The sequence below is a fragment of the Sinohyriopsis cumingii genome, chromosome 1 (genome assembly GCF_028554795.1).
Source record: "Sinohyriopsis cumingii isolate HCF-2022 chromosome 1, ASM2855479v2, whole genome shotgun sequence".
Lineage (NCBI taxonomy): Eukaryota > Metazoa > Mollusca > Bivalvia > Unionida > Unionidae > Sinohyriopsis > Sinohyriopsis cumingii.
This window is the reverse complement of record NC_142961.1, coordinates 191,017,561-191,160,154: the sequence shown is the minus strand read 5'-3', so window position 1 is coordinate 191,160,154 and position 142,594 is coordinate 191,017,561. Positions and strand designations below refer to the sequence as shown.

Sequence of the window (142,594 nt, the reverse complement as noted above, 5' to 3'; positions counted from 1 at the left end):
GTGCACAAATGTACTTGTTATCTTGCATTGCTACCAAAAACAAGGCATCGAACTGTTTCAATACCTCACACAATATGGTACTTAACTTAAAATATCTTCTTGTGTGGTGATAGAGCGATTTTATGTGAAGTAAACTTCTTGTGTGGTGATAGAGCGATTTTATGTGAAGTCAACTTCTTGTGTGGTGATACAGCGATTTTATGTGAAGTCAACTTCTTGTGTGGTGATACAGCGATTTTATGTGAAGTAAACTTCGTATGTGGTGATACAACGATTCCGTGTGAAGTAAGCTTTATTTGTGGTGATACAAAGACACCCTGTGAAGTCAACTTCTTGTGTGGTGATACAGCGATTTTATGTGAAGTAAACTTCGTATGTGGTGATACAACGATTCCGTGTGAAGTAAGCTTTATATGTGGAGATACAAAGACTCCCTGTGAAGTCAACTTCTTGTGTGGTGATATAAAGACTCCCAGTGAAGTAAACATTAGTACTTTCGATGACGTTCATAACTTTATCATAAAGTCAATTTTTTTTACTTAAGCGGGCAATTTACTATCACACATGCGCTTCCACGAGTCAAGAACACCTGTAAACAACACTTTCCTCTATAACTCTAAATGATTAACCATCTACACTACAACGATTCTCTCCAGAAGAAAGCACTTCACTTTTAATCTTGCTTTGTTTTGTTCCTTTCCATTTATTTAGTTATTCGTGTATTTTTCTCCCTTACTTTTCTTTTGTCCCTTATTTTCTGAACATTCTACAAATGTTTTTGACACATTACAATTTCTCATTTGTAACTTCTTTCTTTCTTTCTTTATCCTCGTTTCTCACATACTCCCTCCTTGTCCATTTTCCTGCTTTATTTACTTTGGCTAAATGCTGATGTTTAACCAAGGGACTCTTCACTTTGACTATGAAAAAATGTACCTTTTAATCATTAAAACTTAATATCATCTACCGTATATTCATATTCATATATATTGAAAATTTTGTATCGCAAAAAGAGAAGAACATTGTAAGAATGCAAGAAGGTTCCTGCCTTAAATATATTTCCTAACCTAATTCGACTATAGTATAAGGCACACGGGTTATGTGGGCATTCAACACTGACTGTTTCAGTAATGGGTGTCATTTTTTTTAAAATTTTGATTATACATACCTTTAAGTGGCAAGTATTCACTTTATCTGGATTCGTATATATCGTTATTCCTTCGAAAGGACATTATTTCGACGCCCCGAGAGGTGCAAACAGTAAAATCAATGTTAAAGTACGTAGGCATTTTGGTACGAAATGAACCTAAAGGTGTGATCCAATAAAATCCGGATTGAATGTTGAGCGCTATGATGTCACAATGAAAGCTGCGCATAATGATAAACAAATTCGTACTACCTTCGACTGTGACGATTCCACTCGACGCGCTCTTATTTTGACCCAAGTTATGTACATGGCCGCCATTGTAAAAGTCCATTGCGGTAAATAATTTTCATCTGGGAGTTTCTTGGTGACAGTTAAGGTGAAGAGCATACAATAATCAGGATTGAATAGACTTGGTTAAAGAAAATTAGTGTTAAATTTTTTAAAAGACGAAATTATATTTAATTTTAAATGAATAAACGTGCTTACATGACCCAAAAGACTTGTACTATATTTCATGCCATTTAATTCTTAAATATTTCTTTCCTAGCCAAACAATGAATTTAATACAGTGGAAAACTAATGATTATGAGGAGGGGGAGTCGGAGGGGCAGGGAGGGTATGTATAAATATGAGGATTTACTTTTGACTCTTTAATTTAGATATGAGGCAAAACAAAAAGAACATTGAAAATGATATAACGGTACATATAGACAGGCAAACAGACACATTGAAAGGCTGACAGAAATTAGTGTATGTGACGAATGATAAATATATATTGTTCTGTAATCACTGTCATGCAGATTAAACAGTAAAGTTTTTCAGACGTGTAATTCGTCATTTACATTGTATCTTTGGATGAATACCGCGCATACTCGCTAAAGTCTAACTGCAAGCTGCACATGCCCAGATTTAATGCGCTGGCAGATCTGTGTCTGTGCAGTTCGTTATGATTAATCAATAGGACAAGCAACACAGACCATGAGCTGCATGCGCATCATGCTAGTGCAGATCAGGATCTTTGTTCTTGGCAGTTTTACTCGATTTATAAGCGAGTAAGTATATACTGTAATTCCAGAGAATTTTGGCGCCGAGTTGTTATCTAATAGTATCATTTAATATTTTAAAGCAAAATTTTACTGTCTTTTCATGTACCTTTTTTCTGCCCAGTTTATGGCGATAGTAACTCGTTTTCCTTTATTACTGACGGAGCATTTATAATCGTCTTAACACAGACAGTTTAATCGGATTTTCCTGAAAGTGCAATTTTTTGTCAGCAGAGTTTCGTATCCATAAGAGAACACACGGTGAGCTGTTATTTCCCATGCTATCCTTAGCATGTTTTACTTAAATACAGAAATGAGTCGAGTTTTTACAGTTTATTTTAGCTGCTCAGCTTTCCCTTTTTGATCCTGGCTCAACATCGCCGATCGCAACAATCTACTCAACTACCTGATCGTGACCCGAAATGCGAAATCTGTTACACGGCTTACGTGCTTTCATGCTTTGACTTTACATGTATATATGTTTTTTTTTTTAAATATTGAATGTGTTACTGCAAAAGAAATTGTCTCATAATTTTCTTTGTCTATCGCACTTACAAATGGTTACAATATATGCAACAAATTTAAAAATTTTGATTAAATGTTTGGCTTTTCCCATACTCAGCTTGTATGAATAACAGACAACAAATAGTGTCTACTTCTACACTGGAGTCGCCAATATAAATTATATCAAAGTTCTCAGAGACTCGTTTAGTGCGTTCATTTTATATAAAAAAAATGCGTTTCTCTATATTGTCATTTTTTCTTTTTAGAATGCATAGAAGGAAAGCTTTACAAAAGGCCAAGAGGCTCCAACAAAAGCAGGCGCTTTTATTGAGCAGCTTCCTCCTCCTCTTCCTCACCCTCCTCGCCAGCATCTTCGTCCTCAGCCGTGGCGTCTTGGTACTGCTGGTACTCCGATATCAAATCATTCATGTTGGACTCCGCTTCTGTAAACTCCATCTCATCCATACCCTCGCCGGTGTACCAATGAAGGAAAGCTTTTCGGCGGAACATGGCGGTAAACTGTTCTGAAATGCGCTTGAATATCTCCTGAATGGCGGTGCTGTTTCCGACAAACGTTGCTGACATTTTCAATCCTCGAGGCGGTATGTCGCAAACAGCAGTTTTAACGTTATTAGGTATCCACTCCACGAAGTAGGCGCTGTTTTTGTTCTGGATGTTCAGCATTTGTTCGTCGACTTCTTTCATGGACATTCTTCCACGGAACATAGCAGCCACAGTCAAGTATCTGCCGTGACGCGGATCGCAAGCCGCCATCATGTTCTTGGAATCGAACATCTGTTGGGTGAGTTCTGGAACGGTGAGAGCTCTGTACTGCTGGCTTCCTCTGGACGTCAAGGGAGCGAATCCTGGCATGAAGAAGTGAAGTCGCGGAAATGGAACCATGTTGACGGCCAGTTTTCTCAAATCAGCATTAAGTTGTCCTGGAAACCTTAAGCATGTTGTGACACCAGACATTGTTGCCGACACCAAGTGATTCAAGTCCCCATATGTTGGAGTGGCCAGCTTCAGCGTCCGGAAGCAAATGTCGTAGAGGGCTTCATTGTCAATACAGAAAGTCTCGTCAGTGTTCTCTACCAGCTGGTGTACGGACAGGGTGGCATTATAGGGCTCTACAACAGTATCGGATACCTGCAACAGACAAGATCCAAATGTTTCCATGTGTGTGTTTCATTAAAATAGAATTTGAACGTAAGTCTATACATGTGTGTTGGTAAACGATTTACTATTCACAATTATCAACATATATTATTATTATTATTATTATTATTATTATTATTATTATTATTATTATTATTAAATATTATTATTATTATTATTATTATTATTATTATTATTATTATTATAAGTAGCGTGCTTTTATTACTGGTGCAAAGGATTTTTAAAATCCGGTTTGTCCAGTATCGAATTGAATCCAGTCTTGCATCTCAGTCCTGCGTTAAACATTGCTATATCAAACCCATACTATACTTTTCGAGTTCCATGTCCGTCTGATTTATTTCATAGAAGATGACGACATAATTCTTAATAGATTATTCCTAAAGCTCAATGCATTATTTCAACCTTACTTCATATATTGTAACTCGCAAAAGATATAAAATAGGTTACAGATAATCATCTTCTGAGGAAATGGTTTTCTGACCACAAAGTCTCTTAATAACTTTAAATTAAATTCTTGAACTGACGCACTTCAAACTCCTAACTGGCTATGTCACAAATTAAAATTCATGTAACGAAATATTCTTTTCAGTTTCTATGAAATACTGGATACTGTAAATTTGGAACTATTTTTGGAAAAGGCACATTAGCATCGTACAGAATCCTACCTTTGGGGAAGGCATGACTGAGAATGTGTTCATGATTCTGTCTGGGTATTCCTCTCTGATCTTGCTGATAAGCAGTGTGCCCATACCGGAACCAGTTCCCCCGCCAAGAGAGTGTGTCATTTGGAATCCTTGCAAGCAATCGCAGTTTTCTGCTTCTTTGCGAACCACATCCAGCACTGTGTCGACTAATTCTGCACCCTCTGTGTAATGACCTTTGGCCCAATTGTTCCCTGCACCTGACTGTCCGAAGACGAAGTTATCTGGACGGAAGAGAAGTCCGAATGGACCGGAACGAACCGAGTCCATAGTGCCTGGCTCTAAGTCGAGAAGAATTGCACGTGGCACGTACTTGTTACCTGAAGTATAGATAGGACAACTTTTGTTAAGCTTGGGCATCAAAACGGATGATATACTCGTTCCAGATATTGGTCGATGACATCAGTCTAGGCACAGTTCTAATAAACAGATAAATATCATTAAAACGGGTACATACAGAAGCATTCAAGAAACACACTTTGCATTTCTTTTCTAAGCCGAGATATCGATTTACGTTCAAGCGTGTTACTCTCTAGAATATTCAGAGAACGCATTCACCATTATGTCGAAGGTTACCTTGACTTCAGACAAATTTCGGTCTCTTTGGATGATAATCTGGGTCATTTTCTCAGCGAGGTTTAAAAAAAAAAAAGACTTCTTAATACACAGTCAAGGTGGGAAGTAATTCTCAAGAAATAAAGGTAGCTAAACGTAGTGCGCATAACAGCAATCCAAGCTCGCTTTGCAATGCAAGCTTTTATAATAACGTGTTCATGAATAGACCGATTGGTGTGGTGGACTGCGACAGACCACCTTGCTTTGATGAGGCCATATTTCAGTGTCATGCTGCTACGCAGTAAATATACTATTTGAATACTTTTATTGCACACAATATTATTGAAATTACACATAAACAAGTAAAAACGTACTCTAAGTAACCCTCAAGACACTAAAATATACACTCAAGCTGTCGGTAGATATATCTAAAGCTTTCCAGCTGTAATTATAGTTTTTCAAATGTACCGTAATATTAGAGGAACCCCGAATGGGTGAATCTAATACTACAACACATCTGAAGAAAAAAAAAACGTTAAGTTAAAGTTTTCAGTACATTTAGAAACAAAAAGAGGATATATCTGATTAATCCACAGCACAAAAACTAATAAAATATGTTAAAAAAGCAATTTTTGGTGATGCTTGATCAACATTAACATTTTGAATTATCATTCTATTGATGCCATGAAAGATAATGGAAAGTTCCAGCTTTGATGTTAACATATATATCATTATTGCGCAAGCATGGGGTTGATGCAATCACAAAACCATGTATACATGTCTATATATGACTAAGTAAAATGAAAAAGTTTCAGAAGTCGTTTGACCGCCCTCTTCAGTGGATGCAGATACCCACGTGCAAAAGTAAACAGTATTGGATAGAAATGACCCAAATTCATCAGTCTTGTGGAATGAATGAAAATTATTGAGGAATTTTGTGAATCCGTGACTGGAGAGAAAGAAAAAAGAAGAAACAAAACAGAACAAAGGGAATTAACGTCAATGCTCTAAAGATTTCATAAACTTAAATGATTTCGGAAGTTTTACGTTCTCTAGGTCGTAATAAAAAGGGAATTACAATTGACATATGTGATGGGTATACATCAATGTTGTGGAATGTATGGAAATCGCTTGTAGGACCTACTGGTGATTCTATTTTGAATGGACAGAAACATGTACGAAATCAGAAAAAGATGACGCTCTATAAATTTCGTTAAATTTAATTGTCTTTGGAACACGTAAACTGCTTTTTCAAATATAAACTTTGTTTTCTTAAAATAATTTAAAATAAAATGTTACATTTTCCATTCTACTTTTGGAAGTAGAATTATTATATTCAGCAACAATTTGAAGAAACCTTTGTGTTAAAATAATTATTTATCCGGTAGAATAAAATTCGTGTAAGAGCACAACTACTTTTATTGTCATTTATTTATGTACCACATTTTTCTCTCTCTCTCTCTCTCTCTCTCTCTCTCTCTCTCTCTCACACACACACACACACACACGTATAATAATGAGGATTGTGCTGATATGCCGTTAAAACATACATACATACATACATACATTGTCTGTCTGTCTGTCGACTTATGTGCTGGACTGTTGTTGAAAAAAAACAACAGTTTAGTTAATTATCAATAAATATTTCACAGTAATATACGTATGTACACCCTCCAATATAGTGTAATTTCCTTTGTTAACGCTGACAACGCTCGCAAGTGGCACGGAGACACACCTCTATATTGTCACGTACAGTGTCAGTGTGTGGCGTTATGTCAGCTGCGGTCGTCTTGGGTTTTACCTATTTTATATTAGTATTTAATTCGTAAAAAGAAAAAATCATAACACTTTCTGAATTCCAGTCGATGATAGTGAGATAACAAAATCTTTAAGAAGGGATTGGCACTCAACTGGTCCAGAAGAAGTTGTAGAAATTCATGAAAAGACCATTTGTACCATACTTTTATCTTTTTGTAATTGTTGCGCATTGAAATCATCGCCGATACTCTGACGAAACTCCAGCATATCAGAACGAGTCCCTAATTCTTGCGTGACAAACATTTGCCTAATAACAAAATGCAAGATCGGTTTTGAGAAGAAGGTGTTTGAATGTTTCGCATATTTTTGTAATGGTTACCTTACTGGATGACAAGTAGGCATAATTTGAAAGGACGCCAGGACGCTCTTATAAAGTCCGGCAAACACTATTTCTAGAGGCTTTGGAGATGAATTCGTTTAAATGTTTTTATATTTTAGTAACAAAATCTATATTGGGTACTGGATTGTGAATATTTTTAAACCTTTATAAGGAACGAAACTACTTCCAGCTTGTTCTTTTAGCAACGGTGATTAAATTGGACGGCAGATACGGTCAGCTATAAGTTGAGAGTGCTTTAAACTGGAATCATTTTGTGGGTTATGAAAAGAAGTTATTTAAATATTTCTCTATGTTTGGTTATTGCTGTCATATCTACCGACGGATCAGAATCATTGGTATATAGTTAAAAGGTCTTAATGCCAGACTGATTCATGTAAAGTTTCGTTAAAATCTATTTAGCAATTTCGTACATGAAATCGTTTAAGGTTTTTATCTTCTTCTTGTTTTAGTAATGGCGGCCATATTTGATAGCAGATCAGCATCAGTTGTAACTTCAATGCCAAAATGCTTTCTGTCAAATATGATCAATTTCTACTGAACGTTTTTTTCCCCCTTTAAAGTCGTTTAAAGAGTTTCTATTTTAAGTAGCAGCGGTCATATTTAATCTGCATATCTGTAGACTGTTTGAAACGTCTTCATGTTACGATGCTTCGGATATGGCTGGCTTGATTCCATTCAATAGCTTTTTAAAAAGAGTTCGTTTCAAGGTCTTTATATGTTTACTAACGGCGGCCATATTTGGTTTCAGATCGGCGTCATGTATGGGAATTTGAAAGATCTTCATGTCAGGATGCATCGTATTAGATATGAGCTCAAATCAATTCAGCGGTTAAACCTTCTTGTTTGTATTTTCGGCAGTAGTGGTTTTCATATGTTTTAGTAACGGTGGTTACGTTTGAAGACAGATGGACATCATTTTGTTCAGAAGTAATTGTTTAAAGGGTTTTTACTCTTTCTAATAACGGCGGACATATTTTATCGCGGATTGGTATCATTTGTACAAATGTGAAAGGCCTTTATACCAGGATGCTCTTTGCCAAATTTGGTCAAAATTGCTTTAGTGATTTTTAAGAATTTTAAATAGCAATTGTTGACTTACACAAGACTCACGACGCACTGGACAGAAGACGCACGACGAATGAGGTACGACAGTGTTCGGTTATATGCCCTTGACCTTCAGTCAGGTTAGCAAAGGTATAACAAAAATATTTTCTTATATGCGTTAGTTAAGATGTTGCTAAAATTAACGCTGTACAAAACTCTTTGTCATCGTCGTTGTCATTGAATTTGATATCATGAATAAAAAGAAAACCGTCTTAAATACTCTCAAAATATACAGGCTAAGTTTGGTCTTATCTGATAACAACATATAGTTTTGCATTTTGCACAGAGTTCACATCTTATGCAAAATGTATTCCCTGATTTTAACTGCTGGAAAACTGTTACGTAAAAGGAAATGTGTATACTCTTGGATATATTTAAAGAGCCAGATATTTTCTTTATTTTGATATCTGGAGGATGGGGGTTGAATTGAGATTGAGAATACATAAAGAGGCTTTACATTTGATGTGCGCCTCATAGAAGCTACCTTGCTTAATATGCCATTTTTCACTTACGCCTGCAGTGTGAAAATTTATTTTTGTATTTGATAGACGGGAAATATTCATGTATCTTGTGCTATTTCAGTTATGTTTCTCCAGCACATACAAAACAGACATTTATACGCTACTTGTTTCAGACACCAAATAGTTTTCGTAAGTGATAAGAAATAAATGTCAATCCAAGTATATGAAAGGCATGAAAGTGTATGTTAACATTTTCTACACCGTGATGCCTGTGGAGCAAACGACTCTGACCTGTGCCATCCACACTTCAACACTGCACGACATCTCTGGAGCGGCATCTGAACAGTGGCTGTCTTTTGGATTTACTTAGTTTATCTGTGGTTATACTGTCGCCAGTAGACACATAACCCTTTGCCCCTATCAATGTATTCATCATGTACACAAACACTAGTGCGTATTAAATACTTGATTTAGGTACCTGCACCACGGCGATTCAGCAGAGTACATCACTCCTGACACAAACAGATATTCTCAAAAATAAAAGTGAATCTAAGAGCTTTATGGGTTTCATAGTTTTGATTTATATGATAAAAATTGAAAATATGAACGTGTTCCTGTCTGGAAGCTTGTCAAAAATGAAATCAAATTGCAAAGTTGAAACTCATACGAAGTTTTATGATTTTACCTACAAAGGCGTAACTACGTGAAATTTCTCATATAATTTAGTTACTATGCAAATAAATACCGTAACATTAATCCGCTGATATAGGTTTATACAGAAGAACTGCAAAATAAGAAAACAAATTAATAACACCGTTGAGTCAAATTTGACAGATGCTAAAAGTATGTCCGTTACCTTGTTTTCCAGTGGTAATTTACCAATGATTTAGGTGACTATCGGAATATATGTATTGACTTATTAAATATTAGGTGCGTACCAATCATTAGGCAAAAACAGAACTTGAATAAGATCGAATATAACCGCTATTTATCTGTGCAAACAAGCAACTGTTCTGAACGACTATCACCTGGGCACAATGTTAATATGGTCTACATATTATAGCCCCATTCTGGACCCGTAATTCCGCTACATGTAAACCTATCGATTGCTTACAGCCCCAAATGGGAATTCGACATTGAGGCTATGAAGTTACTACTACTACTAATAATAATAATGAGGACTTTATATAGCGCCTAATCTTTAGAAGTTCTAAGCGCTTTACAACATTAGACAACACCTATAAGATAATAAAAAAAAAACATATATAATATGATTACAAACACAAACACCATGAAATTAGAAAACATTAAAAAAACATTATACTAATTTATACATTGTTAGAAGTAGTTGACCTCAATAAGGGAATGACAATTTACGTTTACTTTAACCTCCCCTTATGGGAATCGTACTGTCGAAAGTGTCCATAGGTTTAGTACCACTTGACATTTTATGAGGATAGCAATTTTAAAATTGTTCATAGATTTAACATTGATGGTAAATGGTAACATAGACGTTGTCGACCTCAAATAGGGCTATAATTTTACATTGTTAGAAATAGTTGACCTCAAATGGAACTGTATGACCTCTAAACAGAATTTAATGTTGAGGTCACATTGTTATAAGTTGCTGATCTCAAATGGGCAACACGTCATGTAGAATGACAAATACTCAGTCGTCTACTATCTGACACCCAACACTAAATCTTCAACACGCCGTGTTTACTGACGTATCCAACACAGTGTGCAGTAACCGGAACCCAGTGATGTACTAGCAAACACCATCAACATGCCGCGTACAGTGACCAGTAATCGTACATATATAATCCAAAACGCCGTGTGTAATGACCAACATCCAGCTATTTTCTATCCAATGACCCATATTATACCATCAACACTCTGCGTGTAGTGACCAATACCCTATACCAAATATTGAAGACAAGTGATGACCAGCACCCAATCTACTACTATGCATTACACCATATTATATCATGTAAAAATAGAAAAGTTAAAATATGGTCCAGAGGAAATGTTGGTTTAACGCCATGAGTAGTCAGAGAACTTACTGCATGTATACTTTCAAATGACTCTCTTTGAATCTCTGACCACATGTACGATCTGTTGTTAGTATTCCATCTTTATAGTATGAAAAATGAAATCTATATTTTCTCTAAACCTAGTCAAATTAAATTTAAATAACATACTGGAATGAAACGACGTCTTACATTGACTCTATTAAATGTAATTAGTTGAAGTCCCAATTGTTGTCACATCTTTACAGGTGTTGTTGCTAAATTTAGCGGAAAGAAACTTTTGGTAGACTAAAGTACACTCACGAAAAGGCACCCACAATTCAAAGGAATCTTCCGTCTTGTGGATTCAGTTATTTTAAATGTACATGCTAACGCACTACGTTTTGATCAGCATCAGTGATTTTCTTCCATGTAAGTTGGTGTAACGCAGATGACAGACATTGTGGCATGTCAAGTCTCAAAAAGTCTTCGCACAGATCAGCGTATAACCATTTGAACAATTTCAAAATATTTGTCCTCTTATAACATTCAGATATTAATGACTAAAACGTCTATGCCGTTTCCGACGAAATAATTGCTTGTATTTCACTCTTGAATCTGTACAAGGTAGTGGTAAATGAGTTTTCGCAGTTCAGGAGATAGATTCTGAGTGAGTTCCTCAACATTGTTCATTTACAGGAATGTCGTCTGACTCCTTGAACATTTTAAAACAAATCAATATCTTATAGCATTCAGACACCATTGGTTAAAACATCCATGTCGTTGAAGGAGCGATTGTTATTCTTGTAAACAGTCAGTTTTCTAACCTTATAAACGTGAAACATTTTTGTTATTGGAATAAACATGTTGGTACATCTTACTATCAATAGGTTAGGTAATAATGACAGTAGTTTGTGAAGATAACAAGATTGCGTATCACCTGTAATAAAATGAGTATTACTAGCAAAATTATAATTATATACGTTAGATATATTAGCAACTCTGCTGTTGATAAAAATTAGAAAGGTTGGAGGTCGAGAAACAATATAAAAATAATTGATATGCGAAACTTAGGGTAACGGGTATTGAAATACGAAAATCCTAATTTCAGTAGGCATCTAATTGATGTAAATTCTAGACCACGAGTTAATTAACAATAAGGAAATTTAACATCAAAGCGATAATTTTGCTTTTCTGTCTCAACGACCTCTAATGTGAAATATATTTTAAAATGTCAACAGATTTAAAATTTATGGAGCATTATGTCTTCAAACGCCAAATGAAACATTAAAAATGTATGTGTTTAACGTTATGGGTCTCTATGCCTTCTAAGTACTAGCCAATACACCAAACACTAGCCAATACCCACACATAAAATCAACAATCCGTTTAGAGTGGCCATCAGCCAGTTATCTACTATCCAAAACTCACACTATACCATCAACACGTCGTATCTATTTTCCACAACCGAGCAATAGACTATTCAACATCCAGTTATCAACAATCTATAACTTTGTTCGGAGTGACCACTTTGCCATAAACACGTCATTTAGAGTGACCAAAAACCAGTTATCTACTAACACCATGCCCAAATTTACTAGCCGACGCTAAAGTTATAGGAATGCACAAACTATGTTTTCAAACACATAAATATACTATCATTAAAGAGTCTATGGTGCCAAAGAAGGGGAATGCAATCACACACCATCACATAACGCAATGGCATGAGTACACACACACACACACACACACACAGAGACGCGCGCACGTCTGACATCATCCTTGGTTTTTATCAATTGTCGTTTCTTAAATTTCATTTCCAATTTTTATTTCAATTTTTCATTTTAAATTTTCTTTTTAAATTTTTTTCTTCTCCATTCATTTTCTATTTTAATTTTCAACTCTAGGGTGGTGATGTTGCTTTGGATATGAAAAATTGCTGTAACCATGACTGACACGAGAATGAAAACGCTAACCTAGAGTAGCATAGTCGTTTATTGACATTAAACTGGATAGAAGGAAAGGAAGTTATATATGGAGTATTTGCACTTGTCAAGAAAATAATTTTCTGTCAACTTGTAAACATGCGAAGGGTAGTAGATTGTACTCAGAATATACCAAAAATATACTTGTGATTTAAGTTTTAGTTTGCCTGAGTTACAACGTGTACTAAGAAAGAAGACTATGTGAACGATATCGAAACAAATCTCGATCGAAACGTGGGGAAACATAAACTCCAATATGTGAAAGTTCGTTGGAAAGAACATACACGATGTTTCGATTCTTTGATTGCTGATTCACAGACACTGTTCCTTCTCAAAGTTCGTTTTTTAAAAACTATTAAAACAATAACTACTGTCTGTGTGATGTGGAGAACGTTTCCGTAAAATTAAATTCGATATTTTTCTTCCAGATCTTTGCGGTGTATTATATGTATTATCTTCATCACAGTCCTTCATTGAAATATGCCAACACTAACAACACCATAGGTAGTTTCGCCAACTTCACTCGCCACTATTCCAACAACATCATCGTCCCTTTTTGGAATCTTTTTGGGGTTTTTGGAAAATCGTTCTCCTTTGACAACGAATAACTCACCGGATACCAGAACAACCGAACTACGAATAATCAATTTTATTTAACAAATCTTATTGACAGTTATATGAATGTGTTTCCCAGCACGGTCAATTTACCTCAGCCTATATAATTAGATAATGACGCTCACGGTAAGGTAGCTCTGGTAGCAAACACTTATCGCACTCACTTAAATAATGTTGTTGGAGATACAACCACCTTCCTCATCGAAATATTCAAGGAACAATTTCAAAAACTTTGGAGGAAAATGGTCCTCTCATTTATAAATCCAAAACAAAATCGCCAGCGAATGCTCAGATGAATATCAATGCCATAATAATTCCTGGTTGATATTATGATCATGCTGTTAATCTTGTTGAAGCAATTTCAGCTATTTTCAATTATCATTTTGGCAAAGAACTAGAGAAAACTCGCGGAAGTGTACTATTTTGAATACAACGCCATTTTTCATCATCTTACATTGGACTTTTCAGACGGCAGTTGTGTATCCGATTTTCAGTTTGTTTGCTATTTTGGATGGAAACACGAACATATCACAACATTCACAACGACGTTCGATTATGCAAGCACGTTCGCAACATTATCGAAATAAACGAAGGGCTGGCTTTATTGTTTGTGTACTCGTATATCGTTGAGTATGTGGTCGTAGGAAACACATATATTATCGAGAGTCGTTCCTTTCAAAGTGATTTATATCACAGTTGTTTACGATAAACGAGGAAACAAGTAACACGCTTACCGGGTATTTATACATCATCCTTATACTCCTGTCGTATTTTGTAATCTCGAAAGGAAAAGTTAATATGAAACTGTATTGCAAAAAGGATTCTCAAGTGCATTGTAACTGATGTATCCTGTGTACCAAGGAGTCGCTCGACAATGAAGATATGGTTTAACAGATGTGTGAAAATCAGCATTTTGTACCGTAGCACCCATCTTTAAACCGGGTGACTAGAAGATTGGATGCTTTAAAAGAAGCAGCTTCAACGGAAGGAAAAGAAATTCTGTCAAACATAATCATCAACCCAAAAACACCACCAACGTTTCCCTTCCCGTATCTATTATAGATGGACTAAGAGACTATCTAAATATGGAGCCTACATACCTCTTCCCCGATAGTGTCTTTGTGTTTTGAAATTATAAAATCTAAGTATTGGTCACTGCATATGGCGTGTTGTGAAGGATATTGGGCATTACTCAAAAAGTGAGTGTTGCATAGCATATCAAAAAATTTGTGTTGGATAGTAATCAAAATGTAGATGCTGGATAGTGTATCAAAACTGGCGTGCTGGATAGTGTATCAAAATGTAGATGCTGGATAGTGTATCAAAACTGGCGTGCTGGATAGCACTCAGAAATCTTAGATAATAATCAAAAGGTGTATGTTGCATAGTATATGAAATCGTGTTTTGCTTAGTATATGAAAAAAACTAGCGTTGGATATAATTTAAAAAGTTTGGTTTTGGATAATATATCAAAAAGTGGGTGCTGGATATTCAAAACGTTCGGTGTTGGATAATATATAAACCGTACTATGTTGGATAGTCGCATGTGTGTTGGAAGGTACATAAAAACTGGTGTGTTATATAGTGCATCAACCATTGGTGCATTGAATAATATTCAGGACAGTTACACCTAATATTTCCCATAGGGGTGATATATTCCTAGAACCATACGCTTACATGTAGTACCACTAGGGCCCCAAACCTACTGCGTGATGTCCATTCCCGTACTGAGGTCAGTTCTAACAATGTATACAGTAGAAACTCTATAGCCTCAATATTGAATTCTTATTTGTGGCTATAAGCAACCGATATGTTTACATATAGCGCAACAATGGCCCACACTTGGGTCTATCATTTATATATGTTTACATATAGCACAACAATGGCCCACACTGGGGTCTATCATTTATAGAAACTTTTTTAACATGGAGGTCATCTAAGGGGCTCAGGTGGCGCGTGCTACTACCACCATCATTGTCGGCTAACTCACCCCTACCACACATTATCAATATTAGTACTCTTTGATCGTCGACGAGGTGCTAAAGTGATCCTATTTCTCTCCATGGATCAGCTGCATGTGATACACACCTGGGTGTTTTCCAGTACTTTTGCTTAGGTTCGTAAGAATGCTTGAATATTATTTCCGACTAAAGTGCTAAATTATTCCAGATTAAAGAAATGCACTCTTACAAAAATGGACCCTTTTATTTTCCTCTAAACCATCGAAGTTTAATATTCTAAATGATAGACTGCATTTTGAATGTAGCAAGTAAGAGAATCAAGAGTACTTGTTTGTCTTCTATACAGCCATTGGCCAAAGTACAAAGTTATACAATGAAGAAACTATATAATTGGGGTGGACACACATTGTTATTTTCTAAGTCTTCATTATGGTGCTAAGTCATATAATCACATATAATAGAATATAATATTTTTAACTACACGCTTTGATAAGTATTTTTCATAACTTGAAAGCAAAATGTATAACCTGTGCCGTTTTTCTGATAACTTCTTCAGATTGTTTCGAAAGTGAATTACAGAAAAAATCTTAAGATGGATATTCGTAACGGTATTTTGGATGAAACTTAAATCTTAATTCTAACTATTTGGGGCAATAAAAAACACAGTATGGAAATCATTTTCAATTTTCCCGCTCTTACAGAAATATGATAATCGTCGTGCCCTATATAAATTTTTGTCTACTGGTAAATATATTAATAGGAAGTTCTCCTAGTCTAAAGAGAATGTATAGCCATCTTATGTCGTTATATTCAACAACATATAAGTATTTTTAATATTCTATAAGACTAGTATAATTCTTAACATTCATTAAAGTGGTTGACCCATTTGCTTCATCGTGCTATTCTTGAAAATTGCAATCCATTAACTGTTGTCTAAATCAACATTGCAAATATTATCTGATATCACCACAAAAACACAACCCATATTTACAAGTAGCTGTCGAATATAGGTTGCATTATTTATTCTCTCGTTGTCACCCAATTCCCTTAATATCATGTAGCATTTATTGGGGCATTTATAGCTATGTGTATGCACAATTTTACACCAATATTTTATGCATCAAATATAAAAGTTAATGTACATATTATAACGTCCACATGCACCAAGAGCTCCATGTTTGAAGATTACAAGAGAGAAATAAAATTGATGGAATTTCTCTACTGATTTTCTATTCTTGCATCCACCAAACCTCTGATGAATAGACGAGAACAGGCTTAATATGAACATCAACAATTTTTTAACACAAAGTTCGGTGATGGAGATCAGAATTGTCAGCATTATTAGTTCGGGAAACAGGTTATTCAAATCCTTTTGACCAATTCAATCTGCAAGAATATTATTCCCAAATATTTGTAATATGTTAAATCTGTGCTATTTTCATTAGGATGAGTCCATTTTTCATACTTCTTATATCAACCTCCATTTTTAAAAACAAAGATCTTTGTCTTATCCGTATTTACAATAAGTCCCCATTTTACACACAAGTGCTTGGGTGTGCCTATTAGTTTTTGTAATTCTAAAATAATATCAGCAAAAATAAACAGAATCATATATTGAAATTCACTGTCAACAAAGATTCCAGCTCCAGCATTTTTATCCATTATTGATAATAAATCATTTAAAAACAATGAGAATAGAAGACGTTTTAATATACAACCCTGTCTCACTCCAAGCTTACATTAAAAATATTTTCAAAGTTGATCTTGAAAAATCTTCAATGCTGACTTAATACCTCAATATACAATTTTTGCAATAGCTAGCATCCTACCATGCACACAAGTTTGTAATAATACATAACACAGCCTCTCCCTATCACTTAAATCAAATGCCTTTTAAACATCAAGATATAATCAGTAGAATCTTCCTGTTTTTAACGAAAGATGTTTCTATATCAACGAGTAAAATACAAAATATTATTTACTGTCGATAAACCAGGATTTCTGCCTGTTCTTCAGCTATTGTATCATAGTTGGTGGCTCAGCTATTAAGTCTTTCATTTAGAATTCAAGTAAATAATGTAATGTAACTAGTAAATGTCATTCCTCTACAATTAGTTATATCACAGGTGTTGCCTTCCTTAAAAAGTGAGATATTTAAACCCTTTTCTAATATATCCGAAAGTGTACCATCGTAGAAACTAGCGTTAAAAATAGGTGTTAAGTCACATGCTGTGATATCTTCTTACAGTTTGAAAAATTCTCCAAGAAGTCCGTCGTCACCAGGTATTTGCAACTTTTAAGCAAATTTAGTGCCTTCAAATGCTTCATGCATAATGTGCAAAAATCATAACAGAGGGCTTGCTATGGATGTCTATTTTCATTCTCGAGCTGCATAGGTAACTTAGAAAGAAAAAAATGTCTTCAAACTTGTATTAAAAAAAAAACAATTAAGTGCACTTCTGGTAAATAGTAATTCATACAGTAAAAAAAATTCATTTAAAAGATAGGCAAACTTGTACTACTTATAGAAAATGTTAGCACAGTGATCCATTACTGCTAGTAAAAGTATTCCTTTCTCCTGCTACATAACATTCTGCACTAAAGCCATTCTAAAGAAAACATCTCAGCAAATACAACCTAAACTGATGGTGTTGTGGCACTGTTATTATCCTACCAAAGAGAGTCAAGTCTTTATGATGCGCACGAGTCATTCGGAACATCATCGTCTCTTTCCGGCGATAATTGTAGCGATACTTCAAAAGTTCGAATTTCGTAGCATCATGTACCACCCAGTCACATTATCCTGACACCAGGCCGATTAGTCCCAACACTAACCTCTTAATGTTGCGCGCCAAGCGAGGCAGCTGCTAGTACCATTTTTATAAATTTTTGGTATGACTCTGCCGGGGTTCGAACCCGCGACTTCCAGCATCAGAGGCGAACACTCTAACCACAAAGGCCACATCAGCGGTAAAACAAATTAAATCAATATCTCGGTTTAAATAGCCTGAACGATTGCTTACGTTGAATTTAGTAAAGTACCGTCAATTATTTTATGCTAGGTAGTGAATTCTTGACTTTGGTGATTTGCAGCATGTGGGATATGCTGTGACAGAAAAGGTTTTAAAAAATCGAGAGTGACTCTGTATCATTCTGGGTATAATGGTACAAACTGAACATCCCCAGGTTGGCGGAGCTTTCATATCTAGATCATATTTTGTATTTTTTATGATTTTTTTTTTTTAATGTGGTACACATGGCTGAAACTGGGTCTGTTGTGACTAGATAACTCTTACCCCTGTCTAGTTAATGCTGAGTTATCTCTCTTAAATGCACTGGAGTACCTGGTTTTGTCCTTGTCAAATTGACAATCTAGCATTGTTCTCTATGACAGTGTGTGACATGCATGCTTAGGTAGGATAGAAAGTATATTTATTTCACAAAACATTACCATTGAGGTATATGGAAAAACAATTGGTACCGTGATTCCTCTGCTGACATACTGTGCCAAGTCAACAAAACTTGTTAGGAAAATAGTTCCCAATCGCGGCGAATTACATCCGACTTTTCTTTTCCAACTTAACGTAAAAGGTCGAGTGTTCCAATTACAAAATGAGATTTATTCCTACGAATACATCCAAGGTTATTTCTCGACTTAACTGAAATGGCCTGGATTAGTAAGATGATCGGCAAGAAAGATAGTTACAGCTTGTTGATATTATATGAGTATCAAATTCCATCCAGTCTAAAGTCTTATCAAGTGCAGAACAGTGAATCTGCTAATATGAGATCCACAATTTTCTTGCCTGTAAATATATAACTTCTGTGTTCATTAATTGATCATCTGGCAGTCCCTAGAGCTTAAAATATTTTGATGTTTTGTTTGTTTATTTTGGGGGGGTGGGTAGGTGGGTCTTTAGTTCCGAAAATAAGCATAGTATTTACTCCTCCTTTCTATCCAATCAAATGCACTGGAAAGAAACAGGAATCTGAGAGACGAAAAAAGAATGATGTATCTATGAATCAGCAACCAGGTGTGTAAGCAGTAATTACTGCCAGTGCATTACATTCATCGCATACCAAACTTTATTCACTGTTTGCGTGCCACGTGGCCCAAACGATCAGTCTTGATTGAGAAGAAAGGATGTATATATTTTGAACAGATGTTCATGCGTCACGTGATCCTGCCTTGCGATTCTTATCTTACATTAAATGACTTACATTTTGAAGGTTAGAAATCTTCGGATATGACTGGGTTGAGATAGAGAATAAATGGTTTTAAAAGCGTTGCGTACATCGATCCATCAAGTTGACCCAATAAGTTAACCGTCCAAATGTGTTTCTGCTTATAATTTTCGACAATCAATCATTCTGTTTGCAAACACGTTCGCACACATTAACACAAAGTTGCATAAAGAAAGTGAGGAAGATTAGGGCTTACCGGTCGCTTCATTGAAATAGACGCTGATCCGCTCTAACTGCAAATCGGAATCGCCATGATATGTTCCTGTGGGATCGATACCGTGTTCGTCTGAAATTACTTCCCAAAACTGAAATACATAACAAGAAAATCTAAGATTATTTCTGCGAATTCTTATCTACATGTCTACACAAAATCTTATTTATGTCAACACAAAATCTTATTTACATGTCTTCTTACTTACATGTCTACACAAAATCTTACTTACATGTCTACACAGATGTCGGCGTCATCAGTTCAATATATATTCAGCGGAAGCGTTTGTTTGTCTTTTCTTTCTATTATCATAGCTGTAATTGTATTTATTCTGAGTAAAATGCTGGGTAACATACATGAGCGGTTTTTTAACTTGCATTTTTAAAATCTTTTTTTATAAACATCTAACTATATAGTTGATGTTGCTACCACACAGGGATGATTGCCTTTCAACGTCGCTTCAAAGAAAATTGGATAATGTGAAAATTCCGTCTCATACATTCCACCTAAAATGCAAGACTAAGGGTATGGTTGTACACACATCAGTCATAACAATATAGTATTATATTGTCTTGTATTTATTTAAATTATATCACATTGAGTGGGTATGCCAATTTCTACCTATTAAGACCCCTCCCCTTTTCTTTAAGTTGACATTTACCAGAAATCACAGAAAAAAATAGGTCACAGTGTCCTAAATTTGGGATGACAACATTTATGTCTGAAATGGATCACCATTCCAAAAGACATAAAGTCCGGAAGTTCGTCATTTTCTGTCATGAAAATGGCTACAAACACACGTTAATACCAAAATGTATAACCATAAAACGTGATAGAGATCCTGACATCTAGCTAACAGCCTAATGCAAAAGAAGTTAACCACGAAATCTGGGTCATTATGATGTAACATTTTCTGTTTAAATTGCCTTCCAAATGCAGTTGATTGCAAGAGTTAAGTACAAAAGTGTTTCAATGTCTCTCTTGTTTTGTTTTTTTCCGTTTTCACCCTTATTTGGCAGATTAAAATCACTTCTTCGGTATTGCCGAGAAGCTTGATGCTGATGTTGGTCAAATTATGTTAAACAGTTTTTGAGATAAAACGATGTAAATGCTTTTCTACTTTTAGTAATGAAATCTGTCAAATTTTATGCCATTCAATTGAGTTTTTTAAGAAGCCGTTTAAATGTTTCTTTTCTTTTACCTTTAGCAACTATGACCGTTTGTAATGACAGATCGCACCATTTGCATACATTTGAAAGGTCTTCATGCCAGGACGTTTTCTATCAATATTCAATGCAACGAGTTTTGAGGGAAAGGCATCTAAAGGTTATTACACTTTTACTAATGGCAGTTATATTTAGCGGTGGATAAATGTCGTGTACAGATTGTAAAAGGTCTTTGCGTCAGGAAGCATTCTGTTGCCTTTTTTTTTTTTAATTCTTTTTTTGTTGTTGTTGGTCTATTCTTAATAATAGCGTTAATTTTGTGACGGTGGATTCGCATCATGTGTACAGACCTGAATTGTCCAATTCGGTGAAATTCCGTGGAACGGTTTTTGAGAAGAATTTGTTTCAAGGATTTTAGGAAGGTCTTATGCAGGATGATATCTCTTAAGCGACGTTACATTTTATTCAGTAGATCAGGATAAAAAGATGGTTTGTTTACTTTTAGTAACGTTGGCCGTGTTTAACGACGAGTCGGCATCATTCGTAAAATACAATTTAAATGTTTTCCCAACAGGATGTTTTCTGTTAAATGAGATCTTATTCTGCTGGTATAACGGTACCAATTGCGTAAGTCCAGGTGGGCGTGGCTTAAGGTGTAGGAACATTGCATTTCGAAATAAACAACAAAACTAGCTGTGATTGGTGCATTATGTAAGAGTTGTACTTTCTGTTAGGCTTAAAAAAAAGTTGTGCCTCCTGGCAAAATGTGAGATTATGTTAATTCCTATCTAGATGATATTTTGTATTTTTTATGATTTTTTTAAAAATGTGGTACACGTGTATGAAACTGGGTCTGTTGTGACTAGATAACTCTTACCCTTGTCTAGTTCCAGCAGAGTTATCTCTCTTAAATGCAATGGAGCGCTTGGTTTTGTCCTTGTCAAATTGACAATCTAACACTGCTCTCTAGAAAAGTGTGTGACATGCATGCTAAAGTAGGATAGAAAATATATTTATTTCTCCAACCATTAGCATTAAGGTCTATGGAAAAACAATTGGTACCGTGATACCTGCCCAGCGATCAAGGAGAGGAAGTTACTTAAATGTATTTCTATTTTTAGTAACGGTGGCCATAAGTGATGATACATCAGCGACGTTAGTACAAATTGTGAATCTCTTCATTCCGGGAGACACTGTATCAGCTTTTGTCAAATTCCGTCGAGCGGTTTATTGTTGTTGTTGTTGTTGTTGTTGTTGTGTGTGTGTGTGTGTGTGTGGTGTTGTTTTTTTTTAAATAAAAAGAAATGTAGTTAAACGTTTCTCAGTTTGCAGTAGGGGCGGATATATTTGATGAGTATCTGCCTCTTTGTATCAGGTTGAAAAGGCTTCAAGCCAGAATGCTTTCTCTAAGGTTTTATGAAATTCCGCTCAATGGCTTCTGAGGAGTATTTGTTTCAAGTTTTGGGAGGGGATGATTAATTAGATTTTTGGGAGGAGAGGGTTAATTAGATTTGTGTTCATATGTTTTTTAAGCAACGGTTGTCATATTTTATGACAGACCGGCATACTTTGTAGATGTAAAACATGCCAGGCTGCTTTCAGGTAAATAAGATTAAAGTATATTTCGTGGTTTTGGAAAAGAAATCGTTTATAGTTTTTTTTCTTTCCAGTATTAGTCACAGCGGCCATATCTGATGACGGATAGGCATCGTTTATACAAATGTCAAAGGGCTTTATTTCAGAATGTTTTCCGTCAAATTTAGTAAAACTCTATTCTCTAGAGAGAATAAAAGCGGGGGTGGGGGATAAACTATTCACGGTGCAGATTCAAGACAACTGACTCGCTTTACAAGAAGTGCTAATTCACATACAACTTTAGAGTTACACACGCGAATCTTCAGACGGATATAATGTAAACATAAACTCATGTGCAGTGCGCATTAAAGCCGAATCAGATGTGCATTAGCAGTACAAAGGACTAATGAAATTAGATGTGTCTAATTACTGATACTTCAAAACGATTATACCGCTGTACATTCTTCTGCTGACAGGATCACTTATGGAAATGTTGGTTTGCAACTATCAGGAACATGTCATACACCTGACTGGTTACCGGCCATGCGGACCCCTCATTCAGCACTTTGTTAGTATATATGCATTCATGAGTAATTACAAGTCTGTTTTGTCGGACATAAATACTTATCTCTTATCCTGTATGAATGCAGAAAACATTTTTGCTGACTGGCGGTAGTACTTAGAGCGGTCGATAAGTTTGTCTTTATGGACGATAACGTGCGACGCGTCAGGGCCTGCATAACAAGGAAGCGCTTATGCATAGAATCTCTGCTTTCGGATAAATCTTTTTCCAGGGGCGTAGCTACCATATAGCAAGTAGCAAAGGATAGGAACCTACGAAAACAGGAGACTCACCAGCCCATCCAAACAAATATTTTTGTATTTTACTCTGTAGAAATAAACCAGGAATAGGCAATCTACTACCGTTCGAATACCGTTTATGGACACTCAAAACTGTTATTAACATTGAGGGAGCCAATCGGTAAGCTTTGAATAGGGTCCCATATATCCTAGATATTAACATTTAACATTGCAGGGATCCATCGGTAAGCTTTGTGTAGGGCCCAAGCATCTTAGCTATGCCACAGATGTTCCAGATGTTCTCTCTCTCTCTCTCTCTCTCTCTCTCTCTCTCTCTCTATATATATATATATATATATATATATATATGAAAATGCGAGAATCATCACTGTATATGGCTACTTCGAAGCTTCTAAGGGCCTCTTCTTGATTTATATTTTGAGTCTCAAAGTCACCGTCAAGTTGAATTTAGATATGCTTGCTTTTAAGCAAGTCTAAAGTCCATAGCTTTTCTAGTATGACTTTGGCTACGATTAACTGTAATCTAAACTAGGGTTTAGAGTTTCAGTGTCGCTTAGTATGTTTCAAAGGACCAGACACGTTTTATCTGGACAAAGATAAATGCGTCAGGGGAAATAAGATTAAGATAGTACCAAAGCAATCGTAAGCATGGTGCTGCATGAAAAATGTAACAGGAATTCATCAAATTAACATAAAGATACGAACCTAGATTCAAAGTGACAGACAAGGAACTGAACCGGAAGTCGATAACTCATTCCGCTGCATCAGTGTTGCTTCCAAATTCGGTACCATAAATACAGTATTTATCTTCATGTAACTGCTACCAATTGCTAACAGTGCAGACCAAGATTTGAAGATACACAAAGCCATCGGGACTTTATTTACTTTGTGAGTGATTATTTAAAACTGTACACTTCTATAAATACCCAGCTAATATAATTGAATCTTAAAATTCCAAGTTTCTTCCTTTCCGTTGTCAAATTAGCGGATTGCTTCAACAAAGAATCAGTTTTAGGTACCTCGAACTTTTCTTTCATTAGCCTCGTCACACTGAGCCATAACAGCTGGCCCCCATCTGGGCTGGGCAAGGGTTGCAGACTTCTATCTAGTTTTACAGACAAGGCAGAATGTCAGAGCGGGTCATAGCAGTGATCTGTGGAACTATGTCACGCACACGATATGTTTGTTTTTTGGGGGGTGGGGGATACAGAGATGAATGTTGAAGTCATACGGACAACGTTTTTTTTTTTGCGTACTAGGGCCCGGCTACGTGGAACAAATTGTTAATTGATCGTAGACACAAGGATACTGTGATATCATTCAAAATTGCTCTTGAAACTTACATATTTCAACCACAAGAACCGACTTTAAGACTTCATAATGTTTACTTCCTTAAGTACTGTCAGCATGTTTTTGTTCTGTTATTTTATGGTGTTTGTGTTTATAATATTTGCGTTGTATATGTTGTTTATGTGTTTTCTAATAGTGTCAAGCGTTTAGAGTTTCTAACGATTATGCGCTGTACTAAATCCGCATTATTGTTGTTATTATTATTATTATTATTATTATTATTATTTGCAAATGTTGATCTTAAGCCACGGGGGGTGTGTTGACGTGGTGGCTTGTTATTTGTATGGTGTAAGGAGCTGCTATAGATAAAGCGTCACCTGAAGTGCACTGGAAACCTACTGATATCCGAACGTAGTCCACAAGATTTACTGATGGTAAAAATTAGAAAATTCTAGATTAGTATCACGTGACCGTTTATATACAATCTCATTCCAGAAAAGTCAGTCAGTTCATAACAACTGGAACTATTTTTGATTGAAAGCTCGGAAGCGAAGATGGATTATTAGTCTAACCACATATGTAATATTTTGTGACCCTTCAAAACATGTGTCATACAAATTGTTGCCAAATTAAATTTTACTCCTGCATTGATTTATGTGCACCACACTCTGTCTTGGAAATGGATAGGAATATACAAATAATAAATTGATTTTGAAGACAGGAAACTTCGTCTTGGAGATTCGTTGGTTCACAAAATTAGAAGATATATATTGTTTCAGTGTATGCATGTATGTGTATATATATATATATATATATATATATATATATATATATATATATATATATATATATATATATATATATATATATATATATGTGTGTGTGTGTGTATGTATGTATGTATGTATGTATAATGTAAACATAAACTCATGTGCAGTGCGCATTAAAGCCGAATCAGATGTGTCTTCCAAAAACACTTGTATGTCATTGACATTACCACCAGTTCTAAGCATTGACCGGCACATACTCTAAGCAAAACAACCGGACATCGGTCATAAGACATCCCAAATATTGTTATATCAATTTTTGTTTAATTGTCTGTGCTTTGTGTAGCCATTAAACTGTCAAATAAACACTTGCACGAAGTCAAATTCAAAGATTATTATTTCTAGTTTACGGATTGTTTCTTTGTCGGACATTCAATAATGGTGTCGCCGACTAAGTTTTATTCAAAGGTGACTAGGTCTAGTTTATACGGTTTCTCAGTCGAACAATCAAAAAGAGCTGTCGCCAATTAATTTTCTTGCTGCTCAGTTACTTGCAGGCTCGAACGCCCATATTTAAGCCGGTCAATGGGGTTAGAATTCATATATCGGTTTCCCCAGTAAAATATGTATTTGTTATTCTGAAGGTGAGATCAGTACATATGTGCCATCCTATCTGACTGGAATGCCTGTGAAGTTATGTGTATAAAGTTCAATCCTGGCTGTCTAGTGTCGATTAATATCTAGGTAGCAAATAAGACAAAGGCAAAACCTTGCCGAAATTCCCTGAAAGACCAACCCTCAAACCTTAAGTAAATATACATCTCGATACAAACTTTAAAAAGCAAAGACCGGTAAATATGACGAATAGCTAAATTACCAAAATGCATTACCTCCCTTGACTAAAGAGCGGTTTGCCATTATTTCTGTCGTCCGTCTAGAACGAGCCAATGAGTCATTAATGTAGAAGTGTATTGATTGTTCAGTCATACAAAGCCGGATTAAATGATTTTACTCAGTATATAGTCACAAATTGTGATGAAAAATAGAATACGGGAAAATATAAATTTTAACATTTCTGAATGAAAAAGACGCAGCAAATGGAATCTACCAATGATACTAGATCAGATTTGGCGATATAATGAAGAGCTTTCCGAGTAGATCCCACTGTTCATTATATATTTTCTGAATGTATTACAGATGATCAAATCATCACAGATCTTTCTGAATGCTGAAAGAGGATTTAGAAATATCATTGAGAGAGAGAGAGAGAGAGAGAGAGAGAGAGAGAGAGAGAAGAAAAATACTTTGTAAAAAGAAATGTCATTCCCTTTCAGAGAGTTCTTTAAACAGCATACATATGTCTTAAAAATGCTTTTCACTAAGGATTTGTGATGCAGAATTAAAGGCAACAAATATCAAGTAGAACTTGTAAATTATATTATATTCAGCGATACAGGGTTGTATTTAAAGATGGCGTTCCCTCCCTCCCCCCGTATCATTCTAAAGAAGTTTATTTTCAGTGGGTTAAAGTCCATAATTCTGATTAAAACACAGTGATCTGGTGTATGTATGGATTGTCAGAAAGTCGCTTATATATTACAAAATGTAGACAAGACGCCAAGACCGCGCTTCAGTATTAACAAGTCTTTCCAATAAACGCCATCATCTACATTCTTTTTCTTTTTTTTTTTCCTTACCCTGATGATGACTTTAGGTACAACATTAGTTGATTTCATTTCCTAACTTTCCACAGCTCTGTGCTCACTTCATACTCTGTTGCATAACCCATATACTCGAATGGCTACGTTCTTGATTTTAGTGGTACGTCACTTCCGTATACATATCGGGGTCAGGTATAACTTACGCTATCTTTCGCGAGGGTCATACTTTGAAGCGCAATGATTTGTACAAGATAAATAGAAGTTTGTAATAACAACGAATATGAGATTTTCAGGTATGAAAGATTCAGAAATGTGTTTAAAAAGAAGCCCCAATAACTGATCATGAAGGGTTGCCAAATGGCCAGTAATATTATTGATAAACGGTTCACTGGCAAACAAACGCTTAGCGTTGGGCACTTGTAGTTTTAAAAACAGCGTTCAGTTTGACTTTTAAATTGTTCCAGTAGTAGATTTTCAGTTATAAATATTATTTAAAAAACAGACGTTAAAGAGATATTGACCAAAGTACTGGTTATTTCAAGCTGATCAAACGAAGTTTCTCAATAATCCGCGGTTGCAAAAGTTACATATTTAACAGGTCAAAAGATTAAAATGGCGCATCGGTAGTAAAACAGAAAAGAGTATACGAGTAAAAGTAGTAAAAGAACACAAGTTTAGTACAACTACTTTAATTGTCAAAGTGATTGTGCTCAGGAGTGACACTATGCTTGGGAGTGACACTGATACCATTCGATATAATCAGGTGACCAACTGGCATCCAAACTAAACGTATTGCCATTAAAAGAAAGGACTATACATTCGGGTACCCGTCAAGCGTACAACATTATGTTGGTGTTCTCGAGGGAAAATAAAGAAACATCAGTTTAGCGTTACTGTTAATACAGCATTCGAAGATGACATACGCTGCACAAAACGTTGTAACGCCCGAGTAGTTCACTACTACTATAATAAAACGGTCGATAACGTCCGGAAATGTGGGGAACTGAATGCAGCATTCACATCCACAACGGAACTGTAGTTTCATATTCGCTAACCATTCGTTAATGACGTTGATGCTATGTTGATACCATAATTATCTATCCAACGTCCAGAAGATACCGCATCTGCTTGTATATAAGTCGCATCCATCTGCACACTGCATAGACCATGATCTGATACTGCATCATGCGCCAGCGGTTCAGGGTCGATGCATATATATTTATCCTTGGTGCAAGACACCGAGCACATGCGCTGTTAAATGAACTTGTTAAAATGATTTTTATAAAGCACCGGTTTTTCACTTCAAAGCCAATGTGATTATCTTAATTTATATGATAGCTGAGAAAGTTATCATTCTGGTTTCATATTATCTATACTTATTCTTCAATTCCATCGAATAAACATTCTCCATTACATTTTCCTATATATATCTTTGTTTTATATGCAATGTTATGGATGTGTGTGTGTGTGTGTGTGTGTGTGTGTGTGTGTGTGAGAGAGAGAGAGAGTTGTTGTTGTTGTAGGGTTTGACGCCATTTTTCAGCACACGATAGGCTATACATGGCGGCCAGTATTAATGGTGGAGGAAGAACCCGGAAAATCCCGGGAAAGAACCACCGACCCACGAGAAGCTCCTGGCAAGCTTTCTCACATACCCACGTTAGCCGAATCCGAGACACGAACCCACGCAGACAGAGGTGAGATGGCAGTGATCCGTAACGGAGAGCGCTTTAGACCACTCGGCCACCGGGGCCGAGAGAGAGAGAGAGAGAGAGAGAGAGAGAGAGAGAGATTTGGATTTGTAACTTAGCTTGAACTATTATTCAGTCATACCGCTACGATGTCTGCAGTGTGGCAGTTTATAGTGATGTCTAGCACTGGGGCATCATGCCGCAATTCCAACCCAGTCATGTTATCCTGACACCAGGCCGACCAGTCCTAACACTAACCTCTTAACACTGAGCGCCTAGCGAGGCGTTATTAGTACCGTTTTTGTCTTTGGTACGATTTGCAAATAATTTCAACAACACCCTTCCTTCATACTATGATTGAAAACCCAATTTTTAAAAATAAAATTTAAATTCATTAACTGTTATTTTGTTTTTAATCTCATGCTTAGTGACCTTCATCAACTTGTTCATCGATCTGTTGTACCCTTGGGAAAACTGTGATGTAAAATGACATTATCGCCATATCTTCCGATAATGCCAAGTAGGGTTGACTCATTACGGTATGGAACCAAACTATTTGGTCTAGACATTATTCTGTTTTACATGTCAATGGGCCCTTTGATTGTTTCTTTTGCGAAGATATCTATGAGTGCGTTAGTGTATATCGATGAACCATGACGTGCACAGCTGTTTAAATGCACAGTTATACATGCTAGTAAAACTCAACAGCTGCGCTTCAAACCGCATTCTTTAACGAGAGTATTTTGTGAACAGATAATCTCTACTGCATGCAGCCTCATACAAAGCTCATTTCGAGAAGATATTCGGTTACGCCAGCAGAGTCTCGAAAACTACGATCCTCCACGGCTTCATTACAAACATTTGCAGCTAAACACGGTTTCTTTCTGGGGTGTAATAATTTGGATGCAGAACTCACACGCGCGCGCATGCACGCACACACACACACACACACACACACACACAGTTTGTTCGAGAAAACGAAAATGGTTGCAGCAATAGCATTGCAGTAAATGTTATAAAGCTGTTTTGTGATCAAGCGAGGAAAATTAAAGCGTATTATTTCTGTTTTGTTTTATTTTCTTTCTGCAGTAAATTAATACGGTAATATCAAGGCCACGCCGCCCGCGTGCAATGAATCTCTCTCTTATCATGGTTTGCGATGAGAGGTCGTCTAGTGCAGTTCTGAATAACTATGGTGACTTAACGAAAGCGTTAGTCGCGTTTCCAAATCAGCGATTGAAGCAGAGTTTCATATGTCTGGATATTTCTGAATTGCACGTTTCCATGGTAACGACTTTCTCTTGCTTTTACTGTTCAACCTCAATTACGTCAGCCGATATTTATTTCAAATCGATGAAAAGAGACAATATTTCAGTTGCTTATACAGCATTTATCGATATTTATTGTCTTACTGAGACAATAAAATAGAATGTAGGCAGTTGTTAAGGGGCTTGTGTTATATAAGCATTAATATTAAATAGACCTAGCAAAGCATCGTAGTTGGGAGAGTGTTGGTGAGTTAGCAATACAGATCGATTTTATGATGGCATGCGTTAATTTCCAAACTTTTGGGGGAGGGGGTTGATATTTGGCGATCTAGTTTGACCCTGTTGCAAGTCTGGGGATTTTATTTAGCCAGTTGTGAAATAGTATATCAAGCAATTTTGATGGATAAGAATAGGCTGATGACTACAAAATATTAAATGTCTCAGTACCAGACTGAAGAGACCCAATATCAAAAAAATGTCTCAGCCTCAGATTAACAGGACGAAATAAAAATGTCTCATCGTCAGATGAAACAGAAACTAAAGATTAATGATTGACTGATTGGTGTTAATTATATATCAGCATATGAAAAAATATGTAATGCTTAATGGCATATCAGCACATTAAAAACTATTTAATGCCAATACGTGCCTTGCCCAGAAACATGACAAGGCAGTCCACTCCTCAGCTGGTATGGTCTGCAGCCCAAATCTTGAGGGTGCAGCATTTTACTCACTAATACACTAAACTAGGGTTTGGGTTTGGGTTTGGTTTTTTTTTTTTTTTTTTACCGCATATACGAATCTTTGAGACGGCTTTTTAACTACAGGGCTACATAATGATATTTTAGTACAGAAAGAGGATAGTGCGTGGATTTGGTGCTTTGCTGCAGCCTTCTAGTTATGTGTGTGTCTGTTCAGTTCCTTGATCACCAGTATTAGATACGTCTATCACTTAACATATATATTTGCACACACACACACACACACACACACAAACACACACACACACATGACTGCTATATTCAACTGTACATATATACACATGTATGGATGAATCTGCAAATGTATTAGAACCCAGGCAATGAGTCATTGTTCCATTTAACATCAGAATAAGAATTTGTATAAGTTTGTGTACGTGGCTCTGGAGTCGCTTTAGGGATGCATGGAGTGTAGTCTGCAAACATCCCTATGAATCAATAACAGATGACTAAACTACAGGAACTCTTTTACATCGAAAATTGAATGTGGGAGCCCCAAACCGCAAAACCTAATATCATAAATCGTTTCGAAATATCATCTAGCGGCTTTTGTATTCTTCTTGAATGTAAATATCTGATATTCAGAAACCCAGACCTATCTATTTATTGGAGCACATTTTCATTTGACTGCCCATAATAATGTCGCCTCTGAGCTCATACATCAAGAAGGGCAACATAAATTTACATCGGAAAAAAACATATATCTTTTATTAAACGTTATTCTTTTCTTCACCCGTTGGGCTTTCTAGAGCGTTTTGAAGCCTTTCCTTCTGCTCTAATTTCCCGAAGCAGCAGCTATTTGTCCAAGCGCTTTCATTATGGTTGTTTGAATATCCCAGGTAATCAGCAACCCAGGCGCTAGCTCTTTATGGTGATTACGCTTAAAATTCACAAACGTCCTCACATAGGTCCTCAAGACATACTTTTCAGACCATAATTTGAATCACAAAAATAGGCCCACCATTTCTTTCGTCACACACCAATTTGTTTTTCACGCAATTCATTTTTATGGTAGTTGATAAGCACCCTGCTGATGGGTCTATGCTTTTGTATCTTACTCGTTATTATCAAATACAATTTTGCAAAATTCTATTGCAGCTTAAAGTCAAATAAAGTCATTGGTGTGCAAAATAAAAAATGCAGGTGTTAAATACACTGTATATAAAACACTATATATATATATAATGTTGCAGAAACTTAACAGTATGCAAGTCCTACGAATTTACATAAAACAAATTGGATACCATTTACACATTATTTTGCTGTTAATAGGAAACGGATTACGCATAACAAGCCAACGATCTCCAGAACATAAATTAGAGTAAATTACGTGTAAATCGCTCGAATTAGCTTCAATTTCACTATTGTGTAAAATAAATTAGGATATGACATCGGCTGTATATTTGAAGATGTTTAATCGTACCTTTGAGCCTATCTGATTTCCGCATTGTCCGGCTTGAATATGGACTATTTCCCTCATCTTTCCAGCTGGACCTGTGTCTTTCCTTGTTCCAAACTTCCGAACCAACCCTCTCTAAGAATCTGGTCGGATCCAGAATCCACATCAGACTGCAGTTAGTCATGTGATCTGGCAGTCTATATATAGCATGCTTCTAGTCATCAGCTGGAGATGAAACATTTTTATGTTGGCGGTTACGCTACACTCTCTACTCGCATCAGCAACCAGACATTCTCCCTCCGGACAAACGTATTTAATTTATACGTAATGTTCTAGTTGCCCCAAGAAAGCATTTTCCATCCATTTTTACTTGATGGTAATTTAATTTCCTTTATGATTACACTGAAAAACAAAAAGTTCAAAGCCCCAGAGATGTGTATGATGTTCTGGTGATATCGACATAGAGTTATATTGACAATAAAACAAAATAGGAACACTGGGAAAACTATATTATGTTCTGAATGGAACAAAAGGAGTATTGTTTAGTCACGAATACCACACAATTGAACCGATCCCCTAAAACCAAGAGGTCAAACTGAGTCTGAGATCACTCACATACCTCACAGCTGCCCAACTATCTACTTTACACCTCTCTGTCTGTCTGTCTGTGTCTCTCTCTCTGTCTCTCTCTCTGTCTCTCTCTCTCTCTCTCTCTCTCTCTCTATATATATATATATATATGTGTGTGTGTGTGTGTGTGTGTGTGTGTGTGTGTGTGTGAGAGAGAGAGAGAGAGAGAGAGAGGCCTTTATGACAGGACACCTTCTGTTAAATTCTGTAGAATAGTTGTTTTTTTATAGATTAAAATCATTTAAGAATTGGGTTTTTGTTTTTAATGATTTTCTTTCAAGTTACAATGGACAAATCTGATGCAATATAAGTATCAATTGTACAAATTTTTAAGGTCTTTATGCAAGGATGTTTTTGGATTTGTTTTTGGTCAGATTTAGTCATATTCTAATTAGTGTATTTTAAGAAGTAAATAACAGGTTTTATCTGACATTTTATATAAACAATTACCATATTTGGTGGTGGATTATTTGTACAGATTTAGAGCGTTTTCATGCCAGAATGATTTCTTTTAATTGTTTCATTATCTCTTGAAAAAAGTTTTTAATTAGAAAACTCATTTACAAGTATTTTCTAATTTTAAAACGCGATTGTTTTTTTTTTTTTTTTTTTTTTCACAAGTAGGCTTGTTTGTATCTTTCTATTTAGTCTCATTTGGTCGAATGTTTTGAGCGGGTTTACAGAAGAAATCGTTTAAAGTTTCTTATCTCCATAATTTGTAGTAATTGCAACCTTGTTTGAAAACAGGTCACGGAATTCTAATCAATATGAAATGCATTTGTTCAGTTGTGTTGAGGTGGCGTTGAAAATATCAGTAACTGCGACGATATTTGACAGCCGATTATTTGTATTAAAAACGACTTAAAGACAATAACGCTATGCTGTTTTCTATTAAATTTTGTAAAGTTCTGTTGACATGTTTTTAGAATTAGTTGTTTAGTGTCTTTTTTGTCGGGGTGTGGGTGGGTCCTAAAGGCGTGTTTGATTTGCACAAATTTGAAAGGCTTTGTTTCTAATATTATTTGCTGATCTACAGTCTGATAAAGCACGGTGGACGCAGGGCCACACCAAAAGTCACTTTACCTTACTACCACGTGAGTTTAAACCATATATTAGTTGTTATTATGCTTTTGTTTTAGTTGGTAGAAATGACTTCAAACTTTTCTAATAAGAACTTAGTCTGTTCGTAGGAAGATGTCATGCTTGTTTGTTCGTCAAAAGTGAGAAGCCCAGCGTATGTAGGTATCACTGACTTAGGAAAATTAATAAAGCAAGAGTACTTTCGTAATCTCCCGTGCTTCTTTTCATCAATGATCATTATATATAGATCCCAATAAATTGTGTTATCTCTCGTCATTCTCTCTAACTGTATTCGTTCCTAATCGTGCTGAAGCTCACAGTCTGGAGTTACACAGTTACTGTCGTTCATAAATATGTACGAAAACTGTACTTATGGGCGGAGCGATGAAATTGATAGACATCCCTTAGATACATTTAAAATGGCTTAACAGATTTTCATAATTACTTCCATGGAAATATAATTAATTAAGGCAGATCGGGAATCCATTAACTTTGGTATAATTAATTGTATACAGGAAGTTCATGTTTCGTTAATCCTCGGTCTTAGACGTATTTTAATTACCCGGAAGCCTAGGTCATTATTGTTACGTATAATAGGCGGCGTCAATACTGACGTCTATTTATAACCGGCGTCAAAGACTAAAAGTCGCATCCGATTTCTTCTGACATTATCATCTGAAGTTATGACTGAGAATTCATTTTTAACCGGCTTGAAGACCAATGTCTTAATGTTTAGTCGACTAACACCCTCTTTATTTAAATTATGGGTCTGATTAAAAGATACGTGCGTCCATGTTTAGCGTCTTTAACGATTTTTGTCGTTTTTGTCCAAAAGAGTAACACGGACAAGTGCGTCTTTGTTGACTATCAGTCTGGGTTTTTGTTTCGCTGATGAAATTCTCAATATAACTGATTAGGAATTTGATCGCGGTGTTGTTGTTGTTGTAGAAACAATCCCTGGATACTTTCACGCAACAATTGTCCGTCGAAAGAGCGCATAGTAGTGAAGGGGGTCACTTTAGCCTCAATGGGAATTAGCATTAAAAACACCCTTGGGTCAGATTAGCCTCAATGGAAATTTAACATGGAGAAAAATCGTGGGTCAGATTAGCCTCAATGGAAATTAACATGGAGAAAAAATCGTGGGTCAGATTAGCCTCAATGGAAATTTAACATGGGAATAAATTGTGGGTTAATATACGTACAAGGGGAATTGAACATGGGATTTTTTTATTTTTTTTTTAAATTTTTTTTTAAAAAAAGGGGTAGGCAATTGAAAGGCTATCTCTTTTCGAGAAATATGGCTGGCCCTGAAAAGGGCCTTTGGGTTTATGTTAATGTATTCATTAACATAAAGGGCACCGCATTGGTCTTCTTCTTGTCCTTAGGCTGCGTCTCACTGTTGGCCCGTAAATTAGCACTCTTTTCAGGCATCCTTGTCTTTCAACGTAGATCCTACGTATCCACAGGCTGGTGTTTGTCCTGTGGACAACGGTCCACTTGGATCGGACATACATGAGCAAGTCTGTCCTAAACATCATGGAAGACACAAGGGTGGATGACTCAACTGTGGTCCACATCTTGAAGCGACGAGAACAGGTGAATCAATGCACTGAACTGCGCTTATTTATAGGCAGAGGTAGGATTGAAACGGATTGAGTTCATTCACCAATCCGAACACGCGTTACAAAATTCAGTCAGCCCGCATCCAATCCGAAGAGAGCAGTCTGTGACGTCACGTAGTCTATATAGATTCGCTAGCGCTTGTGTGCAGTCAATCTATGCGACAGTGATTCAACATGACGGAAACTCAGAAAACGATCCAATGGGGTGCACCAACAGGGGAGACCGCCCAAGGGAACCCGGACTTACTTTCAGAAGAGGTGAATTGGGATTTTGTGGATTTTCTCTCCTCGCAAGAATTTGTTCCGGAACCTTCGTTACCTTCTTCATTACCGCAAGTGGAGAATTTTAGACAGAGACAGAAAGAAGAATTGGAGAAATTTATACAACGACAAAAGGAAGCGGAACAAGCTTTTCTCCTACAGCAAGAAGAAGAAGAGGTAAGAAAAAAACAACAGCAACAACAGCAAGAAGAAGTAGCAGCAAGAAACAAGAGGGTGAAAATCAAACGGTCACGGTACTGTTGGACATTTTAGCGGAGTTAAGAAGTCTGAAACAAATGTATCAGACTTCTTTATTACGACCGAAGAGAATACGACCTTCCCGAGCTAAACACGTCAACCCTGTGACTAAGCCTACCGTACCACCCTTAGTGATTTCAACCCAATCATCATCAACATTACGCAGTTCAGAAGTAGGCCTTGGCCATGGCAAAGGCATAAGGCAGTTAAAGTTGATTGCTTAAACTCACCCCTACACCATAAAGAAAAAAAGGCCCTTTTCAGGGCCACCCACATTTCTCGAAAAGAAATGCAATTTCAATTTGCCAATAACTCAATAAAAAAAAACACCAATTTTACCCTTATAGTACGTGTCTGTGTATGAGTGCGTGAGTGTACGTTCTTATTTTAAAATCAAAACTCAAAGACACTTACCTTTTATCATTCATTTATTCTTTTATCCATTGTTACAATCCAATTCACAATTCACAACATAACACTTTAATTAAAAGTTCATTGATTTCTTCTTTTCTCCTTGTTTAGTCTCTCTGTTTTTTGAATTTCTTCACCTTCTTTTCCTCATTTTCTTCCCTTCTTCTTTTCTTCTTCTCCTGTTTCTTTGCCTCTTGTAAATAGAATTGTCTTTTTTCTTCCTCTTCTTGCTCTGAAGAATCCCTCTCTTCTTCCGAAGAATCCCTCTCTTCTTCTGAAGAATCCCTCTTTTCTTCTGACTCCTCTTGTTTCTTTTTTGGGCAATCTGGAGACCAATGTCCTTTTTCTTTACAATAATAACAGGTATCTTGACTTTTGTCTTTTTTAGTCCCTGTTTTTGTTCTTTTTTGACGGTCTGGACACTCTGAAGACCAATGCCCTTTCTTCTGACAGATATAGCAAGTATCTTGACTTTTATCTCTAAAGGAAGGAGAGTAGTCCGTAGGCTGGTCTGAAGAGAATTTTCTAATGACCCCTCGCAAAGCTCTGACGAAACGTTCCATCTGGTTAGTCTCTTCCATCGTTGTGCTCGGCTTGAGAGTGAAATGAATAGTGAAAGGACAAGACACACACCCTTTTATATACGCTGGTCTGCTATGACTATAAAGTAGCTCATGGTGTTTGAACTTGAGTCATTTGACTTTTTGCTTTCAAGATGAAACGATCCCATTCATTCGAGAAGAAAGAAGAAGAAGAAAGTAAGAGGCAGAAACGTGATCTATCGCCTCGTACCAGGGCTGAAATCTTGGCACAAATTCATGCCAGTGATTTTGAAGAGGACATGAGTGAACCAGAATCAGAACCCTCTAAAGCAAGTTCACCACCCTTAGTCAACCCTGAAAAGTACTATTCCATTCGAGAGACGGAAAAGCGCTCCTCTAGAAAATTTAGAACTACGGCTTACAAATACACAGTGAAGTTTAAAGATTTCAAGGCTGAAGTGCCGTTAGAGAAAGCAGAAGTGTTCATCACTGGGGTGTGGGATTCTTTGCTCACTGCACTCAAGCGACAATGTCAACCCAAAGAAGACGATCGCTTGAGACTTTCCATACAACACGACGGTTTGAAATCCCCTGTTTGGATCGAGTTTAGCACCCCTGCAGAATTGACTGCTTCCAAAGTCATGGACAAGATTCAACACGTACAACAATCTAATGACCAGTTTGACATCACCGATGGAAAAGCCACACTAGACATGACCCACGTCTCTCCTCCTCAAGGGACAGGACGCAAAAAGATGTTATTGGTGAACGACCTTCGCAGCACCAAAAAGAGTCTCGTCCAAATTAACAACCCTCAAGACCAGATGTGCTTAGCCCGAGCCATCGTGGTGGGACGAACCTATGCCAACAAGAACGACACGGCAGAATGGAAAAGAGCCTGGAAAACTATTCGACAATCGGACCGAGCCAAACAACGAAACGAAGCAGAACTCCTGTTGCAACAAGCTGGCCTGTCCAAAGACACACCCTGTGGCATTCCTGAAATGCAAAAATTGCAAGATGTCCTAGCTCCACGATACACCTTGAAAGTGCACCCTCAAGAAATGCGTGGGTCTTTGTTGTTTCGAGGGCAAGATTTTAAGGACGGAAAATACATTCACCTTTATCATCACGATGAACATTTCGATACCATTACCAGTATCACTGGATTCCTGGGATATGTTTATTATTGTGAGAAATGTGACCATGGTTATAACAATCGAGAGCAACACAAGCATTGTGGATTGAAATGCTCAGGATGTTTGGCCTCTTCACCCTGTCTGAGCGAAGAACCAGTGCCTTGTTCAACTTGTCTGCGCACGTTTGTCAGCCCTACCTGTTACCAACAACATCTGAAAACGCAAGGTTCACAGAAGAAATGCGCTTGTCAACTGCTGAGATTGTGCCCTACGTGTGAACAAGTCATACGTACCAATAATACCAAGGCACACTTATGTTCAGGAAAGAAAAAATGTCACATTTGTCACCACATCGTGGACTTGGAACACCAATGTTACGTGCAAAAATACCAACCCCCACCAGAGAAAGAGGACGGTCACAAGAAGAAAGGCAATTTCATCTTTTTCGATTTCGAATGCATGCAAGAGACTGGCATTCACATTCCTAATTTCTGCGTGGCTCATCGAGCGTGCGAGAAGTGCATTCAAGAACCTATCTTCAGTCATTTCCCTCACTGCAGCAAGATTCCCGGAGGGCGTGAAAAAATCTTTCGGGGACCAAACACGTTAGCCGATTTTGCCCAATGGGTCTTAGACCCCGTCGACAAGACGTGGAGCCAAGAGGACATCGAACGTTACGGAGATTGTCATCGTCATGCCACGGTGATGGCTCACAATTTCTCCGGATACGATGGACAGTTTCTTTTGAGGTACTATACGGAACAAGGCACCGAGCGTCCTAAAGTGACTTTGAACGGAGCCAAAATCATTTTCATGCAAGTGGGACAAGTACAGTTTAAAGATTCGATGAGCTACTTGGCCATGCCTTTGAGTCGAATGCCTAAAACGTTTGGAATGACAGAAATGGCTAAAGGGTACTTTCCACACTTTTTCAATACGGAAGCCAATCAACACGTCGTTCTACCCCATTTACCTGAGGCTCACTATTACGACCCCGACAACATGCGTACCGAACAACGAGAAGCTTTCTACGCTTGGTACCAGATTCACGCCTCGGACCCTTTCGACTTTCAGGAAGAAATGCTAAAGTATTGTCGTTCCGACGTGGACATTTTACGGCGTTGCTGTGGAAAATTTCGAGAACTGTTCATGGAACACGGAGGGGTCGATCCTTTGAAAGAAGCTTGCACCATTGCCAAAGCGTGTTCCTTAGTGTATCGACAACGATTCATGCCTGAAAACACCGTGGCTGTCATCAGCCCTCAAACGACCCACTATGTCAAACGTCAATACTCGGTCAAAGCCCTACGTTGGTTACATTACTTGTGCGACAAGGAAGACAAGTGGATTCAGCATGCCCGCAACGGAGGGGGTGAAAAGACCATCGGAAAGTATTCGGTCGATGGCTGGGACTTAGAAAACCCCAAGATCGTGTACGAGTTTAACGGATGCTTATTTCACGGATGTCCTGTCTGTTACCCTGACCGTGGCACTAAAAATCAGTTTTTGCAACGAACCATGGAAGACTTGTACCAGGACACTTGTCAGCGACGCCTAAAGTTAGAACAGCAAGGATACCAAGTGGTGGAAATGTGGGAACACGAGTACGATCACCGTATGAAAACCGATCCCGAGTTTAAACGCCTCGTGGAAAGTTACCAGTTCATGGACCCGCTGAACCCTAGGGATAGTTTGTACGGAGGAAGGACCAATGCCACCTGTTTGCTGTACCAAGCCGACGAAGAGAAAGGAGAAGAAATCAAATACTTGGACGTGTGTTCGCTGTATCCCTACGTGTGCAAATATTGTCGCTTTCCTGTAGGGCACCCGCAATTGCTGACGGAACACATCGACCTGGTCAACATTCGACAATACGAAGGCTTGATCAAGTGCAAAGTTTTGCCTCCCACGAACCTATACCATCCCGTCTTACCTCACCATTGTCAAGGCAAACTGATGTTTCCCTTGTGCCGTACTTGTGCCGAAACGTGCAACCAAGACCAACCTTGTCAGCACAGCCAGGAAGAACGTGCCTTGACGGGAACCTGGGTCAGCGTAGAATTGTTCAAAGCTCTGGACATGGGATACCAACTGTTAGAAGTGTACGAAATTTGCCACTTTCCCAAGACACAACAATACCGCAAGGGTGACCCTACTCAGAAAGGCATTTTCGCCGACTACGTGGATGCCTTTTTGAAACTGAAGCAAGAAGCCAGCGGCTACCTTCCTGGTGTCATACTCCCCAAGACCAAATAAAATTCAAAGAGAAATACTACGAACAAGAAGGCATCACTTTAGACCACATCGAGAAAAACGAAGGCAGGCGATCGTTTGCCAAAGTGATGTTAAATTGCTTGTGGGGTAAAATGGCACAACGACCGTGTTTACCCAAGACGGAATATTTGACAGAACCTTCCCGCTACTTCAGATGATTCACGACAAAACCAAATACATGAAACCCGTGGACGTCGTTCGAGAGAATTTAATCTTGGTCAATTACGAAGAAGATCTGGACTTTGTACAAGACGACTCTTTTGGAAATGTCATCATTGCGGCTTACGTGACAGCCCATGCTCGCTTAAAATTGTACGAAGCTTTAGAACTGTTAGGGGAACGCGTCCTGTACTTTGACACGGACAGTTGCATTTACATCCATCACCCGATTCAACATCACCCTGACATCGAAGGAGACCGTTTAGGAGCCTGGACAGACGAGCATCCCGACGACAAGATTCTAAGTTTCGTCAGTGGCGGTCCCAAAAATTACGGCTACGAATACCGTGACAAACAAGGAGAAGTGCACACGACGTGCAAAGTGAAAGGACTGACTCTGAATTATCGTACCAGTCGTGTGGTTAACTTTGGGGTATTGAAAGAAGCCTTGCAATCGGGAGAGGATGGAAACTTTAAAGTGACCACCTATCAACCGAACAAGATTGTACGTTTACCCACTCACCACATCGTCAGTCGACCCTTGGAAAAAGTCTATCAAATTGTATACCAGAAGCGAGTGCGACTTCCCAATCATTTCACCTTACCGTACGGTCACGTCGGTATTGGTCTGTATATAAAAAAGGAACCCTAGGCAAGATCGATAGTTCATTGTGACTACCAAGACCGAGCGAACAAGATGAATACTTTGAAAGAGACATCGTTCCAGTTTGGGGATTGTAAAAAAGTTGTATCTTCCTCTAGTGTGACTAATACTGGATGGATAAGACCCATGCATTGCGACGGAAAATGTCCGGAAGGAAACTGCGATTGTCCATGTGGTTACCATTGTAATTGCGTAACGGAGTTTGCAGACGAGTGCGATTGTGAGCCTTGTGATGGATACGATGCTGTACCTTGTGACCTGAGCGATGCCGTAAAGCATCATGGGAACTTTAGTGTCCCTACCCCTATCATGGAAAGTGATGCTGTGCGTGTCAAACCTGTGGGATGCGAAAGTGATGCCGCTTGTCCTCTTGGACATTTTACTGGGTTTCGTTTTAAAGGGGAATGTTCACCTTCACGTCTACCCCCCTACGGATGTCATCCAGCCCTGAGCAAACTCCTACCCATGTCACTCAACCCTCATCGAAACGAACCTGTGAAAGACGAATATTCGTTTCCTGTGCGTTTGTCGGAATACTGCGACTTTGAAAATCGTCTTCAATCGTTCAAAGGAAAATGGCCAAAGTATCTGGGAGGACCGACCCCCGAAGAATTAGCCAGAGCCGGATTTTTCTACTTGGGCGAAGGAGATAAAGTCAAGTGCTTCAGTTGCGGTGTGTCACTTCACCACTGGGAACCGCAAGATTCGGCCTACGTAGAACATGCTCGATGGTCACCGAATTGTCATTACTTACCCTTAGTGGGACCGAGACATTGAAGTAACTTACCATGTCGTTGACGAAGAAGAAACCAGATTGGTTAGGAGTCAAATGTTGGACATCACCGAGACCAGTATTTAAACTTCATTTCAAAAACGATATTGAATCATTACCTAAAGAACTGCAAGAGAAGATTTACAAAGAAGTTTGGCAGGGGTTTGCCAGAGTGAAATCTCAATGGGTCACTGTAGAACTTTTGTGTCGAGAAATTCATAAGAGGAAAGTGAAAAAAGTCAACCAGTGTGTTAGATTTCTTTGGGTCAAGGGTGCATTCCTCCTATTGTATCGCTTTAGACCGTTTACATCAAAAGAGTTCAGTGACATTCTTGGACGTTACCCTGAATGGCAGTGGTCAGAAATTACTCACTATGTGGATTACTTTTGTGAATTGTGCGGACTGACCTATTCATGAATACTTTACAAGAGAACATTCGTGCTTTGCCTGTGGAGTTGAGAGAAAGGATTTACCGAGAGCTGGTCAAAATACAAGTGAAACGTAAAGAACAATTGCATCCGTTACGTCACCAGATCTTTAAGCACTGGTACCTGAATGGTATAAGAGAACTGATTCGTCAGAAATTGTTTCAGTGGTCAGACCTTGTTCAATACTTCCAGGCTCCCGATGATCCACGTGTTTATCATTTTGGTTACTTTGAGATTCATCTAGTACAACACATTGAGGAAGACAAGGTAAAGGATTACAGACATATTTTACGTGGAATCTACTTAGTGGAAGAGGAAACTCCTAAACAAAGTCTGACGTTTCGGTTACAGTATGCAACATTTAGATTCCCCACTGGAGAACGAAGATGTCTGGCTAGAAAGTACGTGTATTCTTTTCGAAACAAAGAGACTATAAAAACAGGCTGCCATGCCACGACTTATGTCGTATGTAATCCAACAGATTCCGTGGAAGGTACTCAATGACCATATTCAAACCGTGGATCATTACCATCAATTATTACAAGAACTGTATCCATTCAATTTGGGACGACAAGTAGTGTGTGTCTTAGTGACTTGTTTTCTGGGATTTCGTTTACCAGCCGATTCTTTGTGGACTCTTTACGATCAGTACTTACCACCTCCATGGCCTTAAATGGTCACGAAAAACTCCTTTTGCTCAAAGCCTTGCGTTTTCATCTGGATACTTCTCGACCTCAACAGGAAAAAAAGATTCGTCAACTTTTAGCTACCCAAGACGTGTATGACGATGTGTGTGTAGCTTGTGACTTACATCCCCATTGGACAGATGTCCGTGCCTGGAAAGAATGGGGTTTTGAGGCTTGGACCCAAGAAGTGGCCCAGTATGCACGAGGGTTGTTCAAGGAAAAAAGTTACTTTTCAACCCGTGTTAGTGACGGTGCCAGAAGAACCCGTCACCCAGGACAGGACTGTCGTGGACAGACCTGAAAGACCCTTTCGGGAGGACACTTGTGTGACCTTACCCCCTACTATAGAACTGGTTAGAACATTACCCAAAACATGTTGTACAGACACTTGTGTTTATTCCACGTTCATAGTTATCATGTGCCTTTTATCCTTGTACTTAAGCCTTTGGCTTTTATGTATTTTTGTCTTTCGTATTCATGTTTGAAAAAAAAACATTCAATAAACGTGTTCTGAAAAAGTATATAAACTCTTGTCTTGTTTGTTTTCGTGTCACAAGTGACATTTCTCACACCATGGCTACCTCTGCTGTCTCTACTCCCTCTTCCTCTACTGTCAAAGTCATCGACGAACACTTAGATCGTGCCAGTTGGGAGGCTTTGTATCTTCGCCATCCCTTTAACATGCTCATTGCTGGACCTAGCGGTTCAGGCAAAACCGAATTCGTCAAACGTTTGATCGAACATAAACATCATTTGATCGATCGACCACCTCAACGGATCGTGTGGTGTTACAAAGAGTGGCAATCGGCGTACAACCTCTTGCGAGAAAGTCAAGGCGATTCCATCGTGTTTGTGGAAGGCATTCCTAAAGAAGACGACGGCATCGTCTCTGACTCCCGTCAAACCCATTTGGTCATTTTCGACGACATGTTAGGAGAAGACGAAGAAGAAATTAAACTGTGGTTTACGCGCAAAGGGCATCACCGTAATGCCAGTGTCGTTTACATCACCCAAAATTTGTTTCAACAAAGTAAAGCCCATCGCACCATCAGTCTCAATGCGCATTACGTGGTCTTGTTTAAAAGCCCTCGAGATAAATCGCAAGTGCAAGTCTTAGCCAAACAGTTAGGCACGCCTTGGCTAACTCAGGCGTACGACGATGCCACTCAAACGCCACACGCCTATTTACTCGTCGATTTGAAACCTACGACCCCCGAGGATTTGCGATTTCGTACCCACTTGTTTCACCACTGGTGCCAAGACGGAGGGCCTGTCCTGTACACGTCTCCGTCCTCGACTTCATTTCACTCCCCATAAAAAAATCTATAAAAACCTCAGACCCTTTTTCGTCTGTCTCACTCTCAGTGCGAACATGACGTCCCTTCAGTCGCATCTTCCCGTCAAATTGATTCGTGCCTTGTATGGCATCAGTCGAGAAAAAGATCCACAAACACGAGCTCGTGTCTTAGAAGCTAGTCTCAAAGAAGTCTTACGATGGTTCACGGTGACGGCACGTCAATTACTCCAAGAAATCATTCAGATTCCTCATCAAACCAAACGCTTTTTCGATCGAAACAAAGTCGCTTTGGTCCAACTGGCCGATCCCCGCATCGACACTCAAACCAAAAAACAAATCATTTTGAAACCTGGAGGGAGCGGTACTTTAGGAGGGGTCATCATTCGCTCACTCTTAAGATGGGATCCTAATGCCCCCAAAGTTATCCCCAAGACAAAAGTCCAACGAAGCCCCAAGAAGAAGAAGAAAAAGACCAGGTCCCCAAGAAGAATAACTTCTCCAGTGGCAGGACCCTCCTCTTACCAGACACCACCACCCCGGAAAAAGAAAAGAAGCCCCCAGAAAAAGAAACAGAGAAAAAGTCCCCAGAAAAAGAAAAGTCCACAGAAGAAAACTAGTCGCAAGAGAGGCACTTCGGCCAAGACACAACCTTACACTCGCAAACCACGACCTGCCACAGCGGTGACTGCGTCTCCGGCAGCCTCACGTTTATCCACTTCTCCGTTGATGTCACCAGGAACTGAAGAGTACTTGGAGACGTTGATCACACCAAGAACTTCTCCGTTGATGACCCCCAAAAGAACTTCCCCAGTGGCAGGACCCTCCAATTTAGCGGCAGTGGCTACTGCTCACAAAGTACCTTCTCCCAAAATCAAAGTCCATGAAAGATCGGGCATGTTACAAAGTTTACTGGATTTGTCCAAGCAAGAACTGGCTCGATTTAGTCCGTTGCGTACCCCTGCACGACGTGTCATGCCTGTCCTCAAACTGATAAAACGTAAAGACAATCAGTGGCGACGCGTTCCAGTATAAAAAAGGCCTGTGACCAAGTAGGGTATCAGTGTTTTTTGGTGCTCCTAAAGACTCAAAGATGTCACCTTCCAGAAAACCCCAAGGAAAGAAAAGGAAAGGACTACCACCACGTTTAGCCAAACATGGGGACATGTTATCTGTCCTGTCCAAAGCTTCTCCACCCCTACGAAAAAAACTCATTCAAACGGCCTCCAAAGAGGTCATCGATACCGTGTGCGAATGCTGTTTGAACGTTTTGAAAGGCACGATCCTTTTGTCCAAACACCAGAAACAATGCTTAGGCAAACATCGTCACGTTCTTCGGAAAATGGTTCAAAAGAAAATTCCCATTCGTCAAAAAAAGAAGATGTTAGTGCAACGTGGAGGCATTTTACCTCTCTTGTTAGGCCCCATACTGAAAGGAGTCTTGGGAACCATGTTGGGGGGACTGGTGGGAGCAAGATAAAAAGGCCCTCGGAAGTCCCAAGATCTCAGAATCGACCGCTGACAACCCCATGGAAGGACGAAAACTAGCTTTAGTACCTTACAAACGATGGATGGAATACCATCGGTGGCAAGAACAACGCACGCATTTACCTCCCAATCCCAATTTGAGCGAGATGTCCCAGTTACAACACGAATTGCAATCCTTGATGGATCGCCAAGATTTGTCCGAAACAGAAAAATCGCAAAAGTACGGTCAACTCTTGCAACGACTGCAACTCTTTCACCAGAAAGCTTTAGACGAAACAGCTCTACCCACTCTGAAAGATTTTAAGACCTTGATGAAAAGTCCAGCACCATCATCATCATTACCACCACCACTACCATCCCCAAGGGTCACCAGAGATGCTACCCCACAAAGGCCTGAGGAAGAAGAGATGCGCGAAGTGTTTCAAACACCGTCAGCAGCTCCCATTTCGAGTAAGATTGCAGCATCCTTGTTGACCCCGTCCCCCACACCCCAACGAGAAGAAATGAAAGCTTGGGTTAAAAAGATGATGTCCACGCCTCCTTCGACAGAAGTGAAAAAGAAAGAAGGGAAACCAGAAGTGAAAAAAGAAAAGAAAACCAAAGCCATTCCATTGCCACCTCCACCACCACCACTACCTTCGACTTCTACTCCCGTAGCCCATCGGACACGTAAATCCGTTTCCAAACCACCCTTTCGTCCCACCCAAAGTAGCATCACCGAAGAGTGGGTGACTTATTAACACACAAAAAAAATGGAAAAAGTCTTAGCCAGCATTTACTACGATCCCTCGCATCCTGCAGGTTACGCAGGAGTTCAAAAATTGTATCGTGCTGCCAAAACGCGGCTGAAAAGTCTCCGTTTACCTCAGGTGCAACGATGGTTATAAGAACAAGCTACCTACACTTTGCACAAACCCATTCGACGCAAGTTTGCCAGAAGTCGCACCCGAGTGGAAGGCATCGATCATCAATGGCAAGCCGATTTAGCTGATGTCTCTCATTTAGCCAGCTACAATCGTGGCTACAAATATTTGTTTTGTGTCAATGACGTCTTTTCCAAATTTGCCTGGGTCGTACCCTTGACTTCCAAATCCAGCAGCGAGTTAGTGCGAGCCCTGCAACGAGTGCTGAAACAAAGCGGTCGTCACCCTCTTCGATGGCAAACGGACAAAGGCACCGAATTTCTGAACCAAGCTTTCCAAAAAGAATTAAAGAAACGTGACATTCATTTTTTTACCACCGAGAATCCCGAAACCAAAGCCAGCATCGTGGAACGTTTTCAACGCACTTTGATAGAACGCATGTGGAAATATTTTACGCATCACCACACTCTGAAGTACATCGACATCTTACCGCACCTGGTGCAAGCGTACAACCAATCTTACCATCGAAGCATCGGACGTGCCCCGCAAGACGTGACTCCCGAGAACGAAGTGTTGGTGTTTGAGCGCCTGTTCGGTACGTCCCCGACGAGGGCTGTCCCCAAGAAAAGTGGAGAGTTGACCGTAGGAGATTGGGTGCGCATTGGCAAAACCAAACGCACTTTCGACAAAGGTTACTTACCTAACTGGACGACCGAATTGTTTCGCGTCACTGGACGAGTGCATGGCCGTCATCCTGCCGTCTATAAATTGGAAGACATGAATGGAGAAGTGCTCAAAGGAACGTTTTATTTGCCCGAGTTACAACGTGTCACCAAAAAAGAAGACGACGTGTACGACATCGAAAGCATTCTCGAACGCAGAACCCGTAAAGTGGGCAAACGACGTGTCAAAGAAGTCAAAGTACGTTGGAAAGGATATCCACCCAGTTTTGATTCTTGGATCGACGCTTCGCAAGTCATCGACTATAAAAAGAAGTGACCATCATACCCTTTCACACAGCAGACGCAGCTACGTCGACCACTCCTTCTTCACCTAGTTCTTCTGTGCAAGATTTACAAAAACAACCCTTGTGGGTGTGGTGTGGAGAACGTGTGCCTAAAACACAAATCGTCTTTTTCTGCCAAATCTTCGTGGTGTATTGTGTCATCGGGGCAGCCATCGCCAATTTGAGTTTGCAACAAGGAGACAAACAATTGTGGACCATTTTATTGAGCAGTTGCATCGGTTACCTGCTTCCTAATCCCTCCCTGAAATTCACCTCGAACGGGAACCCCGGGAACCTTGTGTCCAGTGCCAGTGCCAGTCACCACTTCAATCACAACCAGAACCCCATTTTGGGAGGAGACACGCCTCTGACGTCCAGTAACCCCTCGGACAGCCACAGAACTTTGGAATTATGAGTCACCAAAACCAATTTTACTTAACCTTACCCAGTGACAGTTCCATGGAGGTGTTTCCCCACAACACGTTGTGCTGTTACACGGCCAAATTACCTCAAGCCATCCCCTTAGATCACGAAGCCCATTGGGAAGTGGCTTTAGTAGAAATGATTCACCCGACCCAAGTCCTCAATGTCCTTCCCAATCAAAATAAATTTGATGTGGAAGTTTATGACGAGCGAGTGCAACAGTGGTTGGATAACCATGGCAAATATGACAAGAAAACCCGTTTACAAAATCAAAAGTACACCACCTATCACTTGTTCATTCCCCCAGGCTATTATTTTAGTGGTCAACATTTGGTCAGCACCATAACCTCCAGGTTTAATGTCGTGTTTCTGAAGGCTTTGGAGGATGCCAAAAAAAGTGTCACCATGGAATACCACAAATCAGCTCGTCGCTTCTTGATGAAATTTGACGGGAGGAAAATCGTGTCCATTTTATTTTGTCCTGAATTGTTTGACATGTTGGGCGGAGACATGGACCTGAGAATGACCATGATGAAGAAAAACGAATTACCCATCGTTTACGACAACGAGTCTTTTAGCAAGTTATTTCGTGCCCCAGTAGAACTGAATCAAGGACTGAATTTGATGTTCGTGTATTCCGATGTGGTGGAGTACAACGTGGTGGGACACACCTCCGTACCGTTACTGCGTGTCATTCCTTTCAAAGTGGATTCTGCCACGAACGCTGACGAGGAAGGTGGAAACACTTACCACGTCCACCGCGAATTTGTCCATCCTCACTATTTGCCTGTCAGCAAGTCTTATTTGGACACGGTCAACATTGCTATAAAAGGAGATTTGGGACAAAATATTTCATTCACCAAAGGAAAAGTCACGGTGAAACTCCATTTTCGAAAACGGTTCTCTCACGACTCGTAAGTAAGTCATGTATCCAGTGTACCGAGGGGTTGCTCGACAGCGAGGACACGGTTTAGGAGATATGCTGAAATCAGCCTTTCGTTCGGTGGCCCCGGTGTTGAAACCGATGGTGACACGCGAATTGCACGCCTTGAAAGATGCGGCACTGACACAAGGCAAAGAATTTCTCCAAAATGTCATCATCGACAAACAAAACCCTAAAGAAGCCTTCATGAGGGCAGGCAAAAATGTCTTGCTACAAACGGGCAAAGACATTTTAGGCCGACGAGACACACCTATAAATGCCCTGCACGCTACCGAGTCAGGCATTCAGCAAGGACAAGGCAGAAAGAGACGACGAAGAAAACACCCTTTCACCAGACTTCAAGCTAGAAAGGCCAAGAAAAGAAGAACCGTTCGAGACTTAGACGTTTTCGATTATTGAGACACAGCAACAAAAAAATGATGCACCGAGAGTCTTGCGCTTGTTCCAAGACGGAACTGGATCTGTTTGCCATGCCCCCCACCATGATGACGATGCAAGAATCCCAATGGGTGGAATTTCACCCCGTCTCCTCATTGACAGCCTCAGCTCCCATCGAGTTTGAAATCAAAGGACAGCCCGAAGATTACATCGATCTGAATAGCAGTTACTTGTACTTGAAAGTCAAAGTTGTCGATGAGGACAATTCGACCCTAGATGGCGATGAGGTAATAGCTCCCGTCAACAATTTCATGCATTCCTTGTTTAGCGGAGTGGACTTGTACTTGAACAACAAACTGGTCAGCAGCAGCATGGATACTTACCCTTATCGAGCGTACCTGGAAAATCTCTTGACGTACGGAATAGACGCCAAGAACACTCATCTCAATGCCTGTGTGGTATGGGAAGCTGACGAAGCAGGCCAGTTTGAAACATTCGAAACTGATGCAACCAAAACACCAAACAATGACGGATTTGTAGAACGAAGAGACAAAATCAAAAACGGACAAAGTTTAGAACTAATGGATCGTTTGCATTTGGACATGTGGTTGCAAGAGAAATATTTGCTGAACGGGGTGAATGTCCGCCTGAGACTGAATCGTAGCAGTGCCGCTTTCCATTTGATAGGTAATACTGCTTGCAAAACTGTCATCGAGGAAGCCAGGCTCTACGTACGACGCGTAGAAGTGTTACCTAAAGTGGGTAACGACATCAGTCAGACGTTGAGCAGAACGACCGCCAAGTATCCGATCCGACGCGTGGAAGTGAAAACCTTCACCATTCCCAAGGGACAGCGATCCATGATCGAAGATCATCTGTTCCAAGGACAGCTACCCAAACGTTTGATCGTTGGTATCGTCGAAAATGAAGCCTTCAACGGAGCTTTGGCTAAAAATCCTTTCTACTTTCAACACTTTGGCGTGTCCAAAATCGAAGTCAGTCGCGATGGCAAGACCTTGTGTACCCGACCCTTTGAGCCTGACTTTCAGAAGAAGAATTACTTGAGATCGTACTTGTCCCTGTACGAAGCCACCGGCCAGTTAGGAACCAACACCAGTCACGGTATTACGTACGACGATTATGTAGGAGGCTATGCTTTGTGGGCTTTCGATTTCACTCCTGACCAAGGCAGCGACGAGGGACATTTCCACCCTATAAAATCAGGCCAGATTCGTGTGGAAATTCAGTTTGCAAACCGAGACCCTGATGTAACGGTGAACGTCATCCTGTATGCAGAATTCGATAATACCATAGAAATCAACAGTTTGAGAGAAGTCATTCTAGATTATTAGAAACCATGGAAGACTGTTCTCCCTCTTTACCTAGTGGAGAAACTTTAAAGATGGAATGTGTGGAAAAAGAAGAAGTGATCATGATGAGGTCGAGATGGCCAGAACAAGAAGCCCATTTAGTCTCCTGTTTTGCCAAACACTTGGTCGACAAAATGACGGAATTGATCAAGAAAAATTGTTATGGATGTCAAAACGATCATCCCAGTCAAATTCAACACGATAAATGCCTGATGTTGAGTCAAGAAGAAAAATTGGACGAGTATCTGGACGAAGCTTGGAGTCTCATCTCGAACAAAGACGTGTTGCACCAGTGGTATAAAGACTTGCGTGAACATTCTTGTCCACCATTAACCACTCAAGAGATCCATCGTATCGAAGCTCTCCTAAATCAGAGTGAGGAAACAGAACGAATAACCGTTTATTCGTCAGACATTTTCAAGCAAAAAGTCAGGATCGAATTGACGACTTATTATTACCTGTGAAGAAGAAGAAGATAAAACACAAAACAATGGATACCTGGGAACTTTATTACCTTTTGAACCACAGTTCGTATACGGCTTCTTGGAATCCTGTCGTCTGTGCTAAAGATGAACTCCCTCATCGCAAACCTAAAGACCATCAAGCTTACGTGATCAACACGGACGACAGTCATCTCCCAGGAACCCACTGGGTAGCCGTTTACTTTCCTCAAGAAGGATGTGTGGAATATTTCGATTCGTACGGATTGCCCCCTTTGGAAGACGATATCATCGACTTTATGAGAAGAAATGCTCAAACCACCCGATTCAATAATGTGAAATTACAAGGCACAGATTCCTTGGTGTGTGGACAGTACTGTGTGTATTTTCTGCATCATCGCAGCCTGGGCTATTCCTTAGAACATTTAGTGACTCATTTCGATCCTCGTTCTTCTTCTAGAAACGATGTGAAAGTAGATCGATGGTTTTGTGACCATTATGCTTATCTTTTGTCTCAAGCTAGGAAACGTAGTGTCCATCAATGGCTTAATGATTTCCAACAGTGGAAATCACAATTTCATTCACAACGTTGTCAGCCCTGTTTAAAGTAGATTGTCCATTGAGAAAAAAATGTTTGTGATTTGAAAAAAATTGTTTGATGTTATAGTGTTGGATTATTGTTAAACATGTTAGAGTTATTGTTTAGTGTTAAGTGATTTTTGAATAAAAAATGTTGTGTTTTGAAAAAAATGCCTTTGTGGTTTGTTTAGCTATAAGAATGTTGGATTGATGCTCTTTCATTTCTTACTATCCCTCTCATGACACTCACTGAACGTTACGAATCGAAAACCGTGTGGGGGATGTTTTCCTTCACGTCCGCGCTTTGACTTTAAGAACCGGGGTTGTTTCCAGTCTAACCATCCATTGTCGACTCATACTCCTACGAAGATGTGCTCCAAACTAGCTAAACTCAACGAAGCCTACGTGAATTTGCATAGGGTCAGACACAGTCTGATACCGAAGCCAGAAGAAATAGAGAATGTGAGAATGTTAAAAGTTACTGAAGACCTGATAGAAGAGCTCTTCAGAGAAGAAATGAACAGGGAAAAAGAAGAATGGACAGAGAAGTACAGACTTCAGAGAGAGCAGCAACAGCAGCAACAACAGCAACAGCAGCAGCAACAACCTGAAGCTGACAGAGGCTTTGTCGATTGCCGTATCGACACCAAAGAGTTCTTCTTCTCTTTCCGAAGAAGCAGACCTATCGCCAGAAAGTCTATCCTCAGAGGACATCGCATTCTTAGAAACTAAAAAAGAATGCCATAGCAAACAAAAAACAGCCCTTTTCAGGGCTACCCAATACTCTAGAAAAGAAATAACTATTAATTTGCCAATGTGTGTAGGTAGAGTAGTGTGAAAATAAACACTAACTCTTTATTGATAGTGAGAGTGTATGTGTTTGTGTGTGTTTGTAAGTGCTCAAGTAAGTTGGTGTGGATAGTAGATTAAAATCATGTTTTTTTTGTGTTTGAGGTGTATATTTGGGGTTAGATTGGATTGCTTTGCATATGTAAATAGTCTATTGAAGTGATTTATGAAAAAATTTTAAAATAATGATGGGTAGCATAAAAAGTGAGTGAGTGTTTCTTTTAGGTCCGCGCGTTGTTGTTGTTTTTGGTCATGATCTAGGTAAGATCAATTTTATGTTTTTAGGGGGATGTTTTCCATCACGTCCGCGCTTTCACTATAAATTGAAACTCGCTGGGCAGTCTAGCTACCCTTGTTGATTGATCAACACAAGAATGAATAGTAGCAGAATAAGCAAACTTCTTGAACTCCAGATACATCTGGAATATGTAAGGCGCCTGGTCAATGAACTGGCTGCGGAGGCTATAATAGAAGAAGAAAGAATAAAGAAGGAAGAAGAGGAGAGAAGACAGAGGGAAGAGGAGGAAAAGAAAAGAGAAGAGAGGATGTCGTTCAATATTCCCGAGACAGAGGATTGGGGTGATGAAGCGAATCATCCCGCCTCTGCACTCTCAAGACAAAAAGTAAAAAGAGACTGGAGTCAAAGATGCGTGTGTGGCGCCAGGCCTGGAAGGTGCAACCATTAGATAGGTGCATCTGGAGTTCCAAAAAAAACAGCCCTTTTCAGGGCTATCCAATACTCTAGAAAAGAAATAACTATCCATTTGCCAATGTGTATAGGTAGAGTAGTGTGAAAATAAACACTAACTCTTTATTAAAAAATGTGAGAGTGTATGTGTTTGTGTGTTTGTGTGTTTGTGTTTGTAAGAGCTCAGGTATGTTTGAGTGAATAGTAGATTATGGGTTTCTTAGCGTATGTGAAGAGTATAGTTAGGGTTTTATTATATGAAATTAGAAAGTAGGGGGATGTTTTCCTTCACGTCCGCGCGTTGTTGGGTCATGATCCAGGTAAGATCAATTTTATGTTTTAGGGGGATGTTTTCCATCACGTCCGCGCTTTCACTATAAGAACCCACAGTGTTGGTCGTTCGCACCATTCTACGGAATAACGGAAAGAAAATGGTAGCTGTATCTGACCTGTTCAACAACTTGAGACACTGTTATTATTGGATAGTAGATGGAGTATATGTTGTAGAAAGAGTAGAAAAGGAATGGAAATATCCAGTTACAAGGGATTTTGTGACCAGACAAGTGAGGAGTCTGAAACTAGCTATGGATCTCCTTGACGGTATGTTACAAGAAGAAGTGAAGAAAATAAGAGGATTAATTAACCCTCCCTATGTAAGAGTAGGTAGCTTGAAGGAAGCTCTAGATAATACAACATTAGTAAGATGCTTCCTACAAGATATCTTAGTTTGGAGTGAGTGGTCTTTTGTGAAATGGGGTGTTGACCAACTTATAAAAGCCGAGGAACTTATGAAACGAGTGCTGACCCAAGAAGTAGAGAACATAAAGGAAAGGTGGACTAAAGAAAGAAAGGAAGAACAGAATAAGAAGAAGAAATTAGAATTCGACCAACTGAATAACAACTGGATGAAAATACAGGCCAAGTTCCGAGCCATGGGTCACCCGGACTGGATGCCGGAAAAAGAAAAGAAAAAGAAGAAAGGAATGATGGACAAAATAAGAGGATGGTGGAAAAAGTTAAGAAGTTAAAAGAAGAAGAAAAACCCAAAGGCCCATTTCAGGGCCCCCATATTTCTCGAAAAGAGATAGCCTTTCAATTGCCTACCCCCTTTTTTTAAAAAAATTTAAAAAAAAAATAAAAAAATCCCATGTTCAATTCCCCTTGTACGTATATTAACCCACAATTTATTCCCATGTTAAATTTCCATTGAGGCTAATCTGACCCACGATTTTTTCTCCATGTTAATTTCCATTGAGGCTAATCTGACCCACGATTTTTCTCCATGTTAAATTTCCATTGAGGCTAATCTGACCCAAGGGTGTTTTTAATGCTAATTCCCATTGAGGCTAAAGTGACCCCCTTCACTACTGCGCATGCGCGCAAAGGCGATTATTCTAAGCTGACCTCGAGTTGATAATGGTTCATAAGGATGGTCCTAACGGTCTATTTCTGTCGGGCTCTGGCGTAGATTAAATCTGAGCGTTTATGATGGTTGTTGTTTTGTTGTTGTTGCTGTTGTGTTTAACGCCATTTTTCAGCACAAGATAGACCGAACCCGAGACCCGAACCCACGCAGACAGAGTTGAGATGGCAATGATCCGTAACGGTGAGCGCTTTAGACTACTCGGCCACTCGGGGCCCCCTGTTTATGATGGTCACTGTTGGTACGCTCTCCCAGCGGGCCCAATACCACGTCCATAAACTCCGCAATACCATCATCGTGTCGTTTTTCAGGAGTCATTACATACATTAAGGCTAAAGAGCGATTTGATGTTTTTCTTTGTTATGATGCAATACACCATGGTTAGGGACATTTAATTCCCGCATCAGCCCCGTACACGTACTCTTTGACAATACTATATGTCTCAAAACGTGGTGCTTTCAAAGACATTATACAATTTTCTAATAATAATCTAACTGTTTTGCTAACCTTACTTTTCCTATCTCAGTCCTTTTATCTCAGACCTGTCGACTCAGGCATGGTGTCCACGCGCTAGGAACTACTTTTTAAAAAGAAACATTTGATGTCTTATGCTGTGCCTGACGGAGGTGGAATAAGATCAAACAACAACAACAACAGTTATATAACAAAACGAAATTCACTCGTAAAGCAACTTAAGGTCTCTCCAGTTTTGATAACACCAAACAAAACAGTTTCACACACACACACACACACACACACACACACACACATATGTCGAACTATTTGATAGAGTTCCAGACACAGAGGCTATATAAATCACTGACCTTACAGAACCAAACTCTCTTAAGTTCTACTGCAAAGCCAGCAAAAACCAAGAATGTGTTATGTCAAACTGGTTTCTTCTAACTTTGACATCCAAAATTTTCCCCAGTTGAATCAGATATAATAATGGAATTGCAAATGAAAATTCATGTACTTACCATCCAGAGTGGTTCATTCATCAGTCCACACGCTATTCCCCAAATATAATTGCATGTAGCGTATCATTGCACTAGTGATAGCAACACATGCCATATTTCCAGGACACAAAACATGAATTTCCAAGAAAGTCGTGAATTAGAAATTTCCTGATGTCACCACCGGTGCCTACCAAAGAAGGCTTTCCAAATTAGAACTGATGAAAGTTAAAACTTAACCGTGAAAAGATACTAATTACCTATTGTCAATTTCATATGACATCCATCTATTAAATGTGATAATACAGTAATAATATTAAAATTATATTATGTTTCTGTTTTCTCATCCGTAGATCTTGTGTACTTAGGGTCGACAGGTCACCCATTTGCTCTCATTAATATAATCGCCTTAATACGCATAATACATTAATGCACGTGGCACGAGACGCTCATTGCGCAATACTTCCAACACGTGACAGTTATAACTTTTTTCTAGATATTTTTTGTCCTTTTCAAAGAGCGGCATATATAGCCCGATCCCACTTACATAATTATTCATATTTTCTTAAAGTGTACAAAATCTGATGACCTTTATATTGAGTGAGAATCAATAATAGTATCTGATGAATACTGTGTTTTAAATCTGCAAATTTGAATTGCAAGGGCGCAGTGTTATTTTAATTTAGTTGGACAAAATTGGGTGAGGAAAATAATGTCCGTGTTTGTACCAAGACAAGGAAATTCCCTCGTGGGGAGACAAATAATATAACCCCTTGACTGGGATATCCTTGTCTCGGTCCAAATCCAAACAATGATTCCATTTATCTTAGTGCTGCTAAGATCACAAACTCACGGGATTTTATCATAGATTCATGGATATTTCAGGGTACATGGCTGAAGGCGGAGCCTCGGGAGCACGATCAAGTTCGAGACATAACGAGAGCAAATCACGAGTGAGCCCTTACGCAAAGTCGAGCTATCCCGTGTTTTATTCGCACAGGCAATCCCCGTGTGGTCATGGGCATACACAGAGAGGTCGAAGTAATGGAGGATAGTTAGTAACACCACATTCTTAAATCCCATTCTCAACTATTCCATTGGTACAACAGTATCAAATTCAACCAAATCTTGAGCAAAGACTTCATACGATACATTAACGTCCAGAAAACGGTCAAGACACTCAGCTGAGCGAAGAGCATTACAAACAAATTAAAAACCAAATGATACAAGATGAAAAGATTTATCCTAATTCTTTCTGTTTGTTATAATGTTGGGAGCATAATTACTCTTCATATATGACTGGATTTCGAACTCCTTCTTTCATCAAGCTCAGATTTATTTAAGAATTTCTTTAACTGGGTTTCTGAAATTAACGAAAGCGGATGGAAAGTCACTATACGTGATCAACAAAGCCATTATAGAAAGAGAGCTTATGACGACAGCAATGTAAGAAGATACTGTCAAATTAGACCACAGTTTTACTTACAGTGTTGAAAATATTGGTTGTTACTGGTATCCTCCCAAACATACCAAGTTGAACCCAAATCAAAAAAGTATTTGTGCTAAGACGATTATTTAACTTTTATTAAAGGTGGCGCTATACAGTTTCGCATTTTGCATAGGGTTAGGAATTTAAAGAAAAAGAATGTCCCCGGCTTTCCTCACTGGTTATACTGGCTATTTAAAAAAGACCTTGTATATCTTAGGTATAATGCAAAGAACCTTTAATTCCCTTTATTTTGGTGTATGATTGATGGGTGTACTATGGGTTATAGAGTATACAGCTTGGCCTTACTTCAAATATGCACCTTTCAAAAAAGTGCTAGCTCTACTTGGTCATTTTCACTTCCTGAACTTCAGAGGTCATTTGTATAAAAAAGAGCCGATAACTTTTTTTACATTTTATATATTTGGTAATTCATTCATTGCACTTTCAGAAGCTGGTATTGTCTAGTCTGGCAAAATTCATTTTCCCTATTTTAATAGCTGCTATGTATAGTGTACTTTAGACTAATTCAGACTGATTTTTTAACACAAGGGAGCAGTCATTTTAGTTAGCAGTGTGCTTAAATCATGTAAAATTTCCAAAAGTACAATATCCAAAAGAAATATCATCCACATTACATTAATGTAGCATAGAGGTATGCAAACATTCTCTCCACTGTGCATGTTTTAAATGCGAACTACTTCACCTTACATACGTCACTCTCTCAAAAGTACTTATTATCTGGTGAGCGCCACCATAAAGAAGATGTAGGTATTATTTTTTATGATTTAATTATGTTTATATGGCTGAAACATTTAAGTCGCAAGCATCAAAACAATCCTTATGAATAATTCTCCTGCTTTTTTCCCCACAGAACAGTATTTATGAGTGTCAGAGTCTCTAACAAGTCCAGCCTCCCCCCCCCCCATGATAAAAGTGAGCGATTTTAAGAATGCACATTACATTTTGTAAACATAGCAACCAATGTTATGCTGAATGATAGGAACATGAAACTAGCCAGAATTATTTCTGAGATATCAACAATGAATTTTACAATTAGAAAAGGGAGGTAACTCATCAGCTTCATAAAGGTCAAAGGTCAAAGTGTAAAATATTTGCCTATTGTTTAATATGGAAGAAGCGAATTCACTTTCTCATCATTTATTTTTTTATTTCATTGCAAATAAATGAAAAGAAACATTTTCACCATATATTTCTGTCACTTATTGCAACAGTTTTAAATTTAAGTTGACTCTATTCCTATATTCTAAGTCTTCTAATTTCCCCATAATTAAGGTCACTACTCACACAAACATACCTCATGACAAATTATGTAAGCAAGAGAAAAATGATCATAATTAGCTTATTTTCATGCTTAAACGCAATATGAATGTACCATTTTATTCAGAACATCATACATAATTATATAAAAATAAAAAAAAATAATTGCAAACATTTTTTTATTTTCTTTAAGGTGGCGCTATACAGTTTCGCATTTTGCATAGGGTTAGGAATTTAAAGAAAAAGAATGTCCCCGGCTTTCCTCACTGGTTATACTGGCTATTTAAAAAAGACCTTGTATATCTTAGGTATAATGCAAAGAACCTTTAATTCCCTTTATTTTGGTGTATGATTGATGGGTGTACTATGGGTTATAGAGTATACAGCTTGGCCTTACTTCAAATGTGCACCTTTCAAAAAAGTGCTAGCTCTACTTGGTCATTTTCACTTCCTGAACTTCAGAGGTCATTTGTATAAAAAAGAGCCGATAACTTTTTTTACATTTTATATATTTGGTAATTCATTCATTGCACTTTCAGAAGCTGGTATTGTCTAGTCTGGCAAAATTCATTTTCCCTATTTTAATAGCTGCTATGTATAGTGTACTTTAGACTAATTCAGACTGATTTTTTAACACAAGGGAGCAGTCATTTTAGTTAGCAGTGTGCTTAAATCATGTAAAATTTCCAAAAGTACAATATCCAAAAGAAATATCATCCACATTACATTAATGTAGCATAGAGGTATGCAAACATTCTCTCCACTGTGCATGTTTTAAATGCGAACTACTTCACCTTACATACGTCACTCTCTCAAAAGTACTTATTATCTGGTGAGCGCCACCAAAGTGGTAAAGAATACTGTCTTAGAAGGTATCCGAATATGCAAAAATAAATGTATTCTTTTTTCATACAATATTTATAACTATTTTCTATTTTATAGACAAGAATAGAATCGAAAATATATTAAAGAAGGATTATAAAATCAATGTCTTAATTCATATCAGACTTATTAATGTCAAATGCATTTCCTTAGAAGCGAATTATTATAGAAAAAAACATAATATTAAAATCAATATATTATTTACAGAAAATACATTGTTTTACAACATTAGAAAAATATTAATGTATTATTTAAAGAAAATGTATTAATAGTACATATAAGATCATTTGTACAGAAGTAGATTATATGTATGTGAGATCATTTTCCACAAAAGTTTACAAAAATGAGGTAATCAGACAGAAAAGAAAGTAATACTAATGTATTAGTAGTAAATTTACAATCAAAACTAAGAACGGGTACTTGTGTGGCTTTAGTTTTGCGCATAGCCGTTTCAAACAAACAGGAGATCTCAGGATCTTGCTCCTGTTCGACAATGAGTGAGTTTTTGAACCTGTTTAGAATAAAGAAATGAGTAGTAAAAGGAGGATCACCGTGATCAATACCTTTTGATTCATTTAATGCGAGGAGCAAAAGTGACCTCATCAAAAGCATGACTAACAAATGTGTCAGCTAAAGGAATAATTTCCTGATCAAGATCATTCTCAAGAGTTTGCTTTGCCATAGTTCTAGTAACTGTGCTAGGTGGATTATCTGATCCAAACAAGGCTTGTCATTTACTAGTGGATTAATCACAACCTTATCTCCAGCTAGGTGATTGCCTAGTAATAAATGAATACCCTCGATAGGGTAAAAACGTTACTGTTCCTACAGTTATGGGTCATGAGACTAAGTCTGATGAGAAATTTACACAATGGAGAGGAACATTAACATAGCCACACTTTACTCCCTGGATAATAACACTTTCATTACAAGAAACCTTCTCAGAAAAAAGACAAAGTACCTGATAACAATAGAAACTCGTGTGGCCCTTAAAATTGTAATATGGATAGACATAGCAGAATCACCAATAAGTGATATAGAACCTTTCGACAGGAATGGTTCATAATTCTCCATTATAAAATCAGACTGTGGTTTGTTTGACCAACAAATAGATGGCTTTAAATGCATGACCATAACCTTGAACTCTTAGAAAAAAGAGCATTTGGAACAACTCTGTCTTGATTATGCTGCTTTTTTTATCAATCTGTAGCAATCAGAAATAACATGTCCTTTCCTCTTGCAATGGGTGCACGTAGGAAGAGATAATGATTTCTGATCAGTCTAATCAGAAACTCAGTTCCCAAAAGTTGTGCCAAATTGGAATTGGGAGTGCTCATATGGGACTGAGATGGATGTTTGCCAATGTAATCAGCATTTTGTTGTACCGGCAGTGAATTATACACTTCACTAATTTTGCCAGTAAGTACACAAAGGCTTTGTAAGAGCTGAGGCCAATGCTCTCCTGACCATTTCACATTTTCAGCAAATGTTTTGAAAATGAAGATAATATTTATCTACTTCATTGTCATTAAAAGGGGGCATCAACTTGATATTTCTGGTAACATTAAAATTTGAACATGTGTGTAAAGGGGTGTGAGCTTTCCACTTGCCAGTTTAATTTCTTTTAGTCTAAAATGCATTTCTCTTTCTTGTTTTATTCTTATTTGAATAAAGAAATTCCAACCAAATTAAAAACTGAACACATCAGTAAGACTGCTTCTGCTTTGGATGTATCGGCAAGACTGAATAATCCTAATGTAAACATAACAATATTCCACTCTCCTTGATCTAGATGACAATTATCATTGTCTGAAATACTCTGTCAACTTAATGGAAAATTTCCTTTTTGAATGTTTCTGAGGTCATAATTAAGATTGTATTTTAAACTCAAATTGAAGCAAACATGTTTATAATTAATAATAATCTGAATGTTTAATCAAAAATCATAGAGAACTATTAACTATGTAGTATATTGTTTACATCGTAAATGTCATCAGTATACTTTTGGTTAGACACCGGAAGTCGATCTGTGATACTTGAGAGCGGCTTAGTGTATAGAATGAAGATAACAAGACCTAGAACAGAGCCTTGTGGAACGCCAAAACATAGGTCAACTTGGTTGTGAATTTAATGTTGCTATTGCTGATACGTATTATTTGGGTAAAAGGAAGTGAATGAGAAAGTCATTGTTTTATTATAATTCATCTACGACTTGTTACATGTCATCATTGACTTCACATCGGAAATGCTCTTCTCTACACCCTGGATGATGGTCGCCTCAGTTTCAGCTGGAAAGATAGATTTGTATATTCAAGTGTCATCAGTGTACACTTGGCGAGTGTATAGAATGAAGAGAACAAAGGCTAGGACAGAGCCTTGTGGAAAGCCAAATCAACTGGGCTGGAATGTTTTCCATATACGGACACAATCTGTGTCCTTTTGACTAAGTAAGATTTGAACAAATGGAAGGCTGTATCGAGGATACAAAATATATACTGGAGACGGTGAAATAAATTATCATGGATTATTGAATCAAATGCCGCAGACAAGTCAAGGTGTATGATGACTGTTATTTTTCCACTATCCAAATCAGAGAGGAGGTCGTTAACTTCTCTGAGAAAGGAAGTTACAGAGATATGGAGAGGGAGATATACGGACTTTAAATTGCTAAAAAGACTCTTTGAATTCAGATGAGATACAAGTTGGGATAGAACAACATTTATCTAAGATTTTGTACATGAATGGGAATTTTAAAAACAGGACGGTGGTTCTTTAAATCGTTATGGTCATGCGTTGGTTTCTTCAAACAAGGCTTAACAAAAGTAGTTTTGAAAATGATGGGAAATTTCCTGATCAGAGAAAGCATTGATAACACCTGTCAGTAAAGGCAATATAGAATCTCAGCACTCGGGCAGCAATTATGTTGGTTTGGGGCGCTCTTCATCACAATCGTATGTGCCAAAACAATCGAGACAGGTTCAAATAATGTTAAAGGCTGCTGTTGATGTGACTGCATCACAATTGCATGGTGACGATGAGTCAATTGAACTTGTGTTGTCAAGCTTATATCTAATGGATTGTAATTTATCACGGAAGAAATTTGCAAACCAGCCTGGGGTGTGTGTGTGTGTGTGTGTGTGTGTGTGTGTGATTTGGATTTTTCACGTAGCTTTAACAATTTTTCAGTCATATTGATACGATGTCTGCAGTGTGGCAGCTTATAGTGATGTCTAGCACTGGGGCATCATGCCGCAGACATGAAGCATGATGTCCCACCCAATCACATAATTCTGACACCAGCCCGACCAGTCCTAACACTTACCTCTTAGTGCTGTTGGCCTAGCGAGGATGCTGTTAGTACCATTTGTATAAGTCTTTGGTGTGACTCGGTCGGGGTTCGAACCCACGACCTCCCGCATCCGAGGTGGACGCTCTAACCTCTAGGCCACCGGAACGGTCCAAAACAGTCTGGAAAGTCGCCCGCAGAGTAGGTCGTTAGAGGTTGTGTGCATTTATTCTTTGATATTTGCTTGTTCGTAATCTCAAACAGCTCTTTTCAACTGAACTTTCAGTGATTTAGTTATGTAGTACGCTGATTTGGCTGCATGAACTATGTTTGTAATATTCTTCTTTGCAGCTTCATGGATCTGCTTATGAACAGTGAGGTTGGTGGAAAGCCGGATCCTCTCAGCCTTAGATCGTCCTCTTTTAGCAGGTTGAAGCTGGTCCCTGCCACTATTATACCATGGTGACTGTTTGAATTGATACTCTGCACTTGGTTGTTGGGGCATGTCTGTCACGCTAAGCCCTTTTCAAGTTGTACTGCTGTAGGAGGTAACGACGTTGTTAGGTTTGCTTGGATGTCATGCAGATAGAACTTGGGTTCTACTTATCATACGACGTTTCTTTTAGTAACAGACAGAGATGGAGGGTTAGGGACTGATACGTTGAGATGGCAATATATGACGCAGAGAAGCTCTGGTGCGAGTTCGTGGAACACCAATATGGAATATTGTCATCAGGTCTATGAAGAATCCAGTCTAAAATGTGACTGTGTATTGGTGGGTTGGTTAACTTGCATTTTTAGGTTTAAAATGTGAATAGAATGTAGGAGTTTGTATGTGTATAGGTTTCCAGGACAGTCAAAGTGAAATTTTATATCCCCAAAAATAATCACTTTGCGACCTTTTTTCCATTTTGAGTGAGGTTTCAAACGATGTGTGCAAGAAATTGAAAGTTGTAATGTGGTTCAGGCGTTGGATTATGGAATTCTTAAAGATGACAGCAATTCGACCTCCTCAGGAGTGGCTTGGTAACGATTTGATTGAGTGACCAGTGGCTGTTCCGGTGTTTTTAGGCACCGATTTTCTTCGAATCTTCGTAACTATTTATATTGTGTACTGCAGATTGAATAATTCCTCCACCACATGACTGTAAGTATATGAATTTATTTCATCACCATACAAATTTAGCTAATTTTTAAGAATAGTTCCTTTGCTAATAACTTATTTGTACCCAGTGAACTGGGGTGCTCAGTAGAAATAGCGAAAGGCATTGATCAACAACAACAACGACATGGCAGCGCCCATGAGCATGGAACAGAGGACAATGGCAAAAACACAAAATCAGTTAATTTATAACAGCGATAATAAATATCAAAAGGCCAATATTAATTTAATCGAAGGCTTGAATGTATGGATATTAATATTCTGTTTTTACTTTACAATTTTGGTGTTTATTATGGTTCGAATGGACTCGTTTCCAAGGCCACAAAGTCAACTTGGTGACTCCAGAAGGGATCATTTTTATGAAGGCAACGCAGAAAAGCATTTGCATCAGCTAGTTGTTCATGGACCCCGCGTTGTTGGAAGCGAAGCAAATGAAAAATATGCCAGAGATTACATTTTAAATGAACTTCACACCGTACAGAAAAGCGCCTATTCAAAGTCAATAGAGATTAGTGAGCAAAATGTCAGCGGATCATTTGACCTGGCATTTCTTTCAGACTTTACCAGTGTTTATAAAAACGTAAAAAATATCGTCGCCAAACTTATCCCGGAGGGAGGAGCAAAAGACAGTTTATTGATTAATTGCCACTATGATAGTTCTGTGGAGAGTCCTGGTAATAACTGTTGTCAAGGGTTGAACAATTTCTCACTGCCAGCAACCTATCATTAGTTATAGTTGTAGGGATTGTACACTTAGAAAAGTAAGAAGAAAGAAGAAAAAAGTCTTTTAGACTGTAGTCCTGTAGTTCTTACTGAAACAGTTCATTTGAACTTGAAGCAAATAAAGATTTATGAAAGTTTAAGTAAATCATATTTTTTACACTCCCTTCAGAATTATTAATATAAATGCTATGATTTCTTGTGCTTGACATATAATAATTTCCTTATTTTAGTAATGGTCTAGTGGACTGAGAGAAAATGTTCAACCCATATTTGTGTGTTTTATAAAGAAAGAGCAAACCATAGTGTTGATTATGATTGGTGCTGTCATTACAAATAAGGTTAAAAGCCCAGGTGAATCGGAGATAATTTTATTAGAGACATTTCAAAGTAGAAAGATACAACTATATACATATAAACAGATGACAATGTGTTGTGCATTTTCCAATGCGAGTGCCTGTAGATATTGGTTAATATTTAGTAGATGAGTGACACTTGTAATTTATATTTCTTCTTTCAACTTTGAATTAAATCATTTTGTTTTTCCGCAGGTGCTGGGGATAATGGCATTAGCTGTGCTGTGATGTTGGAGTTGTTAAGAGCTATTTCACAGTCTGATGTAAAACTTGCACATAATATACTGTTTTTATTTAATGGTGCAGAAGAAAATATATTGCAGGTAAGAAACCAGTATTTCTATCCTAATCGATGTTAGGGTCCATGTTATTACTCACTATTCAGGGATACATTTTTATATGAAACGCCACAACTATGGTAGGTTATTAATGCCCAGAAAAGCAACATAAAAATACATGCATTAAAATTCCCAATTTTTTCTTCCAGTATGCATACCAGATATGCAAGTATTTTATCTTTTATCGAAAACATCAACATTTCTGTGCATATATTTGTGTGAACAAATGGCGTAACTAAACTTTGTGCATAATTTTATTGCCTGGTGCCACTTACATTATGGATGAAACAAAGTATTAAAAAACCCACATTTTTAGGATGTAAACAGGTATGTTAACCAGTCTAACTTGTATTGCTGCAATTGACAGGGTGCCTACTTGCTCACATATTGCATAAAATAAAGCATTGAGAAACTATCAGGCTGCAGGAGTCAAGCTAGATATGAATTTTAGGGAGAAGCAACTCCTTATTTTGGACAGAATAGAGATAAGTGAGAGCAAATTGAGAAATGCGGTATATAGTTTACATGCAGATTATTCATACTTGAAAGTGTGTTATGATTGGATGGAGAGATATGCAATATATTTTGGACACAATACTTCAAAAGAGCACAGCAGCAGAAAATATATATTGTAATTAATTATAACTGACAGGAGTAACTACATTACAGTATTATAATGACCAATAGGTACAAATACTTAATCATCTGCCACTTAACCAATGTATTTATTATTTAATTTTGTGTTTTGCTTTCTTATACTTCACCAGAAAATGCACTTGAAAACCTTTCTCAACCAGCTGGAAACAAGCCCTTTAAATGTACATGAGAGCACACGTACAAGCATCTTCGCACTATTGTGTTTATCCATTAAAACAATGATGGTTACTGACCTGTACTTTACACAAGCGTATGTTAATTCAAAATTCAGTGTGAATATTTTCGACTGTAATTTTTTGGTGAAGTTTTGAAAAGTGTAAAAATTAAGTTGCTTGTTTTAGTAGCAGTTAATTAACTATTTATGCATATTTTTTTATAACGATGTATTCTTTGTACAGAAATCATATCATTTACAGTTAATTGTAATTAATTTCTATTGTGCACACTCAAAGGTATATGGCCAAAAATACATGGTGTAGAGACAAAGGGCAAATAAATTTCAAGTAAGAGACCAACTGAGGTGTTAACGTTTATATAATAATGATACTTCTTTCAAGCTGAATCAGCATATAGTAAAGAACAAAATATGGATCCATGCAAAGTGATGCATTCCATGTTTATTTTTAGAAATGGATTTTCTTAATATTACCACTCACACATTGTAGCTTCCATGTACCAATCCAAAGATAGGTTTGCAGATTTATGCTTTGACTGTTTGTCTACTTACTCGTAATAATGTTGTGCTTTGGTTTGATATTATTCACATTGCTGCTGATTTGTATATATTCACAAAAAATGAGTCCTGTAAGAAAATAACCCTGACCTTACAGCACTTATTGAATTCCACAACATAGCATTGTCCCATATGTTTATGACTTTAAAAATTTTTATTTTCAGCTAAATCTTCTATCACATAACAATATTTTGACTTAGCTTTCTATGAATTGTATATTTTTATTAATTTGTGTGCCCACTGAATTAGGACAACTGACAGTTAAATGAAGAGATGTCCACTATTATTATCTTTTGACATGTTCACTTATGGTTTCAGAGTGATTTAATAAAAGAAAAAATAATGCAACACAGCATTTAAAATTTTGAATAAATATATTTAGAAAGTGATTTTACCAATTATGTTCTTAAACACAAATTGTTGTTTAGATATTGCTGTTTCAAGTTTTGAAACACAAGTAGGTATGTTGCCATCATCAGATGATAACTTGTGGGGGAAAGGATTAATGGTCAATTAGCCATTAAAACACATGCCTGCAAATGCGTACAAATTTACATTTTTTGGTCAAACTCACCTAGTAGCATATCCCTTGAGATAGACAAACAAAATGTTAGGATTACAAGAGAGAAAAATCTGCAAAGCCCAAATTCATGCAAAAAAGTAAAATTATTTAAGATTTTTTCCAGCCAGTTGACAGTCCATCATCAATATAAATAAGAAGTATTCTCTCAGATATAATTGATAAATCTGTTCAATTAGCCTTTATTAAGTCATCCAAGACCATGATGGAAACAAGGTTTCATCAGAGGCAATGTATGATTTGCAGAGACAATCACTTCTGTGGTAGGAAGTAACTGGAATTGAGACCCATCAAAACAAGGCAATAAATATGACATAGAAAGGTGTACATTGAATTATTTAATGTAATGTATACTTTAACACCATCTAAAACCTAAATATACTCAATTATGTTTTATGATACTCTATTTTCACTAAAATGCCAAATTTGCCCAAAAGTTATATGAGGCACAGGTTATATCATGTTACAGTTATCCACTATCAGCATGTACAGAAGAACCTCATTAATCCAGACTCTGTTTATCTAGAAACCTCATTATCTAGACACAGTTCAATGGGAATGGAGTTCCTGAACAGGAAACAGAATTTTTAAATATTAATTTGCTCCATTAATCTGGAAATCTGTTCTATGGATCTGGATCCATAAATCAAAATGGTGGTCTAAAGTGTAAAATTACTGTACAGCTTGATCTGATAATCCAGAAATAATCTGTCCAATAATAAGAAAATTCAAAGAAACATGTATTAAAAATAGGCAGTCAGATAACACATATTCACCTTCACACATTTGGAGGCGTTAATTTATAAACCTCTGATTGGTCAAATTCTAGTGGCATGTTAAAGTTTTTGATCACATGACCATGTTTGTGGAAAACCTTGAAGTAGCATGACCTTATTGTAATGAGTATAAAACATGTCTGTTTTTGCTGAACTTTTTAGATGGATAAAGATACCAACCAGCATTAAAAAAATAAGATTTGCCAGCACGAAGACTTCCTATATGTAATTTTTGGAAGTCCCACTGTCTTATCATGATACATTTCTCCAGAGTTATCATATTCATACACTGTTTGGTATATTTGTGATAGCCAGGGAGTCATAGAAAGAGGTAATGATCATAGAAATTAGAGATTTTTATTTAATGTTTCATTTTGCAGTGAAAGGAGATGAGTAAAGGTTTTAGCAAGTTGGAAATTTAATGCATGATCTGTAAGATTGTGGAAACGGGTAACCAGTCTAAGTTTTAAAAAAAAATTCTTAGAACAGTCTTTATTTTGTAAGTTGGGTGCTTAGGGCTGTTCACATAATAAAATTGATTATGCATGTGATTGTGGTTGAAAATGACACATGGTCATTCTTAGCAGAGGTCAATCAAGACAAGTTTTATTATATTTGTTCTCTATATTTCATTGATTGCCTATAATTAGTGCTCACTTGTCCTGCATGAATAATAATGAGAATTCCCTTGCTCATGTTGTCATAGCTTACATGTGTCAAGCACTACCTATACAGTTGTTTCACAGCTTAGCTAGGAGAAGGGGATTAGTGACTTAGAAACATCTCCAGTAATAAATAATTTACCCTAAAGAACTGAGATACACGTAATTATGTTGTATTTTAATCCTTTTAGTTCAAAGACATGGTAGCCATGATTCTGTTTTATGGAGTCAGTGTTTTTGTGTAATTGTGACATATGCACAGTAGTGTGTGTGATTTGGATTTTTCATATAGCTTTAAAAAAAGTTCAGTCATACCACTATGATGTCTGCAGTGTGGCAGTTTATAGTGATGCCTAGTACTGGGGCATCATGCTGCAGACATGTAGCATGATGTCCCACTCAATCACATTATATCTGGACACCAGGCCAACCAGTCCTAACACTAACCACTTAATGCTGAGCGCCAAGCGAGGCAGCGGTTAGTGCCATTTTTATGTCTTTGGCATGACTTGGCCCGGGTGTGACCTCTAGCATCCAAGGCAGATGCTCTAACCACTAGGCAAATGGAACAGTTGGTGCGTGGTAGCATAATGACATGAACTTGTACTGAAACTTGAAGCTACTGTTTTTGCTAATTGAATATATGTATTAACAAAAATTAATGTCTCCAAACTTTCATTTCTGTTTTTAACTTTGCTCAAGAAACATGGAGATTTTTAAAACTACTCCAGTTTTGAAAATGTTGGACATCATTTTATTTGTGAGCATGTGCTATTACAGCAGAATGTGAATGAGGGTTTAGTCTCATGAGCAATATTATAAGTAAAAGGGACTTACCATTTAATTGGGGGGGGGGGCAGGGTGGTGGTGAGATTGAGATTTCCTTTAAAGCCAGGGTATTTTTTTAATTAGATCTGAAGATAGATTTTTCCATCCTTGTATGTAGAATTAAATCTTTTTTCGACAAGCTGTTTGGGGGCTCAGTGCTGTGTGAATAAACTTGTTGACCTTTACTTATAGTCAGCACATAAACCTCCACAGAATAATAATTTAGTCATGACTGGGCTAATAACATATGGAATGTCACTCAGTTCAGCAAGCTTTGTGTGAGAATATTTGGCAGGAATGAAATGTAATTACAGACAAAAGTGATCAAAAATTGGATATCAGATGACCAAAACACCAGTGTAAAATACTATGGTGAAACTGTTTCATGTTAACTTTTTAAAGAAACAGGTGATGAGTCAAGACAAGGCAAAGTTGGCTTCATTTTCTGTGCATACATCAGTGAAATGATAAACCAACTTGCCTGAATATCCCACAAATGTGGACCGTGCTGATCAGTGAGGACTGTTAAACTTGCATGGTACCCAGTTTTTATAAAAATGTATGCCAGTGTTATCTAATTACTAAGAAAGGACAATGATACAAAATTCTAAATTTCATCTGTGGTTGACTACTTGACATTGAAAGGGCCTTCCCAGGGTCCCAAGTATGTTTTACTGGAATGGCTTTGCCATAAAATTTATGTTCTTTTGAATTTGGATTTTGTTTTTGGGAAATTGTCAAGGGTCATCATGAACAAAATTGCATATCAGATTTTCAAACAAAAATCATAGAAAAGATGTACACAAATATATTTGGTTAGAATTTAAGATAACTTTAATGAGGGTTTAATTGTCATGAAAAGTACAGTGATGTGAGAATGCTTTTTCAGCATGTCCAGTGTTTGTTCTTCCAATTGGGGATGAAGATATAGCAGAAAACAGTTAAGTCCCATCAAAATTAAATAAATTTATATTCAACTGATTGGTATTTTTTTGCCAAATGTAGTTTGCACACAGATACATTAGAAAAATATAACTGTATAAAAAATGTATGTCCCATGTCATTATTACTTCATTTGTGCAAAGAAGACCCTTATTTAAATATTCCTGATGTAACTATGTAACGGAAGTACAGCACATTTATATAAAAATGGAATTATAGATCAAAGATAAGTAAATATTTGAGGGTGACCACATATTTTGCAAAATATTCCTTCCTTTAATCAACAGTTTAAAAACAAAAATCACCTGTTGGTGAAGTAAATAGGGAACATTGGTAGAAATAGTACCTCTTATTGCCATTGTATTTTCTTTCAAATTATCCCTCAGCATTTATAATTTAAATGACCAGAGATATTCAGAAACAATAACTTAGTGTATATACTTGCTTTTAAGTTGAATCAAACTGCAAACAACATAGACATTGATCTGCCATTGTACATTGCACCAGCCGATTGGGGTCTGTTTTATTTGTTAAATTGATTTCTCTAACAAACTGCATAGAACCAGTCTGCCAGTGCATAATGCAGTTGGACTCAACTTATAAGCGTGTACATATAGTAGTGAGTTAGAAAATTAAGTAGCATGCATTTAAACCAGGTAATTTTGATGAAACCAGACATTTCCTTTTCTGGATTGTCTTATTCTTATGTATGGTAGTTCTCTACATTTGATTAGCCTGCATTTTCAAAACTTTGTTCTTTTAGTATATTGACTGTTGAAATTAAATGCATTTTTATTTATATTGGATTTTTTTTCCCAACATCTGTTCAAACATGATATGAATAGGTTTTACAGGTACTAGATGGTTTTGTTGTTGTGGAGTTTAATGCCATTTTTCAGCACAAGATAGGCTGTACATGGCAGCCATTATGGATGGTGGAGGAAGAACCTGGGAACACCCCAGAAAGAACCACCGACCGACGAGAAGCTACTGACAAGCATTCTCACATAACACATTGGCCGAGCCCGAGACTCAAACCCATGCAGACAGAGGTGAGACGGCAGTGATCTGTAATGGTGAGCACTTTAGACCACAGATGGTTTTGTAATGAATGATCTATTTTCCTTTTATTTGTTTGACAGGGAAGTCATGGGTTCATCACCAAACATCCATGGGCAGGATCTGTAAAAGCATTTGTCAACTTGGACTCAGCTGGTGCAGGAGGCTGGGAAGTTGTGTTCCAAACAGGTTGATGTGCTGTTACATGTATATCTGTGTGCCAGTCTCAGAATTTTAATGCTGCACAAGCAGATTGCAAACTCGCAAGTTATTTTAAAATAAGAAAATTAGTTTAAATATACTTGACTGCCTTTATGAAGCATAGGGATCAGATAGAAGTATAGATACCCCCCAGTACAAAAGAAACATAAAACTAAAGGAATTATAAGCAAGGAAAACTGTACAGAGATGAGTTACAGTAAGTTCCCAAAAATTCAAGTGCTGCCCTTCAAAGGACCATTTATTAATACCAGCATATTAAGAAGACCTGTCATAAAAGGTAATCGTTAATTGGTACATAGTAAGGAAAAAATTATTCATTACAGATAATGTTTGAAGTTTATTGCATTTATCATCTGTACTTCTTGCAATTATTAAATCACAAATAAATTATATTTCATTCAGCACAGCATCACAAATAATATCCATGCCTGAAGCTCTTTGACTTTTCAGGTTAGCATCATTAAATGGAGCTAAAAGTAATTAATTCATTTCATGAACAAAGTATTTTAACACCATTTGAAATGACATTTTTTAACATATCAGATTAAATACTTGCTAAAACAGGGTGGTTTGTTTACATAATTTTTTTTGATGCCGCCATGTCCAGAAAGACCAATTTTTTTATTAAGAAGTGAGCAGCTTTCTTATTTAGGCATTGTGTAGTTGCCTCCTTTTGATTTCTTCACAGTATCAAATATTGACTCTTGCAGCACTCTAGACAAAAATGGCAGATGACATGTACACAGACAAGTTTTTTTTCAGTGTATATCAAATGAATGGGGTTGCACTGTTTGTCAGTATGAACTATATTTAAATCATTCATGCTCAAAATAAATATGGTACTTTTAGCTATATTTTGAGATCCTGATGTGAAAATTTGATGAGAAACAGGTGCAGATTTTATGCTGTGCCATATGGTCTCTGATATTACAGGAAGTGGAGTTCTGAGATGAAATATCTGCCAAAGTAAAATTGCATGTTTTTGATCAAGTTTTAAAAAAACCTTATGGTAGAGCAGTTTCTTTTCCCACTAAAACATTCAGATCATAATATTATGTCACTCAAATACTGAATATAGTAATGGCACAAGTTACCATTTGTTTTCCCCATACATTTTGCTGGTCCTATAATATTTAATTGACTTGCCTTTAAAATTTATTGTTTGTGCACAAACAAAATCAGTGGACTATATTTTACAAGATCCTTTCATTTTTAGGTCCATTCCATCCCTGGCTGGTGAGGGCCTATGCACAGTCAGCTCCCTACCCCTTTGGATCAATCATGGGCCAGGATCTGTTCCAGAGTGGTCTTGTGCCATCTGACACTGACTTCCGAATTTTCAGGGACTTTGGCAAGCTGCCTGGTATTTACTAGTTATAGAATTTGTAAATGACCAAATATGGGATAATACAGAGTCAGTAGAATTGTTAATGACAAAGTATGGGATAACCTAGCCAGTAGAAATGTTAATGACCAAGTATGGGATAACACAGTCAGTAGAAATGTTAATGACCAAGTATGGGATAACACAGCCAGTAGAAATGTTAATGACCAAGTATGGGATAACACAGTCAGTAGAAATGTTAATGACCAAGTATGGGATAACACAGTCAGTAGAAATGTTAATGACCAAGTATGGGATAATATAGAGTCAGCAGTAACTTACTAGTTGCTGCACTTGCACTGAGACCAGGTAGATTTTATTATGATTTGGTATACTTCTGTACTGTATTGCTAATATACCATGTAATAAAGTCGCCCCATCAATGACCTTGACAATCCTTAATCAAAGGAACATCTTGCCAGTAAATGGCAAGATATAAATGTCACTTTGTGCCAGTGGTGGTTATAGCATCAGCCATATGACAGCCATCATCATTAGTGTTAAAGTGCTGTGTTAGAGTAGCATATCTTTGACATCATTTACTTCATTCAGTTGACATTTTGGTAGAATAATGCTATATATGTACAGAATGTTTTCAGGTATCCTTTTGTTTGTCACCATCTTTTAAAGAATTTCAATTGGTAAAAGATCTTATGTGGGTTTTGTATAAATTATTTGTCTAGAAATGATTTACTGCTTATCACAGTTTAGAATTCGTACGTGGATTTTGTTTAAATTTTTTGTCTAGAATTCATTTACTGTTTATCACAATTTAAAATTCTTATGCAGCTTCATTTTATTTAATATCCACAAATTAAATATAATGTGTGTAAAAATTTTGTAAGGAGAAAAATAATGATGAAATCTAAAGAAAGTAGACTCTAGTAGAAGTATGTACTTCCCAAGCAGTGCCAGTGGCAATGTCACCAGAAGAGGACAGGGTGTTAGTTCAGTTCTTTCCTTAGTATCTTGATAGAGCCAAAATAGAATATCCCTGTGATAGTTCAGTTTCATCCTGTCTCTTGATTATTTGAATCAATTTGTGCGATAGCTTAGAATTGATTGATGGTTTATATATTAATAACAACACATAACTGCATTTTAATCCCGAATTCCAGATACATCTTCTGTGAGAAATTCTTTCTTGAAGACAAAACAACAAAAATGATATAGAAACATTCCAATTTAAGGTTGAAAATTGGATATATTTAGTGATATTGAGGCCAGGTCCTCATTTGATGGACTTTGTAGATGGTGTAAGTTGAAACATTTTACCTAGGAATCGCTAATATGTTTTCATGATAGTGAGAAGTAAAAGTCAAAAACTTTCCTACCTTCGTGTTTTTTGTTGAGTTATGCATGCCACATAATTTTTAGCAAGTTCATTTAAACAAATGTACACTTTTAATGTGTAGGTTCATTTTTAGAATTCATTTTCTTTGCAGTCATAGAAATTTATATGTACAATGAGTTAGATTGGCTTTAAAAAAGTTGTCGCCCAAAAATCGGCAACTTAAATATTTTGTTGCCAGTCTTCAGAAATTGTCGCCATTTTCATGATACAGAACTATCCATTTATCTCAGCACCTCAGGAACAAGATAATATTGTCAACATAAGTGGATGTTTAGATAAAAATAAGAGGGGGTGCTGAAAATAAATTGAAATTTCACATTCAAATGAAATTTTGGAAGTGACCCGTCGTCAGTGGCTAGGATTTACACAGAAAAAAAAACCCAAAGAAAATATGGCAATTTTGATTAAATGATGACAGATAGTCTGAAATGGACATGTATATTGACAACTGTAGTACACTCCACAATGTGTTAAATAATGTACCTGTTTATGAAAAATCCATAAATTTGAGTATTAGATCATATGTTTGAAAATTCATGTACGAGTCAAATCTTGTTAGAAAATACAATTAACATGTATACATGAAAAAACGGTAGTCTTCATTTAATCTATTTCCCATTGTCAACAAACACATTTCACAAAACAATTCACTCTTCTATTCCTTATCCTAGCAGCACATGGCTGTATAGTTCAGGGTTCCCACCCTATCAGGAAATTGTGAAAACATCAGGAGAAATGATAATTTTTTTCCCGACCGTGAAAAGTTCTTGAATTTTGCAAAAATTGACGAAAGTTGGGAAAACCCAGGAATTTTCGGCCACAGCTTGAAGCTCGTAACAATTATGTAATTGAGTCGTAACTGAACTGATCTTGTGTTACATCTATCGAGATCTGACCAGAATATTCCGAGGTTGCAGTATGGATCATTTGAGTGCTTGATATAAACATATTTGTTGAGTCAATCCAAATGCTCAATGTTTTAGATTCATCTAGTAGACAAGATAAAACTAAGACATTGATGCAACTTGACCTGGTACTTGCGATTTGTATTGCTAATTGCACGAGTACACGTATCTCACAACCCACATGTTCATGACATCATAAATCCAGTAGTCATGTTTTATCAATAATAACCCATTTCAAATGATGTAGAAAAAAAAAATATTATTAAAAATTAAAGAAGTGGAAAAAAACAAAGTCCTCGATATTTATTTCGAGAACAACTGCCAGGGTTTTGTTGTCTCTCATGACTAAAAATCTTGACATGTGCCCTCTGCTTGATGAATCTGACTGGCCAGATTGCTGTGACAGTGACAGGGTTCTTGTCATTGTTCTCGAAATAAATATGTTGACAGTTATATGTTCCTTTTATGAAAGGTATCTGACTTTCATTTAATATAATTAATATAATTTCATTTTATTACATTTAAAAGGACTTTGTTGTTGATAACACATGACTATTTGACTTCCGATGTTGTCATTTGAGATTTGTGGAGTCATGTGACTAGTTATGCAAATGGCGAGTACCAGGTCAGGTTTCATTTTTGCTGTAGTTTCGTCTACTAGTCCATCAGTGGATTAAAGACATAATGATTATAATACTTGCCATTTCTGAAGAAAAAAAAACATTTTCCTGTCGATTTCATGCAGGTATGAGTTGATATAACATCACTTAAATTTGCTAGTCCCACTGGTAATTGACTACCAAATGTTGCTATCCCACGGTGGTGGCAAATTCCAAATTATTTTGACATGGAATAGCTGACCCCACACCCAATCCTATGTGTCCAAATGTGAAAAATGGGGTGGGAATATTCTGAGGATACCCATATTAGAAAATGGACTGCTATTCATTTTAAGCCAAATTTATTGTCCAAAATGTTGAATCTCTGAGCTGAACTTTGCTGCAAAACTATTACACAGTGGCATATAGCTTGAAGCAATGGTTTCAGATCTTAAAATGGACGCAGGAAAAATGGGAAATTGTCATCCCTTGTATATGAGTCCCTGTATCAATACAGGTTTGGGGACTGGTTTATTGAATTACAGGAAGACATGATTTTACAGAAAATTCAGTCCTTGTTTATACAACAAAATGTAATTTTGAAGATTTGTTGTCACAATTGAAATCCCTCCTTTTGTTAATGTTTTTTAAGTGATGGATTTTTAACCAAATCCTCTTAAGGAGTTTAGGTTGTTTGAAAAATCTTGTTTGGGTTTTATTGGTACAGATTAATTGAGGGTTAAACTTTTTTCTTTACAAGATAATTTATTGCTTTTTCATAATGTGAAATGAAAAGTTTACTTTGTATAACATGCATATATATTGCTCTAGAATTTTTTAGAATTAAAGGTTTGAAATTTATAAAAATAAAGTCAAACTTGTTTTGTGTGATAAATTTATGGTTTTGTACATTATCATCTTTTCTGACTTAGATGGTTTGGAGCATCTTGAAATAGGAACATCTTTAGATTTAGAAAAAGCATGTTTTATAACACTGGACAACAAATTTTTACAAAAGTCATGTTACTGAAATAAAATTAGTCAATTCTTATCAATTTTTATGTGCTGAACACGAATATGACAGTCAAATTGCAAAATTGGCTCTAGTATTTTTGTAATCTGCAAGAAATTAATGTTTACATAACGAAATGCATTCCAATAGTAAAAGGTCAACTGTAATAGCCTACCTATAAAAAATCAAGTCATTGACTACATCTTAGATTTCTTCGCCTGTCTCTTGTACAGCTGTTCGGGAGCATCTCTGAGGAGTGTCCAGCAGTAGTCAGCCAGCATTGTAGTGGACCATTTTCCCTGGTATCTTTGTTCCATTGTTGCGATATCTTGATGAAAACGTTCGCCGTGTTCATCACTAACAATACCACAGTTGCTAGGAAAGAAATCCAAATGGGAATGAAGGAAGTGAATCTTTAGAGACATATTGCAGCCAAGTTTCTTATACTTCATCAACATGTCTTCTACTAGTTCCTTATAGTTTTCTGCCCTAACATTTCCGAGGAAGTTTGTAGAAACTAGGCGAAAAGCATTCCATGCTTGTTTCGCGTCACCTTCCAGCAAGTTGTTGAACCGGTCATCTTTGAAAAGCTCTCGAATCTGAGGACCCACAAAAACTCCCTCTTTAATCTTTGCTTCGCTGAGTCGAGGGAATTTTTCATGCAGGTATCGGAATGCTGGCAAAGTCCGGTCAATGGCTTTCACGAAGTTCTTCATCAAACCTAGTTTGATGTGAAGGGGTGGTAGCAAGATTTTCTGAGCCTCAACCAGAGCTGGGTGTTGGATATTCTTCTCTCCAATGGCTACATTCTGCCTGTGAGTCCATTCCTTCCTCATGTAGTGCATTTCCCTTGCTCGGCTATCCCACTCGCATAAGAAACACATGTATTTTGTATATCCTTGCTGCAGTCCCATTAAAAGGGCAACTACCTTCAAATCACCACAGAGGTGCCAGCTGTACTTGTTATACTCAATGGAATTCAGTAGCTGCCTTAAGTTATCGTATGTCTCTTTCATGTGGACAGCATACGCTACTGGAATAGATGGAAGAATGTTTCCATTGTGCAAAAGCACAGCCTTGAGACTCAGTTTCGAAGAGTCCACAAATAGTCTCCATTCTTGTGGGTCATGAGTGATTTTTAAAGCATTCATGAGGCCCTCAATATCGGAACAGAATATCAGATTACTTTCCTTTCTGAAGAAAGGCTCCAATTGCTGGTGGCGCTTTCGATATGCAGTAATTGTGACATCTTCTTCTAGAAGATTCCATTGTTGGAGTCTTGATCCTAGCAATTCTGCCTTGTTCTTTGATAAGTCCAAATCACGAATCAGGTCATTTAGTTCTTCCTGTGTTATTCTGTGTGGGGTTGATGATGCACCACAGTGAAAATCTGGATCACTGCATGCTGATGGACCAGGAGAAGAACAGGTCGACTCACCTTTGTCTTCGTCAGATGAATCAAGAGAATATTCTGCTGGAGGTTCTGGAATAGGAAGTCCCTCACCATGTGGAACTGGTCTCAATGCAGACGGAATGTTTGGGTAGACTATTCTCGACTTCTTTCGCTTCGTTATTCCGCCGGAAAGAGGAGGAACCAAGCAGAAGTAACAGTCATTTAGGTGGTTGCTTGGCTTTCTCCACACCATTGGGACTGCAAACGGCATTGATGACCTTTTGCAATTCAACCACTGTGAAAGCTGTGTTGTACATGTAGCACAGCATATATGCGGAGCCCAAGGCTTGTCTTGGTCACCAACCTTGCATCCGAAGTAAAGATGATATGCCTTCTTCACTTGAGAATTGATACTTTTCTTCTGGTTGGCAAATGTCACTTCCCCACAAATATAGCAAAAATTGTCCGCGGTATTAACACACTTTCGAGGCATTACTGTTCTTTATTGTACGTAAATGGATAAAATAATAAGTTTTATGTAACAGTAGCTTGAACTGTCTCGCACAACGTCTAAAATATTTTAAATGCTGAACCTATCTGATTGGGCTTTATATAGTACACTGCTTACGTCAGCTTCAGCAGCCGCCTGGCATTAGTATAATAGGCCTACACATGTATAGTACACTGCTGACGTCAACTTACTTCAGCAGCCGCATGGCATTAGTATTGCATTGCATCAGAAAATGATGCAATCAACTGTGGATGATGTGAGCATGATGGTATTATGCAATGTTACATCATTATTCCGGATGTTGCTGCAGTCCTACTGGAGAAATTTACACAGTGAAACATAGAAAATGAGGTATATGAATATCTTCAAAACGAGAGCCAATACAAATTTTTCACGGTTATATTCGTGTTCGGCACACCAAAATACTACAGATTAGGGCCTTTTCAAGTCAGTAATGATTTCACTGTTGACCAGTGTAATCTAAAATGTTCTATAATACCATTTAGTAATGGTCATGTCTAAACCTTGAAAAAATTAATTTCATCATGGAAAATCCCTGGAAATGACCTGGAAATTTAACTTTAGAAAAGTGGGGGAACCATGATAGTTATTTTTATGCTAAATGTACTTGTACTTAAATTGGCCTAAATTGTGATCAGCCAGAGACAACTACCATGATGATGAGACCACCAAGGGGATGAGGCTATTCATAGGGAAATGAAAACGTGAACAGATTAAAAGTTTAACAAACATTCTTCCAAGATGTCCCACCTTCATTTTGAACTTGACAGCCAGATCTCTATTATTCAAAATAATGCAACTTTAATTTGGGTTTTACACCACCGTTGGTAATGATTGTAAGCATGAACTATTTTGTTGCAAACAGTAAACTTTCACGGCGCAAAAAAATATGTTCCAGTCACTATGAAAAAGAAAACAATGCTTTTATTTAAGATTTTTGCAGACTTTCTTTGATTAAAGGTCTTTGGCTTGCATTGATGAAGGATCGTGTGCTTTGAAAGGCACTGCTAAAGGCCCTCTTTGAAGAACCAAATAAATGCCTGGTTGTTATTTCTCTGGCAATATAAAATACTTGTAAAACATTGACTGAGACAGAATTTTGTTTTCATTTGCATAGTATATATAGGAAACAATCGATGCTTCAAAGGTAATCAGTTTTCTTTGATGTTTCAGCAAAACTACTTTTACTGGTACATTTTTCAAAAAGAAAAAACTATTGCCATCATCTGATCGATTGTAGTTGTTCCCTCCTTCAGAGGTGGTTGATTGTAGCTAGTCAGGCAGCACGGCTAATTTGGTTATATTATGGCATACAGTACTAAGGCCAGACATAAAAATAAGCAGATTGATATAACAATGGCATGTTAGGGCAGTTTATCAATATGAACAAAGGATTTGTTTATGTATCAGTAGATTGCAGTGCAGTTTTATATCCAAGTTTGCCGCTTCCTGTAATGGTGTCTTTGAATTTCTTCACTCCAAACCCAAGACTATATAACTATATATAAATTTTAACAGCCAAAAATGTTTTCGCCAAAAATTCACCAGATGGTATTTTGTTTTTTGCCAATAAGGAAAAAAATTACAATTTGTGACATCAGTGAAGCCCAGCGCAATCCCTAGTACATGCATGGTTCTAGAGGACTACTTGTTTTTAGAAGCAAGTTAAGTTTTAATGAATTAGATTGGAATGAACATTTTGGATTTTTGGTGACATGAGAATTTAGTTTCATTGTTTATATTTTAAAACCTCTTAATTGCTCATGAAGCACACCACCTTTAAATTAGTGTTTTCTCCAGAATGCATAATTGTACAAATCCCTGATTAATTGAAAGAATCCCAACTATCCTATTTTAGCATTCGCAGTTTTCAGTATTCATTGGTAATGGCTATGCTATTACATGTACTTCCAATGCATAGTGTCATGGTCCTAATAAGCAACCAGTGTGCCAGTGATCAAGATGAACAACTATGTATTTTATGTTTTTATTAAAAGTTATTTAGCACACATGTTTGTTGAAGCATGCTAGTGGTCTGTTTATAGATAATGTTCTAGATTAAAAACTGCCTGCATTAAAAATTGAAAATCATCCATTTGAATATTGCTAGAGGGAAATTTCTCTCTGTGTGAAAATCATGATTGCCTTGCAGTTGTGTACTTTATTTTAGATAACTGAATTTGATTACATGATGTTAAGTCTTCTTATCAATAAATCTTAGTCTTGCAGGAGCATTCTTTTACTTTTACTTCTATTTATCCTTCTTATATCTGACTCTTAGTCATGCAGAAGCATTCTTTCTCCTGTGCTTTTGCTTTTCGGCTTTTTTTAAATACTGTATTCATTTTGGTATTAAGCATATTTCTTTGTCACTGTTCAGTATACAGTTATGGTGAAAAGAATCGATCTTCAGTTAAGTCATAATAACCAACATGGCTACATGTTACAAAATTTACTTTGCATGTTTTTATTTAGTCATTTAAACTGCATTATTTTCTTTTCTTTGCAATAAACGTAATTTTTGTGTACAGCTAGAATCATTCCAGCAGTTGTTGTGGATTATTCTCATAGCAAATGAGACCAAAAAATAGTTTTGTGACTGCGCTACATTTCATAGGATAACAATTTTCATGTATTTCTTGGTTGCTTCAAACAAGTTACTTTCTGTAGAAACAATATGACTCTACCAATCCACAAATGTATGATCTAAGCAAAATGCCATTTTTAACAAAACCTCAAAACTCAATACCCTTGAAAAAAATGAATTTCACAGTATCCGGGTTTATGCCTTATTTATGCAGTCTCATAGAATGTAAAGATAGTACAGTGATTTTCAAGTTATGAGGTAGTGAGCATGAACTTTGTACCAAGAGTTTTTTCCCTTACTACCATACAAAACATTTCCTACCTTGTGTGTAACTATATACCATAAAAAACATTTTACAGTAAAACATATAATAACATTCAGATGTATTTTAACAAATGATTGGTCCTTTCTATAAATGTGTGTACCGTTTTATTTGTTCTTTCAAAGAACAAATTTATCTTTAATGTACTAAGAGAGGTAACTCTTGTGAAAAGTTTGCTTCCAGACATTAGTTAAATAATTAGTAAATTAGTTATTATTGTTGTGGAGATATTTTTCTTATCTTATTACAGTTTTTTTTTTTAGCTTTTCAATTTTTTTTTAAATTTAAGGTTTGGATATTGCCTACATTTCCAATGGTTATGTCTATCACACAGAGAATGATAAGCCAGTCTACATCAATCCTGGCTGTATTCAAAGAGCAGGTGCGTATATGCTTTTTTAAACAACAACAATACAACAAGTATTAAATAGGATATTGAGAGGCATCATTAGCTCCCTTTTCAAGAGAGCTTATGCTGTCACCGTTGTATCATGATTGTCCAATGGTATTTGTATTAATAAATGTACACATTTTGTGTAAGTTAGTTTCTTGGACATTTTTGCTTGTACAGTCATGAAGCTTTAGATTGGCAAATAACCTGCAGTGTACAACACCACTATAACAAAAATAGGTAACTGTAACATGCTTTTTATGTTCCAGTGATCATGTACACATGTACACTTTTTTCTTTAGATCAATTTTGTTTAAAATACTTTTGCTTGTACTATGATAAAAATAGATCTGTACATGCGTCCAGAAGAGTATGACATTATAATACCAAAATTGGCCATTTTGACTTTCTTCTTATATTCTAGAGATCATGTACATACTTTATATTTAGGTTAATTTCTGGAACAGAATTGCTCGAATAGTCATGAAAATAGATATATGCATGCATCATGAAGAGCACTATGACTTTCTGAATGAATCGCTCTAATCACTAGGCCACCAGAGTGGTCTGCATGCATCATGAAGGGCACTATGACTTTCTGAGAGAATTGCTCTAAGCACTAGGCCACCAGAGTGGTCTGCATGCATCATGAAGGGCACTATGACTTTCTGAGACAATCACTCTAACCACTAGGCCACCAGAGTGGTCTGCATGCATCATGAAGGGCACTATGACTTTCTGAGACAATTGCTCTAACCACTACACCACCAGAGTGGTCTGCATGCATCATGAAGGGCACTATGACTTTCTGAGACAATCGCTCTAACCACTAGGACACTGGAGTGGTCTGCATGCATCATGAAGGGCACTATGACTTTCTGAGAGAATCGCTAGAACCACTAAACCACCGGTGTGGTCTGCATGCATCATGAAGGGCACTACGACTTTCTGAGACGATTGCTCTAACCACTAGGCCACCAGAGTGGTCTGCATGCATCGTGAAGGGCACTATGACTTTCTGAGATGATCACTCTAACTACTAGGCCACTGGAGTGGTCTGTATGCATCATAAAGGGCACTATGACTTTCTGCGATGATTTCTTTAACCACTTGGCCACTGGAGTGGTCTGCATGCATCATGAAGGGCACTATGACTTTCTGAGAGAATCACTCTAACCACTAGGCCACCAGAGTGGTCTGATGCATCATGAAGGGCACTATGACTTTCTGAAATGATCGCCATAACCACTAGGCCACTGGAGTGGTCTGCATGCATCATGAAGGGCACTATGACTTTCTGAGAGAATCGCTCTAACCACTAGGCCACCAGAGTGGTCTGATGCATCATGAAGAGCACTATGACTTTCTGAGATGATCACTATAACCACTAGGCCACCAGAGTGGTCTGCATGCATCATGAAGGGCACTATGACTTTCTGAGAGAATCGCTCTAACCACTAGGCCACCAGAGTGGTCTGATGCATCATGAAGGGCACTATGACTTTCTGAGATGATCACTATAACCACTAGGCCACCAGAGTGGTCTGCATGCATCATGAAGGGCACTATGACTTTCTGAGAGAATCGCTCTAACCACTAGGACACTGGAGTGGTCTGCATGCATCATGAAGGGCACTATGACTTTCTGAGAGAATCGCTCTAACCACTAGGACACTGGAGTGGTCTGCATGCATCATGAAGGCCACTATGACTTTCTGAGATGATCACTATAACCTAGGCCACCAGAGTGGTCTGCATGCATCATGAAGAACACTATGACTTTGTTTTCCCTTATGAGTGATCATTCATGCTTTTCATGTTTATGCGAGTTTCTCAGACACTGTTGTTTGTATGCTCATGGTACATGGTATGTTCATATATCTTGAGAAGTATCAAACTATGATATCAAATGTAGGTCACTATGCCATACTTTTTATACTTAAGTGATTATGTACACCATTGATGTTTTGGTGTCTTTTTTGAACTCTGTTGCTTATGCAGTCATTTAATTGGATATGAGAAGTAATGCATCACCATATTTAAGAAAAAGTTGCTGTGACCTACATCAGCCTCTTAATTTTATGTCATCATCACTCATTATTGATTATCTTGAGTGCTGACAAATACAAAACTCATTTTTTGAATAAATATTTGTAATGAGCTTTTTCTGTCTTCTGCAGCTTTTCTTTTGTTTAATTCTTGCATATATAATTGATAGATATGGTAAAAAAAATATTCATTCCAATTCTGTGAACATTATTTCTTGTTTAATCCTTGCACTTCTATCTGATTGTTACTACATACAGTCCAGAGTTTGAAAATCAAGGTCCCACAGTTTTTAAAATAATGTTGCTCCATTTAAAGTCAGAGAAAGCTATTTAATTTGAAAGCTTTTAGACTTTTGTTGATACTCAAACAGGATGATACTTAAAAAAATAGCTTTGAATTTTGCATAACATATAAATATGTTGAAAGTCTGTAAACAAGGAAGGAGGAATTTTTGCAAGTAGTGAGGGTAATGTGTGCCACAAATTTTTCTGAATTTTTTGAGCTATTACTAATGCAGAAGTTATGTCATGGGCAAAATGTTATATCTGACAATCAAGTACAGTGCAATCTGTCATAGTGGACACCCTTATATAAGGAACACATCCTAATGAAGGACAAAATTTATGAGCTAATTTTCTTACGTTACATAAAATAAAATATAAAGGACACAATTTTGTGGTTCTTTGGTAGTCTTTATTACACAGATTTCTTTGTATTTTAAACATATGACAACAATATGTAACAAAAATACATGCTTGCTTTGGTTGGGAGCATAAACTGTCATCAGTTATTTTAGCCAGAACTGAATGGAATTTCCTGCTTTGTTTGGTTGGGAGCATACAATGTTATTTTTGTCATGTTGGGCACCCATGTTGAGATTAAGCAAGCAGACTGTTTTAAGTTCAATGTAAAATACTAAATCTCATGGTGGAAAAATGTTAATTTATATATATATATATATATATATATATATATATATATATATATATATATATATATATATATATATATATAAATAAAATTTATTTATCATATTAGTTATATTGCATTTTCATACTTGCAGGTGAGAATTTGATGTCTCTCCTTAAAGCCCTTGCTTCTGACCCAAAGCTGGCTAACCCTGGCCTGGATAAACATGGGACGATGGTTTTCTTTGATGTGGTGGGCATTTTCCTTATCCATTATCCTATAAGGATAGCGACCATTGTAAACAGCATTCTAGTGGCTGCAGTGTTTTTTAAGTTAGGAAGAAAAGCAGTTGCAGGTAATTTTAAACTGTGCATAGATTGTGTATTTCATTTAACAAGTAAATTTAGGACTTTGAATTAAGTGCATATAAGAAAAAAACCAATGATGGAAAATAAATGAACACAGACCTACAGGTATAATTGTAGCCAAAATATATTTTTGTAGAATAAAAACAGAGCCTAAGATACAAAATGTACTTTTCTGTTGATTTTCTTTTTTTAATGAACTGCAGACATGCCAACTCTTATGATTTTGCTTAAATCTTATGAAAATTACCCGTAAAATATGGACTTTTGGCAGACTAGCAAAAACTACAAAATAATGATCGTTGCCGAAAAATCCAGATAATTGGTTCATCCATGTTTTATTTTGATCGGGTTTCATCTTAGAATTAGTGAAATTAGTCAGGGAACCAGACTAACTTTACAGCAGCACCCCAGATGCTTTAAACTGCAACTATTTGTTCATGTGAAGTGTCTGCATGATCAAACTCTTGATTATAGAATTTTTAAAAATGGCGTACAGAAAGTGATGCATGTTTAAGACGAAAGGGAAAATAAGCTTCTAGAAAAGTGTTAATAATCAACACAGAAGAATAGAAAGGAGTATTCAGATTCTTGTGAATAAAACTTTGAAAGGACACAATTATGTTTGTTGGAAATCACATGCCAATTTGAGTATGTCTCACGGCGGGAGATATGATTGCCATCATTATGTGAAATGGAAACGAATTTCCAAGAATGATGTAAAGTTAGGAGATAGCAACAAGCCATTGAGCTACATAGGGTTTGGAACTAGAGTTTGTGCAACTCTACTGGTGGTAAATAAAATCTATGTGTACTTAACAAACTTTTCAGTTGAACATAATGTTTATCGTTGATGCATCTAACTTTTAATTATGTTTTCCAGCTTTACAGTAGCAGTTATTGATAATAAGTTACGTCTTACTGAAAACTGGTCAATCTTACGGAAAAAAATCAACTGCCTTACTGAGATGGACTCATCGGGGTTGGCAGGTCTGGAATTGATTAACATGACTTATATCCATTTACCTTGATCTTATTCTGCATTTTTGTTTAGCTGTCTCTCCTCTTTTGAACTGTAATCTGGTTAAGGAGAATTTTGAAAGTAGTTGTATCATGATGCATTTCACTTTGGCAAAGGGATTGTCTAATATTAGCATATGCGAATATCACTAACTTCAGAAGTAAACATATATGCCTCATATCCAAGTATTAACTGATATTATTGATCTAGGCACAAGTCATTAGTGTTTGGTGACCAATTGTTTGCTGTGTAAGGGATATTACTGGTTGGGTAAGCAATATATGTGTACCTCATTGGGTAGGAAGAGTTCTTATTTGATAGGGATGATGAATAATGTCAGAGGTTGCATTTTGTGCAGTTGTCTACATCATCAGTATAATGAAAAATGACTAAAGTTTGAAAGACTATATCTATTGAAAGACTATATCTATTGAAAGCAGGCACAAGAGAGTCCGAGGCCATACTTGCCAGTGAAGACAAGCAAAATTTTGTGTTCAGGGCATTTTCTTTGTGATATAAGTTGACTTTTTATCCACAACTATCAATATTTGGGAGTTCTCATTTGCTGGCTGCAGTATTCTGTAAATTCTGCCAGCCGCCTTTACATGTCAGAAGTTTTCTCCCTTTAGGTAGATATTGTAAATCTGTATACATTTGTGTCAAGGAAGGTTTGATGAATAACATAATCATCTTTATTCAACAAACTAATGGTCATTTTCAAATTATATGCTGTAATGAAGGTCATTCATGCATATGGAGTGATCAGTTGTTAACAGCTTTCTCTTGTTGGTGAATGTCATTTATGCATATGGAGTAATCAGTTGTCAACAGCCTTCTCTTGCTGGTGAGTATCATTTATGCATATGGAGTAATCAGTTGTCAACAGCCTTTGCTTGTTGGTGAATGTCATTTATGCATATGGAATAATCAGTTGTCAACAGTCTTCTCTTGCTGGTGATTGTCATTTATGCATATGGAGTAATCAGTTGTCAACAGCCTTCTCTAGCTGGTGAGTATCATTTATGCATATGGAGTAATCAGTTGTCACATCCTTCTCTTGCTGGTGAATGTCATTTATGCATATGGAGTAATCAGTTGCCAACAGCCTTCTCTTGCTGGTGAGTATCATTTATGCATATGGAGTAATCAGTTGTCACATCCTTCTCTTGCTGGTGAGTATCATTTATGCATATGGAGTAATCAGTTGTCAACAGCCTTCTCTGGCTGGTGAGTATCATTTATGCATATGGAGTAATCAGTTGTCAACAGCCTTCTCTTGCTGGTGAATGTCATTTATGCATATGGAGTAATCAGTTGTCAACAGCCTTGTCTTTCTGGTGAATGTCATTTATGCATATAGAGTAATCAGTTGTCAACAGCCTTCTCTTGCTGGTGATTGTCATTTATGCATATGGAGTAATCAGTTGTCAACAGCCTTCTCTTGCTGGTGATTGTCATTTATGCATATGGAGTAATCAGTTGTCAACAGCCTTGTCTTTCTGGTGAATGTCATTTATGCATATAGAGTAATCAGTTGTCAACAGCCTTCTCTTGCTGGTGATTGTCATTTATGCATATGGAGTAATCACTTGTCAACAGCCTTCTCTTGTTGGTGAATGTCATTTATGGACATGGAGTAATCATTCTTCAACGTTCTTCTCTTGATGGTGAAGGTCATGCATATGGAGTAATTATTTTTCAAAAATTTTCTCTTTGTTGGTGAAGTTTATTCATCCATATATATTAGCAATTATTTTCAACAGTGTTCTCTTTGCTGGTGAAGGTCATTCTTGCATATGGAATAATCATTTTTCAACAGTCTTCTCTTTGCTGTTGAAGGTCTTTGATGCATATGGAGTAATCATTTTTACAACAGCCTTTTCGCTTTTGAAGGTCATCATTTTTCAAGCTTCATGACTCCCAGAAAATAATCAAAAGTTCAGTTCTTAAATCAGTATGTATTTAACATTATACTAAGATCACTTATTCTCTGAGTGGTTTTTAAATACAAGTTTGGCTTTAGCTTCATAAGGTGGCATGTCTTGCATTGACAGCTTAGATTTTTGTTGTAATATGATTAGCTAGCAGATTAGAAATCATAAATCATTGTAAATAAAACTCCTTTTTAAAGTTTGTCTTAATTTGTCTAATGGTCAGCCAAGATAAATGAGCAATGTGTCCATGTAAATATTTTTGTAAACACAAGATAGTGTGATCCAACATTAGGGAGAGTAGGTATTATTACTTTAGTCTTAGTACAAAGGAAGTCATAAATTAATAATTGTTGTAATCGTGAGACCTGAAACACTTTACTTATCCATTTTTGTTGCTTCCAAATAGTAAAGTTTTTAGTAATTAGCTGAATGTTTTTGGGGGGTTTGTTTATAATCAACATGTTCCCTGTTAAAATATAAGTCAGACCTGTCCTGTTGTATTTGCCAATGCAGATTTCTCTCCCATTAGTTATTGTAGGTTTTACTCTATTTTTAGCTGACAAATTGAACACGAGTATAAGTAAAAGTTGCTAATTTTGTAAATTTTCCAGCCATATGTAAGTCGATATGGAGTATAAGATGAAGTCAGGTCAGTGCCATGCTTCATCTTTGTTGCTTGTAACTTCTGGTTTCATGAATAGTAATGGTACCACTATACTATTCCAGATTAATTATGAAATTGGTGCTACCATGCTTTTTCACTGGTATTGTTTTGTAGAGATGGAGAGAGGGAGGGAGGAAGGTTCAGGGCAATTGCATTCTGTATGGTTCAGTTACCTGACAATTGTGATCTTCCCCATTACAATATTCCATTATCAATCGACACCTGAATAAACATTTCATTCTTGTTTTAATTATGATATACATTATCTCAAGAACCACATGGCTATGCAGTGCTATTTACATGCTAATTAAATATGCCTAGAAAATTGGCCAGTTCATTACAGTTCATTACAGTTGACAAATGTTTGATGCCAAGATTTGAAAGACAAGTTTAAATTAGTGAGGCTGCCAAAAAAATAAATGAGGTATCTGTTGAGAAATGGAGAGAAAATTAATAATAGAGACAGAAAAACAGAAAGGTCACATAAAAGAATAAATAAAATACTTTTAGAGCAATAAAAACAATGCCCATGACTAATGTTCATTATTTACACCCAAAGAAGAGAGAGGACATTATTTCTTGTGGTTCTTAATCTACTTGTAGTAATAAAACAAATTTGGTAAATGATGTGGAGTAATGATAGGGAACAAATAGTACCGGTATTGCCTATTACGGAAAGCCAATGTCAGGGTTTAAACAGTTCACTGGCTTGGATTGTTCTTGGAAACCAAGGATTGATCCATCAATTATAATCAAAGGGAGATGCCAAAACAACAGCTTGTTAAGAATGAAGACGAGTAATGTGTTGACATTTCATTTTGCTCTAAGCTGAAATGCAAAGCTAAAAATGGATCATTCATGGCCTACAAGTAATCCATCTCTGTTCAGAAATTTAGTCTATAGTATGTGCATTCTTTAGTGAACATATGACAGTATTAAGAATATATGATAGACATAAGCTTGATCTATGATAATTTATAAATATTCATCAAACATTTGAGTCCTTAATATGGATTATATCCCTTTTCAGGATCAATTATATTCATGAAATAGATGTATCAGTAATTGCTTGTGTGTGTCAAATAAAATACTGGTAAAGAAATATTAATGGACCTATGTGAAGACTGAAGTATTGTGGGGAAAAAAGATTATAAAGCCACTTCTATTCATATGTTGGTTTCCTATTGTTTCTTTTTCGGAAACAAATTATAGGCTTTGCAGACGCAAGTAGAGTGTAGACCATAAGTACTATGCTGCCTGTGATTTGTGAACTCTTTAACTGTTTTCTTTTATTTCATCTTGGAGAAATCGGGACATACAAGCACATACAAGTGCATACAAAATGATGATAAAATTATAACATAAAAGCATCATATTAGTTGATGAAAATTTAGTGAAATGGCAATTCAACAAGAATTTATACAGTTGTATGACCTGCTTTGGATTTTGCTGATTAAATCTAAAATTCATGGTATTGCAGATACTCCAAGCAATTAAAATTAAGTAATCCATGTGTAAGTCAATGTGGAGTAGAAGATGGAGCCCAAATTTCCAGATCAAAAAGTATCAACTTGTATGCTAGAAAATGTGATAGCTCATGGGAGATAAATCTCTAATACCAAACATAACAGCTTGAGTCCATCATCCATGCCATCAGGGAACATATTGATTATAAACAAATTAAAATGAGGAATTCAGAAAATTACTGAAAACTTTATCTTCGCTGTTGAGTAGTGAAGGAAATGGATATGTGAGATGTCTCAATTCCTATCTATAATAGAATAAATAATAATGTAAGACATACTTATTATTTAGATCATTAATTTTAATATATGGCCTATGACAGGATAGACCCTTACTTCTTGTAAATGAAAAAATTTGATTTACTTGGATTTCATCCTTCCTCTTACTCAAAAAATATTGAGTTGTGTTATCATTGAATGTCTCAATGTTAACTTTGGTAAATAATGGTAATAAATGGTAAGATACTCCTTGCAGTGTTTCATTAAAAAGCCAGTATAGCAGTCTAGAAAATTTATTCATCCTCAAAGTCAGGAATATTGAGGGATAAAAACTGAAAGTCATCTCTTTGAATGAGTCAAACAGTTGTTTCTGATTGGTTGAATGGTAATGATGTCATAATATTAAAATTATGGATAAAATAATTACGATAGTATCTACATTCACATATATCAGATTTACCTCAGGCAGTCTATATAAATCCAGCCTTTACCATATAATATTTGGGCAATACCAACTTATGTGAGAGGCACAATTTGTTACCAGTTGGAAGGGGAGGTAATTATTAGAAGTTATTTCCCTTTTGACACTTAGAGTGTCTTTGTAAAATAGTTGATTTCAGAGGCTGTATTGGTTTTTAGCTCACAGGCTAGTAAGGCCAAGTGAGCTTATGGCATGGCCCAATGTCAGTTATACTTTGTCCATTTTGTGTATGTCAAGAGTTTCTATTTTAAATGTCGCAGAATCCACTGGACCACTTTAGACCAAATTTGGCACATTTCATCTTTGCATGGAGGGCTTTCAAACATTTACAAAATGTTACTGATCTAGCGTCGGATATGGCCACTGTGACTAAAAACTGACAAAATGTAAATGACTTCATATCTGGCTACCAATAGAAAGCCACTTTTACTAAAAAAACAGCAAAAATACCTAAAACCTTTTTGCCAAAATCACTAAATATAATTTGACCAAACATAATAAAAAGCATCCTGATATGAAGACCTTTTGAAATTTGTGCATGATGCACATCTGCTGCCAAATATGTCTACCACATAATTTTTAAAAAAACAAACTTTAAATGACTTTTTAGTAACTGCTGAACAGAATTTGTTCATATTTCACAAGTATCCTTGCATGATGACCTTTCAAATTTGTTCAAAAGTGATGCTGATCTGTCATCATGTATGGCAAATGTTCCAAAATATAGAACATTTAAACAACTTCTTGTGAAACTATTTTAAAATATTTGACCAAACTTGACAAAGCATCCTGGCTTCAAAGGTTTTCAAGTTTATGCAACTGATGTAGATCTACTTTTAAACATGGTTGCCATTGCTAAAAGTGGGGAAAAAAAACTGATAAAATTTGACAGAAAGCCTCTGAATATTAGAGGACTTTTAATTTCGTACAGATGATGCTGATCTACCATCTAATATGGCCACTGTTGATAATAACTGAAAAATATTAATGTGACTTCTGAGAATTTCTTAAAAAACAGTATTTGACCAAACTTTAAAGAAAGCAGCCTGCCATCAGATATGTTTACTAAACATAGAAAACCCTTTGACAAGTCCTCCAAAAAAGTATATTTAACAAACTTTAATCAAATTTGACAGAAAATATTCTGGATTGAACATGTTTGAGTTGATACTGTTCCACAATCAAATATGGCTGCAGTTAGTAAGGTAGAAAAACAATTGCACAACTTTATAAAAAAAACTGTTGGACAGAATTTGGCCATCTTTGACACAAAGCACCATGGCATATAAGCCTTTCTTGGACAACTGATTCTGACATACCATCAAATATGGATAAAGATACAAAAACTAGAGAAACCTTGAAACAGTTATTTTCATAACATATGCAATCCACAGTATTGTAAGAAATTTCAACCAAAAGCATTCTACAGAGCTAGATAGGTTCACTGTATCTTAATAACATCCATTAAGTATTGTGAGGTAAATATCTTTTCATTGGTATACATTAATTTTACTAATATTACTTTCCTGTAGGATCCCACAGAAATGGCTACATCAGAGATATGGGAACTGTCATACTTGTTTTTCTCATGACCTGGATTGCCATTTTTGTTGCATGCCTGTCCATGGCCATGTTCATGATGCTTATTCAACGTCCAATGACCTGGTTTACATACAGAGTCAATATGCTACCAGTATACGTATTCCCAGGATTTATAGTTGCCCTGTATTTCCAGGAATTTTTGAGAACAAGAATAAAACTGTTTCATGTGAGTACAGATGGAGATAGATAGATAGATAGGTAGATAGATAGAGAGAGAGAGAGAGATAGAGACAGACAGACAGACAGACACAGACAGACGGATAGATAGATAAATAGATAAAGAATGGATTGGTAATCGAATGCTGGCTTTTACTTTGCATGCATTAAAAGAGGAAGCTCTCAGAAATTATTTTAGGTCAACTGGACTATAAGGTAAAGTGAATTTATGGTATGTACCTACATCCACTTCTGTTGTGAGTCATCCATCCGTCCATTGCCATAACAGTATTTGCTTTTTGCAGCTTTATTTTCAAAACCTGCTTACCTTGTGGTTACTCCTGATGTTCAGGGTACATGAACCTGATCATAATTTAGAAACTGTTCATAACCCCACTTGTAAAGTATATTGTTGCAAGTGAATTGGATTATGGGTCTTGGGTCTGTCCACTACAGCTCCTTGGGCCCAGCCTCAAAATCTCACCTTGGAAACTATTAAGATCTCAGCCCTGAACCCACATATATACTTTTTCAAAATAAGTACAATAATAACACTATATAGGACAGAAAACTGCCAGGCAGATGTCTTCCAAAATCAGGCATCAGTTATGACTAGTTTCTTCTTCTGGTTACAGTACAGCTCATGTATATTTTTTGAATCCCATGCAGTGCGGTGGTGGTGGAGAAAGAGTAGCAAGGATTAAGAATAAACCCATCTCTCCTACAATCCAGATGGAGTTGCCACAGTGGCTCACAGAGAATTGCTCTACACACCATGCTTTCTTGTGGAGTTGTTGAGGATGACCACCACAAAGTTTATGTGGTTTCTATCAAATATTCATGGTTTACTGTGTATGACCCCTGCAAGCATGCTTGTTAGTATGCTGAGAGAGAGAGAGAGAGAGAGAGAGAGAGAGAGAGATGCCAGTTTATCTACATTGTTAGTTATCAGATGATTATACACATTTCCTAGTTCTAATGAAGACTATACAATAGATATGATGCCAAACATAATTTTAAACAATATTAACATAGTTGCAATGCCTTGAAAACTGTACTAATATTACAGTACTTTTTTCATTTACAAAAGGCTGATTAACACCTCTTGCAACAAGTTTATACCTTTACTTTATTCAAAGAAATCTTAACAAACTTATGCACAGACTTTACAAGACCCTGTTGATATTCTCTTGAACAGTGCAAAGTTATCCTACTGTTTAAATATGAAAAGTAATCCTCTTAGGTATGTACATTTAAATTCCCACTTCTTTTTACCCCTCCCCCCAAAAAACCCCACTTAATTCTTATGCTTAAATGCGAAGAATGTGTTTAGTCCTTTAAAAGTAATGACCCCAGACTTGAGGCTGAATATACATGTATAAAGCTACAAACATTAGTTCAGTTCTGTCTACATTTATACTGTATGGGATGGGTCATTTAATTTATGGTTCTTTCCAACTGGGGCATTTTTTTATTCTTTCATTCAACACAAGATAAAATAGTTTCAAATAATATAACCCTTTGGAAACTTAAATGGTCTCTTGAGCAGATGTTTTACAGTAATAAAGATAGTGAGCATTGTAAACACTGTTATAAAACTAGCTTTAGAAGACAATGTCAATTTCAGTATGGGAAAAGTGCATTTCTAACATGAAGCCATCTGACTTGTCGTGTTTTAGTTTACAGCTCAAATTATGGTTCCATCAATAACAGAGGAAGTTTGGTAATTGTCTCTAAATAATCTGATCACAGCATATTGTTGAAATAAATAATAATGTTTAAAATTGTCAAATCTTAAATGTTCAACAAATTCAAGGCATTCTGCATGGTTGTATCCACATGTGTCCTATTATTTGATCGGTCTTGTAAGGAAAAAGATAGAAACCAAATTTAAGCATGATAGAAAAAAAGTATTCACTTATTTGGAAATGATGCATCAATAACCTAATCATAATATGAATCTAAGATGTTTAATTATTTCAGTGCAGTTTCCTGTTTGTGACTATTGGAGTGTTTGGCTATTGAGACAAAAATAAAATAAAATAGAATAAAAATAAAACAAGCAAACCAATTTCTTTCAATAGATATTAGCTGATTTCTTTATTTGTAATACTGCTTTGCACCTAAAATGGATTCAGTGGAAGTCTTGGGATTGGTTTCTCATCTACTCTCTCTCTCTCGATTGATCGATCAATAAAATGACAGGTGTCAAATTTACGTCAAATTTACATTTCTCTAACATGACTTTGTGCAAATAAAAGACCTAGCAGTAGCAGTAACACCAAGTTTACTCGAAACATATATCTCAAATGGTTTAGTGCTTTCTTCTGCTTATTACTGAATCCTCTACTTACCATGAAACAAAAACTTCAGAAAGTGCTAATGGACATATTTCGAGTAGATTTGGCACAATGAATCTTACGTTTTTAAAAATCTCTCAATACTGTTATTGAAAGGTACAAATGCATTCATTTCCTTATTTCTGTTGCAGTTTGCACAATATGCTTTGTTAAGTATTATATGAAATTGAGTATTATTGCACACTGCAGTGAAAAGAACGATATCGAATGATAGACGTCAGACAATTTACAACAAAATGACATTCATATTTGACTGATATGAAACAATATTGCACAAGTTCTGATAGTTACCCCATGCACAAACATGGCCAGATCAGGTCAAGTGTTGGGGGCATCCAAAATTTCAAAAGTGCCCCAACTTTCCTCAAAAGGGCACCAAAGTGAAAGTTTATGTGTCTGTTACTCAGAGTGTGCATAATACCAAATAAACATGTACAAAAATAAAACAATAGTTAAATTTCAAGCGACAAGTGGCTGTACATTTCTGTATGTGTACGTTTTGTTGTTTTTCAGTGGAAAGGGGAGGGTCCGACCCTGATGAGTTCTCAGTCATATCTTGTACTATTTCTTCTGACATCCAATCATAGGATTATAGAGGTGTGATTGAAACTTGAGATTTGTATTTTAAAATTCCTTTTCTTATTTGAAATAATTTATCTTCTGATGAATGTAATAACAAAAAAATATCCCAGGCAGAAAGAACAACCTGGTTCCATAAATTAAATGGCCAGTCCCTTGCAGTTCACATTGGTTCATGAGAAAGCCTGCTAGTAGCTTCTCGTGGGTAGGTGGTTCTTCCCAGGGTTTTCCATGGTTCTTCCTCCACCAATTATACTGGCCGCCATGTATAGCCTATCTTGTGCTGAAAAATGGCGTTAAACCCTACAACAACAACAACAACAACAACAACAACCTTGCAGTTCAGGTGTAGTTAAAATTGAACAAGTATGTATATTCAGCCTCGTGACTGGGTCATTATAAGATTTTTAAATTCAGAATGTGCTCATTTTTGTTGTTTTGTTTTTTTAAAAACAAAATTGGCTGTCAACTGGAATTTAATTGTCTAAACCTTAGGGTGCACAAGTTGGTTCAGATTTCTTTGAATAAAGTAAAAGTGTAAACATATTACAAAATAAGTTGATCAACCTTCTCTTAATTTACAGAATAGACAAGACATTTTTTTTAAAAATTGTTTAATTAAGATCACTTGATTATTGAAATGGTATCTGATTGTAAATCACACATAACTTTTTGGTCATTCCTTGGATGGTCATCATTCATCGACTATTCAAATTTCAATCAGTAAAACTTACGTTGAATTGACTGGGGCATAGTTTGAAGTACATGTATTGCGTGCAAAGCAACAAGTCATTCCTATGATAGAAACTCACCTTTCCCAAGCTTAAGTTGAAATCTTCTTCAGATGCTAGCATTCTGTAACATTGTTTACTGTCACAGAATAAGGCAAGAAATAATTTGGTTTTGCCTTAGAACGATTTGATCATTTTTGTTGTACCTGCATACAACGTTACCTAGGGTGGATAATTGTTTTTCTAGGTACACAACTGAACTAGTATGTATCTTGTGCTTGTGGCGAGATACACTAAAAGCACAGTATGCACAGGTATTCTACCCTTACCAGTACTCACTCTCCTGTAGATTTAAGGCAAGTTTGTTTTCTAACTGACACACTGGTCTTTGGATCATGTCAAGGAGTGAACATTCTCCACTTATGTTCTCCAGCCATAGTGCTCTCTGTACCTGTCAGTACCTGTCTGTGTGTATGTCTATACATATGTCTGTGTGCATGGTGGATCCTTGAAGGGTGGGCGTGGCCCATACAAGTGTGCCAACCCAATTTAGGAGAACTGTGTGCTGTTGGTTCATATGTGTGTGCAGGTATATCAGCCTGTCTGTTTGTCTGTCAGTGTGTCTATATGGATATGGAAGATGATGTAACCATCAAGGCCATATGAAGACAAAACTGTTAATTTGCAAACTTGTGCACATGGTGGATCCATGAAGGGTGTGTGCAGCCGATACAAGTGTGGGCCAACCCAAGAGTTCGGGAGAACTGTGTGGTTTGTCAGTGGACATATTTGCAAGTTTTACAAATATTTATGAATCATATGGCTGTACAAATGACTTAGTCGTGTTTGTTTCAATTGATTGTTGTTTCAGTTGAGTACAATTGAGTCATTTTGATTATATGAGTTTATATGAATCTCACTTTCATCACAGGAGATTATTTGAATCTTATTTTTATTCCTTGAGATTATTTGAATCTCACTTTCATTACATGAGATTACATATGATTATTTGAATCTTATTTTCATTCCATAAGATTATTTGAAGCTCACATTCATTACATGAGATTACATAAGATTATTTGAATCTTAAAACCATTACATGAGATTATACAAATCTTACCATCATACATTTGAATATATGAATCATTTTTTGTTTTCCTATTTGTGAATGTATGGATAAAGTAATTGAATGACTGTACGTTTAGAGCATGAAAGAATCACTGTATTTATAGTATATATATATATATATATATATATATATATATATATATATATATATATATATATATATATATATATATATATATATATATATATATGTTATTAATTCATATCATAAACTTCCATCTTTCATCACATTGTGTTGTGTTGTCATTTGATCCAAGCATCCATTCAGGTCTATCCTGTTACATTTACAATGCCTTGATTTCTGCTGAACATCAGCTGAAGCCAAGTCTTTATTAGGGAGAGACCATTTATGTTTGTAAAGGGTGGGGTGGGGTAAATGCTTCAAAACTATTGTCTTGTTCTGATTTGTGGTATAAAAAAAGAACACTTTGCCATTCCTTGCTTTACCTGAAACAAATTTGTCTTGTGATGAATGAAATAAACAAAATACCACAGTTAGAAATAATAATTAACAACCTTGGACTACCTGAATGGCAGCTATCAACAAACATTCGAGGTATGATCCTTAGGATTGGCCTCAACCGCTGTGAATCATAGATATGACTTCATTCATTTCTTTTTGTTACAGAGACATGACCCGTGGTTGGTGGAGACCCTGTTCTTTGAAGGCAACTTGCTCATATGGAGCTTCTTAACATTACTGCTTACCATTAACAGACTAGGTTCGGCCTACATGCCTCTATTACACCTTCTGGGTCCTTTTATTCTCAGAGATCAAACTGCCAAGTTTTTAAAAGTAAACTGGAAAGGTATGGTCAGAGGAAAAATGTGTGTAAATGTTAATGAAGATTTATTTACATTTGCTTCGATTTTGGTATGATATGCTGTCCTTGTTACCAAAATGAATTTCAGATATCACCATCTTGCAGGCAGGTGGTTTATTTTAATTATCCAGAAAAGCAACGAAAGATCCAACTCAGATGATTGATAGAAACCTTCATATGCATCAGTGTAGAATAAAGAAATTTCTGAGCCTGAGGGTGGAATTTTTCTTTCCGACATGGATGCATAATGAAAGACTATTTTTCCACAGAAACTGAGAATTGAAGTCAGGATGGTGTATAGTGAGTACTGATGGATCTTTAAAACAAATGAACTGATGTAGCTTTAAAACAAGCAACATCTGTTGAAATGTTCTTCACCAGCTGGAAGTGCATCCAACTTGTCTTTTCAGTCAGTTGTGTCATCACTTGGAGGTGTTTTAACCCCTTATTGCCTGTCCTCCTGATTATCATTGCATTTCCACAGCTTATGTTTACCATGGATTGATGGATTTTAGCTTTATTTGGCAGGCAGTTTATATTGGTCAGGCTATGAATGATTTTGATTTTGATTTTGGGATGCCATTTGTGGAAGTTGTGTCCACTGATTTTCATTTTTGGGATGCCATTTGTGGAAGTTGTGTCCCCTGATTTTCATTTTTGGGATGCCATTTGTGGAAGTTGTGTCCCCTGATTTTCATTTTTGGATGCCTCTTGTGGAAGTTGTGTCCCCTGATTATCCATCCTTCTGACTTTGCTTTTCTCAGTTTAACTTTATCAAGGATTGTTGGAATTCAACCAGATTAAGTGTGTAGATTTATGTTGATCAAACCCTTAATGAGCTTGATTTTTAGCTTAATGCCCTTATGGTTCTTGATTGACAATCCACGTAACATTGGTATCTGCAGCATAAATTTCCAATGTTTACCTGGAATTCAACCAAATTTGTTATGCTACATTATTATGGTGACACCTTGAATGAGTTCTGTTTCCAGTGCTGTGTGCCCTCCTTGCCTTGGTTTCTGCATTATTGCTGGATATGCAGTGCTAAAGTGATGAAACCTCAAATAAGTTAGATGTTGAATGTTGCACAGCCTCATTTACATGAGATATTGTCTCTGATTTACCGTTCTCCTAAGCTATGGTTCTCTTAACATAGTATTTGTAGAATTATTTCAGAAATGGTTTCGAATTTTAACAAACTTTGTCATGCACTTTTCTGTTGGTAAGACCCTTGTATGAATCTTGTTTCAAGCATATTACATCATTTCTAGAGTTACAGCCCCTGATTGCCTTTCCTCTTGAATTTGGTTTCTACAACAGTACTTTACCAAGAGCTGTTGGACTTCAATCAAGTCTGGCATGAAACTTTATGTTCATCAGGTCTAGAAGCAGTTTAATTTAAGTGTTCCACATTATAATTAGGAAGAGTTATGGCTCTTAGTTGTCTGTCTTTCTGACTTTGGCTTCTGCAGCACTACATTACTAAGGACTGTTGGATCTCTAAAGATTTGATATGCTTTGTTATATAGACAAGAGCCTGAATGAACTTAACATTCAGCATTTCACATCATCATATAGAAGAGTTATAGCCCTTGATTACCCATCCTGCTAACTTTGGTTATCATAGTTTGACATAATAATAATAATAATGAGGACTTTGTATAGCGCCTGATCTTTAGATGCTCTAAGCGCTTTACAACATTAGACAACACCTATAAGATAAAAAACATATAATAATATTATTACAGAAACAAACACCATGAAATTAGAAAAAACATTAAAAAATAAAAAACATGCTGAGAATATTTCAGGTAGGAAACATTATTAGGTCTTTAAGTTTGTTCTTGCAGTCGAAATAAGTGAGTTTTGAGAGCCTTCTTGAATGTGATCACTGTGTCTTTGTGTCTAAGTTCAGTGGGCAATTCATTCCATGTTGCTGGGCCTTGGTATGCAAAAGAACGCTGTCCATATGACTTTGTTTTCATAGTGGGAATAATAAGTATATGGTTGTCAGAAGAGGAGCGTAAGTATCTTGCTGGTGTGTACACATGGGTGAGATTGGATAGGTATGTTGGACTAGAGTCCGTCAGTGAAACGTAGCACAGAGAACAAATTTTGTGTTTGATTCTGGATTGAATGGATAACCAGTGTAGGGTACAGAGCAGCGGGGAGGTGTGCTCTGATTGTGGTACTCTCAGTATGATCCGAGCAGCTGTGTTTTGAACTTTTTGAAGTTTCTGGAGTAGATATTGAGATGAACCAAACAGAATTGAGTTACAATAGTCCAGTCTTGAAAGTACTAATGAACACACGTTTTAGTGGCATCACCTGAATGATATTTGCAAATTGAGCTGATGCGTCTCAGCTCAAGATGTGCAGCCTTGCATATGTTCATGACATCCTGGTGCAATGTGAGAGTACTGTCCAGAGTAACACCTAGGTTTCATACTGATTGTGTGAATTTAATGTTGGCATTTCTGATATTTATTGTTTGAGGTAAAGGATGTGAATGAGAAAGTCTTTGTGTTGTGATCAGAATGGCCTCAGTTTTATCATCATTCATCTGCTGCTTGTTACATGTCATCCATGATTTCTAATCAGAAATGGACCTCTCTACACCTTGGATGGTAGCATCAACTTCAGTTGGGTGGCTAGATTTGTATATTTGGGTGTCATCAGTGTACAATTGGTGAGACACTGGATGATGATCTATGACACTTGAGAGTGGCTGATGAGTGTACAGAATGAAGAGAACAGGTCCAAGAACAGACCCCTGTCGAACACCACAATATAGATCAACTGGGCTGGAATGTATTCCATTTGCAGATACAATTTTTGTCTTGTTGACCAAGTAGGACTTGAACCACAGTAAGGCTGTATCATGAATGCCAAATACATGCTGGAGACGGTGAAGTAATATATCATGGTCTATTGTGTCAAATGCTGCAGACAAATCAAGGAGGGTGAGGACTGTAATCTTTCTGCTATCCAACGCAGAGAGAATGTCATTAACTACTTTTAGAAGAGTAGTTTCAGTACTGTGACAAGGGCGATATGCAGATTGTACATTGCTAAAAAGACTGTTTGAATTTAGATGAGATACAAGCTGGGATAGAACAACCTTTTCTAAGATTTTTTATATGAATGGGAGATTAGAAACTGGGCTGTAATTCTTTAAATCGTTATGGTCTAGTGTTGGTTTCTTCAGCAGAGGCTTTACAGCGGCAGTTTTGAAAAATGATGGGAATTCCCTGGATGAGAGAGAGGTATTAATAACATCAGTTAATGAAGGCAATACTGGATCTAAGCACTCAAGCAGCAGTGATGTTGGAATTGGATCAAGTTCACATGACTTTGGTGCACTCTTCATCAGGATTGTACGTACAAAATCCACAGAGACAGGTTCAAACGCTGCTAATAGTTGCCGCTCAAATTCTGTATCCCAACTGTATGGTGACGACGAGTTAATTGGAATTGTGGTGTCAAGCTTATCTCTAATGGTTTGTACTTTGTCACGGAAGAAATTTGCAAACATGTCCGGAAGGATGACTAGAGAGAAGGTAGTTGGAAGTGGTGTTGATTTGTTCCTTGACATTAGCTTGTTAGTAATCTCGAAGAGCCCTTTGCAGCTGGAACTTTCCATGATCTTAGTAGTGTAGTGGGCTGATTTCACTGCATGGACTACATTTGTGACATTCTTCTTAGTGACTTCATAGATTTGCTTATGAATAGTGAGTCTTGTGGAAAGCCAGAGCCTCTCAGCTTTACGGCGGTCTCTTTTAACAGTGCGAAGCTGGTCCCTAACACTGCTATACCATGGAGAACACTTTTGAATTGATACTCTGCACTTGGTAGCTGGTGCATGTTTGTCAAGCAATGAATGCAGACATTTATCGAGTTGTTCTGTGGTAGGAGGTAAGCAAGTTGTTAGGTTAGCTTGGATGTTGTGCATTAGTTTGGTTCTATTTATCATACGGAGGTTTCTCTTAGTAGTAGATAAAGGTAGAGGGTTAGGGACTGATATGTCAAAATGGCATCTAATGCAGAGGTGATCTGATGCAAGGTCATGGGATACCAGGGAGGACAGTAGAATGTTATCATCAGGTCTATGAATAATCCAGTCTAAACTGTGACCATGTTTATGGGTGGGTTGGTTAACTGACTGTTTGAGGTTGAAAACATTAATGGAATCTATGAGTTTTGATGTATTTGAGTTTCCGGGACAGTCAAAGAGAAAGTTGAAATCGCCAAGAATAATCAGGTTCCCACCTATCGAATTTCCATAGTCCAGGAGATTCGGAAACTGCTTCAAAAAGAGAGAGTTAGCCAGTTTGTTTTTTCTACTAGGAGGAGGGTGGTATAGGCAGAAAAAATGGACTGACCTTTTCTCCAGTGTGAGTGTGGTTTGGACTAGTTCAAACGATGTGTGGTCGAAATTGAATGTTGATCATACAGTGGCATACAGTGGTATGGGATGATGGATTGTTATAGTATGATACAGTGGCATATTATGATACAGTGGTATCTGATGATACAGTAGTATATGATGATTCAATAGTATATGATGATACATTAGCATACAGTGGTATGGGATGATGGATTGGTATATAATGGTACAGTGGCATATGATGATACAGTGGCATATAATAATACAGTGGCATATGATGATACAGGGGTATATGATGATACAGGGGTATATGATGATACAGTGGCATATGATGATACAGTGGTATCTGATGATTCAGTAGTATATGATGATTCAGTAGTATATGATGATACATTGGCATACAGTGGTATGGGATGATGAATTGGTATATAATAATACAGTGGCATATAATGATACAGTGGTATATGATGATACAGTGGTATATAATGATACAGTGGTATCTGATCATACAGTGGTATATGATGATTCAGTATATGATGATACATTGGCATACAGTGGTATGGGATGATGTATTGGTATATAATGATACAGTGGCATATAATGATACAATAGTATATGATGATACAGTGGTATATAATGATACAGTGGTTTATGATGATACAGTGGTATATCATGATACAGTGGTATATCATGATACAGTGGTATATGATGATTCAGTAGTATATGATGATACATTGGCATTCAGTGGTATGGGATGATGTATTGGTATATAATGATACAGTGGCATATAATGATACAGTAGTATATAATGATACAGTGGTATATCATGATACAGTGGTATCTGATGATACAGTAGTATATGATGATTCAGTAGTATATGATGATACATTAGCATACAGTGGTATGGGATGATGGATTGGTATATAATGGTACAGTGGCATATGATGATACAGTGGCATATGATAATACAGTGGCATATGATGATACAGGGGTATATGATGATACAGTGGCATATGATGATACAGTGGTATCTGATTATACAGTGGTATATGATGATTCAGTAGTATATGATGATACATTGGCATACAGTGGTATGGAATGATGTATTGGTATATAATGATACAGTGGCATATAATGATACAGTAGTATATAATGATACAGTGGCATATAATGATACAGTGTTATATGATGATACAGTGGTATGTCATGATACAGTGGTATATCATAATACAGTGGTATATAATGATACAGTGGTATATGATGATACAGTGGTATCTTATGATACAGTGGTATATGATGATACAGTGGTATATGATGATACAGTGGTATATGACGATACAGTGGTATATAATGATACTGTGGTGTATGATGATACACCCTATTGTGAATGATCAATAAAATATATGTAATTCTGTATTTCAGAGAATCACTATTTCTTCCTTCTACTGCATCTTGCTTCTGTGTCCTTGCCAGTGTTGATGATCCTGTACTCCATACACTGTATGCTTCTGCTGTTTATACCCATCATGGGAAGGTCTGGGACTGAGGTCAACCCAGATATATTTATCGCTGGAGTTTCAGCATTTACTATAGTAGTTATCACTAGCTATATGGTGAGTGAATTGTGTGGTACTTACTAATCAAGACATTTCTTACATAAAAATCTGTGAACACTCCTGTCACTTTTTAAGTATTATTTAAATTGCTTCTTTAATCCAAATTGTGAATTATTAGGCTTGACTGTAACTTTTGTTTTTAACTCCTTGCATGTTTTTTTTTTCATTACTGGGGAAAATATAAAATTGCATAGACCAATTTTTACAGACATTTGTTTTTTTTCTTCATTTCTTCACCACTTACATTTATTAATCTATACTGTAAACCAGAGTTTATGGAGTAAGAAGGAACTAAAATATATTTCATTCACAGATCAGCTTTAATTGTGATTTTTTTTTAATTTAAAAAAATGTTAAAAATAATGTGTAGCTGAATTGTATCCTGTCCTGTTTATAACTGAAGTGTGATTTTGATGGGCACACATTTGAGGCATACAGTTCCAACCCAAAACATTAAATATATTGCAAAGGTAAAAAGATAATTATAATCTCATATTTCTTGTAAGAACTTGTTTAGAAAATTAAAAAAAAAAAAATATATATATATATATATATATATATAGACGTCACAGTTACTAATGATCTGTAATGGAATTGTTACATTTAAGAAATAATAACCAAAAGCAAATTGTTCTTTGACTCTCTTAAAATTTACTTATCATCCTGCACACAAAATATGAAAGAATTAACTTTCTGATATTTAGTTAAGCCTATTTTGTAATATCCTTGTACAGTTTGGGATAATTCATCCAATTATTATCACACACCAGGAAGTATGACATTAATATTGAGCCTCAAACTTGGTAAATTGGAAAATAGATAAGTAACTTTTTTTTACAAAGGTTTAAAAGATACTGCAAATATCCCTGCAACAGTTTAATCAAATGAATACAAATTCTGCCATCAAATCAGCACCTACAAGATAACCATTACTTAAATGGATAACCACAACTTTTATTTCTTTCCCCAAAAACCATGAAAGATTGGAATTTTATCCACAACTATTAATCACAAAAATTGAAAAATCTTAAAAAGATGAGATAGACCCATGTCTGTAGGGTCAAATTTTTCTGAAACATTTGTTGTTGCTGTTTCATGATGCATTAATCTCATTATGGTTTATCATTGAACTAATGAAACTCACACATGTCTAAGTATATGTTTTGGACCAATTAAGGTTTATAAACATTCATCCTAAACGGACAGTGAACGCATTAAGGACAACCATTTTGTTTTTAGATTATAATCAGAATGAGATATGAAATATCTGTGATCCACAGACCTACCAAAAGTACTTGCAGAGCAAATCGTTAGAGTAAATTTTTACCTTAACAAAGATAATTAAAAAGAAATATTTCAATATTTGTGAATAAAATGGTTGGGCATGAAAGAAATAGCCATCTTTCCCATGAAAATGTACAGGTTTTTCACTAGTATACTGTGTATTATCATAACTATCATTTATGCTTGCTTATAAGATGAGTCCAACTGCAAACTGCACAGACCGAGATCTGCCGTAGCATAATGAGCTGGCAGATCTGGGTCTGTGCAGTTTGTTTAGAGTATTCAGTAGAAGAAACAACATAGACTTGGATCTGCAGTGTCATTATGCAATGGCAGATCAGGATGTCTTTTGTTTGCAGTATGACTCGACTTATAAGTGAGTATATATTGTATCTGTATGCCCATAGTGTTAATTGTATGGCCGTTGTATTAAGCTACCTGCTAAACATTTTGCCATCATAGCTTCATTTTACTTTTCTGGATTGTGCATGTGCATTTTGCTAAATTTATGTACTTTAATGTATTTTACAAATGATTTGCTATATAATGCTGGAAAATTTAGCATTCTCAAAAAGCTACAAGAGCTTCAAATGTCAGCTTGCATTTTCTGCAGTTAACTTGCATGTTCGGAGTATACAAACAGTAACTTTGAACCCAGAATTAAGGAAGCAGTGAACAATCTTAATATTCATATACAGAATTAAGTTGTGAAAGTTTGATATGGTTCTTTATTTCATAATTATTTTTCATGCTTTTGTTTTTTATTTGTTTTTTTTTCCCTATTGCAGTTTGGATTAGTCTATATCTCGAAGAATATTGGCAGATTTATCAAGTGCTTGATATTTGTGACGGTTGTTTGGAATGCTGTGATTATTTTTACCTCACAAGGTTTTCCATTCAGTGGAAATCCAGATTCTCCATCACCTCAACGTGTTTTATCATTGGTATGATTGCCTCTATGTTTTCTTACAGCTAAGTTAACCTATTGACTATATTCCGCTTTCTTATTGGCATTTCAGAATTTTATAAAATAAAATAATTTCTTTGAAAATTTCTTTAACATCAGTGTTGAGTACCTGCTAAAATTTCTGCTAACTTGGGCAAAAAATAGAAATGTATGGCGAGTCACATTTTGTACATTTTATATGAGTGATGAATGCCAGGTATCAGAGTTCAGTCAGTACAGACTCAAACAGATGTTAATTGCACATTTCTGTCACAAGACTTGCAGTACAATTGGTCGGGGTCAGTCAGTTCATTAATGGATTTTGAGGGTGTGCATGGTAGGGGTGGTTCAGTCATACCACATTTTAGTCAAAATGGTGCACATTTTCATTAAAGACTTGGAAGTTGTCCATTTTAAGAAAACTGAAATGCACACTTCTCTAAATTGAACCTTTCAAGAAAAAATTATGGATCCACCCATGTGCCAAAATTACTGATAATTTGTAATTAACAATAGTTGTTGCTAAGTCAATTAATGTAGACTTTAATATGGTTGAAAACTCGATATACCCATTTATGAAAGAGTACAGTGCTTATGGACGTTTATTTCCATTATGGTTCCTAAATAACCATGACCAAAACATTTAATGTTCAAAATTATACTGCATGCTTGATTTTTAGTCACTTTAATTATGTAATTGCATCCATATTTATTCACTGTACAGTGGTCTCGTTTGTGAAAGATGCATCACTGGATTAGCTAGAAGACCAGCTTATCATGCTCTAGAGTAGTGCATGGTTACCATATTTTTCCCATACAGAAGTTATGGCCTTGTAGTATATCACTGTAATGCTTTGCTCTAAACATATATATGGATACATCATCAGAACTACACTTATACTTTAGTGGTCGTGTGCCGCTTTTAAAGTGTTCAAAAATCAGGAAGCATTTATGAGACATCCTAATTCAATGTTTCAGCATACACATAGAAAATTCTATAATAAAGACAAGACCATTATCAGGGAAGACTCTGGAATTTGGATGCCATCTTTTGACTACACTCAGTACCGTGACATCATAGCCAGCAACCCCACTCTGAAGGCAGCAGGTCATGTGACCTGTGACCAGGGACCATACTGTGGGGTGCCTTTCCTTATACCAGTTCTTAAGTTGTTGCATGCTAAGTAAGTGGTAAGATGAAAGGGAGATAATCAGGTGTGTAGTGTAGCTCTGGATATGGTCTCGTAATGAGATATAATGCAGATGCCTTCCTTGGTGCTGATTATTGCTTAATTTTAATTCCATTTTTTTGTGCTTTGTTTTGTCACATCATTTATTTACACTTGTTCTACAGGATGTTTTGTTAGCCATCACAGCTGAAATATAGTTATTATTGCTAATAAACATTAGTCCAGTAAGTTTATTGTAGAATACCTTTAAATGCATTGCTGTGTATAGAGAAGAATTTTTTAGACACGGCTTTTTCATTTGTATCATATCCATAGTAAAATTGAAGACCATAGTTAGTAGATATTAATTACCCAGTAGTGTATGTTACGCAGACTTGTAGATAATGGATACATTTTTAAAACAAATGTTATTAGATAACTTTTTTTCCAATAGCCTAACTTAGGAAGTCACCATGTTGCAATGGAAGTGATGTCAGTTACCTTCATAGCCTTCCACACATCACCATGTTCTTTTTCACGCAACAGAACTGAAGTGGTATTAAAGCTTGTGCTCAATTCAGTCTATTGTTTCCATGGCAATGTTCAAAATGGTTGTGATGCATTGTTGTTATGGGATTTGCCATACGGATACTGTATTTATTTACATGTAATTGAGTGCAAACAGTATAGATGCTGATCTACCCTCAGATAATGCACTAACACATCAGGGTTTATGTTGTTTGTTCAACTGATTACTTCTGACAAACTGCACAGACAAATATATGCCAGTGATGAATTGCCAGATTGCAATAGGACTCCACTTACAGGCAAGAAAATACAGTAATTAATCTATCACCCTCTGCATACGTATTTATTTCCACTATTGTCCCCCCAAAAATTGAAAGGAAGAATAATATATTGATACATAAATTTTTTATCCATATGTTGTTCTCTCTATCATTAATTTTGTTCAATATAAGCTTTGTCCAGTCAGTATTAAACAGTAGGCACCCTTTATTTAAGCTTATCAGTATTTGGCAGCCTGTGTATAAGCCAATCATTATTAGGCAGCCTGTGTATAAGCCAATCATTATTAGGCAGCCTGTGTATAAGCCAATCAGTATTAGCCAATCTGCATATATAGCTGTATGAAATTTGTCAATTAGATTTGGATTTGGATTTCTCTGGATTTCTAAAAATGTCAGCAGTATTGAACTTTTTATAGATGAATTTTCTCAAAGGGTAAAAGGTTCTTTGCTTAAAAATTGGTCAACAAAATCTGCATACTGTGAATCACTTTAAAGTCGTATGTATCAAATTTTGTGGTTTGGTTAAAAAAAAAGAAAAATAGCCATTTGTGCATACTTAAAATTTCATGTATTTGTTAATTGGAAAAATGCAATATTGAGTGACAGTGTATATATCTCTATAATAGATTACACCAGTGTTCACTTCTGAACATTTATGAGCAAATGGATTAATCCCATCTCCATTAATAAGTTAGATATGGTAAGTTATGTATTACTAACACTTTATATAAATGTGGGGACATGAATCATAGATGTTGATACATGTATAAGCAAACAAGCTTAATTCCACTGCTATAATTTAGATTGCAGTTAGATTATTTATTGTTCTTAAAGACTGCTACCACAAACATAAAGTTCTCAGCAGCTTTAAAACAAAGCCAAAGACTGCATATCCATTTTTTAAAAAAACAGATTGTCTTTTCCATATGTAAACAGTTCTGTTGAAATTAAGTTTCATTTTCTCACCTAGCACAGTGTTGCTGACTCAGTCATCGAAGAGCAGATGCTTGAAGTAAAATTTCCTGCTGTTGTGAGCTTGTTAATTCCTAAAGTTGTCTGTAGACTATAGGCTCATATCATGTGAAAACAGAGTGTACATGACTCTCTGCCCCTTAGCACAATCAGAATGCAGTAGCTCTGTCGGATGTTTTCCAAGCACATCACTGGGAGAGGCTGCTGTCTCATTTAAGTGAACTGTTTAGTTTCGGGGAAAGTTTCAACCTCTGGATTTATCTGTCATGGCCCTGGTAATTTCTCAATTCAAAGAACATTAGGAGATAGATGCACTCTCATACATGGTCTCATAAGAATCAACATGGATGGGTGGGGGTAGCAAGTGAAGAAACCACTGCTTAACCAGTTAACTTTTGGTCTATTCCTCTAAAAAAATTATTCTCCCATTTCAGGAAGAGTCTATATATTAAAGCAGGACCACTTGAATTACCCAGGGTGACTGCAGAACTAGTGAAAACAGAAAAATTATCTGATGATACAGCGAGGTTTTTCTTTCAAGTCGAAGGTATGATAATTCAAAGCATGAACACACACACACACACACACACACACACACACATACAACCATACACACACACAACCATACACACACACACAAAACAACATCATATATATTCTTCAGAATGATGTAGAATAGAAAAAACATAATGGTTGGTCTATGAAATTTGAAATTAGTCCTAGGCATCAAATTATGTTTGGATAGTACAACATTAAGTTTAAAAGGAATTTATAATGTAGGTAGCTGTTGTCATTGAGATTCATATATAGTGTAATGCTGATGCTAATACTCTCAATTCATTATTATGGGGGGGGGCAAGATAGACCATGAATTTAAAGTCACAACAAAAGATATGAATGAAGCTTATATTGAAAGCACACACCCCCCCACCTCAAATGCCATAATAAAAGCATTACTCATTTGATCTGATACTTACAATGTTTATAGTATCAAAATTCTTGGGGGTGGGGACGGTAACAGCACTTTTAGAAGATTATTGGCTTTATCAAGCCAAGGAAATGGGAGCTAGGTGCCTTATCCAAGGACAAACAGAGGTAGCTGACCTTTGACCTTTGGATTATGAGCCCAACACTCTATCAACTGTGCAACAGCAGCTCCTGTGCTGAGAAATATATATCATTAGGAAAGACAAAGAACTAAGGAAAATTATTGATTATATTTTAATTTACACCCAACTTTTCTTTTCAAACTTGAAAGCTGTGCACTAATATAATTACTCTGTCTGATACTATAGTAATAACTGCAACATTATGGCTTGTCTCCATTACACATCAAAGCACATTTTATAACATTGATAATAATGAATATCAGTTAAACTGTATGCAGTCCAATTATGTTGGGAAACATGAGAAATGCGAAAGCATTGAAGTTCAAGAAAATAAAATGTCAGTCACGGTTTGTACTGTTTTAAAGACTTGTCCTTGAGTAGTATTTATCTATGACAATATCAAAGATAATGTTTGGATCACTATTGTTATCTATGGTTAGATACTGTTTCATTCTGAATAGATTCGTATGAAATCATTTATTGTGTTGGATTAAAACAGGAGTTGTTTAGTGAAAAAATAAAGTTTTCACCTCATTTTCAGTTCACCTGGTCATAAGATCGAGTCAGTTATGGCATGGCCCTGTGTCTATCTTTCATTGTCTGCCCATCAGCATTTTAACCCTTGCTTTAATCCAGTTTTAAGCAAAATTGTGATTCAGGTATATAGTGCCAATGTATCTGACATGTTTGAATATTAGAGAGATCTATGAATATTAAGTTTGATAACGGGCAATATTCATGCATACTGTAGTTACGATGTTGTAACCTCAACTTGATTTGTTGTGGTTGAGGCTACAAACTGATCCCATATCATATAATGGAGCAAAAAAATTGTCACTAAAGTCAGAAAAACAAATAGTGTGGAAATCTGCTACATAAGTATAATCGTGTTATGAAAGAAGTTTGGCTTATTTTGAATTTATTACGCCCTTACATGATAAAATAAATTGGCCTGGTTTCATTAACCTCACCCTCTCTGCCATGACAGATAACACAATACTCTCACCGTGACCCTTTTTCTATATAAGGCTTGCCATACCATATTTGGATATTCTATGCTATGTTATTCAAAGTTGCCAATAAACCGTATTTACTTTTAATGCACAGAATTTCTGACTCAAACCGAGCTTTATTTTTACTACAATTTGTTTACATTTCCAAATAAGGTCTCAATGTCCTTATATGGCATGCAAACAAACGAGACTGAGAATGGAATTAATCATTATTTGAACTAATTTGGCAGGTGGTCTAAACGAAAATATCATATAAAAAAACTATTTCTACAGTGATTTGCAATATTTCTGGTATTAAATAAGCAGACTACTCAATTTATTGCATTATATGCAAGGAATATGTTCAAATTGTTGATATTAGGCTTGCTCCATTGACACATATATGCTTATGTTAGTACCACATCCACGAGGTAGGAGTAGGGTTATTAATGTTAGTACTATGCATACTGATGATCAGATTTTGATAAAACTTGGAATATGAGCTTCTGATTTCAAGACCTTGGATGAGTTCGATAATGTGCTAGATCTACATTATTGGGGTGATCATGCATCTGATTGGTTGAGCTTGTTGCCTTTTGAGGTGATCTTGCATCCGATGGGCTGAGCTTGTTGCCTATTGACTCACACAGAGGTGATCTTGCATCTGACAGGTTGAGCTTGTTGCTTATTGAGATGATCTTGCATCTAATGGGCTGAGCTTGTTGTCTCTTGAGATGATCTTGCATCTCATTGGCTGAGCTTGTTGCCTATTGAGGTGATCTTGCATCTGATGGGGTGAGCTTGTTGCATATTGAGTTGATCCTGCATCTGATTGGCTGAGCTTGTTACATATTGAGATGATCTTGCATCTAATGGGCTGAGCTTGTTGCCTGTTGAGATGATCTTGCATCTGATTGACTGAGCTTGTTGCCTATTGACTGAGAGGTGATCTTGTATCTGATGGGCTGAGCTTGTTACATATTGAGGTGATCCTGTATCTGATTGGCTGAGCTTGTTACATATTGAGATGATCTTGCATCTAATGGGCTGAGCTTGTTGCCTGTTGAGATGATCTTGCATCTGATTGACTGAGCTTGTTGCCTATTGACTGAGAGGTGATCTTGTATCTGATGGGCTGAGCTTGTTACATATTGAGGTGATCCTGTATCTGATTGGCTGAGCTTGTTACATATTGAGATGATCTTGCATCTAATGGGCTGAGCTTGTTGCCTATTGAGATGACCTTGCATCTGATTGGCTGAGCTTGTTGCCTATTGACTCAGAGGTGATCTTGCATCTGATGGGCTGAGCTTGTTGCATATTGAGGTGATCCTGCATCTGATTGGCTGAGCTTGTTGCCACTCAGGAATTCATATTTTTAATCTTACTTAATCTTTTATAATTGGGATCTCATGTTTGTTTGATAATGCACTGGATCCATGCATGTTAATAAGGTAATCTGACTGAACTCATTACAACTCCAGAGCTTGTATTTCCGATCCAGTTTTAATCAGTCCTTGGACATATGCTTATGCCAAGATGTTGGACAATAAAAGTAATGAGTGAGATCCATTCAAATTAATAAAGTCAGTTTGAATTTATAGACTGAACATGTTACCACTCCTGAAGCCATAATTCAGATGTGATTTTTATCAGACTTGGAAAATGGACTTAATTAATTAATTAAGTAATTAATCAAGATCTTGGATGGGTTCAATTAGCTAGACCCATCTGTAATAATGAGGTCATTTTTTGCCTGTTTGGCTGAGTTTGTCAATACTTTGGCAACTCTTTTTCCGATAATATTTTTTTATAAAACTTGGTGAAAAAGCATACATGATCAAAATATATAATTTCTTCTTAAAACAGATCAATCAGTAATAATGCCTTAGAGTATGCCTACCACCTCACACATTCAGCCTCACACATTTGGTGGGAGCTGGACAAGAAGGACCTCCCCTAGGATTGAGGAATTGGTGCCAGATCCCATCCATACTCTGGTTACTACTTTTGCCTGTGGTAATAAACACACTGTTTTAGAAACCTTGCAAAAATCCTGTATCAGTTATTATTATTTACATGTCTGAGTGAGTTGGAGGAGTTTCCCACATAAAGGAAGTATGCTGTTTCTAATTGTTTCTCCCTTTTCTGTCTGAGATGAAGTTTTGTTAACTTTTTTAAAATGACGGCTTTATCATATGATATACATATTGGTGCCTTTTTATTATATCTGTCATGCTCGCTAGTATTTTCATTTAATAATGAGTAGTTGACGTGTTACAGGTGTGCAGTAATTGACTGGATAATACTATCATGCAGATAATTTCTGTAGACTTGTTGACTGGCATCCACTTCACTGTAAGTTTATGTGATGCTTTTCAGTCACTGATTGTAAAATATTACAGACCATGAAGGTCATGCAGGTAATTTCTAACGACATTTGTATTGTTCACTAAGCAGCATCAACTTCACATTAAGTTTATGCAAGGCTTGAATGATTTCATTTGCTCTGGTCACTAGAACATTCATTCACCTTTTATGTATTTGACCTACCATACTGTATGATTTCTGTCACTCACTGTATAATATTACCGACCAGAAAGGTTGTGCATGTAATTTTCATAGGTATTTATATTGTTCACTATCATCTACTTCACAGTAAGTTTATGTAACACTAGAATGATTTCACCTGCCCAAGTCGCCAGTATATTCATTCACATAATGTGTATTCAGCCTACGATATGATTTGTCATTCACTGCGACAGACCAGAAAGGTTGTGCATGTAATTTGTATAGGTATTTGTATTGTTCATTATCATCCATTTCATGGCAAGTTACACAATGCTTTCACCTGTAGTGGCTATTGTTTAGCTGTGTTTTCAGATTGTAAATATAATAGGCAGGATTATGTGCTGTCAGTACAAGCACTTTAAATGAGTGAGGATGTTCATACTCTATGTCTCGAATGTGTGGGGTTTGATTCAGGACATAAATGTAACATGCTAATGATGGACTTGGAATCATGGGGCTTTAGTCTTGGTTGACACAGTATACAGCAGTGTACCAGTAAAAGAAGATGATGCCATTAGTAGTGTTGCCGTTGATTCGTCATTGGTATAACATCCTGTCTATGCTTACTGTGAAATCCAGGGCAGAGCAACAGTAGTCAGTACCAGGTCAGACTTGGCCTCCTCCAATGCAGGTAGGGACTAAGGGACTATTGACAGGGACTAAGGGACTATTTACAGGGACTAAGGGACTATTTACAGGGATCTGACATCATGTATCTCAATCCTGCACTATAATACTGGCTTCAGCAATGTAGATCATATGGTCTCTACTCAGTATTGAACTCATATCGCCAATACAGTACATGTGTCACTGTACCTATGTACCATGACAGAGCCAGTTTAGTGCCTTAGTAGCCAGGTACCTTTATGGAACCAGTGTTGTCCATAACCTGTTTTTGGTTCATCATGTTTATAGATCTGTCTGGGTCCTTGCCATCATGAACCATTGTCATATGGCTTTATGGCCTGTCACAACTTACCAGTCAAGTACTTGCTACAACAATGTTATAGTCCAGTGCTGTCCATCCTGTGGCATGCGGGCCGCATGATTTTAAATGGCCCGCTAGAGCTGTAGCAGCTATATAGTTGTTGCTTTTCAGTTTTCTGTTGCGGCCCTCGGCTTCAAGAAAAACATTTTTCAGTTGCCCATGGTGTCAAAAAGGTTGGACAGCACTGTTATAGTCCCAGTATACAGTGACTCAAACTCACAAGCGAATTTGCTGACTCAAGTCTAGAAGTATCCTGATTTTGGCTCAGTCCATGGCCAGGGAGCTTAAGGTTATTAGTTTTCTCATTGCAGTCACTTTGCTCACTTAGCATGGGGTGAACTGAACTCAGTATTTTGAAATAATTTAAGAAGTAATTAAACCACTCTGAGGTAATGCTGTATGTGGAATTGAAACTTGAGAACATTTTAGTTCAGGTATAATGCATAAATCTTAAGTATACACAATTCTGTGACACTAATTTAAAATTGTTTTCAACTGCCATTTTCTAGTGAAGTTATAGAAACAAAAAATAAATTTCTTGTTTAAGTGGTGATTGATTAGATATTTTTAGCAATTTGTAATTGCAGTACTATATTCTGGGTATTTCTACCAGTTAAAATTAATTACAATGTATAGTTTCTGCTATACTTTTTGAAAATTATATATACATGTATTTGCAATAAACTGTCAACAAACAGAGTAAAACTACTGCGCCAGTGGCCTAGTGGTTAGAATGTCCACCTTGGAAGCGGGAGGTTGTAGGTTTGAACCCAGCAGAATCATACCAAAGACTTAAAAAAATGGTACTAACAGCTACCTTGCTAGGTGCTCAGTATTAAGAGGTTAGTGTTATGACTGATCAGCCTGGTGTTAGGATACTGTGACTGGGTGGGACATCATGCAGCATGTCTGCAGCATGATGCCCCAGTGTTAGACATCTCTATAAACTGCCACACTGCAGACATAGTAGCGATATGACTGAAAAATTGTTAAAGCTACCTTAAAAATCCTAATCACACACACACACACAGACACACAGAGCAAAACTAGTATATAATTAGCCTGACCTACTAAAGTATGGAGAGAAGGAAAAGACTGATAGGATACCATTCATCCTGACCTACCATCCAGACAACTCCAAAGTAGGTAAAATTATCAGGAAACACTGGCCCATCGTGGAATCATGTGATGCACTAAAGTTAATCCTCCCGAAGCAAACCTGTAGTAGCCTGCTGGAGACCAAAAAACCTCAAGGCCATACTAGTCAGGGCGAAGCTAATGCCAATCACTAACCAAGACCACCCTAGTAAATCTGGTTGAAATAAACTAGTTGAAACATAATAAATTTAAAGGCTTAATTTCGGTAGATTCTGAAATAGTCATGTAAAGGTTTGCAAACACAATGGTTTTTCTGTTTTATTTGTTTGTTTTGTCTGTATTTTGTATTTGCCTTTGAAAAAGACTCATTAAGGGTCAAAAGTGCTCAGGCTAATTAGATACTAGTTTCATTCTGTTCATTGTCAGTTGATTGCATTTTTCTTAATCAGTCCATGACGTGATCCCTTGTTGGATCCAGTGCACAAGAAAGGACTTATTCGCCATGTGATTTTTTATTCTTTTTATATATATATATATGAACAGGGTTCAGGCAATTTTGGAAAAGAATAGAAGGAAGTGAGAGCAAAGCATGAAATGCAATATATATAATATATAATATATATAATGCCTTTTTTGCTTTGCTCACACTTCTTTCTACTCTTTTCCAAATCACCAGACCCTTGTTTACATACTAGTTTGTGTTTTTAAAATACTACATAAGCCTGCTTAATGAAATAAATGGTCTGCTATTGAGTTATGTAAGCCTAGGTGGGTGAGTGATAACCAGCTCGAATTGGCCTCTTGTTCATTCTGTTGATCAAAATGTTTTGTGTTGAACAAATGGAATACAATAGCATATTGTTTAACCACTAAATAAACAATCAGCAGATCAGTCTTGCTTTTTCAAAAGTTGAATCTAATCACATCTGTCCAAAGCAATAATGAGTCATGTGTGTATCCAAAGCAGTACTAAGTCAAATTTATAACCAAAGCAGTACTAAGTCATGTGTTTATCAAAAACAGTACTAAGTCATCTGTGTATCCAAAGCAATACTAAGTCATATGTGGATCCAAAGCAGTACTGAGTCATTTGTGTATCCAAAGCAGTACTGAGTCATGTGTGTATTCAAAGCAGTACTAAGCCATGTGTGTATCCAAAGCAGTACTAAGTCATATGAGGATCCAAAGCAGTACAAAGTCATGTGTGTATCCAGAGCAATATTAGGTCATATGTGTATGCAAAGCAGTACTAAATCGTTTGTGTATCCAAAGCAGTACTAAGGCATATGTGGATCCAAAGCAGTACTAAGTCATATGTGGGTCCAAAGCAGTACTAAGTCATATGTGGATCCAAAGCAGTACTAAGTCATGTGTGTATCCAAAGCAGTACTAAGTCATATGTGGATCCAAAGCAGTACTCAGTCATATGTGGATCCAAATCAGTACTAAGTCATGTGTGTATCCAAAGCAGTCCTAAGTTGTGTGTGCATCCAATGCAATACTGAATCATGTATTTTTCTAAAACAGTACTAAGTCATATGAGGATCCAAAGCAGTACTAAGTCATGTCTGTATCCAAAGCAATACTGAGTCATGTGTGTATCCAAAACAGTACTAAATCATATGTGGATCCAAAGCAGTACTAAGTCGTATGTGGATCCAAAGCAGGACTAAGTCATATGTGGATCCAAGGCAGTACTAAGTCATATGTGGATCCAAAGCAGTACTAAGTGTGTGTGCATCCAAAGCAATACTGAGTCATGCATTTTTCCAAAACAGTACTAAAAAGTCATGTGTGGATCCAAAGCAGTACTATGTCATATGTGGATCCAAAGCAGTACTAAGTCATGCGTATCCAAAGCAGTACAAAGTCATGTGTGTATCCAAAACAGTACTAAGTCATATGAGGATCCAAAGCAGTACAAAGTCATGTGTGTATCCAAAGCAGTACTAAGTCATATGAGGATCCAAAACAGTACTAAATCATATGTGGATCCAAAGCAGTACTAAGTCATATGTGGATCCAAAGCAGTACTAAGTCATGTCTGTATCCAGAATACTGAGTCATGCATTTTTCCAAAACAGTACTAAATCATATGTTGATCTAAAGCAGTACTATGTCATATGTGGATCCAAAGCAGTACTAAGTCATGTGTATCCAAAGCAGTACAAAGTCATGTGTGTATCCGAAGCAGTACAAAGTCATGTGTATCCAAAGCAGTACAAAGTCATGTGTGTATCCAAAACAGTACTAAGTCGTATGAGGATCCAAAGCAGTACAAAGTCATAGGTGTATCCAAAACAGTACTAAGTCATATGAGGATCCAAAACAGTACTAAATCATATGTGGATCCAAAGCAGTACTAAGTCATATGTGGATCCAAAGCAGTACTAAGTCATGTCTGTATCCAGAATACTGAGTCATGCATTTTTCCAAAACAGTACTAAAAAGTCATGTGTGGATCCAAAGCAGTACTATGTCATATGTGGATCCAAAGCAGTACTAAGTCATGCGTATCCAAAGCAGTACAAAGTCATGTGCATATCCAAAACAGTGCTAAGTCGTATGAGGATCCAAAGCAGTACAAAGTCATGTGTGTATCCAAAGCAGTACTAAGTCATATGATGATCCAAAACAGTACTAAATCATATGTGGATCCAAAGCAGTACTAAGTCATATGTGGATCCAAAGCAGTACTAAGTCATGTCTGTATCCAGAATACTGAGTCATGCATTTTTCCAAAACAGTACTAAATCATATGTTGATCTAAAGCAGTACTATGTCATATGTGGATCCAAAGCAGTACTAAGTCATGTGTATCCAAAGCAGTACAAAGTCATGTGTGTATCCAAAGCAGTACAAAGTCATGTGTATCCAAAGCAGTACAAAGTCATGTGTGTATCCAAAACAGTACTAAGTCGTATGAGGATCCAAAGCAGTACAAAGTCATAGGTGTATCCAAAACAGTACTAAGTCATATGAGGATCCAAAACAGTACTAAGTCATATGTTGATCCAAAGCAGTACTAAGTGTGTGTGCATCCAAAGCAATATTGAATCATGCATTTATCCAAAACAGTACTAAGTCATATGTGGATCCAAAGCAATACTAAGTCATATGTTGATCCAAAGCAGTACTAAGTGGGTGTGCATCCAAAGCAATATTGAGTCATGCATTTTTCCAAAACAGTACTAAGTCATATGTGGATCCAAAGCGGTGCTAAGTCATATGTGGATCTAAAGCAGTACTAAGTCATGTGTGGATCCAAAGCAGTACTATGTCATATGTGTATCCAAAGCAGTACTAAGTCATGCGTATCCAAAGCAGTACAAAGTCATGTGTGTATCCAAAACAGTGCTAAGTCGTATGAGGATCCAAAGCAGTACAAAGTCATATGTGGATCCAAAGCAGTACTAAGTCATGTCTGTATCCAGAATACTGAGTCATGCATTTTTCCAAAACAGTACTAAATCATATGTTGATCTAAAGCAGTACTATGTCATATGTGGATCCAAAGCAGTACTAAGTCATGTGTATCCAAAGCAGTACAAAGTCATGTGTGTATCCAAATGTGCATTCAAAGCAATACTGAGTCATGCATTTTTCCAAAACAGTACTAGGGGCCCTGAGTGGTGGTCTAAAGTGCTGACCGTTCCAGATCACTGACATCTCACCTCTGCCTGTGTGGGTTCAAGTCCAAGGCTCGGCTAGCGTGGGTAAGTGGGAAAGCCTGCCAGTAGCTTCTTGTTAGTTGGTGGTTCTTCCCCGTGTTTTTCAGGGTTCTTCCTCCACCATTAATACTGGCCGCCATGTATAGCCTATCTTGTGCTGAAAAATGGCGTTAAAACCCTAGAAAAACAACAACAACAACCAAAACAGTACTAAGTCATATGTGGGTCCAAAGCAGTACTAAGTCATATGTGGATCCAAAGCAGTGCTAAGTGTGTGTGTGCATCCAAAGCAATACTGAGTCATGCATTTTTCCAAAACAGTACTAAGTCATGTGTGGATCCAAAGCAGTACTAAGTCATGTGTGGATCCAAAGCAGTACTAAGTCATGTGTATCCAAAGCAGTACAAAGTCATGTGTGTATCCAAAACAGTACTAAGTCATATGAGGATCCAAAGCAGTACAAAGTCATAGGTGTATCCAAAACAGTACTAAGTCATATGAGGATCCAAAACAGTACTATATCATATGTGGATCCAAAGCAGTACTAAGTCATATGTGGATCCAAAGCAGTACTAAGTGTGTGTGCATCCAAAGCAATACTGAGTCATGCATTTTTCCAAAACAGTACTAAATCATATGTTGATCTAAAGCAGTACTATGTCATATGTGGATCCAAAGCAGTACTAAATCATATGTGGATCCAAGGCAGTACAAAGTCATGTGTGTATCAAAAGCAGTACCAAGTGTGTGTGCATCCAAAGCAATACTGAGTCATGCATTTTTCCAAAACAGTACTAAATCATATGTTGATCTAAAGCAGTACTATGTCATATGTGGATCCAAAGCAGTACTAAATCATATGTGGATCCAAGGCAGTACAAAGTCATGTGTGTATCAAAAGCAGTACCAAGTGTGTGTGCATCCAAAGCAATACTGAGTCATGCATTTTTCCAAAACAGTACTAGGGGCCCCAAGTGGCCGAGTGGTCTAAAGCGCTGACCATTCCAGATCACTGCCATCTCACCTCTCTCTGCGTGGGTTCGAGTCCAAGGCTCGGCTTGCATGGGCAGGTGGGAAAGCCTGCCAGTAGCTTCTCGTGAGTCGGTTCTTCCCTGTGTTTTCCAGGGTTCTTCCTCCACCATTAATACTGGCCACCATGTATAGCCTATCTTGTGCTGAAAAATGGCGTTAAAACCATAGAAAAACAACAACAACAACCAAAACAGTACTAAGTCATATGTGGGTCCAAAGCAGTGCTAAGTCATATGTGGATCCAAAGCAGTACTAAGTCATATGTGGATCCAAAGCAGTGCTAAGTGTGTGTGTGCATCCAAAGCAATACTGAGTCATGCATTTTTCCAAAACAGTACTAACTCATGTGTGGATCCAAAGCAGTACTATGTCATATGTGGATCCAAAGCAGTACTAAGTCATATGTGGATCCAAAGCAGTACTAAGTCATATGTGGATCCAAAGCAGTGCTAAGTGTGTGTGTGCATCCAAAGCAATACTGAGTCATGCATTTTTCCAAAACAGTACTAAGTCATGTGTGGATCCAAAGCAGTACTATGTCATATGTGGATCCAAAGCAGTACTAAGTCATGTGTATCCAAAGCTGTACAAAGTCATGTGTGTATCCAAAACAGTACTAAGTCGTATGAGGATCCAAAGCAGTACAAAGTCATAGGTGTATCCAAAACAGTACTAAGTCATATGAGGATCCAAAGCAGTACTAAGTCATGTGTGGATCCAAAACAGTACTAAGTCATATGTGGATCCAAAGCAGTACTAAGTCATGTGTTCATCCAAAGCAATGCTAAGTCATATGTGTATCCAAAACAGTACTAAGTTATATGTGGATCCAAAGCATTACTAAGTCATGTGTGTATCCAAAGAGGTACTAAGTCATGTGTGTATCCAAAGCAGTACTAAGTCATATGCAGATTCAAAGTTGTACTTAGTCTTGTGTGCATCAATAGCAATACTGAATCAAGCGTGTATCCAAAGCAGTACTTTGTCATGTGTGTCCAAAGCAGTACTAAGTCATATGTGGATCTAAAGCAATACTGAGTCATTTGTGGGTTCAAAGCAATACTGCATCATTTTTGGATCCAAAGCAATACTGAGTCATGTTTGGATCCAAAGCAGTGCTGAGTCATGTTTGGATCCAAAGTAATACTTCACCTCCCCTCAGTTTGAAATTTCTTGCTGGAACACTGACATATATAATACAATTTTAACCTTGTTGTGTAAAGTACAATCATTGACAACAACAGATGCATTAATGGCTTGATTTTTACTGGCAGGTGTTTTGAAACTATCAACATGTTTATAGGTGCATATGAAATCTTTGATATGCTGAATTGTCAATTGAATATAAGGAAAGGGTAACCTCAGCATCATTTAATCAATGATATATCATTTGCAGCAATGAAATAATTAAAATATTATCTAAGCCTGACAAGGGAACATCATGTTGTTTTTGTTTTTCTTTTACCAATAAGTGTTATTTTAGCTGGAGACCACCATTCATGAGTGGTCAGTTTTATGATAAAATTGAAAACAGTCATATGTGCAGAAACTATTTTCAAATTTTCTTTGATAGGAATTTATTTAATCTTTTTTTTTTCATTTTCTTAATATAGAGTTACTTTTGTTTTACTCCCCTGCATGTGGAGAATGTCTTTAATACTTTATTGGAATGAATAAACTTGTCTGCAAAATTTAAGTTTCATGTCTTTCTGTTACATCTTTTTGATAGTGATATTCCATATATACTTGCTTAAAAGTCAGGTCCAACAGCAAACAACATAGACCCTGAACTACTGTCCCATATGTACCATCATATCAATGGGTTTTATGTTTGTATTGTTTATAGTCACAATCCATATAGACCCTGAACTACTGTCCCATATGTACCATCATATCAATGGGTTTTTATGTTTGTATTGATTACTCCTCACAATCCACATAGACCCTGAACTGCTGTCACATATGTACCATCATATCAATGAGTTTTTATGTTTGTATTGATTACTCCTCACAATCCACATAGACCCTGAACTGCTGTCACATATGTACCATCATATCAATGGGTTTTTATGTTTGTATTGATTACTCCTCACAATCCATATAGACCCTGAACTGCTGTCACATATGTACCATCATATCAATGAGTTTTTATGTTTGTATTGATTACTCCTCACAATCCATATAGACCCTGAACTGCTGTCATATATAACCATCAGATCAATGGGTTTTTATGTTTGTATTGATTACTCCTCACAATCCATATAGACCCTGAACTGCTGTCATATATAAACCATCAGATCAATGGGTTTTTATGTTTGTATTGATTACTCCTCACAATCCACATAGACCCTGAACTGCTGTCATATATAAACCATCAGATCAATGGGTTTTTATGTTTGTATTGATTACTTCTCACAATCCACATAGACCCTGAACAGCTGTCCCCATATGTACCATCATATCAATGAGTTTTTATGTTTGTATTGATTACTCCTCACAATTCACATAGACCTTGAACTACTGCCACATTATGTAATCATGGTAGAACTGGGTCCGTGCAGTTTGCAGTTGGACTCAATTTAAAAGCAGGTACTGTACATATGGTATCATACTCCAAATAGTTCTCTCTGTTTTACTTACATGTCTGTATTATTTCAACTGAACACAACTCTTTGCATGGAATAGGTATCAAATGAATCTCTTTAGAAAATCAAACTAATGGCCTAAAATTTGGGTCATTACCTATCCCTGCTTTGAATCATTGTCTATGTCTACACTGAATTGTTACCTATGTCTATATTGAATAGTTACTTAAGTCTACATTGAATTATTGCCTATGTCTGCATTGAATAGTTACTTATGTCTACATTGAATAATTACCTATGTCTACATTGAATAGTTACTTATGTCTACATTGAATAGTTATCTATATTGAATAATGTATTAATTATTGATGCCTACATTTAATAATTACCTATGTCTACATTTATTTATTAACCATGCCAGCATTAATAATTACCTATGTCTACATTGAATAATTACCTATGTCTACATTGAATAGTTACTTATGTCTACATTGAATAGTTATCTATATTGAATAATGTATTAATTATTGATGCCTACATTTAATAATTACCTATGTCTACATTTATTTATTAACCATGCCAGCATTAATAATTACCTATGTCTACATTGAATAATTACCTATGTCTACATTGAATAGTTATCTATGCATGCATTAAATATTTACCAATAGAAGCATACATTGAATAATTACGTATGTGTACATTAAATAGTTACCTATGCATACATTACATATTTACTTATATCTGCATTTAATAATTACCAGTGCCTACATTTAATCATTATCTATGTCCACATTTATTAATTACATATACCACTTTTAATGTTTAAGTATATAAATGTATTCTTTATTATTAAAACTTGTTACACATAATCTCTTCCTTCCAATGATGATAATTGCCATAACAACGCTATCACTTTATTATATCCAAATATACTTTAAAATTAAATGTACCTACAAGAAGAGCATGCGTGCTTGAAGGAATAGATTATGAATATATCATTAATTTCCAGTTATTATTTTTAATAAATCCTGTGTATTAACAGGGACCTATTCACTTTTTTCATATGTTTTACACATTTTTTTTAATACAAAAATGTGTACAAAATTTCACTTCTGAAGTCAAGATATGTGGGGTTTGTTCCCTCAGTATTTGCCACCTGTGAAGGCATATGTAACATTACTCATGTCTATTCATGTTATATCATGTCACATCCTGTCACAAATTTTGTTTCCCCTCTGTAAGTTTTACAGACTTCATGGATTTAATTAAGATTTGGTCTGAGATGTTACATTAAAAAGTCTCAAGTCTGATTTTCACCATTTTCTGACATAATTATATTGAGTTACATGTATGTCTGATGTTTGACTTAAAACTTTGCACTTAAGTTTCCCCATATTTATGATAACTTCTAATTAAATTTTTTGTTTAAAACATAACATGGTATAGTGCTTTGTATAACAAAACATAAGGTCAAGTCTGGTTTTTACCATTTTCTAGCTAAAGTTTATGGAGTTTTGGCCAAAGATTGACATAAAACTTTGCACTTCCATTTCCACTCAATAACTTTTGAAAAATTTGATCATGATGGATTGAAACCAGACCTGGTATTAAGCTTTTCATTAAAATGACCTAGTTCAAAATGGGATTAAAACCAAATAAAGTAACAGGCATTATTGTAAGAATTATGGACCTTGGTCAGGATCGATTTAAATGTTTTTCACAAGAAGTAATAGAGTTATAGACCTTGTTTGAACTTGGAACTTGGGCCTTCAATTGCAACATGTTGGCAGGCATATCCATGTCGTGTGGAAACATTTATAGTTTGTGTTTTTCCTATCACAGACAAATATATGAGTACCTGAATGGAAAGGCATACATAATTAATGGGACAGTCTGACCTGAATGGACAGACATACATAATGAATGGGAAAGTCTGACCTGAATGGACAGGCATCCATAATGAATGGGAAAGTCTGACCTGAATGGACAGGCATACAAAATAAATGGGAAAGTCTGACCTGAATGGACAGGCATACATAATGAATGGGACAGTCTGACCAAAATATGCATTACAAAATGACCCTCCAAGTACAGCATTTTCTACCCCAAAAAAATCATTTTGAAAAGTATTGCTCAGATTTTGGTTGTTTTCATAGCCTCTGAGACTATTTAGCTTAAAAAATGAAATTATATTTGGAGCAGGTCCTGACCATACAACCATGTGTGTGCGAACCTATCCAGATGTCAGGTTACTGCGATGGTCTCTGTCACCAAACCTTCCATCCCCTGTCAATCTCCCTGATGATCTCAATGAGACAACTTATTTTGTCTACTACTCTCATGGTGAGAAACCTTCTTCACCTTGGCAGTTCTCCATTGATCTCATGGTAAGTCGATTTATTATTTATAGATTTACAATATAATTAATGATAATATTAAAAGAAATATATTTGGAATATTTCTCATACTTGTCAATTTTGTCCCCAAACCATTTGTCAAGGAAGGATGCTGGTTGCTTGTCAGGGCATTTTAAATGAAGTATTTTCTCATAATTTTGAAAGCACCCATTTTAAAGAGGGCATTATAATGAACTCCAATAATACACTTAGGTTGATATTTGCACTGCAAGTGAAAGTTGGGGTACATGATGTCAGGGTCATTATACATGTAGAATTTTTACCATATATAATTATCTTGTCTTGAACCACAGTATTTTATTACAGGGCAGGCCCCTGAGAGGAGTGGGTACACCCCAAAGTGGGCAGGGCACCACTTAGGGAGGGCAGGGTATAACATCCTTCTTAAACAGGCTAGGGACAATACTTATTTATTTTTTCACATGAAGCAAGTGTTTTAATATATAAGTATTAGTGGAAATTTATTAAATTAAATCACTAAAAAAGAAATTCTATTACAATGGAATTATTTTTGAGAAATTGCATATAACTCACTTTTGATTAGTTGCATATATGTGCTTGCTTGTAAGTTGAATCCAAATGCCAGCAACATAGACCCTGATCTGCCATTGCATACAGTACCAACAGATCAGGTACTGTATTGTTTGTTTTATTGATTATTCCTATCAAACTGTATAGACCCAGATCTGCTGATGTATTATGTGATGGCAGATCTTGCAGTTTGCAGTTTGACTTATAAGTGTGTATATACAGTATTTCCTTTCCAGCTGGAATTGAAAAATAACTTCTTCTTGTAACTTAATCATACCGTTATTTTGAGACTCTATGTCTGTGTCATTTACAGTATGCTGAAAAATATTTTGTATGGATGAACTGTTAAATTGGCAGATTTGTTTTATATCATGTTTTCATAAAAAATTTAGTGGAAGTGGAAGTTCTCCTCACTATCGGTTTCATGTAATAAATATTTTATTACCACTCTTCCAGCCTGTAACTGGATTATTTTATTTCAACCAGCACTTAGGCCAACAACAACAAAAAAATGTTTCAGGTTGGCTGACCTCCCTGTTTTACAGTGCTGAACAAGCACTTTTTTCCTGCCAGTGTAAAAAATAAAATTCATTTTTTTTAAAAATTCAAAATAATTTTTTTAAACTTTCTGATATTGATTTGTGCACCTAACACACAGAACTTAATCACTTGATGCATTATATACACTAATCATTATAATATATGTGTTCAAAAAAATTATTTAATTTTTTTTCCCAAACATTGATTTGTGCATCTAATTAAGCTGGTTTAGTCCAGTATTTGAGGTGCTTAGTACATTATGTATACTACTCATTACAGTATATATAGTGGTTTAAAAAACAACAACAAAAACTACCTACCTTGACCCTAATTTTAAAACCAGTGCAATAGGAAACATATTTGTTTTTGCCTTACTAATAAGAGAACTTCAGACTGTACCAAATGTACCCTATATACACACTTGTAAGTCAAATCAAACTGCAGACAACAAAGATTCTGATCTACCATAATGTAATGCACCTGCAGATCAAGGTTTATGTTATTTGTTTTACTTACTAATCCTAACAAACTGCACAGACCCAGATCTCCCATAGAATTATGCAATGACAGTTCTGGTCTGTGCAGTTTGTACTTTGACTCAACTTACAAGTTAGTATATACATTATGTGTCACTGTCCTTCCCGGTGGTGATTCCATCAATTATTCTGATTGTTATGTCAAATCTAATCATATCGATAACGATGATCACTCACTTTTCATCGACAGTCCACTTTATTGTTTGCAGAGACTGATATGTGATCAGTACCATCATGGCATGGAAGTTTTCAACTCATAATTTATTTCTTCACACCAGATGTCTGCATCTAAAAGACATGGTTCATGTAAAAACATGTTAAAAATAAATATAATTGTATCTGATTGGGAGAAAAACATCCTGGAATGTACAACTCAGATTTTAAGAGATAAGAATGATTCACATTTAGACTTCAATCATATTCAACTTACAATCACATTCAGGCAACATTCACATTCAAGTTATCACATTCAAACTATAATCACTATCAAACTGTAATCATATGAAATCTATAATCACATTCAGGCTATATTCACATTCAGGCTTAATCACATTCAAGCTATATTGACATTCAGACTTAATCACATTCAGGCTATACTCACATTCAGGCTTAATCACATTCAGGCTATAATCACATTCAAGCTATATTCACATTCAGGCTTAATCACATTCAGGCTATAATCACATTCAGGCTTAATCCCATTCAAGCTATAATCACATTCAAGCTTAATCACATTCAAGCTATAATCACATTCAGGCTTAATCACATTCAGGCTATAATCACATTCAAGCTATAGTCACATTCGAGCTTAATCACATTCAAACTATAATCACATTAAAGCTATAATCACATGAAAGCTAAGCTACAATCATATGAAAGCTATAATCACATGAAAGCTATAATCACTATCAAGCTGTAATCATATGAAAGCTATAGTCACATTCAAGCTTAATCACATGAAAGCTATAATCACATTGAGGCTTAATCACATTCAAGCTTAATCACATTCAGGCTTAATCACATTCAAGCTATAATCACATTCATGCTATAATCACATGAAAGCTATAATCACATGAAAGCTTAATCACATGAAAGCTTAATCACATGAAAGCTTAGGTGGTGCTCTACAGTTGCGTATTTTGCATAGGGTTAGGATTTTAAAGAAAAAGAATTTCCCCAGCTTTCCTCACTAGTTATACTGGCTGTTTAAAAAAGACCTTGTATATCTTAGGTATAATTAAAAGAACCTTTAATTCCCTTTATTTTGGTGTATGATTGATGGGTGTACTATGGGTTATAGAGTATACAGCTTGGCCGTACTTCAAATGTGCACCTTTGAAAAAAGTGCTAGCTCTACTTGGTCATTTTCACTTCCTGAACTTAAGAGGTAAATTGTATAAAAAAGAGCTGATAACTTTTTTTACATTTTATATATTTGGTAATTCATTCATTGCACTTTCAGAAGCTGACATTGTCTAGTCTGGCAAAATTCATTTTCCCTATTTTAATAGCTGCTATGTATAGTGTACTTTAGACTAATTCAGGCTGACTTTTTAACACAAGGGAGCAGTCATTTTAGTTAGCAGTGTGCTTAAATCATGTAAAATTTCCAAAAGTACAATATCCAAAGAAATGACATCCACATTACATTACTGTAGCATACAGGTATGCCAACATTCTCTCTATTGTACATGTTTTAAATGCGAACTACTTCACCTTACATACGTCACTCTCTCTAAAGTACATATTAATTGGTGAGCGCCCCCTTAATCACATGAAAGCTTAATCACATGAAAGCTTTAATCACATGAAAGTTTAATCACATGAAAGCTTAATCACTTGATAGCTTACAAAATACCAATAGTTTCATTATGAGTTTTTTATATATTAAAATCATCAGTAAACAATGTTTAGTATTGCATCTCAAGGTCAAAAGTCAACTGCATATATTTCTATATGCAGGGAATGTAACAAAGATATAATGTTGTATCCAGGTAAAAAAATATCATTTAATGCTTTAAGCATGAATACAGTATAGATGTTCTGACAGTGCTTTTAAGAGTCTGTAATGGAAAGGATTAATTCCTTAAGAGATATCTTGATAAAGAAAAAAGAATTATACACTAATTATTATCATCAGAATTTACTTAAAGTTAATTAAAAACTCAATTTGTCTTTTCTTCAGAGTAAAAGAAATTTGGAAGGCAAGGAATCAATCATTGACATGGCTTTAGCTGGACACTATCTCCATGGCAAAAACAAAATGACCAATGAGCTACAGGATTTTGTCAACAGTCTTCCTGATTGGTCAACTGCTGTTAGTTGGTCTGCCACATATGACAGCTATCAATTCTAGCAACTTTGCTTGTGTAGGTTTTAACAGTTTGTGGCCATAATTAACTTTTAAATAATCTCATATATATATATATATGACTTGACTTCATGTTGCCATAATTTACTTCTATAAACCTCATATACCGGTAGATTAATTGTGATTGAATGAACAGGACTTTACATGTGTGGGACATAACACTATGTGGTCATGATTAACATTCTAATACATCCCAGATACATCTTTTGTAACTAAATGTGTGAAACCATAATAAACTTTTCTTACGAATTCTCTATATATATCTGTTGTAATTGTATATGTAGGACTTCACAGTACATGGTCATGTTTAACTTAAAGAATCCCATTTATATATCTGTAGTAATAATTTTTATGACAAATAATGAATTTGAAGAGGGCATATGATGTTATTCTTGGCTGTCTGTCCATTCATTGAGGGGTCACACTACCATTCAAAGTGGGTGACTAATTTGCCCCAAAAATGTAAACTTTATCTTCTTCACTATGGAAATTCAGAATTACTTGATCCTGTTATTGTTTATGATATTCAGTGACCTTAGTTTCTGGTTTTTGAGATGCTCTCTCAGCCCAGCTAGTAGTTGCATCATTGTATCCCCAGGCTAAACATATTTCAGCCATTATAGGTGTTGATATCCATCTTGACAGCATAAGAAACATTTCCACATTGAAAGACTTATGTTTTGAAAGTTGATTGATCATTAAAACAGTACTCGTTAATGGAATGTACAAGTATCATCAACAGGAAATACATGGTCACACTTCCATATATGACATTGGTTATTGATCATTAAAACAGTACTCGTTAATGGAATGTACAAGTATCATCAACAGGAAATACATGGTCACACTTCCATATATGACATTGGTTATTAAAGGTTCATGTGCCCTTTTTTGTCTTTGCACTATATATTTTTACCGTATGGCTTGACATGAGTACAGCAGAACTACAGAAACCATTCACTGTAATTAATTCTAACTGATAGGAGTATCTAGATTACATTATTTCAATCACCAGTATGTATAAATTGTTAATCAGCTGCCACTAGAACAAGCAATTTATTTTTGTTCAAAATTTGACTCTCACTTATCCCTGTTCTGTCCAAAAAGCCAAGTCACTTATCACTAACATTCAAGTCTAGCTTGACCCTTATTCATCCATCCAGCACAGTTTTGTATTAGGTATATCAGTATATCAGATATATGATTGGCAGTTAGGTTCAGTGAACACTTTTCTCATTGTTAGCTCACCTTTACAAAGAGTGCAATTGTACTAATGTTGGCTTATGAATAAGAACAGGTGCACTTAATCTCAACTTTTTTTCTTTATAAGTCTTGGCATTCATTAAATAAGGCAGAGTGTATGATGTTGTTTATGTTATTTTCCATCCATCTGTCTCTTACTAATTTCCTTGTCATAAAACTTAAGATGTCCACCATTTACAGTTTTCAAACTTTGTGGATGGCAAGTACTTCGGGTAAGGAAGAATCCTATGGATTGTAGAGTCACAAGCTACGAGGTCAAGATCACCTTGAAAGAGAGAACAAATTAGTTTATGCACAATATCTTGAGTTCTCCACCGTCTACAGCTACCAAACCTTTTGGTTGGCTTACAGTTTGGTTAAGAAAGAAATGAATTTGTTTTGGGATCAAAAGGTCAAAGATTAAGGTCATTGAAGCTGAAAGAAGAAAAATGGTTTGTGCACATAAACTGTTGGTATCTTTATCCATTATCTGCTGTTACCAAACTTTGTGAAATGGCTTGCACTTGAGTAATGAAGAAGCCTATCAATTTTTTTGAGGCAGAAGGTTAAAGGTTACTGTAACTGAAAGAATAAACATAGTTTTGACACAGTAACATTATTTCTACAACCCTTTCCTGGACAAAGTTTACTGTATAGCTTGTGGTTAGGGTAATGGAGAAACACATCATTTTGAGGGTATAAAGGCCAAGGTCACTATGGCTGAAAGAAGAAAATGGTTTTGCACCCAATAACATTAGTTTTACATACATAATTGGACTACAATTTGTTGATGGCTTACACATGGGTAAGTAAGAAACCTGACATATTTGAGGTCACAAGATCAAAATTCAAGGTCACTGTGACCAAAAGAAGAAAAGTGTTTTGTGCATACAAATTTCAATTAACTCAAAAGAGGACTATGAAACATGGATAGCATGTAACATACCATTCACAGAAGTCTTGTTGCATTTAGTCGGCAGCAAAAGGGGTTTTGGCACCCTATGTGTGTGTTTGTTTATTTGTGTATATATTTATAAAATAATTATGAAACTTAGAGAGGGGATTGTCTTGATCAGATTTACAGTCACATCATAGAAATACATCACTGTGACCCATATTTCACACATCTCTGACTTTGGTTAACTTGTGTGCTTTAAGTTTATTTCTTGAGCTCTATGTAAGAATCATCAAACTGTGTTTGTATGCGTCTCTGCTGGTACAGTACCACACTCTTACAACAAAAGAAACTGACCAACATTTCATTATTTTACTGGTTTATATTAAGGTTTTGCATTTAGCATATGACCAAATAGTTTTTTGCACCCTGTAAACATTCTGTTATTCATAGAATCATGGATCTTGGCCAGGGATGTATATTGATGAGTACTACAACTACATTACAAAAGTAGATTATTGTAACCCATATACATGTATTGTGCTTTACTGATTTGAGTTCATTCTTAAACAGTGTTTATGTCAGAATCATCAATATGCTTGTTTACATTTCTATTAGTTTTGAAACAACCTCACTGTGACCTACTTTCCATATTTTACTACCTTATGTTTTAGGTTTCTGTTTTAAATGATAACCAAATAGGTTTCTACTTCCTAATCTTATAGCTGAATCATGAAACTTGGCAAGAAGATGTTTCTTGATGAATAACTACACCTTAATCTTAAAAGTAGACTGCTGTGACCCATATCTCATGTATGAAAATGTGTTTTTACTGATCAAAACTGAACCATGAAACTAGTTGATTATATATATATGCTAGTTCTCACATCTACATAAAAGGTCACTGTGCCCCACATTTTGCAGTTTGTTTGCTTATGTTAAGTTTTTGCACTTCGATCATGACCACATAGGTTTTTATACATGTTATGTACATACTATTCTATCTAGAATCATGAAGCTTGGTGAGGGGATGGATCTTGATGAGTGCTATTCTCACATTTTATAAGTAGAGCATTATGGCCTATATTTTATGCATCACTGACTTGGGTTACATATGTGTTTAATATTCATGTCTCAGACATTCATCATGCTAGAATCATGAAATTGATGATGATATGCATTGCAGTTATTACTGTACCCATAAAGAAGCTCCTCGTGACCTATATTTAATCTTTTACTAGCTTTGTTCGGTTATGTTTTTGCATTTATCTTGTTACCTCGTAAGTTCTTGGCATGCAGTATGCATCCTGCCCTTCATATAATTATGAAACTTGCAAAATGAGGTGTCTGTGAATTATAGTTCATGCTTTATTGACTTTGTTGACATTTGGTTGAAAGTTCCGTTAGTGAGAATTGTGTATGTTCCAGTTATACATCTTGATAATTGGATGCATCTCTCATGGTACTACACTCATAGATGGTCACTGTGATATACATTTTATGCTTTCCTAACATGGGTTAAGTTTTTGTTTTAAAGATCACAGTCTTCTCCTCTATATATATATATATATATATATATATATATATATATATATAGATAGATAGATACTAGATAACTCAGAAGGCTGTTTCTGACCAGTACAGTTTAATGACTTTACACTGCATTTAATAATTGGTTACTGCTCAACAGATTAACTGAGTAATGTGTAATGAGTATAGGAATTAGATGTTTGGACTGCATATGCATGCTCCTTACATTAGGTATTTATCTGTAGTAGCTAATTAAGGTAATTATTAATTAACAGGCTATGTATGGACTACCCACTGTCCCTCCAGTGTTACTCAGTCAGTAAAGTCTGGATTCAGGGGGTGGACACTGATAATAGCTTCTAAAGCAGACACCAAGAACAATGATGTAAAAAAAATAACCTTACAAAAACAATATACATGTTTGATTTTTATCAATTCATTATTGTACATCAATGTTCGTAAAATAGAAAAGAATGTTTTCATATTTAGTTCTCAAGATAAACTTATTTCTGCATGATAATTAATATTTATAGTGACTTCTGGAGACTGCAGAAAGTTTTGCGAGAGGTAATCACTGATTACATTTTGGTTTTATAATGCTCACCATAAGAGCATATCAGTTTTTATGCCCATCATGAGAGTATGTGTATTTTTTATGTACACCAAGAGAGCATATAGACTTTTTATGCCCACTATGAAAGCATGTACCTTTTATTCCCACCATATGAGCATATAGGTTTTTTATGCCCACCATGAGACTATATGTTTTTATGTACACCAAGAGTGCTTGTACATTTTTATTCCCACCGTGAGAACACATAAGTTTTTTATGCCCACCATGAGAGCATGTAGGTTTGTCCTTGCTCTTGTGTCCCTGGCCATTCATGAGTCTATTCTTCTGATGAAGGTTTCAGGTACTATGGTGATGTGTGGAACATAAACACAATTTCTTGTTGCCATGGAAATTAATGACTTCTCAGGTTTAATGTAATCTTGTAATAAAAATATCCAACAGTTTCAATAATGTGTCCTTTGAATATAGTTTCAATAAATGTGTCAAGATGTGAATGAGAAATGCAGTTACTGATACAGTAGCATAGCTCTTTTATGATTGAAGTCTATGGTGGTTTGACTGTTCCAAATCTTAAGGTCCATATTTTTCACCCCATTCTTCTAACTGCCTATTTTATATCCAAGAAATAGTCATTTTTAGCTCTCTTTGACAAAGCAGCCATCTTGAAAATCATGTTATCTCTACTCCATCTAAAACGATGGTCATATTAACAGGAGTTTTCATTAAAAGACATTGCATAGTTGGTTGTAAATGAAAATGGCATTGATATGAATTTCAATATGGCTGCCATTGTGGCCAGCTTTAAAAATCCTGTTATTGCTACTCATCCTGAGCAGGAAGTCAAATTAGTGTGGGGTTATTGCCATCCAGAATACTTCTTGTGATGTATATAGTTGGTCCTAAATGAAAATGGTACCACCTAGAAATCTAATATGTCTGCCACAGTGGCTGTCTGAAAATCTTTTTATTGCTACTCCTTCTAAATTTAAAGCCACATCAGCAATGGATTTTCACCAGAAGACTTCTTATCATGTACAGTGGGTCTGAAATAAAACTTACACTGATCTGATATCCATTATGGCCATGACAGTGGCCATATTGAAACTCTTACCGCTAATCTTCCTAGCAGGAAAGTCAATGCAACAATGGGTTTTTACAAGAAGACTTATTACAATGTCTTGTTTGTACTGAATGAAATAGGTGTGGATATGACATCCAGTATGGCCAAAATAGCAGCCATTGGCACGTCTTGTTATTGCTAATCCTACTATTAGTAAATATAAAGTCGTATTGACATAGAGTTTTCAACAGAAGATTAATTAATATATCTAGTTGGTCCTGAATAAAAATGATCCTGACCTGGCCTTAGATATGGCAGTAGCAATGAACATGTTGAAAATCCTGTCAATAATTTTCCAACATGGGATTTTCACAAGTCCTCTAATGGTGTCAAATATGTCCCAAACAAAAATGGTACCAATCTTAATCAAACATGTCTTTTACTGCTGCTGATTTGAAAATCTTATCACTCAAGAATATCATAGATGGTTTCAGCACTCTGCATTTTAAAAAAATGATCTTATCTTGAATTCCTGGAAATTCTTTTCAGCCGGTAGAGGTTTGAAAGACTCTTGTTTTTACTGCTATGATCTTTCTTCTGAAGAAGGATCACATGCTGCTTATCAATATTTTATGATCAACATTTGAATGCATGTCAGTTACTTGAATGGAAGTAAATAAGATTTTCTGAAATTGGAAACTTGTGACCTTATTTATACACTCTTATCTGGAATACTATTTACTACAAAGTACTGTATATACTTCCTTATTAGTCGAGTCCAACTGCAAACAACATAGACCATGATGTGCAATAACATCATGCACCAGAAGCTAAGTGTCTATGCTGCTTGTTCTACTGATTACTCCTAACAAACTGCAGAGACCTAGGTTGGTGTGCACATCATCTATTAGTCTTACTTTTTTTTTTTGTATATTTGTTTTGTTAGAGTTATGGCCCTTGTTGGTTTATGTAATGTCTTTACATAGGATATTGCTTGTAACCAGCATAGCTCAGCAACCCATAACACAATTGGATGTCCTTTGGTAGTTAAATTGCCTATTACATGCAGATATACATTCTGAAGGTTTGATCTTTTCAGGTAAAATTTTGATGGAGTGTTGCATCCCCATTAGAGTAGATACTTCTAATTAGCCAAGCCATCTAAGGTGCTTGCCGTTACAGATAACTCACATCTTGCCTTTATCCACATAGGTTGAGGTCTCAGTTAATCCAATGAGGGTATGTGTGAAAGCACGCCAGTTGCTTCCCATGGATTTGTGGTTCTTCTCAGGGTTTATCCAGGTTCTTCCGCCACCAAATATACTGGCCACCATGTATAGCCTATCATGTGCTAAAAAATGGCATTAAACCCACAAAATCAAATAATCTCTGAGTTTTATTTCACTTCTTTGGCAATTCTCTAAAAGTTTTCAGTGCTATATGATCAAAATTCCACCTACTCTATAAACTTTTTTGCTTCAGTTCTATCCCTGAATGGAACCATTGTGTAAAAAGATGGACATTTTTGCTCTTTCTTTTGTTTTTCTAATATTTAAATAACATCTCATTCAGTTCACTTTATACTTCGAATATTATATGATCTCCAACTTTCCTTTCTCAATATAACACCTTTGCCCCAGGGTTATATCCTACATATGGCAATGGGGTCAAGAAGTAGGACACTTTATTATTATTATTATTATTGTTATTTTATTATTATTATTGTTATAATTATTTTGTTATTATTGTTATTATTATTATTATTTTTTATTATTATTATTGTTATTTTATTATTATTATTATTATTGTTGTTATTTTAATATTATTGTTATTATTTTTATTATTGTTATTTTATTATTATCATTATTATTGTTATTGTTATTTTATTATTATTGTTATTATTATTATTGTTATTTTTTATTATTATTATTAGTTATTTTATTATTATTATTATTATTATTATTATTAATGTCCAAAAACCTTATCTAATTTAATGCATATTTTGAATATGGTGCCATGCTCTTATCTTTAACCTTTTTCTACTCCAGCATTTGGATTATGGCCATGGATGGGGTTATTGGATCCAAAAGTATTTTAAAATTTGTTGGTTTCAGGTTTGTTAGCATCTAACTGACACCCTTATTAGAATATATAACATTTTATATTTTACTTATTTCTGTGTCCCAAGTTGGGACCCATGGGGTGATGGGGCTATGCCCTTCTGGCTAATGATTTTATGATGAATGTGTATGTGCACAATAGAATGATTCAGGATTATTAAATAATATTTAGAACAGTTTTTAAAATATGCTAAAAACTAGTTTCTTTTTTTTTTTTTTTTATTATCTACCCCCTCATTATATTTTTCAGCACGGTAGATATACCTGTAGCTATTGTTATGCCTGTCTGTAAAGTAAAGTTTTTCATTTCTGTGGCAGGACTCTAGAACTGTTCAAGGATTTCAGCCAACTAAGAAAACAAATGCTGAGTAAATTGTGTAGAGTTGCTGTTTTTTTACGTCAGATTTGACCAGAAATGATTGTTAGGCCACATGAGCTTATTGATACTTGATCTGTCGTAATTCACAGTTACAATTAGTAGCTTCTTCTTGGACAGCAGCACTCCAGAAATGTGAACAAATCTGGAATCCTGGCAAGAAGCTCTTTAAATATTTGAAAAGAATCCTGGTAACTAATCAAACATAGTTACCATTGCTAAAAATAGTAGACATACCTCTTAATGATTTTGTAAAATGAACTCAACAGAATTCAATTCAAGTTGAAAGAAAGTATTTTGTCATGAAGGTCTTTCGTTTAATTTTCAACTGATGCCAAACTGCCATAAAATATGACCACATTACAAAAAAAAAATAAAAAATAAAAAATGACCTCTGAAACTTAGTTCAACAGAATTTGGCCAAATTTACTGGAAAGCATCCTGTCTTTAATATCTTTCAAATACAACTAAATCAGAAAGATACTTTGACATCTAAAGAAATAGTTATTTTGGGTTAACTATTCCAGGAGTATTTTGAAACAAATTCTATTTTATATTTTGCAGCTTCCAGAGCGACCATTAAAGCTCCATAACAACCAGGTAGAAAATATCTCTCCAAAAATACAAGGGTAAAATTTTCATTAGAGAATTGTAGGAACTATTTTTCATGTCATAATGTACAGATATGTGTATCCTGGTCTTCATGGCAGACAGGTGAGAAACATAATTTTCACACCTTTTTCAAAACCACTTTATTTAAAATTATCAAATTTCAAGAAATGTTGAATGTGATATGTTTTTATTACTGTTGTTTTATGTAGGCTCATTAACAACCAATCATCTTTGACATCAACAAAGTGAAAACAAATTCTAATATTTTATAAGCTATTATGGAAATATATTAAGTCAAACTTTACAAATGAAAGAACATCTTTTGCATTTTCTACAATTGCTGTGTGTTTGGAGAAATAAAAACTGTTAGCTAAGGGACCATCCATTTATTTTGGCAAAGGGGGATATGGCACGTTGTATTTTATTTCAACCCAGATTTTTTTCTCTATTATCTCAAGAAGGTTAGTTATTTTCAGGTATGATGATTGATATAAGTTCTTTTTCCAGAAATTACAGAAAGATTTTTCAAGCTGTCTGATGGCTAGAAATGTGTGGTTGTGGGAGTAAAATATGTTAGCCTCTCCCCCACACCCAACAAATTAAATGAGTATTCTTTGAGTTTAATGCAACCAAGAGAAAGAAATCTCTGGACTAAGTTTAGGTTGCAAATTACAATTGTTTTTATAATTATATAAATGTAAACCTTTTAAATGGGTCAGACTTGATTCTTTTAAGGTATGTTTCGTTTACCCCTTGATAATTCGCTTCATTTTTTGGAAAGGAATAAACTTGAGTGAATTTGAGGTGTTTGTTTGTTTACCATATAACAAAACATAGAGAGGACTAATTGATAATTTCTACATGCAGGTTACAACAAGCTTGACACATGTTATCCGGTAGGTGATAACAGCTTGACACATGTTATCCGGTAGGTGATAACATTTGTTTTACTCTGGTCTTATTCTTTTTCTTTCCTTACAAGAATCTAATTTCTTCTTCATAGAATTTCTCAAAATGAATCTGGAATACATTTGAACATGTTATTAGTTATAAATATATAGTTTTAAGACAAAAATTGCATGCTAGAAGGACCATTGTTTTGCTATCAAATACAAAGGCATAAAAGGATAAAAACAGTCAATCACCTACTCAAATGTGTCAGTGGTGATTGATTTGTTGAATGCCAGTGATAACGTCAGTGTGAAATAAATCAATTCTTTTTTTATTTTATTTTATGATAGAGGGAGAGAAAGAGATGGCATAATGTAAACTTTCGATCAGAAACACTTTGAGATAATCCCCGTGATTGCATTATTAAAAAAATTACATGCTTCATCCAGTGCTCTAAAATATTCACGATCATCGAGTGTATGTCGATAACTACTATTCGGACCACTTTGGCTATTGACCGAACAATAACTGACCGAGACATTACGAATGATCGAACTATTTTTTTTTTCTTCTTTCATAGTCCATAGATTAATCCTACAATCAAACCAAATGTAAAATAGCCAAGCTAACCCAAATAGTTAGGGATTCTTTCTTGCAAAGAAATTTCCGGCAAACAGAATGTATGTTTTGTTGATGTTGTTGTAATACCCGTATATAAAATACAGTCTAGTCAAAAGGACACGCTAGAGTCTGACTATACATACCCGTTTGTTTGTACCCCCATACCGGTTTCAATAATGAACAAGTTTAATGTGATAAAAAGTGCACAGAACTAAGTCAATTGAATTACTGATTATAATTTCTAACCTGACTGTGACCAGAATGGCATAATACTTTTTTTTTTTCTTTTTGGGGCACCAGACAGATCCCCCCCCCCCCATTTCCATCAAAATAAAAAGTATTTTATGTTTGTGTGTTTCCCCCTCCGATGTGTTGTATGTTTATTTTAAAACAAAATTTTATATAAAAATTTTGTTTTTAGAATTTTTGATGGGGTATTTATGTTTCTTTAGTGTTATCTAAAGGGTTGTTCGTCCGAGCCTGGTTTCCCTCACCTTGCTTGAAGTTCCTTCCCTTGAAATTTTTGTGACCTTTGCTAGATGTCTCCTAGGTCTCAGTGTTTGCTATATGTAGTGGTGCTATATTGTGTGTATGCTATATTTTCTGTACGTTTGAGACAACAAGTATAGATCAAATATCTTTCCCAGTTGTATTTCTTCATAATTTGGATTTAAGATACGTTATGATATGTTATATTTTATCTTTTAATTTGTTTTATGGTTTTCGAATTTTGACGATGGAACGGTGTACTATTTAGATTTTGTTAAAAAAAATATAATTTCCTATTGTATTATTCGAGTGATACTATGTGTCGTTCCTCGTAATAGTTTTTAAAGATGTTGATAGGTAGGTTACACTCGATCCAAGGTCCACACTTCTTTATTCTCTATGTGTTTCTCCTGGGTCGAGTTAGCCTCCTTTATTTAGTTTATCTGATTATTCTTTATTGAAAGATCCAAAATTGTTTATGAGACCACATTATTGTGTAGTGGTCAACCATACAGTGCGGGAGCTGTATAGTTTTTAAGATACAGAAGAAGTTAGTAGGGTTTTAAACTAAGTGTTATCTAGTATGTATTTGTGTCTTTGTTTTATCTGTTTATGTTCTACATGGGGTGTTTTCAAAGACTCTTTCATGGGCCTGTCCACTTGAGTACTCAATAGATATTCTTTTCATGTTTTTTAAAACATCCCAATCATTTATTATATTAATATTTTCTTCATTTTTGAAGGTTTCAATTTCTTTTTTATTATTTGTACACATTCTTTGTCATTTAAAATCTTATTATTTAGTTTCCATAGTCCTGGCCCCCATTTTTCTCTTTTTCATTTTTAGGTCCATAGTGACCATGAAATGGTCTGATAGTTTTTGGTTGGTTATTTTAATATTATTATATACATGTATTAATGGATCAAAAAAAGTCCCGTAAAATTTATCAATCCTGCTAGACTGGTTTTGTTTATAGTTAAAGGTAATTTTTCTTCTTAATATGTTCAGTTTTCTATAAATGTCATGTAAATTGTGTTTATTTAATAAATGTATCATTTCAGTTCGGTATATTTTGTCACTGGTTGTTAGGTCAGTCGTTCTGTCAATTTCGTCCCCTACCCAATTGAAATCTCCCCCTGTGATTAGATTTTCCATCGAATATTGCTGTAGGTAGCTAGATAAGTTTTCTATAAAATTTAGTTTCTTATTTCTATTAGCTGGCATGTACACATTTATTATATGCCAATTGAACATTTTAACATGTAGCAACCGTCCCTTCAAAAATCCCCCCTCTTCAAACCTTTTCCAGCTTACTCCGTTTATTTTTTATTATTGTTGCTCTCCACCTCTAATATCATTATTTGTAAAATTGTTGCATATCACTATTGCGTGAAGTTTGTCTTCTAATAAAAATTTGAATTCTGGCGTAATTCCATTGTGTGTTTCTTGTATCATTATTACATCAAAGTTTGTTTCTTTGGGTATTTTGTCTGCTTTCGCTTTGTCTGTCCCATTGCTGTTGATAGTAGCGATCCGGAAGTTTGTTTCTTCCATTTTTGCTTCACTCCCAGGTGGCGCATCACTTCTATATAGAATTTAATTGTATGTATTTCAGTTAAAGTTGTTATATTCAATTTTTTAAATTTTTTAATTTAT

At 36.3% G+C, this 142,594-nt stretch overlaps 2 protein-coding genes across 7 annotated transcripts; one reads left to right on the top strand and one right to left on the bottom strand.

The window, feature by feature from the left end:
* Positions 1–1,782: 1,782 nt before the first annotated feature.
* On the bottom strand, positions 1,783–32,459 carry LOC149808580 (tubulin beta chain-like). Its single transcript, XM_089979553.1, has 4 exons — positions 32,300–32,459; positions 19,864–19,972; positions 4,539–4,894; positions 1,783–3,843 (listed from the first exon to the last, which is right to left on the bottom strand). The coding sequence occupies exons 1-4, from the start codon at positions 32,354–32,356 to the stop codon at positions 3,019–3,021; spliced, it is 1,347 nt and encodes a 448-aa protein (XP_089835679.1). The 5' UTR covers positions 32,357–32,459; the 3' UTR covers positions 1,783–3,018.
* A 31,174-nt stretch (positions 32,460–63,633) lies between these two features.
* Positions 63,634–141,998, top strand: LOC149808579 (endoplasmic reticulum metallopeptidase 1-like). Of its 6 annotated transcripts, none has more exons than XM_089979511.1 (15): positions 64,124–64,676; positions 65,274–65,401; positions 71,737–71,842; positions 73,092–73,238; positions 82,253–82,345; positions 85,467–85,667; positions 93,052–93,287; positions 98,704–98,884; positions 104,709–104,899; positions 106,975–107,130; positions 108,111–108,316; positions 110,517–110,629; positions 126,335–126,519; positions 130,342–130,525; positions 138,889–141,998. In XM_089979511.1, the coding sequence occupies exons 1-14, from the start codon at positions 64,130–64,132 to the stop codon at positions 130,510–130,512; spliced, it is 2,661 nt and encodes an 886-aa protein (XP_089835637.1). In that variant the 5' UTR covers positions 64,124–64,129; the 3' UTR covers positions 130,513–130,525; positions 138,889–141,998. The 6 variants fall into 6 exon arrangements, with proteins under 6 accessions (XP_089835664.1, XP_089835637.1, XP_089835630.1 ...); XM_089979504.1 differs by having other exon boundaries at positions 130,342–130,538; XM_089979529.1 differs by lacking the exon at positions 138,889–141,998 and adding an exon at positions 137,041–137,153.
* Positions 141,999–142,594: the final 596 nt, after the last annotated feature.

What these genes read in the sequence shown, in the direction of transcription:
- LOC149808580 (XM_089979553.1), bottom strand. Translation starts at nt 32,356, where the DNA reads ATGAGGGAAATAGTCCATATTCAAGCCGGACAATGCGGAAATCAGATA. An exon ending in GAAATCAGATAGGCTCAAAG is followed by an intron (nt 19,973 to 32,299) that starts GTACGATTAAAC and finishes TATGTATTTCAG; the next exon opens with TTTTGGGAAGTAATTTCAGA. An exon ending in CTATTTCAATGAAGCGACCG is followed by an intron (nt 4,895 to 19,863) that starts GTAAGCCCTAAT and finishes TCTATACTTCAG; the next exon opens with GTAACAAGTACGTGCCACGT.
- LOC149808579 (XM_089979511.1), top strand. Translation starts at nt 64,130, where the DNA reads ATGGCAGCGCCCATGAGCATGGAACAGAGGACAATGGCAAAAACACAA. An exon ending in TAGTTCTGTGGAGAGTCCTG is followed by an intron (nt 64,677 to 65,273) that starts GTAATAACTGTT and finishes GTTTTTCCGCAG; the next exon opens with GTGCTGGGGATAATGGCATT. An exon ending in CTCAACGTGTTTTATCATTG is followed by an intron (nt 107,131 to 108,110) that starts GTATGATTGCCT and finishes TCAATGTTTCAG; the next exon opens with CATACACATAGAAAATTCTA.